We start from the raw sequence: 144,179 nt of genomic DNA, 5'->3' as shown, positions 1-144,179 counted from the left end.
TTCCCAGGAAATGGAGTATGAATGGAGGCAGGTTTTATTAAAAGTACAAGGCTCTAGCTGGAATACCATGAATAATTTTGGTCCTGATAGCTAAGATATACTGGCGTTGGAGGAAGTTGAGAGGAGGTTCCCTAGGTTGATCCTGGGTATGGAGGAATTTTCTTCTGACGAGAGGCTGAGTATGTTGAGCTTACACTCACTGGAGTTTAGAAGAATGAGAGGCAACTTTACTGAAACATAAAAGATTCTTAGGGGACTTAATAACGTAGGTGCTAAAACATTATTCCCCATTGTGGAGGAAGTCTAAGACCAGAGGACATAATCTCAGACTGAATAGTTGGCCAGCCAGTACACAGAGGAGGAGCAATTCCTTCTCTCAGGCAGTAGTCAATCATGGAATTCTTTATCAGAGAGCTATAGACTATATCTTCAAGTACATTCAAGGCTGAGGTAGACAGATTGTTTTAATCAGTAAGGGAATCAAAGGTTATAAGGAAAAGGCAGGAGAGTGGAGTTTAGGATGATCAGATCAGCTATGTTCACATTGAAATACAGAACAGTATCAATGGGCCAAATGGCCTACACCTGCTCCTATGACTTATGGTTTTATAATCTTAATGAGACCAATTAGAACAGAAAAGTGGGCAGAAAATAGTTGTCCATATATTTTGCTATTACCTGCATTTCGGATTGACAACTTGATCACCATATGTAGTTTAATGTTTCAGTTGGAAGCTTAGTATGAAGATATTAATGATATCCCAAAATTTTCATGCAAGTTATTTCCAAGTGATAATGGCAGATACATTGCATCTGTTGCCCATTACTAACATGGTTGCTAGATACTGGAATCAAATCTCATTAAATGTATAACCTATGTTTCCTGAGTTTTGTTTTGTGAACTTCTAAACATCTACAGAAAGTTTGTGTCAAGTGATTTGCTTTATTTGTATTTCTGCCCTGGAAATTGGCATCCTAAACATTCCAATGGGAATTCGGTTTTTTGCTCAGCATGGTACAGACTGGGTGATGGCAGAATAAATTGTGGTGTAAATTAACCCTGATGAAAATTACTGTGCTAGATTTGAGGGGATGTTCTCTACTCAAAAAACAATGAAATGCATATAAGCAGACTCCAGATTCTGTACAGGGACACAAGTCCGGCCTGTATTTGGTTATTTACAAAGTCTTTTCATTGTTTTAAGGGAAACAGAAGGAAGGGTACAACTGCAAAGTTAAAGGCAAAACTGCTCAAACTGCAGACTGAGCAAATTGCAAGTTGAAACCATTAACCAGGATTTTATGTGGAAACTATGCCCAGCACAGCACCCTACTCTCCACCAAGCCCCTACTAATTGGAAATTCGAGGTCAAGTTTGCCTACACAGGCCCCGGAGTCCCGCATTCACTGCTGTTCTCCTCAGTTAATTAACTCCCTACCTCCATGATTTTTGCATCTCTGCGGCAGGCTGTTGCAAAATCTGCCAGCCAATTGGACATCTGAACAGCTCTTAGGTACTAGCAGCTCTTTGGGGTATATTGTTGAAGAGGACCAGAGTTCGGGCAAGAGGTTTGTGGATCTCCGGGAGTGACCAGAGAGATCCTGCTGAGATGGTGAATGGAGGGTTGGATTGTACAGGTAGAGATGGGCATCTTCAGCAGCGGGTGGGGAGGGTGTTTGTGTTTGTACAGACCATAGTGTGCCTAAGCAAGAGGGGACTACCCCTGCTTCTTGCCCAATAGAGAGTCTGCCAAGTTTCACTGGGCAGCTCTCCAGGTGGTAGAGCATTTATAAGCTGCTGGCAGGATACCAGAGGCAGAAGGAAGAGACAATAAAGTGGGTCTAAAATTGGCTATTTCAAAGCCTCAATTAGCCTTAGAAACAAAAACAGTGCAGATGCTCAAATCCAAAATAGACAGGCAGGAGGCTGGAGGAACACAGCAAGCCAGGCAGCATCATGAGGTGGAGAAGTTGATGCTTGGGGTATAACCTGAAGAAGGGTTACACTGAAACGTTGACTTCTGCACCTGCTGATGCTGTCTGGCTTGCAGTGTTCTTCCAGCCTCCTGCCTGTCTACTCAATCGGCCTTAAACAGACAAAGTGGTAAACAACTGGTGAAAGTGAGAAGACAAGGAACAAAGCAAGTCCCTCAAGCCTCCTGCACAATGTTACACTCCCCCACATTTCCTAGAGGTAAAGAAAGGATAAATTTTCAGCCGCAGTTCCAGCAGGAAATATTTCAAAGATGGCAGCAAATTTCTCAGGGAGTGAAGGAAATATTAATGTGACTGTAATTAGGCAGAGGAGGGATTCAATTGTGGAAGTACATGACAGGAGACCTGCTAACAAAGCGGGCAGGACCATATGGAAGCAGTTGTCATGGACAGTGAATAGCAAATCCTTAATCACCAAGATTCTCTTGCAGTCCAGGAAGGGGTTTTTTTTTTCTCACAAGGTCAGCACGATAAGTATGTTGGCAACAAGCTGCTTTTTCCTTCTATAATTTAAACTAAATGGACTACAGATTGGTAATCCTAAAAATACTGTAATAAATGTAGATACATAAACCAGTGAGCTGAAACATCTGTATAGACTATTTCAAATGTAACGATTACATTATATTACTGGGGGAACCCTGCAATATATGCATACTTTTGGAAGAGTTATTTTCTTTATTGGAACTCCATAAGAGAAATTCGCTAATAGATGTCAAATCAGCCAGCCTGCGAATGAAAGTACCATCTGTTCTGTTCTCATGCCAGACAGAAATTATTCCTCATTCCTGGGAACAATGAGCTACAGGAGGTGATGGAACAGCGGACGTCTGGTTCTTAACTCATCAGGAGGGGGAACTGAAATACTTAGACCCCCATCAACAAAGCGGAAATAACCCAATAGGAGGACTCTCATCTGAGGAAATAGTCAGTAAAAATTCTCCCACATTGTCATTCACCCTCTACTCACCCTCAGCAACCTAATAGAGTAACTTAGAGAGAATATGGATAATTCAGAAGAGGAACAGTTGATATTAGGTGCGGTGGGGTGCAAAGAAGCCAGAGGAAAAAGTATTGGATGTGGACAAGAATAGATTTGTGTATAGGCTAAGAGGAAAGCCGCCCTTTGCCAGAGTTAATTTGAACAATAATTTCATGAAAGGAGTTATAAAAAGATAACTGGGTTTTAGAGGTATATGAGGACACTGCCAAGAGTGTTTGCTATAGATAGTAAGAGTGACACCCTTTGCAGCACAGCCAGGCCATTCAATCTCTGTCTCTGGTAATTTCAATTAGTCATTATTCACTCAAAACTTCTTACTTCTTAAAGGAGTATCACTGCAGTTTGAATCTTATATAAACACCAGAACAGGACCAGGCTATTTAGCCCCTTCAGCCAATTCACCTATTCATTCAGACCATCGTTAATTTATTGTCAAATTCATGTACTTGCCTTTGCCCATATGTCATATATCTTTGATCATCATATGCTTTTGAACTCAGTTTTAAACATAGCATGCTACTTTTCATAACAGCCACATGTGGAACAAAGTCCCAAATGTTTAGCATTCTTTGCACACAGGCATGTTCCCTAACTAATGTTCAGGGCTTGTTCCTATTTGTTGACTTCCCATCTAGCAGAAATGGTTTCTCCCTATCTACCTTGTTTTCCTTAATATTTTGTAAACTTTGATCAAATCAAACATTAACATTCTAAATTGCAGGAAATACTGTAATTATTTGTATGTTCTAGTGCATAATTTAACCACTGGCATCTGTGTATCATTCTGGGAAACCTACACTACAATCCCTCCTAAGCATCCTTCTTAAAGTGTGGTACCCAAACTGAACACAATCTTTCAAGAGTGTTCTAATCAGGGTTTTGCACAGTCCCTTTGTTAAAAGCCAGGATTCTAATCGTATTTTTGCTTATTATCTGTAGCTGTACATGAGTGCCTTGCATTTCACCATTTAGATTCTACTTCATTCTCTTTGGATTAAATTCAAATTGGATCTCAAGTGTGCTTTCTGAAAAATCCATTTACCACATTTTTGCTCAATCATTTAATAACGCAATCAATTAATAACACATTTTGCCTTTCTGCTTCAACCTGCATTTCTTACAATGTTGTTTGAGTAATTGGCAAATGTTGATATGTGACTCTCCATCCTGTCATCGAAGTTATCAATAAATAAATGAACAGTTGAGGTCCCAACATGAAATGTGGAGTTATTGACTGGTTGAGTGAGTGGGCATAGACTTGGCAGATGGTATATAATATAGGGAAATATGAGGTAATGTACTTTATAAGAAGAATAGAGGAGCTGAACATTATTTAGATAGCATAAAGAGTGCAGAAAAGCTGCCACACAGACAGATTTGGGAATCATAAAAAGCTACCATGCATGAAAGTGGATAATAGGGAAGGCAAATGGAATGTTGGCCCTCATTCCAAATGGAATGAAGTATAAAAAAGGAAATCTTGCTAAAACTGTACAAGACACTATTCAGATCATGGAGAAAGTGAGGACTGCAGATGCTGGAGAGTCAGAGTCAAAAAGTGTGGTGCGGGAAAAGCACAGCAGGTCAGGCAGCATCTGAGGAGCAGGAGAATCAATGTTTTGGGTATAAGCCCTTCATCGGGGCCTTTCCAGCTCCACACTATTCAGATCATATCTAGAATACTGTGAACAGTTTTGACCATCAAAGGAAAGATATTCTGACACTGGAGGCACTCCATAGAAGGTTTATAAGTCTGATCCTGGGTATGGAGAGATAGTTTTATGATGAGAGGTCGAGTAGAGTTGGCCTGTACTATTTGGAATTGAGAAGAATGAGAGGTGACCTCACTGAAACATAAAAGATTCCTAGGGAGCTGAGACCTAGTTTTTCCTTGTGGGAGAGTCAAAGACCAGAGGGCATAATCTCAAAATAAGGGGTTGCACAGTTACAGAAATGAGGAGGAATTTCTCCTCATATGGGTAATGAACCTGTAGAATTGTTTAAGTGTATTCAAGGCTGAGATAGACTATCTGCAAGGGAATCCAAAGTTATGGGGAAAAGGCAGGAAAGTGGATTTGAGGATTATCAGATCAACAATAATCTTATTGAATAGCAGAGCAAACTTGATGCTTTGAATTGTCAACTTCTATTCTGAAATAACTGCATAGAGGCTAGGTATTCCGTCACCAAGTCTCCCTTTATGTACTTGTGCACAGTACACTGGCTGTGGCCAACCAGCCCAGAGTCAGTTGCTAGAACTGAAGAGATTCTAACCTCTGATTTATTTTTAACTAAGGAGATTCTAAATCTCCTGGTTATACTTGTTTTTTTTTGTTTCTTCCCTACACTATTGCCTAACTGTAGTAGTGCTTATATTTTTCTAACCTCTGATTGTGTTGGTCAGCTGGGGATTTCCTGATTGGCCCAAGTTAACGACCTCAATCAGCAACGTCATATTCAATGAGGTCAACCTGGTTCCAATCATTACATGTTCCTGTGTTCTAATCCCCCTCAGAGTATTGTATATTTCAATAAGATCACCCCTCATTTTTCTAAGTGCTAATGAAGAAAGTCTTAACCTGTTTAGTCATTATTGAAGTCAGCCCCTTCATCCCATGAATCAGACTATGGGCTACATCCAATGCCAATATACCTTTCCTGAAATATGGGGATCAAAACTGTACACAATATTCCTGGTCTGGCATCACCAACACCCTATACAGTTGGAACAAGGCTCCTCTATTTTTCAACTCCAACCCCCTACCAATGCAAATTCCACTGAGTTTTCTTAATACTTGCTGCCTACAGGCGAGCTACATGTTTCATGTACAAGAATTCCCAAAACCTTCTGGGTTGCACTTTTTCTGGACTCTCTTTCTACATCTAAATAGTAGTCTGCTTTTTGATTTTTCCTTCCAAAGTGCATGCCCTCACACTTTCCTATATGAAAGTCAATCTGCCAAGGTTTTGCCAATGAGGTTTGCCCACCACTTAATCTATCTAAATCCCCTTCAAACTCCTCATGTCTTCATCACAACCTGCCATCTTTTTTTGTATCATCAGCAAATTTGGATAATAATGTGAACTCTCTGCCAAATCATTAATATAGAAAGGAAATAATTGAGGCCCTAGGACTGATCCTTGTAGCACTCCATCAGTTACAACTTTCAAACCTGGAAAAGTCCCAATAATCTGGACTCTCTGTCTTCTGTATGTTAACCAATGCTCAACCCATGCAAATACATTGCTCCCAATACTATGAGATTCTATCGTGTGAAGTCACCTCTTTGTGGCACCTTGTTGAATGACCTCTGGAAATCCAAATCCATTACATTTACTGGTTCATTTATTAATTCTGCTTATTATATCATTAAATAACTCCAGTTAATTTGTCAAATGTGTCTTCACTGTCACAAAATCATGCTGACTCTTATTGATTGTGTTAAGCTTTTCTAAATGTCCTGCTGTTTCTTCCTTGATAATGGACTTTAGATTTTTCTGAAAACAAATCTTGAGAAAACCAACCTATAGTTTCCAGCTTTCTGTCTCCTTCATTTCTTGACCAGAGATGTCACATTAGTGATTTTCTTATCCACTGATACCCTCCTGAATCCAGTGAGCTCTGAAATATTTCCATCAATGCTTCCACCATCTCTGTAGCCACTTCCTTTAATGCCCTTCAATGCAAGCCACCAGGTCCATAAATCCATAAGGCAGAGGAGCAGAATTTGGACATTTGGCCTACCATTCAATCATGACTGATATGGTTCTCAAAACCCATTCTCCTGCCTTCTCCCCATAACCTTTGATCCCATTATAGCTATCTCTGTCTTAAACACATGTCACAGAATTGGCCTCCTTCCACTCTCTGACTGAAGAAATTCCTCCTCACCTCACTTTTAAAGAGATGTCCCTTCTCTCTGAGTCTGTACACTCAAGTCAAAATCTTCTACCAGTGGAAACATCTTCTTCACTTCCTCTCGATCCAGGCCTCTCGGCAGGTTTCAATGAGATCCTGCATCAGGCCCCTCATTCTTCTAAACTCCATCAAGTACAGATTCAGAGTCCTCAACCGGTCCTCACATGACAAGCCCTTCACCCCCAGAATCATTCTTGTAAACCTCCTCTGAACCCACTCCAAGGCCAGCACATCCTTCCTTATATATGGGGTCCAAAACTGCTCACAATATTCCAAATGTGGTCTGACCAGAGCCTCATACAGTGTCAGCAGTACATCTCTGCTCCTAGCCCTTTCAAAATGAAGTCAAAAAGTGTGGTGCTGGAAAAGCACAGCAGGTGAGGCAGCATCCAAAGAACAGAAGAGTCAATGTTTTGGGCTTAAGCCCTTCATCGACATTCCCGATGAAGGGCTTTTGCCTGAAATGTCAACTCTGCGGGTCCTCAGATGCTGCCAGCACCACACTTTTTGACTCTGATGCCCAATATCTACAGACCTCACTTTCTCCTTTCAAAATGAATGCTAACATTCCATTTGCCTTCCTGTGCCAACTGAATCTGCATGTCATCCTTAACAGACTCCTGAATTAGGAATCCTATGTCTCTTTCTACTTCAGATTTCTGAAGCCTATATCGCCAAAGTGCATAACCTCACATTTTACCATATTGTATTCTAACTGCCACTTCTTTTCCCACTCTCATAGCCTGTCCAGGTGATTCTGCAGCCTCACTGCCTCCTCAACATGAGCCATCCCTCCATCTATCTTTGTGTCATCTGCAAAATTAGCAACAATGTGCTCAGTTCCTTCATCTGGATTGTTAATGTACAACATGAGTAGTTGTGGTCGCAACACTGACTCCACTAGTCACTGACTGCCATCCTGAAAAATACTCCTTTATCCCTACTGTCTGCCTTCTGCCAGTCAGCCAATCCTCGATCCATGCCAGTACTTTGCCCATAACATTATGGGCTCTTAAGTTATTTAACTGTCTCCTAGGCAGCATCTTGAGAATGGCCTTCTGAAAATCCAAATATATCACATCCACTGCCTCTCCTTTATCTGACTTGCTCATTACTTCTTCAGAGAATGACCTCCCCTTGACAAAGCTGCTGAATCAGTTCTATTTTACCATGCACTTCCACGTACTCTACAGTCTCATCCTTAATAATGGACTCTTAAAATCTTACCAATGGCCAAGGTCATGCTAACCAGCCTATAAATTACTGGCTGCTGCCTCCCTCCGTTCTTAAACAGGGTGTTACATGAACCATTTTCCAATCCTCTGGCACCCTCCCTGCCTCCAGTGATTCCTGAAAGATCACAACCAATGCCTTTATAATCTCCTCAGCTATCTCCTTCAGAACCCGGGGTGTCGTCCATTTGGTCTAGATGATGTATCCACTTTCAGAATTTCCCAACACTTCTCCTCCATGATTGCCACTACACTCACCTCTGCCCCCGGCTCTTTCGAAGTTCGAATATGCTGCTGGTATCTTTGACTGCGAAAACTGATGCAACGTTTTTCAGTTCCTCCGCCATTTCTTTTCCATTGTCCTCATTATCCATTGGTTCAATATCCACTCGTGCCTCTCTCTTATCTTTTAGATATTTAAGAGAACTCTTGCAATCTTCTTGTATATAACTAGCAAGCTTACCATCTTATATTATCCTCTCCCCTCAGTGCTTTTTTAGTTATCCTCTGCAGGTTTTTAAAAGGTTTCCAATCCTCTAGCTTCCCACTAATCTTCACCATATTGTGTGTTTTTTCTTTTGCTTTTATGCTGTCCTTGCCTTCCCTTGTCAGCCATTATTGCCTTGTCCTCCTATTAGTATGTCTCTTCTTCCTAAGGTCAAATTTCTGCTTTGCCTCCTTAATTACCCCCAGAAACTCCTGCCATTGCTGCTCCACCGTCTTCCATGCTAGGAGGGCTCCCCTTCTAATCTACTCTGGCCAGCTCCCTGCTAATGTCTTTGCAGTTAATTTTACTTAATTGTAGTACATTACATTTGATTCCAGCTTGTCCCTCTCAAACTGCAGGATGAATTCCATCATATTATAGTCACTACCCCCAAAGGGTTCCTTCACCTTATGGTCCCCAATGAAGTCTGTCTCATTACACATCACCAAATCCAGAATTGCCTGTCCTCTCGTGGGCTCTACCACAAGCTGCTCCAAAAACCATCCTGTAGACACCCACAATTCCTTTTTTTGGACCTGCTGCCAATCTGATTTTCCCAGTCTACTTGTATATTGAAGTCTCCCATGATTGCTATAATAGTGCTTTTCGAACTCCTGATTTATTTTTGTCCCCCCATCCTGACCACTGCGAGGAGTCCTGTACACAACCCCCGTCAGGGTATTATTTTCCTTTGCGGTTTATCAACTCTACCCACAAGATTCTATGCTTTCCGACTCCATGTCACTTCTTATTATTGATTTAATTTCATTTCTTATTAAGAAGGCAAAGCTGCCCCCACCCCCGCCCATCTGACACTTTCCATACCCTCTGTCCTATTACTTGTTCTGGAAATGTTAATAATCTCTCCTGAGCCCTGCCCTCTTTAACTAATTTAAACTCCTTGTGACCACGCTATTCAGCCTTTTCACTCACATCCTGGGACTCAGGATGTGAGCCCATCTAACAGTACAATTCCCTCCTGTCCCAATTCTGATGTTCGACAAAATGGAACCTCTCTTACCCATACCACTCCTTTTGCCACATGTTTACTTCCCTAATCTTCTTAGCACTTTTCCAATTTGCACATGGCTCAGGTAATAATCCAGAGATTACAACCTTTGAGTTTTCTAAACAGTGCCTTTGCCTACTGTTGCCTTTGTTATTGGTGCCAACATGGACCACAACAACTGGATCCTACCCTCCCTGTCCTGTATCCTTTCAAGCTGATTCACAATGTCCTTCACCTTGGCACCAAATAGGCAACACACCATGTGGGACTCTTGATCCTCCTGACAAAGGATGCTAATTTTACAACCCCTGCCATTATCACATTTCTTTGTGGTTCCCCCACCCCCCAGCTCCACTTGAATACCTTCCTTGTCCATGGTGCAATGGTCAGTTTGACCATTCTCCCTGCAGACTCTTTCCCCATCCCTCCAGGGAACAAGTATCGCATACCTATTTGACAATGTCAAGCACTGAGGATTCTCCAATGCAGCATTCAGGATTCCTCTACCTGCCTCACTTGTTGTCAAACTGTCCTGTCCCTGACTAGTGGCCACATTTAAAATATTAAGCCACAGTGTGTGGCTGCCTGGAACACAGTGTCAAAGTAACATGTGATCCTTCCCAGACGGCTTCGCTGTGACACCAACTGTAAGGACACCCTTTCCCAGACTGTTGCAAGGCAATGCCGACTGCAAGGACCTCTTCCCAGACTGCTTCATTATGACACCAACTGTGGGGACAGTCTTTCTAGGCTCTGGTGACTTGGCTACCATCAGTCCTATTAATTTGTCAAATACCTTGTCCCACATGATAACAATGATTATAACATTGTACCTACCATTAGCACCTTATCTAGCTGATATTTTTGGAATGATACAAAATGTTGGTTTGAATTATCTGTGATTTCCCTGATCCCAATTATCAATTCTCCAGGCACATCTTCCAAGGGTCCCACACTGTTCTCTTTCTGTTTCTGCACACGTAGAATCTTTTGCTGCTGTTTTTGTGATTCTTGCTAATTTAATTTCATAATCAATTTTCTCCCTTTGTATTAACTTTTTAGTTAACTGCTACTGATTCCTAAAATAAATTCCCAGTTCTCTGGCCTACTGCTGGTTTTTGCTAATTTGTTTGTCTTAAGTTTTGGTTGAGTGCTCAACTTTATTAACCATGTGTAGTTCATCCCTTTCATCAATAAACTTGTGCTGTACACTATGAAATATCTACTTCAATGTTTGCCACTGCTCACCTACTGCTCTTTCCCTTAGTCTATTTTCCCAATCTGCTTTAGACAATTCTTTCTTCTTACCTCAGTAATTACCTTTGTTTAAGTTCACTGGCTTGAGGCCCAAGCTGCTCTCCCTTAGACTGAATTTGAAATTCTTCCATCTTATAGCCATTACACCCTAGGGAATCTTTAACTATGACATCTCTTTTTGATGCTACCTCATGAGATATTACTTGATCAAAAATATTAGTTCCTGGATAGTTTGTGCAATGTTCTGCTCTTTGAAACAATTCTTGATGCATTCTACAAATTCCATTGTCCAACTTACCACTGCCCATAGACTTTTCCAGTCAAATGCAGATTAAAACTTCCATGTCGATTGTAATGCTCTTTTTACAAGCTTCCATTATTTCCTCATTTATACTTCTCTCCTACAGTGAAGCAACACTTAAGTGGCCTGCAGATGACTCCCACCCATGACTTGATTCTTTTGCTATTCTTTATTTCCACCCAAACCAATTCCACATCACATACTACATCCATATCACCACTCACTAATGTGCTGATATCTTCCTTTGTTGACAAACTACCTTCATTCCATTTTTGTCTACTCTTCCAGAATGTCAAATACCTTGTGTTTCCAGTCCTATTAACTCCGCAACCGTGTCTCTGTAATAACTATCAAATCATAATAATTTATGTCTGTTTGTGATTTCAACTCATGTATCTCATTACAACTGCAGTGTGCATTCAGAGACAAAACTTTTTTTTCATAATATTTATATGCATTTGGAAAGGTAAGGAATGATTAGGGATAGTTAGCATGGCTTTATGCGAGAGAAATCGTGTCTCACAGACTTTTTGAGTAAGTCCGTCCTCTCTGGGTTTTTTTTAATGCAAAAAAAAAAGAAAGTGCGAGTCTCCACAATATTAAAGTTAAATTTCAGTACTAGAGAGGTTGGCTGGGAATAATTATGACTTACTATGTTGTTTAATTATGAAAGAGTGGCACAGCTCAAACAATACTTACTCATGCCAGTGTTAATTCCAGATACGATTTCCTGAATTTTACTGTCCAATGTGAGCATGAAAAACAATGAGTATTGTTAGCCTCATTGTTTGTTTTTTTTTTACTTAAATCTGGCCCATTTGTTTCAAGTAACTATTTTTGATGCAAGTTTAGATTCAATCCACAAGACTACACACTGTTGTGATAATAAGGCTGATTAGAGAAAACCATCATTGATTTGCAAAGTCATTGTTGACAAATCAGATTGACTTTTTGAAGGGGTGACTAAAATAGTGCATAGGAAAATGCTGTATATGTTATTTATATTAGTCAATAAGGGATTGTTAGCTGAGTTGAATATTGTGAAATTGAAGCCACATTATTGGCCTTTTTTAGGAAGTTGTCTGAAAAGCTGGAGGTAGGAGATATAAATTGACATTCTGTTATTGATAGAAATTAACTACTGGTGTCCCAGTGGGAACACTGTTATACTACCACCAGGCACAGGAGGAGAATTCGGCCATTTGGCCCATTGAGTTGCCTCTCATTCTTCTAAATTCCAATGAGTACAGGGTCAACCTGTTGAACTTCTCCTCATATGACTGTCCCTCCATACTTAGTGTCAGCCGACTGAACCTTCCTTGGACTGCCTCCAATGCCAGTATATCTTTCATTAAGTAGGGGGCCCAAAACTATTCACAGTATTCCAGTTGTGGTCTGATTAATGCCATGTATACACCAGTTAAGTAAAATCAGTTAAGTAAAATCTCCCTACTTTTGTGTAGCATTTCCTTTGAAATAAAGACATTTCATTTGCCTTCCCATTACCTGCTAAACACAGATGCTGTATTCTTGTGATTCATGCAAGTGGACTCTCAAATCCCTCTGCTCTGTAGATTTTTACTGTCTTTCTGCATTTCAATAATATTCAGTTCCTCTATTCTTCCTGCCTCACATTTTCCCATATCATATCTATTTACCATGTTTTTACACCCTCATTTTACCTGCCTATGTCCCCACCATTTGTCTACCCACTTATTTTTGTGTCATCCACAAACCTGGCTATAGTATATTTAATTTCCTCATCCAAATGTTAATAAATTGCCAATAGTTGTGGCACAGCAAAGATCCCTGCAGCACTCCACTAGTTTCAGGTTGCAATTCTCCCTTATCTCAAATCTCTGCATTCTATCTGTTGGCCAATGCTCTATCCATGTTAATATACTACCTCCAACATTACAGGCTCTTTTTTATTAAGTAACCTAATGTGTGGTATCCTCCCCTTTATCTATTCTGTTTGTTACCTCCTCAAAGAATTGTAGTAAATTTGTCAGGCATGATTTTCCCTTTATGAAACCATAGGTTAAGTAAAACCTGTTTGATTATATTATGTATTTCTAACTGTTCTGCTATTACATCCTTTTATAAGTGATTCTAACATCTTCCCAATAACTGGCATTAAGCACCTGGCCTTTAGTTGTTTGTAGTTTTGAATCCTTTCCTTTATGCATAATTTGAATTGACAGTTTTGCAATTTTGTGGAACTTTTCCAAAATCTAAAGGTTTCTGAAGGATTACTGCCAGTGCATTCACTATCTCTGTCACTAATTCCTTTAAAACCATGGAATTTACCTCATTAGCTCCGGTGAGGGGGGGCCTATCAGTCTTTAGCCCTATTAGTTTGCCTCATATTTCTTTTTCTGACGATAGCTATTGGATTTATTTCTTCTCCTCCTTTTGCCTCTTGATTATTTAATAATGTTAGTGTCTTCTGCTGTATAGACTGATACAAAATATCTATTCAATTCCTCTGCCTTTCCTGATTCCCAACTATAATTTTCCTCACCTCTTTGTCTAAGGGTCCTATGTTGTCTTTGGATTTTCTCATCTTTTTCTATATATTTTAAAAACTCTTGCAAGTACTGAACACTGTGCAACATTTACATTGAAGATAAGAACTTATAATGGAAGAAACTAGCACAAAAACATTGCAACCACAATTCATGTTTTGTAGACAGGAAAGTTACAGGTAGGGAAGTCCTCAGTGTATTGTTTTAAGGAGTAATTAATTATTTAAGATAGCTCATACTGAACTCCCTCCCTGACTGCATCGTGAGTCTACCTACACTGCAGTGTTTCAAATTCAGTGCTGCTCAGCACTACCTTCGCAAAGGGAACTAGGGATGGGCAATAACTGCTGGCCCAGCCAGTGATATCCCATCCACTGAATGAATTTTTAAGAAGGAAGAATTTGAAATCAGCATATAGACATCACACACCCTTTTACTATTTTAAAACATAGATCCTTCGTAAATTTGACATTTGTGCAATAATTATTTAAATTCTACATATAATATAATTATTCTGTTTTATTTAATATATATAATGTACAATAATTATACAATTTTGCAAGGTTTTCTGATTTTATGGATTATCATTACCATTGAAACCATGAACTTTAAGCTGATATTTAATGGTTTTGTGGTTCATATGTAGTTCTCAATCGTCTAGAACTCCCGTTTCAAAATGTAGGACATCATTTGTACTCTTAATGTTTTTAGCCTTAGACAGTTGAACTACTTAGAAATTTAAAAAATGCTCCTTTCTCAGATATGAAAAAATGTGACATTAATGAATAAATTTAATGTGAGAATTATAAATTTGTTATGATTCGTTTTTGTGACTGGAATAATGCGTCCAAGCAATGATGTGAATAGTCCAGTGGCCAGAATATGAACTATAAAGCAAAAGTGTTATTAAAGACTGTTCAGAACCAGAAATTGCAAGTTCTTCGTTTAACAATCGAGCTATTGGTATGAGTGTTGTGAACATATTCCATCTCTAGAGCTAGAGACTGCTGTGTATTTAAGAACACATTCCGAAGTGAGCGAGGAGACTAGATAAGATTACAGCAGCTCCTCTTTTACTAGAGCAACTGCTAATAAATCAGACATCAACTGTCCTATAAAAACTATAAAACTCTAACATGATTAGACAGGATTAACACAGGAAGGATGTTCCTGATGATGGGGGAGTCCAGAACCAGGGTCCACAGTTTATGGATACGGAGATTAGGACTGACATGAGGAGAAATTTCTTCACCCAGAGAGTGGTAAGCCTGTGAGTTCTTCTGCTACAGAAAGCAGTTGAAGACAAAACATTGAAAGTTTTCAAGAACAAGGTAGCTTCAGTGCTTAGGTTAGATTGGGGGTATGGGGAAAGACCTGGAACAAGATGGTCAGCCATGATCATTTTGACTGATGCAGGAGGCTCAGAGGGCAGAAGACAGCGGAAAAGGCCTACCGGAATGGCCTACTGCTGCTGCTATTTTCTATGTTATTATGGACTCTTGATGTTCCACGTTGTGACCAATATTTTGACCAGTTGTAATTCTATGATGTCAAACTACACGGTAGGAATTGTCTTTCACAACTGATTTAAAACACAAAGGTATGTCATTTAACAACATCCATTGTGGTCTGAAAAACTCACTCTGCTGTACTTATAATGAGCAATAAGAAAGTCCAGTCCTTAGATTGAAGGTACTTTCTGCCTAGACTTCAGTCCTAGTGGATACAATTAGAACATTTAAAAGGCATCTGAATGGGTGCATAAATAGGAAGGGTTTAGAGTGTTATGGGCCAAATGCTGGAAAATAGGACTAGATCACGCTGGCACAGTGGTTAGCACTGCAGCCTCACAGCGCCAGAGACCCGGGTTCAATTCCCGCCTCAGGCGAGTCTCTGTGTGGAGTTTGCACATTCTCCCCGTGTCTGCGTGGGTTTCCTCCGGGTGCTCCGTTTCCTCTCACAATCCAAAAATGTGCAGGTCAGGTGAATTGACCATGCTAAATTGCCCATAGTGTTAGGTGAAGGGGTAAATGTGGGGGAGTGGGTCTGGGTGGGTTGCGCTTCGGCGGGTCGGTGTGGACTTGTTGGGCCGAAGAGCCTGTTTCCACACTGTAATCTAATCTAATCAGTTTAAGATATTGGGTCGATATGGATGAGTTCAACCGAAGAGTCTGTTTCTGTGCTGTATAACTCTATATCTCATCTTTATATGTTGACCTTTATGGATTTTCTGCCAAAGCTGTGATGTGTCTGACCTTGCAGAAAGTTATTAGTCAGTTATGGTTTGCATATTTTATTAGAGACAGCAAAAACAGGTACATCAAGGTAGAACTTTTTTTGAACCTTCTGATGTCTTGTATCATTCCTGAGCATCACTAATGCATAGGTGCACAGGACAGATCATAATTTCAGCTCTTTCTGCTTGCTCAGAAAGAAGCAATAGCACACAGAGCGTCTCTTTGTCTGACTTAACAGAAAGCTGGAATTCTTGCTGTAACCTATGTGCCAAGATCCTCCTAACCCTTTTATTCCTCCAAATGTTTGCACCATGATTAAGTTAAAACTTCACTCTTCACTGGTAGGGAATATGATCAAAATGTTTGCAGGTGACATGGAAATACTGTAGGTAGGGTGGTAAATAGTGAAGTGAATGACTGTAAATTGCAAGAGTATATTAATGAACTGGTCACCAGTGCAGATCAATGGCAAATGGAATTCAACCTGGAAAAATGTGAGGTAATGCACTTGGGGAGGGTTAACAAGACAACAGATTATGTTATGAATGGTAGGACCCTGAAGATCCTGTATTCAGACAGCAGAAGAGTCCGACTAGACCTCAGTTGAATAAGATAACTCATAGGCAGATATCCAGGTGAGTGCACACTCTGAAAAGTCCACCTACATCTGGGCTAGAACAATTAACTGGCTTAGCAGCATCCAAATCAGAACCACCCAAAATATACGTCCGGGTAAATGGTCATCCAATTCTAATGGAGGTCAATACCATCACAGCCATATTAGTGATCGTACAACCAGTTTTTAACAAAATTTGCTCTGCTTGCAGAGAGCCTATACCAGGGAGCTTTTACAGATTAAGGGTACAACTTTGGTTCCTTCTCTTTGGAAAAGCGATTGGTTCAGTTACTAGTGATTGTAGTAAAAGCCTCAGGCCCAAGCTTGATGGGGGCAAAATTGATTGAGAGAGATTCACCTAGATTGGCTCAAGAGTTTACAATTACAATATTGCTGCCTGAGTGAAGTTCTAATAAAATATCCAGACATCTTCCCGAAACATCGAGGGACTATCAGAGGAGCTGCTCCTTGGATGCTGCCTGACCTGCTGTGCTTTTCCAGCACCACACTCTCAACTCTGATCTCTATCATCTGCAGTCCTCACTTTCTCCCTAGACTATCACAGGAGTCAAAGCCACCTTGCATGTTGACCAGGAAATAATTCAATGATTCTGCAAGACCCACCCAGTGCTATTTGCCCATTGGGCAAAAGTAGAGGCAGAAATCAAAAGGCTGGAAAGTGAAGGAATGATCAAATCAGTCCAACGTGTAGAATGGGCAGCACTGGTCATACTGCTTTAGAAGCCCAACAGGTCAATTCACCTTTATGGTGATTTTAAACAAATTGTAAACAGCTTTTCATGGCTGGCTAAGTACCAATCCCTCGTATAGAGGATTTATATGCAAAACTGGCGGAGAGGGTCTGTCCTTCACAAAGCTGGATATGAGTCACATTTACTTGCAATTATGCTTAGATGAGGATTCCCAGAAGTATGCAACAATTATTACCCATAACGGTTTGTACCAATATGCGAGGCTGCCATTAGGAGTATCGTTTGCCTGTTGCAAGGTCTGCCTCAAGTCACCATTTATTTCAATGGCATGCTAATAACAAGGAAGGTTAATAAGGAACAGGTAGAGAACTTGGACATAGTCATTAGACAATTTTCTGAGGTGGGCATACACTGTATAATGTGTATTCCAGGAACCCCAAGTGACCTACCTGGACTACAGGGTTGACAAGACCAAGTTACACCTGTTGGAAGATAAACTGAGGATGATAAAAGGTGCCCCAGCTTCCAGGTCTGTGCAGGAGCTTAACATCATTTTTGGGCTTGTAAATTATCATGGAAAGTTTATACACAACCTGGTAGCCACCCTGGTACCTTTGCATCAGCTTCTAAAAAAAGGGCCAGCCTTGAAAATGGTCACATAGCCAAGCTAAAGCGTTCCGTGAAGTGAAGTAATAGCTATCATCCTCTAAAGTGTTGCATACTCTGATCACAAGTGAGACCTTATATTGTATGCAATGCCTCCCCGTACAGCATCAAGGTAGTATTAGCTCGCAGGTGGCCCAATAGAGAGGAACTGCCTATAGCATATGCCTCCAGGACTTTGGCTAATGCAGAGCGTAAATATGCCCAGATGGAGAAGGAAGGATTGGCGGTCATTTTTGAGGTCAGGAATTTCCAACAATACTTCCATGGATGAAAATTTGAGATAATAACAGACCAAATATCCTTCTTGAGTCTGCTTAAAGTGCTACCCATAGCTTTGGGTTGAATTCCTCAGTGAGCTTGAATATAAAGTGTGTATAATTACAGATTGTAAAACCATCCAGGAGGCCAAGTAACAAACACCAGTACATTGAGCTGCCTCTCAATGGCAGATGCACCACTGGTGGTGCCATCAATGGAAGAGTCAGGAATGATTTTAAATTTTCTGGACACACTTCCAGTCACAGCTGACAATATCAGACTTTGGATACTGAAAGATCCAGTCCTGCCAAATCTGAAACAGCTGGTGGTGATGGGAGAAACCAAAGAGCCATTACAACCAGAACTGAAATATTTTTGGACCTGGAGAGGCCAGATCACCATAGAGGCCAGATCACCATAGAGGCCAGATCACCATAGAGGACGTCACATTATTATGGGGAACAAATGTGATCGTCCCGAGCAAAGGTTGCCACCATACACTGTCTGAACTCCACAAGGGGTCTTCAAAATGAGCATATTGGCAAGAAGTTATGTCTGGTGGCCAGGCTTGAACGCAGACATAACCGCATTGATGGGGCAGTGTCCCGAGTGCCAACAAGGTCATGGTCATGGGAATGGCCGGATAAACCGTAGACTCAGTTACATGTTGCCTGTGCAGGTTCTTTCATAGGCTCAAGGTTCCAAGTTATTATGGACGGCCACTCAACATGTTTGGAGTTGCACAGAGTTCATTCATCAGACATGGGAACGAAAAGTGTGCACATCTTTGTCAAAACGAGGACTTCCAGAAGTGTTGGTCATTGATAATAGGCCATTGTTTACCACCAAAGAATTTGGATATTTTCTAAAGTCGAATAGGATTCAACATACAAGGCCAGCTACATACCATCCGTCATCCAATGGCCTGGCAGAAGGAGCAGTCCAAACTTTGAAAGCTGGCTTGAAGAAACATCCTACAGCTTCCCTCAATGCCAAACTATCCCAGTTCCTATTTGATTATAGGACCATACCATTTGCAGCTTGAAGGATAATGAGGTAAAAACAATGACTGTAGATGCTGGAAACCAGATTCTGGATTAGTGGTGCTGGAAGAGCACAGCAGTTCAGACAGCATCCAACGAGCAGCGAAATCGACATTTCAGGCAAAAGCCCTTCATCAGGAATAAAGGCAGAGAGCCTGAAGCGTGGAGAGATAAGCTAGAGGAGGGTGGGGTGGGGAGAAAGTAACATAGAGTATAATAGGTGAGTGGGGGAGGTGAAAAAGGTGATAGATCAGGGAGGAGAGGGTGGAGTGGGTAGGTGGAAAAGGAGATAGGCAGGTAGGACAAGTCCGGACAAGTCATGAGGACAGTGCTGAGCTGGAAGTTTGGAACTAGGGTGAGGTGGGGGAAAGGGAAATGAGGAAACTGTTGAAGTCCACATTGATGCCCTGGGGTTGAAGTGTTCCAAGGTGGAAGATGAGGCGTTCTTCCTCCAGGCATCTGGTGGTGAGGGAGCAGCGGTGAAGGAGGCCCAGGACCTCCATGTCCTCGGTAGAGTGGAGGGGGAGTTGAAATGTTGGGCCAAGGGGTGGTGTGGTTGATTGGTGCGGGTATCCTGAAGATGTTCCCTAAAGCACTCTGCTAGGAGGCGCCCAGTCTCCCCAATGTAGAGGAGACCGCATTGGGAGCAACGGATGCAATAAATGATATTAGTGGATGTGCAGGTAAAACTTTGATGGATGTGGAAGGCTCCTTTAGGGCCTTGGGTAGAGGTGAGGGAGGAGGTGTGGGCGCAGGTTTTACAGTTCCTGCAGTGGCAGGGGAAGGTGCCAGGATGGGAGGGTGGGTTGTAGGGGGGTGTGGACCTGACCAGGAAGTCACGGAGGGAACGGTCTTTGCGGAAGGTAGAAAGGGGTCGCTGAGTTATGGGTAGAATCTGGTCTTCCCAGACTTGGGAGGAAGCAGGGTGAAACAGCATCCAGAATGTCAGTGCTGGGCCCAAAACTCTGCCAAAGCAAGAGAGACCGTCTACTACAGGGGATGAAGGAATGATGGGAATGATCCTGAATGGGTAAAAGGCACGGTCCATGCAAGGTTGGGACCAGTGACATATAAAGTTTGAGTCAGTGCAACAGTCCTGAACAAACACATGGACCACATGAAAGCCGCAAACACGCAAACCATGTGGGAACAAAACATGCCCTGCTCCACAGAAATAGTCAGAAAGGCTGCTGGAACCTGGATTCACAGTCTCCATCAAGTATTGGTAAGATTTCTGAAACCACGATGGGTATGATGGATGTAGCCACCTCAATGCCTTTGCTGTGGAAAATTAGAGTGAATTTCTACCAAGGTGCTCCTGGCGCAAGAGGCACACTCCTGTGTCAGAATAGCCTGACCCGTACTAAAACACCCAAGGAAGGTCTCCACAAAAAGGTACCAGCCTATGTCATTAGACTCAGTGGAGGGGGGTGGGGGGAGAGTTATTGACTGTAACAAAGTCAGCCAGCTGGACCTCATAGAATATCAATTCCCTGGACAGGGCTGTCAATCTGGTCCAATCAAGGAGCCCTGGTCAACTTATGTAAAGAGCCGTGTCAGAGATTCCATCCTTCTGGGTGCTGACTCTGATAAGGGTGACTTATTGACAGCATACCGGCCTCTGTGGAGTTATTTCAAAAAGCAACATGTATGATCCAAGTACTGGAGGGAGATGATTCCATCCATACATTGTGCAGATCACTGTTGATAGGAAACCTGAGCTTCAGTTCATTTCAAAGTTAAGGCTGCACAGTATGCTGCACAGTAAATAAAACCATTGATGTGACATATACAGGATAGTCACCAAATGATTCAAAATGAATAAAGGATTTTTCCAGCATATGTTATACCCCCTTTAATCCACTTCTGATTTAAAAAACTACAAAACAACATATACCGTGAATGTCATTGTTGCATTCTCCCTTTGCAGATTATTCAATTTACAAAATTTTGACCATTTTAAGATGGTTAGTACTTTGAAGTCACATACACTTTTGCAGCAACAAAATATTAACTCATAAAAACATAGAAAATAGGAACACGTGTAGATCATTCAGCCTTTCAAGCCTGCTTTGCCATGTAATATATAACAGCTGATCATCCAACCAAGTACCCTGTTCCCACTTTATCCACAAACCCTTTGATCCCTTTCACCCCAAGGATTATATCTAAATCCTTGAAAACATTCAATATTTTGGCCTCAACCTCGTTCTATGACAGAGACTTCCACAGGCTTACCAATCCCTGAGTGAAAACAATTCTCATCATTCCAGTCCCATCTGGCTTACCCTGCATCCTGACAATGTGACTCCTTGGTCATCAGGAACATGCTCCCTGCATTTACACTGTCTAGTCCTTTTGGAATTTTATAGGTTTCTACATGATTCTACACCACTACCCTCCACCATCACCCCCCACTATTCTTCTTAATTCTCATGAGAATGCTCCTAACTAATCCCATGTCTCTTCATCTGTCAATCAATCTGGTAAACATTTTTAGCACTCCCTCCATGGCTGGAACACCCTTTCTCAAATAAGGAGACCAAAACTGCACTGAATTGTCCAGGCATGGTCCCAGCAAGACCGTGTACATTGCAGCAAGACATCTCTACTCCTGTACTCAAACCCTTTCACTATGAAGGCTCCGGCCCGAAACGTCGATTTTCCTGCTCCTCGGATACTGCCTGACCTGCTGTGCTTTTCCAGCAACACACTCTCAACTTTCATTTCAGCTCCCCTATTTTCAATATATCAACATCCAGATAGTAATCTGCTTTCCTACTTTTGCTACCAATGTGATAATCTCACATTTACCCGTTTTATACTTCATCTGCCATACATTTGCACATCACTCAAATGTCCAAATTATACTGAAACATTATCTACATTCACCACAGTTCACCATTCCATTCCCACCCATTCATTTGAGGCTAATACTTTTTGCTGTAAAATTAGGGAATACTTTGAGCAAAATACATGTATGTCTTTGCCTGCTTTCCCATAAAACCATAAGGTATAGGAACAAAATTAAGCCATTCGGCCCATCAAGTCCATACCACCATTGGATCTTGGCTGCATGTTTCTCATACCTCATTCTCCTGCCTTCTCCCCATAACTTTTGATCCCCTTACCAGTAAGAACCTAAGCTATGTTTGAATGAAATGTTCTCAATGACTTGGTCTCCGCAGCCTTCTGTGGCAATGAGTTCCATAGACTAACCACACTCTGGCTGAAGAAATTCCTCCTCATCTCAGTTCCAAGATATCTTCCCTTCCCTCTAAGGCTGTGCCCTCTGGTCCTAGCCTCTCCTACTAGTGGAAACACCTTCTCAGCATCCGCTCTATCCAGGCCTCTCAGTATTCTATAAGTTTCAATCAGATCTCCCCTCATTCCTCTAAACTCCACTGAGTACAGACTCAGAATCCTCAACCACTCCTCCTATGACAAGCCCTTCATCCCCAGGATCATTCTTGTAAATGTCCTTTGGACTCCCTCTTCTGCCTGCACATCCTTCCTTAGATACAGAGACCAAAACTGCATACAATGTTCCAAACGCAATCTGATCAGAAGTTTATACAGCCTCAGAGTACATCTCTGCTCTTGTACTCTAACCCTCTTGTGATGAATGCTAGCATGGTATTTGTCTTCCTAGCTGCCAAGTGAACCCACATGTTAACATTAAGAGGATCCTGTATTCGGATTCTCAAGTTTATTTGTGCTTCATGATTTCCCAAGCTTTTCCCTGTTTAAAAAATAGTCTATGCCTCTATTCTTCTGACCAAAGTGTATAATCTCACATTTTCCCACATTGTATTCAACGTTCCGCTCCTTTGCCCACTCTCCCAGCCTGTCCACGTCCTTCTGCAACCTCCTGCTTCCTCAACAGGACCTGTCATAGAATCCCCACAATGTGGATACAGGCCAATTAGCTCATCAAGTCCACACCAACCCACCGAAAAGCATCCCACCTATAACCAGACCCCCTACTCTATCCATGTAACCCTGCATTTCTCATTGCTAATCCACCTAGCCTGCACATCCCTGGACATTATGGACAATTTAGTATGGCCAATCCACCTGCACATTTTTGATATGTAGGAGGAAACCAGAATGCCCAGAAGAAATCGATGCAGACCTGGGGAAGAACGTGCAAACTCCACACAGACAGTTGCCCGAGGTGAGGCAGCAGTGTTAACCACAGAGCCACCATGCTATCTTTCTTCCATCTATTTGTGTGTTATCTGAAAACCTAACCACAATGCCCTCAGTTTCTTCATCCATATCGTTAATGTATAACATGAATAGTTGTAGTTTCAACACTGACCCCTGCAGAACTCCCATAGTCACCGGCTGCCAACCTGAAAAAGATTCCTTTATCCTCACTCTCTGCCTTCTGCCAGTCAGCCAATTCTCTATCCTTGCCAGCATCTAGACCATAGGCTCTTATCTTATTTCGAAGACTCCTGTGCAGCATCTTGTCAAAGGCCTTCTGGAAATGCAAATAGAAATCACTGGCTCTCTTTTGTCTAACTTGCTTGTTACTTTCTCAAAGAATTCTAACAGATTTGTCAGGCACAAACTCCTCTTGACACAGCTATGCCGACTCAGCCCTAGTTTACCATGCACTTCCAAGTACTCCACAATCTCATCCTTAATAAAAGACTCCAAAACCTTACCAATGATTGAGGTCAGGCTAATTGGCCTACAGTCCTGTATTCTGCTTCCCTCCCTTCTTAAGTAAGGGGTATTGCATTAGCCATTTTCCAGCTGTCTGGCATCCTCTCTGACTCAACCCCAATGCCTCTATAATCTCCTCAGCTATCTCCATCAGAACCTTGGGTGTAGTCAATCTGGTGTGGGTGACTTATCCACCTTCACACCTTTCAGCTTCCCTTGCACTTTCTCCTTAGTGATGGCCACATTCTCTTGAAGGTCTGGTATGCTGCTGATGTCTTCCTGAGAAAGTTGATGCAACGTACCTATTTAGTTCCTCTGCCATTTCTTTGTTCCCCATTACTACTTCTCCAGCCTCATTGCCCAGGAGTCCAATGTCTACTCTTGTTGGGTTCTTACCTTTTATATCCTTTTATATTATTGGCTAGTTTACACTCAAATTTAATCTTCACCCCCACCCCACACCCTATTTCCGCTGCTTTTTTTAGTTATCCACCGCTGGTTTTAAAGTGTTAACGTCTAAATTGAAATGAGAGTGAGGATAAGGATTCTGCAACAATTCTATGATTTGCTGGATTTGTTTTACATACTGACCAAGTTTAAATGTCAAGAATTGATTTCAAAACAAATGATGGTGTTAAAGGAAATTGCATTTTGGCAGGTATTCTAAGGTATGAGAGAGTGTAGATTTTCTTTTCACACACTTTCTTTTTTAAAAGTGAAACTAAGTATTAAAACTAAAACTGAAGTGGGTAGTGCACATGTAGGATGTTATCCTAATCAAGTAGTACACCATTCATAATATATTATGCATAGTTTAAAGACTGCTCTCTATCTCTTGTCTTTGTTACATGAACTGTGTGGTCATTAAACAGTCCACTGCATTTCCCTTTAGTAACATGTTAACTGTAAAATCACACCTCTGAAAATTAGGAATACAGTCCCACAGGATAATAGAAATGCTGGTATTAATTTGGTTTCCTTTCTTTAACCTTGCATAGATGATGGTTTTTGATGCCAGTCCAATTACATGTCAAGCCACAGAGCCATGCAAGTTCTCAGCACAGAAGGAAGTTATTTAGAACATCATCCATGTGGTGCCAGCTCTTTACTACTGTAATCCAAAACCAATTTTAATGTTTTTCTGCTGTCTCATAGCCCTGTACGAACCCATCCTTCTAATATTCATCTACTTTTCTCAAAGAATTGCCAAAGAGCACTGTTACAATTCCACCTGTGATGAAGATCTCATTTTCTCCAATCTCTGGACATATTTTTCTCTCAACTAGCTTCACAAAAATGGATGACGTGGCTATTAGTCCATGACATATGGGACCTTGCTGTGCACAAATTCGGTGCCGTGTTTTCTCTATTACAACACATTCAAAACACTTCAAAACTAATCAATTAACATAGAGCACCTTTTGATATCCCAAGACCATGAAGAGCACTATATAAATACAAGCCTTTTTTTTTCAAGCTCCAAAAACTCTTCACTAAATGAAATTTCTCCCAACTTCTCACCTCAGTTGGTTGGTAACAATTTTCAATAATGACTCCCTGACCACTGGTTGAACAGCCAAAGGAAATAGTCTTTCCCTATTCACCTCATCAAACTACGCATATTTCTGAAAAACCTTTTATTGCGCCTTTTCTTTTATCCTTTGGCCTAAAATAAATAATTTCAGAATATATATCCTAAAGGATTAAAGCAGGTGACAGCCTTTCGCTAACTACACATCAAGTTTTGTTCGACTGATTTGTTCCTAACTATATTGACTTAACTTTGCACTTATAAAACTTTGTTAATGAAGGGCTTTGATGGATAGGAATTCGTTAAGTGTGCACAATAAAATTTTACCACAGAATGTGCACAAAACCTGATCTACACTTGGGAAATAAGGTAGGGCAGGTGATTGAGGTGTCATTGGGGGTGCACTTTGGGGATAGTGGCCATAATTCTATTAGTTTTAAAATAGTGATGGAAAAGGATAGACCATATCTAAAAGTTAAAATTCTAAATTGGAAGAAGGCTAATTTAGACAACATTAGGCAAAAACTTTCAAAAGTTGATTGGGGGCCGATGTTCACATGTAAAGGGACAGTTGGAAAATGGGAAGCCTTCAAAAATAAGAACGAGAGTCCAGAGACCGTATATTCCTGTTGGGTTAATGGCAAGGCTGGTTGATGTAGGGAATGCTGGATAACTACAGAAATTGAGGTTTTGGCCAAAAAAAAAGAAAGAAGCATATATCAGTTATAGACAGCAGGGATTGAGTGAATCCTCGAAGAGTATAAAGGCAGTAGGAGTACACTTAATAGGGAAATCAGGAGAGCTAAAAGGGGACATGACATCGCTTTGTCAAATAGGATTAAGGAGAATTCGTAGGGACTCTACAAATACATTAAGGACAAAAGAGTAACAAGGGAGAGAATAGGACCCCTTAAAGATGAGCAAGGCCTCCTATGTGTGGAAACATAAGAGATTGGGGAGATACTAAACGAGTACTTTCTGTCAGTATTTTTGTGGAGAAGGATATGGAAGATAGAGAACATGGCGAAATAATAGTGACATCTTGAAAATACCCATATTGCAGATAAGGAGCTGCTGGATGTCTTAAAACACATAAAGGTGGATAAATCCCCTGGACCTGATCAGGTGTATGCTAGAACTCTGTGGGAAGGGAGGGAAGTGATTGCTGGGCCCATTGCTGAGATATTTGCATCATCTACAGCCAGAGATGAGGTGCCAGAAGACTGGATATTGGCTAAGTTGGTAAGGAAAAGCCAGGGAACTACAGACCAGTGAGCCTGATATCAATGCTGGGCAAGTTGTTGGAGGGAATCTTATGGGATAGGATTTACATGTATTTGGAAAGGTAAAGACTGATTAGGGATAGTTCTACATGGCTTCGTGCTTGGGAAATCATGTCTCACTAACTTGATTGAAATTTTTGAAGAAGTAATGCAGAGGATTGATGAGGGCAGAGCTGTGTTCATGATCTATACAGACTTCAGTAAGGCATTTAACAAGCTTCTCCATGATAGACTGGTTAGTAAGGTTAGGTCACATGGAATAAAGAGAGAACTAGCCATTTGGATACAGAACTGGCTCATACGTAGAAGATAGAGGATGTGGTGGAGGGTTGCTTTTCTGATTGAAGGCCTGTGACCAGCAGCATGCCACAAGTGTTGTTGTTAGGTCCACTGCTTTTCATTATTTATATAAATGATTTGGATGTGCCGTAAGGTGCTGCAGGTTGGAAAGACAAATCAGGACAGGACGTATACACTTAATGGTAAGATCCTGGGGAGTGTTGCTGAACAAAGAGACCTTGGAGTGCAGGTTCATAGTTCCTTGAAAGTGGAGTCATTGGTAGATAGGATAGTGAAGGCAGCATGGGTATGCTTGCCTTCATTGGTCATTGGGCAAAAATGAGGACTCTCCACCCTGAAGGTTCCCTGCCTCTATTCCTGTCAAAGGGCTTTTGCCTGAAATGTCAATTTTCCTGCTCCTCGGATGCTGCCTGACTTGCTGTGCCTTTCCTGCGCCACTCTGATCTAAACATCATTGGTCTTTGGTCAGTGCATAGAGTACAGGAGTTGGAAGGTAGTGTTGCGGTTGTACAGGACATTGAGTTCAGTCCCTTTTAGAATATTGCGTGCAGGAAGGATGTCATGAAACTGGAAAGGGTTCAGAAAAGATTTACAAGGATGTTGCCAGGGTTGGAGAGTTTGAGCTATAGGGAGAGGTTGAATAGGCTGGGACGATTTTCCCTGAAGCGTCGGAGGCTGAGGGGTGACCTTGTAGAGGTTTATAAAATCAGAAGGGGCATGTGTAGAGTGAATAGAATAGGTTTAAGGTGAGAGGGGAAAGATTTAAAAGGACCTATGGGGCACTTCTTTCACACAAAGGATGGTGCATGTATGGAATGAGCTGCCAGAGGAAGTGGTGAAGGCTGGTACAATTACAACATTTAAATGGCATCTGGATGGGTACATGAATAGGTTTAGAGGGATATGAGAAAAATGCTGGCAAATGGAAACTAGATTAACTTAGGATATCTGGTTGAAGTGGAAAAGTTGGACTGAGGGTCTGTTTCCATGCTGTACAGCTCTATGATGCTATGACTCTAAATATGTCCTGTTTAAGAGTTCACCGGTGTCATTCCCTATTTACAAACATCCATTCAATAAGGTTATGGCTGATTTGTTCATATTCTAAACTACACTATGCCTGATACAAGGGAACTTAATTGAAGTCAAAAACCCCAGATTTTGCAACGATCATAATGTTGAGGCATTCGGTGCTCACCATCAATGTGAAAGAAATCGGATAACTTACGAATGTTTGTACTTCGAAACAAAATTGTATATTGATGTTAGTGTTAAAGGTCTGACATGGAAATGTTCACTCATACCTCCAAATAGCTCTTTTATGTTGTACCATTAATGAATTGTGTTCCAACTTTCAAACAAATTAACTTATACAGTAACCTCATTCATAACCACGGATTGCCTGTATAGCATGGTCAGTAAAGAAGAAAATTGGCATTGTTTTTTTTTAATTTGTATTATCTGTAAAGCTACATATTCCCTTTCTTGGTGCCCTGATTAATTCAGATCAAATGTATCTATCAGTGCTTGGTCAACTCTGTTGTGTCTCTATGAAAATCCTTTCCGTATGCAGAACCATGAACATAAATGTGAAAATTTCCACTCAGCAACCATGCATACTATGCTTGCTTTAAGAGGTATACTTTGTCCATTTTTCTGAAAAGAGGTTTTGAGCCATGGGCGACAGTGGCCTGGTCAAGGCCAATAAAGTAAATAGCTTGTGAGGCCTTGGTTTTTTTTTAAAGCTTGCACTAATAGAAGCAGCATAAATGCGTGGAGTCAGGCTCCCACAGAATCAGAGTTTTAGTTTAGCTTTCAGCAAGTGTTAAGGTTTGAAGTTGGCTGTGGAAACTATTATTCTTCCATCTGTTACAGCCAAAAGATTGGGTTCCCTTTCTGCTGCCAGAATCATATGTGAGATAATCTATTTTACTGAATTTGTGTTTGCCAGAGGTGTGTTTATGGGATGTTGGTATTAGAAAAGTTACTGTTTCATACTTATTCTGTTATGTTTTCCACTGGCGTTAAAGTTATACAATTCTCCTTTCTATTGTTTGTATTTTAACCGGGGGTAAGAATGAAGCGTGTTTTGTTTAAAGCCGAGTAGTGGGATCAATCGAATTCCATCTGGAACACAGCATTTTCCACTTGCCTTTAAATAAGATCAAAGTTAAGGTCTGGGCCATCCCCTTGATATTTTTGTGGGAGTTATGGTATGGTCCACAACAGTATCAAAGGGGAATTATTACATTTAACACAAATCTGTTAAATAGCTGCTGAACTGCTTGTGAAGAATTAGGACAACTGGTGCACCGGAGTTAATGTTTTTCAGATTTTGTTTCACTAATTGCACCTTAATAATTAAAACTGCTGTTGAACATACACAAGCATTTTGTTTATAGATTAAAGGGGAAAGTATATTTCCAGTTTTCCCTTTAGATGCCAGGAATAAGGACTTGACCCTCCTTTATCTTTACTGTGCAATTCATCCCTCAAGCTGTTTGAAAGCTTCATGCTATTTTATTTTTAATTTGGTTCTTGCCAGTGATATTGTTCTCAATTGTGTCATTGATAAAGCCTTGCATTTTATCAATTTGGCTTTGTCCTAATATACCTGAAGTTTGTCCCTTAGTAGTCCCTTATTACCAATTGACAGTCTTGTGTCAAAATTTAAAAATCAATAAGCCAACTATGACACCAATTCAGTTATAGTGCAAGAAACCAAGTCACCTAAACTAACACAAGACACAATTGCTTTTAGTATTTCGCCTCATAAACAAAAGTAATCATTAGTAATTTTTGTATGGCTTCTGTGTCATAGAGTCATAGAGATGCACAGCATGGAAACAGACCCTTCAGTCCAACCCCGTCCATTCCGACCAGATATCCCAACCCAATCTAGTCCCACCTGCCAGTACCCGGCCCATATCCCTCCAAACCCTTCCTATTCATATACCCATCCAAATGCCTCTTAAATGTTGCAATTGTACCAGCCTCCACCACATCCTCTGGCAGCTCATTCCATACACGTACCACCCTCTGCGTGAAAATGTTGCCCCTTAGGTCTTTTCTTTATCTTTCCCCTCTCACCCTAAACCTATGCCCTCTAGTTCTGGACTCCCTGACCCCAGGGAAAATACTTTATCTATTTATCCTATCCATGCCCCTCATAATTTTGTAAACCTCTATAAGGTCACCCCTCAGCCTCCGACGCTCCAGGGAAAACAGCCCCAGCTTATTCAGCCTCTCCCTGTAGCTCAGATCCTCCAACCCTGGCAACATCCTTGTAAGTCTTTTCTGAACCCTTTCAAGTTTCACAACATCTTTCCGATAGGAAGGAGACCAGAATTGCACACAATATTCCAACAGTGGCCTAACCAAAGTCCTGTACAGCCGCAACATGACCTCCCAACTCCTGTACCAATACTCTGACCAATAAAGGAAAGCATACCAAACGCCTTCTTCACTATCTTATCTACCTGCGACTCCACTTTCAAGGAGCTATGAACCTACACTCCAAGGTCTCTTTGTTCAGCAACACTCCCTAGGACCTTACCATTAAGTGCATAAGTCCTGCTAAGACTTGCTTTCCCAAAATGCAGCACCTCGCATTTATCTGAATTAAACTCCTTCTGCCACTTCTCAGCCCATTGGCCCATCTGGTCCAGATCCTGTTGTAATCTGAGGTAAACCTCTTCGCTATCCACTACACCTCCAATTTTGGTTTCATCTGCAAACTTACTAACTGTAACTCTTATGTTCGCATCCAAATCATTTATGTAAATGACAAAAAGTAGAGGGCCCAGCACCGATCCTTATGGCACTCCACTGGTCACAGTCCTCCAGTCTGAAAAACAACCCTCCACCACCACCCTCTGTCTTCTACCTTTGAGTCAGTTCTGTATCCAAATGGCTAGTTCTCCCTGTATTCCATGAGATGTACCCTTGCTAATCAGTCTCCCATGGGAAACCTTGTCAAATGCCTTACTGAAGTCCGTATAGATCATATCTACTGCTCTGCCCTCATCAATCTTCTTTGTTACTTCTTCAAAAAGCTCAATCAAGTTTGTGAGACATGATTTCCCTCGCACAAAGCTATGTTGACTATCCCTAATCAAATACATGTCCATCCTGTCCCTTAGGATTCCCTCCAACAACTTGCCCACCACCGAGGTCAGGCTCACCAGTCTATAGTTCCCTGACTTGTCTTTACGGCCCTTCTTAAACAGTGGCACCACGTTTGCCAACCTCCAGTCTTCCAGCACCTCACCTGTAACTATCAATGATTCATATATCTCAGCAAGAGGCCCAGCAATCACTTCTCTAGTTTCCCACAGAGTTCTCAGGTACACCTGATCAGATCCTGGGGATTTATCCACCTTTAACCGTTTCAAGACATCCAGCACTTCCTCCTCTGTAATCTGGACATTTTGCAAGATGTCACCATCTATTTCCCTACAGTCTATATCTTCCATATCCTTTTCGACAGTAAATACTGATGCAAAATATTCATTTAGTATCTCCCCCATTTTCTGTGGCCGCACACAAAGGCCGCCTTGCTGATCTTTGAGGGACCCTATTTTCTCCCTAGTTACCCTTTTGTCCTTAATATATTTGTAAAAGCCCTTTGGATTCTCCTTAATTCTATTTGCCAAAGTATACTCTTTGGTTTTAACTACTGTAACAGAGATTGAACAGCTGAAAGTGAGACTCAAAGCTATAATTTTAACAATGTATGAGCATGCCGTCCTGAAGAAGGATTATACCTGAAATACTGACTTCTCCAACTCCTGATACTGCCTGGTTTGCTGTTTTCTTCCAACCACCTGCTTGTCTACATGCAGATTAAAAGCAAACATTGTTCCTGTAGCCTTTCAAACCTGCTCCACCATTCAATAAGATTATGGCTGATCTGTTCATATTCTAAATTCCACATTCACATCTATGCCTGATACATGAGAACTTAATTGAAGTCAAAAACCCCAGATTTTGCAACGATCATAATGTTGAGGCATTGGCGCTCACCATCATTGTGGAAGAAATCTGATTATAGGGAGAACTCCAAACGTTATTATGAAAGATACTTGTTGCTATACTTGGGAAGTAATCAATTCCCACTGCCTCAGCTCTGAAATGGCCTGAACTGCATGAATGTAGTGACTCATCCAATAGTTCCTCAGTAAAAGTAGTTGAAAAAGGTAGGACAAATACTGAAATAAGTGAATCTTTATTGTTGAGATACTTGATAATTATCCATAAACAAAATCTCAGGGTCTGGAAAGTTAATTTTATAATTGGAGAGTCCTATTCCCTCAGAGAAAACTTAGTGATAAAAGCATTTAAAACATATGCTTTTTTTCACTACTTTCTGTCCAGTTTTGTCATTTATTTCTCTCTCTTCAATAAGCCCATTTACATTTCCCAAATTTTATTTTGTTTTCTGTGCGTTTTATCTCAATATAATTTGATTTCTTGCTTCATACAAGCAAGGAGAGTTATATAAAGATAACAGTCAACCTGAAATGAGAATCTGTATCTAAACAAAAAGTATTTTGTACAAGATGAATGCATTATTTTGCAATATTTTTATTGCAGCAATAAAAATATGTAATAATGTATCAGATGGAATTCATCAACATTCTTCTGTTGTACAATTTTGACCATTTTAAAAACTGCACATTGGATTTTTCTACAATGATCTATTGAAATTAAATGTTCTCAGTTTGATTTTCTCTATAGATTTTGAAGAACATGTAAAGAAAATGAATTCCAAAACATTTATATAAAATATATTTGCCTTTTAAGTACTGGCTAATTATAGCTTTATAGTGATACGATTCATCATTTTGATTCAACAAATGAATGCAGAAAACAATTGGACAGGGCTTCCCAACGTAGGGATGGGGCCCCTAGTGGGGTGACAAGTGAGAATTTCAGGTTCTGAGCTCTGATTCAACAATTGCAGGCATGAGCTCAAACGGAGTTTTAACATCTGTGCTTTGGCTCTCTCAGACCCCCTACTCAATTCTCAGTTCTTACTGAGGGGGGGTCACAACAATCTTCAATATGAAGCATTTGGCAATTTTCAGGTGATAGCGTTCTCATATGTCCTTGTCCTTCTAGGTGGTGGAGATTGCAAAATTAGACGATGTGTTTGAAAGAATCTTGGTGAGTTGCTGCAGTACAACTGGTGTATAGAATAGACTACTGCTATTGTGTGTCAATGGCGGAGGGGATGAATATCTACATGGGGTGTAGATGGGGTGCCAACCAAGCAAGCTGCCTTGTGTTGGATAATGAAGAGCTTGAGTGTTATTAGAGCTGTATTCAACAAGGTAAGAAAACAGTATTCCTTTTCACTTGTCTCATTTACATGGTGGGTAGTCAGGACGTCAGTTGCTCACTTCAGAATTCCCTACTCTCATTGTCTCATTCTTTATGGTTCATTTCAGATTTTAATTAGTGGTGAGCCCCTGGACTTTGATAGTGAGAGGTTCAATGATGCCAGGGCCATTTGATGTCAAGAAAAGATAGTTCAATTCTCTGTTGTCAGAGCTACTCGTTGCCTGGCACTTATGTGGGACTGGACATAAACCTGACTGATGCTTAGGTCTTGCTGCATATTGACAAAACTACTTCATTACTTGCAGAGTTATGATGATACTGAATATTTTGCAATCATCAGTGAACATCCCCACCTTTGATGGGAATGGAGCTGCTAAACATGACAATATGGGTAAGTTATGACCAGCACCACAATGACTTAAATATAAACCATTGCCAATGGGTTTCGTAATGTTTGTACAATTTTTTTTTTAAAATAAACTTCATTGGACAAAGAGGTCAGAGAAATTGTATCAAATGGAGCATGAAATTCCTTTGCAATTTTGTCCTGGTACAGCTGGAATCATAGAGAATACTAATTGAGTGATGGTCTGGTAATGTGCATTAGAATGTTTACATTATGAATATCCTCTTCAAATTGTGAAAGAAAAATAGATCCAGTAATTAGAATGTAAATTGATATACCCTATATCCTGAAAGTACTTCAGGAAAATACAATTCTAGAAAATTACATTGTATATGGTACAGACTAAAAACTCAGGACATCTCAAAAGCGGATTGTCATATTTCCTACCCACTTAATCCTTCTTCAGTACTGTATGAATATCTGAATTGTTCCATGATCCTTTTTATCAATTTACATGAACACAGTTATACTGCATTTCCACACATTTGTACAGAGGCAAGCTGTACACTGCCAACTCTGCCACATAAAGCAAGGGAAAATATAAATCTGCATTGTGCTATGTGCTCCAGTCAGGGCTAATTGAATCCTACTTCCAGTATTATTTAATATTAGCATTAAAATGAAATGTTAATTTTCGAAGCAGTAATTTCGACCACCTAGAAACGTATAAAACTTCTCTGAGTATCGCTATCGTTATATAACAACCGATGTGAAACAGAACCAGTGGAACACTGCCCTGACAGTTTCATTCAATCTAATTTGATTTAGTTAACCAAATATTCCAAATCACAGTATAACCCTTCCAAACGGACTCGCTCTGTGTTTGAGTAGCCTGTCTGCTGCCACGGGCAGATTGCTGGGAAATGGCTTTGGACACGTAGCAAATCTGGGAGTCAAGGGACTTGTACCACCACAAGATCATTACTGTATTTTGAAGGATCTCCCCGCGGGGCTTATTTGACATGGATTTGAATCATTTGCAAAGTCTAGCTCGACCTATCTTAGAAGGTCTCCAGAGATCCTTTGCAACAGGTTAGCGTTTTCCAAACTTAGTTCCCAATGTTTTAAAGCTGTCCAAAAGCACACTCATCCGCCTGCTCACCTTAAAATAAAACCAAGTTTTCCATTTTCCTAGCTACCATCAGTTCTGAAGAACGGTCACTGGACATGAAAAGTTAACTCTGCTTTCTGGCCAGGCCTCTTGAGTTGCACCAGCCATTTCTGTTTTTGCTCACGTTACATGCTAGTGTCGGGAAGGCCCCTTGTATGTAAAAGTGCGATTTTGTTTCTGACATCAGTGCCGCCTATTATAACCATCGATGACATTCAGATTCGACAACTGTATGTAGTACAGCACCAATGGAGACGGTATACTAACCTGCAAACACTTGGGTCAGCACAATGAAATATTGCTGACCTATAACTTTAGGTTTGGTTTGGTTTGCTTCACTTTATTGAATGGGGACAAGATTCACAATGAGCGGGTCTGCCGACAGCTTCAGAAAAACAACATGAAACAGCAACATGCAGCTGAGTTCAATTACATAAATCATTTATTTGCATTAGTATCCCTTTGCATTAGCACACATGTGAGTTGCTCGGAATCCCTGGAGTTAACTTTTTTATTTTTTTGTAGAGCGCTTCCTACAGGCAGCCTCCCACAACCAGGAGCTCCCATATGATGAGGGTTGCTTGATGTTTCAGTGTGGGCTCCTGTATTAACTTTCTTTTTCAAATTCATGTTTCTTTTTTTCAACTGCTATGAAATCAGATGCATCCATCCTAAATTCTCAGAAACACTGCATTGAGTCACCTTTTAGCTTTTTTTAAATTTTGTTTTTTTCATGGGATGTGGCTGTGGCTGGTTATCCATCCTAAATTGGCACACAGACCGCGGCAGTTATTGTGGTGTGGGTACAGCGACTTGGGGGGGGGGGGGGGGGGATTCATGGATTTTCATCCATTCATCCAAGGACAGAGCAAGACGGGTGATCTGTTTCCAAGTCAGGAGTGGAACATGTGTTGGAAGGAAACTTCTTGTGGAAGGAAGGGGGGAGTTAAATAGTAAATATTCTACAGAATTACCTGGAAACAAAACCCAGCCTTGCCCAATTGCATCTCTTATTACTGCGCCAGTCACCCCAGGCTGAATCACAAGACGTCCTATCTGATTATCACATGGGACATATGGAGTTGCACACAGACCTGGCAAAATGCCATGCACTGGAAATCGTGAGGTTTCATTAATGTCAGCGTCACTCACCCTGTTAATGACGGATTCCTTCTTAAACCCCTATTCAGGTCAGTGAGTGTAAAGCCTGAAAGCTGAGGCGCTCAGTGCTTGCCTTCATGTTGTTGTGGTGATATTACCCAAGTCTAGCCATGAGTTTGATCCCAATCTCTGCACAAGGTGAGTATTATGGGGTTGGACGGGGATACTTCCGCATCTCCCTGCAAATTATAAAAAGGCAACCGTAGTCCATTTAAAAGCCTTCTTGACCATTTGCTATCGTCCCTAGTTTATTCTTTTATAACAGATTTGTAACAAACTCTTTTCGATCGCGATTTGACAGTTCTCAGCGAGTCTGAACTCCGCCGTGTGCACAACATATTGTAAACTTTCACCCTTCAACAAAATGTCCACCAAACACGCGCACAGCGTGTGGGAATATCCCTCAGGCACGGTTTTTTTTTATCTAGGCACCAGAGAGGGAAAAGCAACAGGAAGGTTCTGGTTTTAACTCACAAGAATCGATCAGTCACTTGTACACTCCTGGAATTCCTCTCGGTCGCCTGATCACTCAAAGAGACAAGTGTTTGATTCATTCAGATGTAATGTCATTTCTAAACGCAAATGGATTTGTCACCAACTGCTAATCCTCGAAGTGAAAGCGAAGGTGCAGAACCCGGGACTGAGACAGGAAAGTGAAAGGCGCGTGCTTTAAAATGATCGTTAAGTGTAACTTTTGAAAACCAAGAATTAACAAACTAGAATAGTTGTAAATTAACCGGTCCCAAAGTGGAGGCTCTGCGCTTGGATATTGACCGCGTCCAAGTTAATTACCGACAAAGATAACATGTTTATGGGGAATCCGTTTCAATGTTGACTGTGTAATTTTCTGAAAGTGAGCTAAATGTGATCCGCGCCGAATTTCTAACCAGCTACGGGAAACGAGTGCGTGCACAGAGCTGCTCCAGTCAGCATCTGCTAGTGACCTTTTATTTAAACTATTTTATTTCGGCCACGAGCATTAATCCATCAGAGATGGCAGGCTGGGAGAAAGTGATGGCGAATATTGCAGCAAGTGAAACCAAAGAATACATTAACTGATTAGATCACAAGAGCGCCCCTTCCGCAGTTCAGGTATTCTCCACCAGTCACTCACTGCCTGTCATTCCCTCACAGCACTCGCTGTAGACAACCCCGAAGTAATGGACTGCAACACGCTCGTCAAAAATTCCAATCAGTAAATACACTGGACAAATCCCTGACAATTGGGCAACAACAGTTTTTTTTAACTCGATTATCCGAATTAATTTTAAATTAGTCTTGCTAATATAATACTCCAACTCTGTTAATTTTTTTTGCCTCGAAGATGCCGGTGTTGGACTGGGGTGTACAAAGTTAAAAATCACACAACACCAGGTTATAGTCCAACAGGTTTAATTGGAAGTACACTAGCTCCGAAAGCTAGTGTGCTTCCAATTAAACCTGTTGGACTATAACCTGGTGTTGTGTGATTTTTAATTTTTTTTGCAGATTTCTTTCGATCTATCGGGCCTAGTTAATGTGAAACTGACAAAATCAGATTAACTCCTGTAATTTGCATTTCGAAGATTTTCTCAAACTTTTAAGAAACTTTCACAAAGAGATCCACATAATCAATTATTTGCTGGTTATATAACCAATGTGGAGGTGCCAGTGTTGGTCAGAGGTGGACTAAAGTCAGGAATCACGCGACACCGGGTTATAGTCCAACAGGTTTATTGGAAATCAAAAGCTTTCGAAGCAACGCGGTGATTCCAAATAAACGTATTGGACTGTAGCCTGGTACCGCATGACTTCTGACCTAGTTATATAACCTGACAAAAGTGCCGCAGACATGTCATATTTTCAGAATATTCCATTCCAGTCCTCTGTGCTCTCATCCTGTTGACTAGTTTAGGCAAAATAAATCTCAAGCAGCAATGCAGCTGAAAATAGCCGCCCCTTCTGTGTCAAAAACACCTCAGTCCGTCTTAACTGGAAACAAGAAATACTTTCACTATGTCACAATATTTATATCATCAAATCACGCAGTCTCCACTCAATTCACGTCTTTTGCTGCAAAGTGCACGTTGTATTTCAGAGATAACTCCTTACAGGGCTCCACAGCATATCTCAGCCACCCGTTTATCATCAGAGGAATCATTAATATTTAGGGGGGAAACTTTCCTTCGAAATGTACGCCATGCATTTGTCAAGGAATGAAATGAAGTGGGTGACTGATGTGGAGAAGTTAATATCTAGCTAGCTTTCACTCAACGTGGGAATCCATCCGCAGAAGGGACAAATAATTAATTCACAAATTCTATCATCATAGAATAGAATAGAATAGTGTGGAAACACGCCATTCGGTCCAACAAATCCACACCGACCCTCCGAAGAGCAACCCACCCTACATTTATCTTGACCACTGTTCATCCCTGAACCTATAGGCAATTTCACCAAAGCTGCACATCGTTGGACTGTGGGAGGAAACCCGAGCAGACACGGCGAGAATGTGCAAACTCCACACAGGCAGTTGCCCAAGGTCTGGAATCGAACCCAACCCTAGTACTGCGAGGCAGCAGTGCTGACCACTGAGCCACGGGACGCTGTACACACGGCCTGACTGCAATAGACCGAAGGATGTTAATGCAGGTTGTGCATTGATGAGAATGAAGGGGTAATTGACATTACAGTTAACGTTTAAAACTCCACCAAGGGTAATCCCCAGCAATTTCGCCGATTACTCTCCACACTGGGGTATGTATCAATTGAAGTCTGGTTTAAAATGATCGAATGTCGATAAAAGGGGTTCTTCATTTTGCAACATGGGCAGTGATTCTTTGGATTAGAGCGGCGCATTCACTATTACCCTTGAGGCTGCATTAGATCAACTGGAATTTCCCTTTTCCAAAGAGGCCCCAACAATGTATATACCATTGGGTTTTTTAGTTTGATAAAAAATAAGAAAAGTGAACCGGTAAATGTAGAAATATGCAGAGAGGGGAGCTCTCCAGCAATAGTCAGAAATTGGACCATTCAGTCTTTCATGCCTGGTCCAAACATGAACTCAACAATGTCCCGCAATTCAAGAAAGCAGCTCAAGGTCCTGCCTTAGTGCTGAGGGGATATGTAATCTGGGGGGGAATCACAATTAAGGTAAGTGTGAAAAGTGCTTTTCATTAATACTTTTAGATATAGATGTGCAGGTGGAAATAAATTATTGTTAGACAAATATAAGCTTTAGCTGTTTGTAGGTTATCGCCGACACACACCAAGAAACCGTCTCGGATAACTGAAGAATTCCGGACAATATAAATTCCAGCACGATAAAGAGCCAGGAAACTGGTCATTTTCATCATTCGTGAATCTCGTTCCCGCGGGGTTTATTCAACGCTATATATTAATGATTAATATATATTGCAAAATGATTATATTTTATCAATGCATTTTGGTGTTTACTGTAACTAAATAAAACTGCTACGTTTGATTTAATAAAACAAATAGAAACTTGGAGATCATTGTGGTATTATTTAATTTGCAGCACCCTCTAGAATTGATTAATGGAAACAATAAGGAGTGGGAAATAAAACCCAAGTGTTCATTCAAGGCGATACTTTTGTGTTTGCTCAAATGGGCGGCTAAGTAGCATAAGCATTATATTAGGGATAATTATAATTACAGTTTTCAAATATGGACACAAATGTTGGCACTTATTATTAGAGTTATTGCGTTCCTTTTTAGGTTCAGATTTATGAAATGGCATTGCGCCATCAGTATTTCCTCAAGACGTTGGATTTTGACTCTTGTCTTCGAAATGATAGATGTGAAAATAATCCGTCAGTTATCTTCGCGCAACCGAGGTGCCAGCGGTTAAACAGATTGGGTTACAAGTCGCGACGATATGCATTTCACTCAATATCCAACACCCAGGTCTCGGCTTAAATCAGAACAGAGCAGAGAGGAGCAGAACGTCAGGCTACCATCTGATCCACAAAGATGCTCTAATGTTTCAAACGGGACTTGGTATTAGTTCCGTCCGGCTATTTCCAACACCGGGTGGCGATTACAAAATGTTCTGCTTGAATTTCGAATTTCCTGCAGCTACTCATTTTAATTTTCATACCACTTAATGGAACTTCTCGCATTTTAAAATTCAGTCTACTGTACACTTCAGCCGAGAACATAACTGAGCCAGGGCATGGTTAATACATGTTAGACCGACACAAATTTATTCCACTTGATGTATCTTTTATACTAGAACTGTCCTTCTGTTATCGAATACCATTGTTTAGAAAAATAGTCTGAAGGGCACCAATCGAAAGTTGCTTAATTCCGGGACAATGTGCCGCTGATGTGAGATGCTTGCATGGTTTTTAGGTAAAAGTATTAAAAAGGATGAGCTCGGCCTGCACACAACTCAAAATCAAAAGGACACACGGCATCTTTCTCCCTTCAATGAGCAAGCGATTCTGCAGATGTCCCGCGTTCACAGCAGAAACTGTCCTGCTTGTCATAAAATTCCTCCAGACCTATCCTTTGCATTCGTATTACAAATCAACTTATCGCTCATAAGCAGAGAGGCTCGCTTTACTACAGCACTAATAGATTAACCTTTTTTTTGAGAAATCACCTGAACAATCCTTTCTTAAAACGGAACAGATAACTTTAGCAAAAATACAGACAGAAATGCAGTCTTTGAGCAATATGTTATTGCCAGTTATTCAAATATAATGTAAAGCACATGTCTAGAATGCAGTAATCGAAATGACACAACAGCTTATGTTATCTTAGTAGGTATTTAGGGCACAGGAATAGGCCATTCAAATGATCATGCTGTATATCAGCCCCCACCTACACATTCTTCATCAACCTCCTTAATATACAATTCTTCGATTCTTTTTCTTCCCTGTGAGCTTTTCTAGTTTCCCTTCAATGCATCTATCTCAGTTAACTACTCTAGTAGTTACAGTGGCTCCATGCACTAGCTACTGCTTTCAAATAAATAACTTCTAAATTTCCTATTGGACGCATAAGTTTATTTTCAATTTTGTAACCCTAATTCTGGGCATCTCTGCATTTAGAAATATGCCTCCTAAATGTATTCTAGCAAACCCTTAGACATAGTCTTCTATCAGGTCATTATTAAATATATGACATAGGAGCAGAATTTGACCATTTGGCTGATTGAGTCTGGTCTGCCATTCGATCATGGTTGATATGCTTCTCAACTCCATTCTCCCGCCTTCTCCCCATAACCAGTGAGCGCCAGATTCAGCAAGAACATACCTACCTCTGCATTAAATATACTAAATGATTTGGCCTCTACAGCCCACTGAGCAATGAGTTCAAAAGATTAACCACCTTCTGACTGAAGAAATTCCTCCTCATGTGCCCTTGGGTCCTAATCTCTCTTACAGGTGGAAACATCTTCATGTTCACTCTGTCCAGGCCTCTCAGTATTCTGTAAGCTTCAATCAGATCACCTCCCACTCATACCGCATCCTTCTAAACTCCATTGAGTACAGTCACAGAGTCCTGAACTGCTCCTCATGTGACAAGCCTTTTATCCCTGGGATCATTCTGTAAACCTCCTGTGGACCCCCTTCAAGGCCAACACATCCTTCCTTAGGTACAGAGCATAAAATTGCATGCACTATTCCAAATCTGGTCTGATCAGAGCCATATATAGCCTCAAAAATCACACAGTGCCAGATTATAGTCTATTAGCTTTATCTGAAACTACAAGCTTTCAGAGAACTTGTTCCCTCATCAGGAAGGAGCAGGGGCTCTGAAAGCTTATGGTTTCAAATAAAACTGTTGGGCCATAACTTGGTGTTGTGTGAATTTTGAATTTGTCCAACACTGGCACTTCTACATCACAGTTGTACTGCGTCAGCAGTACATTTCTGCTCTTACATCCTAGCCCTCTCAAAATGAATGCTAACATTGCATTTGCCTTCCTAATTGTCAACTGAACCTGCATGAACATCTTAAAAGAATCCTAAACTATAATTCCTTTGTGCTCCAGATTTCTGAAACTTTCCTCCACTTAGAAACTAGCAAACTCCTCTATTCTTTCAACAAAAAGTGCACAACAGAAGTGCAGCTCCTCCAGTGCCTCTGCATCTTTCTTATAAAATGAAGACCAGAACTGACCTCACCTCTACCAAATGTAGTCGAAGTAATGAAACTTTAAAATGACTTCTCTGCTTTCCAGTCCTACCCTTTAGAAATAAATGCAAATATTTTGTTCATTTTATCTTAATGGATTTACCTACATCATTGTTTTTCATTGATTCATGTATCTGTAACTGCACAGTCACAGAGTCATAGAGCTGTTCAGCATCGAAACAGACACTTCAGTCTAACGCATCCATACTAACCAGATATCCTAAATTAATCTAGCCCCATTTGCCAGCATTTGGCTCATATCCCTGACAACTGGAAGCGGCAGGTACAAATCACTATAAATGCCGGAGGAAGCATCACAGAAGTGCTTCACAGGAGGCTCCCAAGCACTGAGGATGTCATCTAGACAGGGGACGAAACATCTGCAACACAAATTTCCAGCTCAGCAAACAGAACCACAATGGCTCATATCCCTCTAAACCATTCCTATTCATGTACCTGTCCAGGTATCTTTTCAAATGTTGTAACGTACCAGCCTCTATCACTTCCTCTAGCCACTCATTCCATACACACATCACCTTCTGTGTAAATAAGTTGCCCCTTAGATCTCTTTTAAAACTTTCCCCTATCACCCTAAACCTATGCCCTCTAGATTTGGAGGCTGCTATCCTGGAAAAAAGACATTGGCATTTCCAAAGCATTAGGGAAAACAGCCTCAGCCTATTCAGCCTCTCCCTATAACTCAAATCCTCCAACGCTGGTAACATCCTTGTAAATCTTTTCTGAACCCTTTCAAATTTCACAACAACCTTCTTATAGCAGGAAGACCAGAACTGAATGCAGTATTCCAAATGTGGCCAAACCAATGTCATGTACAGCTGCAACATGACCTCCCAATTCCTATACTTAATGCACTGACTAATAAAAGCAAGCATACCAAACGCCTTCTTCACTATCTTGTCAACCTGTGACTTTACTTTCAAGGAACTGTGAACCTGCAGTCCAAGGTCTCTTTGTTCAGCAGCACTTCTTTGCTCATCTATTCTTTTAAATACTTGCACAGAGTATGTGGTCTGATTATTTTTCCAAGTAAAATATATCATCTTTCACATCTCTATGTTGCAAAACATTTATGAATCACCAACCTGTTTTGGAAGTTTATTAGGATTTTCTAATTGACAGTTCTTCAAATTTTGTGTTGTCTACAAATTTTGTAGTTGCACTTACAATTCCCAAGTCAAAGTCATGTACTTAAATGATCCCAACAATGACCCAAATGGAACATCTCTTGCCCCTTTTTACTAATTTCAGTTAATATCATATTTAATCTTGCTTTCTCTTTTCTAGTTTGCATCAAACTTATAATCCATTGTAGTATTTGCCTCCTAAATCTACACTCTCTGACCAAGGTGATTAATCTTTCACTTCTCTAAACTTAAATATATTACATCTACAACTCTACCATTATCTACTTTTTCAATTACTCTGTCATTTCCATTCTTGGTTCTATAAATTTCATGACAGCATACCAGGAGCAGAACCAGGTATATCTAACAGTGAGGTAAAAACAATGACTGCAGATGCTGGAAACCAGATTCTGGATTAGTGGTGCTGGAAACCAGATTCTGGATTAGTGGTGCTGGAAAAGCACAGCAGTTCAGGCAGCATCCGAGGAGCAGTAAATCGACATTTCGGGCAAACGCCCTTCATCAGGAATCTGATATCTAACAATGAACCACAAACACAGGAATATACTTACACTAAACAGTCAGCGCAGTATGTAATCGACAAAACAAAATAGTTCCATGCCAACAGATCAGATCAAAACTCTGCAGTCTTGTCACGCCCGATTGTGAATTGCGGTAAGCATCAGAACAATTAAGAGGAGTTGACACTCCTTACTTTTAGTGCGGTCCAGCATGCAAACGAAGAAGACATGGTTAAAACATTTGCAACCATCTTTAGCAAGGAGTACTGAGTAGAAGAGTCATCTCAGCCACCTCCTGACGTCCCCAGCAACAAGATTGCCAGGCATCAGCTAGTTCATGTATCAATAAATGAGGGAGACAGTGTTATGGTTGCAATTGCATTGGAGAAAGAATTCAGAGGCCAGGTTATTCTTTGGATAAATAGGTTCAACTTCCTCCATGACAGATGATGGAAATTAAATTAAATCTGCTTGTCTGGAACTGAAAACCTAGTGTTAGTAATTGTGATCATGAAACCATCATTGATTGTTATAAAAACCCATCTAGTACGTTAATATTCTTTGGGAAAAGAAAGCTGCCATCCTTACCTGGTCTGGTTGACTTCTGAGTGCAAAGCCACATCAACATAATTGAATCTTAACTGCTCTCAAGGGCATTTATCAAAGGAGATTAAATGCTAGCCTTACCATCAATATTAACATCAACAGCCCATGAAACAACAAAGGAGAAAAAAATGGCTCCAGGCTCTGGATACAGAAAACGTTATGGGCGCTGACGACTTCCCACTTTTTTGTCCTTGGAATCACAGGATTGTTAACAGTGCACAAGAAGATCATTCCATCATCACGCTTTTTAGGTGAACAAATCCAAAAGCCTGTGCTCCAGAACTAGCCCCACCCCTAGGCAAGAGCCATACTGTCATTAAGCTAGCATTATGGAAAATTATTCAGCTTTATCTTGTTCACAAAGAGCAGGACAATCTAAATTCAGCCATTGACCATCCTTTCAGGCTACCCTAAACAATCAGGATTTGGAGATGCCAGTGTTGGACTGGGGTGTACAAAGTTAAAAATCACACAACACCAGGTTATAGTCCAAATTGAAAGTGTGCTTCCAATTAAACCAGTTGGACTAGAACCTGGTGTTGTGTGATTTTTAACTCTAAACAATCAGCGAAGTGATGAAAACTGTTATTGGTTAGCAGCATTTAATCAACGTTAACCTACTCACTGATGCTCACTTTGCGTAACACCAGAGTCACTCAACTCTGAACCTTATGGCAACAAAGGATCGTAATACAAAAGGGAAGGGTGTCTGCCCTTAACATCAGACAACATTTGAACAAGTGAGGTATCAATGAGCTCTAGCAAACATGGAGGCAATGGCCATAAGGCCATAACATATAGATGCAGAGCTAGACTATCTGAGATATCTGTGCTGTTCTAAATTGGTCACTTAAACCAGTCCCCAGTTTTCTTCAATCCAACATTAGCGGCTGCGCCTGCAGTTGACGGGCTGAGGTTCACAAATTGTCTCCCAGTGCCACACTGTACTTCTACCTTGGTCTCCTCCTCTAAGAAGCTCATTAAAATCTGTCTTTTTAGTTAAAGAGAACACGATAGTTCTCCTGTGAAGCACATTTGGATATTCTCCTATATGAAAAATGCTGTTTAAATGCTGTCCAACAAACCCTCATGATTTTGAATACTACTATTAAATCTCCCTTTGATCTTCTCTACAATAAGGATTTTCTAGTCTCACTACATAATCGGCGGCTCAGCTGACTGGACAGCTCTTTAGTAATGCGGAATGGTACCAAAAGTGTAGGTTCAGTTCCAACTGAGCTCCCCATGAAGGGGCTCTCCTTCTTGATCTTTTCCCTACCAATGGCATGGTAGCACCACCGCCAGTCATCTCTCTATGCCTAAGGTAACTGAACTATGCCAATCACATAATCAAAGTAGCGTCAGTCCCATAACGCGAATGTATGAGCCACACAGCTACATGTTTATATCGCCACAGTATGTAAGCACAACATAAATACGTCAGATATGATTACAAGATAATAAAGTTCAGCAAAATAATGTCAGCCTCATGATGGAAATAGAATGTTACGTAACCACGGTGTATCAATGCTCGAACGGCAGGTTCATGATGCTAATCAGCTAAATTCAGTATAATAAATAATGACTTACATTGTAATGAAAAAAGATTGAATCATCGTTTATTGTTAAAATTATGTTAGTCATAGATGACCAAATATTGGATTTTGGAATTTCAATGGTGATGATCAATATGTTACATTTCTTTCAGATGGAAACCAGGGTTGCATGGTCTACATAGAGTAATTTCAGTCACATAATGCTGTTCTGTCGGTATTCCACTCACTCAATGGTTCGCTAATCGCTTTATTCCGCACAGATAGGACATGCATGCTTGCACAATATATTCCTTTTTATTACATGGTCAAGAAATAAATTCTCCACACCTTACTGTCTGTCGACCAATTATCTTAATAGATTAAAAAAAGGAGTCCAACAAAAAATGAGTTTTAAACTGAACGTACAGTATGAGGCAGTGATATTAAGAAGCTACATTCTTCCGTGGGTAGGGCTGTTGTAATCTGGGCTCTTTACTGGAAAGCCACATGGCCCACACTGTGGTGGCTGCGCTGATTTCAATCACTGGCTTCACGCTTGTGATTATTTTGTAACGAATGAGTGTGGAAACGAGTCAGTGAATGAGATAAGGAGTGTGAAAGTGAGCTGGCAAATAAATCTGTGGGTCGTGTAAGAACCAGTCTGTGAATGAGACAGAGCGCATTAGATCAGGAGGATGATAAAATGAATGAGACACCGAGAAAATGAGAGATTATTGGAATGAGACAATGAGACTACTGAAAAAAGCATTGAATCGTGGATGTGAAATTCTGAATAGACCAAACAGCAAATTATTAGATTCATGACACCATCAGTGAATGAGGCAACGTGAGTGAGGGATTAGTGAACCTCTGAGTGGATGAATCATTGAGTGAGGATGTAGGTGAGTGAGACATGGTGAATGAGGCTGTGAGTGTGTGAGAGAGGGAGGGCTGTTGTGAATGAGTGAAGGTGTGTTTGAATGAGACAGAATGAGTGTGATTGGGTGACGTCAGACTGAGTGAGGAAGACCGTGAATGGGGCTCTGAGTGTGATCGTGAAATAAGTGAGTGAGTGAGTGAGTGATGCTGCGATTTAATAAAGGAGGCAGTGAGTAGGTGAGGCCGCGAGTGAGCGTGACGTGTAATAATCTGACTGGGAGGGAGAGGCTCTGAATTAGTGAGAAGGAGTGAAAGGAGCAGGGAAATACTTGGTACTGAGGGAGATTATGGTGAGGTGAGTAGGGCTGAGTATGTGATGTGGATGCCAAGTACCAGGGGAAAAACAGAGGGTAAAAACGGAAGGTTAAAAACAGTCATCAGATAGGCGGTAGGTGATGGCCTTGTGGTATTGTGGTGAGACTATTAATCGGGTAATGTTCTGGGGACTTGAGTCCAAAGCCCACAGCGGCACATTGCAAAATTTGAATTCAGAAATAATGTTGACCATGCAATCAATGCCGATTTTCATTGAAGAAAAACCACCATATTCACTCATGTCCTTTAGGGAAGGAAATCTGCCATCCTTACTCGGCCTACATGTGACTTCAGACCTACAGCAATCTGATTGATTCTTAACTGCCCTCTGGGCAATTAGCGATGGGCAACTGGTCTAGCCAGTGACTGCCATATCCCATGAACGAAAATAAAGGAGATCTGAGTACCCGTGGAGAGCCGAGCAGATTTAAAGATTTGGTCAGAAATGCTCACTCTACTTCTCTCTCTGCAGATGCTCTTGGAGTCGCTGACTGTTTCTAAGAAGCGTGGGGTCATGTGGAGCATCTGTTGAACCCGGGAAGCTGGGGTGGGGGTCTAACCCCTCTCATGCGCCCACTCAATCAGAAACTTCTGAAACGCTGTCCACAACATTAGAAACGCGTTATTTATGAGTTGACATCACACGGAAAGGGAGGACAGGACTGAGAGATCTGAGAGTCAGCAGGAAGAACTGTCTGAGAATCCCAAGCGAAAATAAGGTCATAAAAACTCAACGAGAATCTCCCAGGGTGGTAACTGAATTTGTCTATCCTGACTGTCGGCAACGGAACCGGGAAAGAGCAAGATTCCTCTCTAGATCCCACACGCTCAGCAACAGGACAGGGTCAGCGCGGATGACAACTTATTCATTCAACCAGAGAGCTGAGCAGAGCACAGATAGCACCCACCCCCAAATCCAGCAGCAACATCCTTCGCCTGTTACGCAGCAGGAAGCTGCCCATTGGGGATGGTGACCGGAGACAAGCGCAGCGCAGTCTGGCATCTCATCTCGACCAGTTCGCTCAGCGGACCCAGAGCTCCCCTCTGAGCGCTGCCGCCTTCCCCCTACCGTGCTCTCATGTTCAGCGTCGGATTGTCGGAGCTGGCCCCAGGGCTCTGGCGACTCACCCTCCGTCCCCGCCGCCCGGAATCAGCCGACAGGCAGCGGCTCCCGCCCGCTCGATCTGCCCCCGAGGCATTCGCTCGGAGCTAAGGGCAGGTTGAATCAGGAGGGGAAGGGGAGGGGGGCGGGGGCGGTGTGGTGGGGTGTGGAAAATCACCGTGAAAGGAAGTCACGGCAGGACGAAAGGGGCAGTCAGCACTCGCCCAACCTGAGTGGGAAGTTAACGCTACAATTTCACTGGGAATCAGCCCGGAAACGGAGTCTCAGGGCGAGAACAGCAAGATTGAAAACTCCAGCTCTCCCAGAAGGAAGAAGTGTGCAGGTCTCAAAGACCATTATTTACAGAAAGACTTTGAAACGTCTAAAGTGTTTTTTTTTAACCAACGCATAGAGAGAGGAAGACAAACTTTCTCAGACACACATTTAAAAAAAAAAGCAACAATAAAAGAGACCCTGACGGATGTTTTTGGGGCGACAAGGCAAGTGTATTTATTATGTCAGTACCAGTCCAGTCAAATAGGCGAGATGAAGGAAAAGTCCAAAAATGCCGCGAAGACGAGAAGAGAAAAGGAAAATGGGGAATTTTACGAGCTGGCTAAGTTGCTGCCTCTACCGTCGGCCATCACCTCCCAACTGGACAAAGCCTCAATCATCAGACTGACCACCAGCTACCTCAAGATGAGAGCTGTCTTCCCCGAGGGTAAGTAATGGCTGAGAGAACGCGAAAGCAAACAGTTTGTCAAAGGGTCTGCCTGCTCACCTTGCTTGCCGGTGTATTATGCTTTAAAGTGACTTTTCTAGTTGAAACCACGGCCTTTCTGTTAAAAAGGAACTCATTTTGTTTTAAAATTAACTGTTGCAAAAGTTCAATTTTCAGCGGAAGTTGAGCATGTTCTCATTCAAACTATAGCCGTGTTTCAGGATACATTAAAGCTGTCAGGGACAATCTAGGAATTAATATTTTAAAACTATGAATATAAAAACATCGACCTCTTCTAATTATATACTCAAGATCGAAGTACGACCGTATTGCGATTGTTATAGATTATGAATCATTTTCCACTTAAAATTCATTTTTTTTCTGTACACTGTGCGGTTCTGCCTGAGTTTATTCTGATTGTGTAATCCATCCAATATTTTCCAAGTTCATAGTATGTGCTGACGGCACGTGAATAATGTCATGTGTAATTTCATAGTGAAGCAGTCTTTCAATATATTCTGCACCATTCTCATCCCTTAACATGATGGCTACCGTAGTGTGTCATTAATGATTGTGCTTATCTAACCAAATCTAATTTTTTGCGATCGCTCTCACTTCGTGTGTCTGTATGTGCGTGTGTGAATGCTGCGTAGAATTCAGCTTGCAAACAATTCATGGGCTGTGCACAGAGCCGCGTGATTGTCGTGTGTGAATGGGCCTGAAATAGAGAAAGATGGACAACTCCCAGGATGTCTCCGTATCCATGAAGATCTCGGCTTCCAATCTCGGGCTCATTTGGGGTTCAATTTTATTTTGGGGCTGCAGAGTGAAACCTGAAGGATTCTTGATGATTGGCGAATTGTGTCTGTGTGTGTTCCTGCATATTTTCGTCCGCTTAGATTTTAAATTTTCTCCCCAAATAAATATTTCAATTTCTTCCAGAAATCACCTACAGCACTTTAATAGAAGTACGTATTGGGACAGATACAAATTAAGCACTTACTCGTGTCACGCAAACGCGCTGTGGAGGTGAATTGCTTTGTTCGCTTGGTGTAGTCCGCTCAGATGTTTGTATAAAAGAATGCACGTGATTCAGTATTCCTTTTGAAAGCCCTTACGATGGTCAGAAAGAGCGAGCATCGGCGACCTCCACACCGCCCCAGAACAGATGCTTTGCTCTCGGCCTGCAGAGTTAGGCACCGCAGTCTCTGAGCAACCACACCATACAGGTACACTTCCTTCAACGGGAAACATGCACTAATCAAAAACGAAATAGCATTCTTTACCGGAGGAGAATGTAGCGAGCTCAGCGAGATTGTGGACACCGTTCAGAATTACGACTTAAGCAACGTGCAATATGTCACCGGTATTTTCCGAAGAAATATCGTTCAGTCTCGGGAAATATATAAATAGAAACTTATATATGTATAACTACATATGTAACATATATGAGTACATATACATATGTATACATACTTGTATACATATATTAGTTTCTATTTATATCTTTCCCCAGATTGAATGATATCTCTATGGAAAATACCGGTGACATATTTCATATCAGAAAGCATGTTCTAGTCTTCCGTTAAAAAAAACGATATTTTGCAAAGCACCAAGGGAGCAAAACCTAGAATTATGCCCTGATTTAAATAGAATCAAGTTTGTCTCTGTATGTCTCCCATGCACTTGGAATTCTGCAGTTAGAATCGCCACATTATGATATAGAAACTCAACATTTTGCAATATATAGGAATCAGAGGTCGGATATGGCTAATCTCAAATAGGATCAGGTGCTGATTTGTTACCGAGTCATTGTGTACACTGACATCGCAATAAAATCCTGCGCCCTAAAATTTTCATTAAATCCTGGTTAATGTTCGATGAATAACTAAATAAACTGACAGGGCCCGCTCGGTGATATATGTGACCGATTTTGCTCAGTGTGAAATAGAGGCTCCTAAATGACAGGATGCAGTGGACCAAGTAAAGGTAAAACCACAGCCGTCATTTCAGATACACAATAGAGATTGGGAGACCCCCATCACACCAGCACAGTGTCAGAAAGAATCATTATTCTGAGTTTATTTTACAATCATCGTGATATTTAAAAAGAATTAAACATCTTTATAGGCCGGACAAAACATTATAGAGAATCCCAACCTTACTAAAAGCAGTTATTTAATCTGAGTTATATGTTGCATGTTGAGCAATTATTAAAAGCCAGCATTGTTCTCAGACATTCAAGCATATTTATGTACAAGCGCTTGATGTGCATTTAGACGTAATTCTGTCGGCATATCTGTTCTGTAAAGCCGTGTTTAACATGTGGTGATGACACATTTATATGTGTTTTATAACATGATTTTACATAAACCGCACTTTGTCTGTATTCCATCGGGTTTCCTGCTAAATTAAGATGTAAAACGGCGTTGTACTGGAACTCCGTTAAATCTTGCCCTCGCCTTTCCAGAGAGGTGCAGTCTAACCGCTGGGCGCGGCCAGGGTAACTTCGTGTGCAGCGTTTCAACTGATCGCCTTTACACACACAATTTCCCCATACTTAAGCGCAATTTCGAGATGGGCAACAAACTCTTGCCTCGACACCGACGCTCATATCCCATTAAAGATTTTTTTTAAGGGGGAAAAAAATTCAGAGTCGTGTCGTCGACAGTAATTGTTTATCTTGGGGGCAACATGGAGGTAATGACTAAAAGAGTGTTTACAAGTCCATGTCTAAACTATCTACTAATCTATAACTGCGACTTAGTCCTTAAAATAACCCATATTTAATGTAGGTTTCCATGATAGAAGAATTAAGTAAAATAATTTTGTTTAGGTTTGACGTTATGCGCATCATTCCTAATAATACCTCTTTATATAGGTTTTAACAATCGACAATGTCCCTTCTGATGTACCCTTTCTGTCTGACAGCCTTTCCCCTTAAGATGGGGAGCAACAATGCCAAACATTTATTGTAAAATAGCACCTTGGAAAAGATAATGGCAGGCACTGCAAAGTGTAATGCAAAAACAAGACAGATCAAATGCATCTTTCCTAAGGTATGAACACCGACCAAAATTGGCTCATCTTCGTCTCAGATCATTTGATTGATTATCTCAGAGAGAAACCATGTTTCCGCCTTTTGTAGGGCTATTCGTATTCTTCCTTATTTCATTAAACATCGAAGATTTTCTGCTTAGGTCTGTGGCTAGATTCACAGGTAGATTATTAAATGATTAAACCAGCGGTATTTCGACCCACAAAACTGTACGGTCAGAACAGCGGTCTGCTATTGCTGCAGTCCTTTGTTAAGAAGGCACTTCCTCCACTCCATTCCCAGCAGTCTGTTTCGTTCGCCGAGCCTATTCTTCACACACCTTCGTTAAACCGCTACAAAACGTACAGTTTTCCAAAATAAAAAGAGAGCGGCAGTTACATCGATTTCATGTAGATATTTAACCCGCTTTGTAATCTAAAGAGAGATGTAATCTCTATAAAATGGCTATTCTCAGTTTATTTGAGACGAATGTGCCGCTGCAATTTGCATTCTGATGCACTCTTTTTGTGACAGAACGGCGCCGTGGAAGGACCCTATAAATCAATACTGCAGCTATATCAACTATACTTTGTATAGAGGTAGGCTAGCTTTTATAATTGGCCACATATAAATTGCAAACAATACAACACAGCCGAGCATACTTTAATCAGATCATTTCATTTAAAACCAGGCAGTACACTGCACCATGACTCAGGGAGGAATCTGAAACGATCAGTGTCAAGTGAAACCACCTTTTCCAAAGGAGCTGTAACCGCACAGAAAGTGGCCTCTGTGAGATTTCTCGGAGGCGCGATGAAGCATCTGCTCCAATCAACTCTTCGCTCGTTTCCTACTGTTCAATTAGTAACTGGAATTTATAACAGATCTGACCAGGTCAATTTTGACAGGATACATTGCATTGCAGTGTCGAGTGAAATCATTTAAAATTGCTTGGAGTCTTTGAAACGTTCATTTCGTCCGTTTTAACCTGAAAGTACAGATGGCATCAACAGAATTCCTACTCTAGTGAGGTGTCTATGAAGTCACTCCAATATAATTTTTAGGGTTAGACGCCAGGGACTGTGGGACCACCCTCAACTTTCACTCCAGGCAGCTTGCGGGGTCTTCGCCAATGGCAGTGTATACCCTGCACTCTCTGGTAAAATACAACACGGTGTCATTGCAATGATGGTGCCAGGGAGCTGGTGTGAAGTCAGTGTACTAAATCAGAACTCTCTGGCAAAGCTCAGCAGGTTTGGCAGCATCTGTGGAGAGAAATGAGAATTAACGTTTCGGTTACAGTTCTGAGATAGGATCACAGGACTTGAAACATTAACTCTGATTTCTCTCCACTGATGCTGCCAGAGCAGTTGAGTTTCTCCAGCAATTTCTGCGTCAGTTTCTGATTTCCAGCATCCGCGGATGTTTTGGTTTTTATTTCGTGAAGTTAGTGTGTTGTATGGATGCAGTGTTCCTTACTTCAATGCAACACTTCAATGCCCCTGGTTTTCCGGGGTTGGGTTTGAGCTGCTTTCAGAATGCAGCTGACAAGTTCCCACTCACCCATAAGTGTGGCATGGATTGATGGGTCGCAACATAGACAAATAATCACCTGTCCATGCATAAGCCCCGATCAGATGGAAGGTCTCAAACCTCCTTTGCATGGACATCGATGTGGGCATCGATGAACGTTAACAGCTCCTAGGCCGGTGAGGAGGCTGACAGAGATGTGGTCACATCTCACATTAGACTAAACATTTGATTTGGTTTTTTAATTCCACTTTTCGGGGAGGACTCAAAGAGCAGTAATACTGCCAACCTCCAATTCATATAAAGGAATTGCAGGTGGCCTTCATCTGAGTCGGGAAGTGAGGGTCTTATTGGGGTTCAAGCCGCCGTTTGCTTTTCCGCTGCACTTAAACTAAATGGAGTGAAAAGCTGGGCTAACTGGGCTCCTCTCTGTTTGAATTTGCCACCAAGTGTGGTATAACTGCAGACTCCGTGTGATGTGCCCATACAGTCATTCGGTTTTACAAAAGCAGAATTTCTAAGATACATTGGTTCTGCAGACACTCTCAGACATTGATCATCAGCTCTGATGAAGAAGAGTATGTACACTCTAAACATTCGCTTGCTCTCTCTCCGTGGATGCTGTCTGACCCGCTGTGATCTCCAGTATTTGTTGTTTTCAGTACAGATTCTAGCATCTCCAGTAGTTTGTTACTACTTTCGGACGTCGAACCAGTCGAAAACCGTTCGTTTAACACAGTGCTTACATTTCTTGGCCTCTGTATGGCGGAAATCATATTTATCTTGCCCAATGCCCTACCCAACTATTAAAAATGTAAATATTAACTACTTAAGTTTAGGCCTGGCAGATTTAATGGTGCCCAGGGGGCTTGGTAAATCAGGTTTAACACTGCGTTGGATTTGCATTCGAGATTAGCAGAAGAGTAAAATGGAAATACTTGGCATTAGCGCGAAACTGCAATACAAATGCACCCGCTCATTGCGAAATTGCTGTCAGTGAGAAACTGTTATGTAGTTGCAACATCACAACATTGATTGGATTTTAACATTAATTATTTATTTTATTTCACTTTGAAGGACATCGTGGTGTCATGAAAATGATGTTTAAAATTATTAATACAGCGGTTTGCTTTTTATATAAGAATTTTTCAAATGCTAGTATATGCTGGCCACATAAGATTACACACGTGAAGGCAGGGACAAATATGTACATATGTTTTGAAGCACAAACACACAAGCCACCAGATTTCTTTAATTTACTTATGGAATGTGCTATTTATTGCTCATCTCTAGTTGCTCAATGGGTAGTAAACAGTCAACCGCATTGCTCTGTGTCTAGAGTCACATGTAGGCCAGACCAGGCAAGGAGGATAGATTTCCTTCTCTAAAGGGTTTAGTAAACCGGATAATGATTACATTGATCGCCATCAGACCATTTTTAAAATTAAGTTTTAAATGAAAGTTTGTTTATATAATCCACCGCAATATTGAATTCAATTCCATTGGCCATGATGGGATTCGAATCCTTGTCTGTAGATATCAACAGAGATTCAGCAATGTCACCACTACCTTCCTGCTTTCTCCTCCTCTTCCGCGCTCCCTCCACCCAATCCTTAAATAAAGGTCTGCGTCCAATGCCTGTACTGACCACACATACGTATAGGTTAATCATGATCACGTATTTTCGCTGTCCTGTGTACCTTAAAGTCGCGAAAAAGAATATTGCTTTAAAATGATGAGCCGAAACCCTTTTTAGAGCTGTTAATTATAACCCAGAATTCAGATCATTAAGATGAAGTCTCATTTTTACTGCTCTTTGTTTTGGTTGATGATGGAAATTGACATCTCTGAATTCTTTATGGGAACACTGTCATCGAAAGTGCAGCATGAACCTGCAAGCAGAAAACGACATACAATAAATTCTTATTGTAAATCTCTTTCGAATGCACAGAGACACTATCACTAAATCTGGGATTATACCTTTCTGCACCGACGCGGACCTATCAACATTGAGTCCTGCACAGAATTTAACTGAGTGATAAATTTGCCTAACTACTTTAAAGTGCGTTCGTAATCCATTATGTGAAATGCCTAGAGGGGACGGTTGTGTTTATATTGATACGAATGAGTGTATGAGAATCTACGCACGAGTTCACTCCCGCCGAATTCATTAAGGCAACAATCAATGTACTCCTTGAATACAAAATCTTTCAGAAAACTTTCCACACAAAGGGTACCTCCAATGATCCAGCATATTGAATTTTACAAATTTATTTCTCTGATTTTGGTAGCTTCTGATTCGTCAGGGAGCCTGTTAAAAGGCAGATGCTGGTTAATGGTGAGACAGTGTTGGTCAAAAGGATGTTCGCTGTTATGGTTAGGCAGCAAGAATTTTGTAATATGAGAGTACAACGCGAACTTTCTCCACAAAGTATTTATTGCAAAGAATCTTGTTCTTTGCTTTCGCGAATTTTGAATAGTTTTCTAACGCCAGCTGTAGTTTGGGTGTGAGTTGAAGTGATAAATAATGTGGCCAGCGTGAAATAATCTAATCCCGTTTTTCCAAGATTTTTTTTAATATGAAGTAAAAGATTGCGGAACGTTAGATAATCCATCTCCAGTAAGAAAAAAAAAGTCCCAATTTCCGGATTGAATTACTTTGCAATTTGCCGATCTACCTGCAATTATTATAGTAAGATCTTTATAAACTAATACAAACTTAGAAAAATTCAGAAGAAAAAAAATCTCTGCTGTGACATTTATTTTAATCGTAATTGATGTGATTTAAACTCTATGTTGCAACCATATAATTCCGAACGGGTTAAATATACACAACTGCGAAAAGGACGGGCACATGCAGCAATCTGAACTGAAAGAAAATGCTGTTTTTGCAAGTTATTTGGCATTTGAAAGATGATATATCCTGAAGTAACTTATTAAAATTTAAATGCTGTCTTCATGAATCAAAGTGACGGTCAGCGCGATCACCATTGATGTCTGAGTGGGTGTGCAGAGCAGTGTGTGGTATTTGTAACACTGGGAGACGTGTTTGGAATATTCTGAGTCTGTGTTATTAGCTGCATGGCTTTAACCTTCTTCAGCAATAATGAACGGCAAGGTGCGAGCCCTTGTCGTTGCACTGTGAGTGAGCTTGCAATTCGATGGCACAATTCGGTTTTGTTGTGCCATGACTAAAAAGAATGAATGCGGGTATAAGTTAACAAAAAGAGAGAATGATGATAATCACACTAGCAGTAAGAAGCAATGAGACCCGGGTTCTGAGTGCCTGTGAGCGAGTTACATGAGCAACAACATTATTTAAAATGATGTGGAGGTGCCGATGTTGGACTGGGGTGTGCAAAGTTAAAAATCACACAATACCAGGTTAGCTTTCGAAGCTAGTGCTTCCAAATAAACCTGGTGTTGTGTGATTTTTAACATGTCACATGATGAGAAAAAAATGTTTATTCGTAGGAAGATTCTGAGTGGGTTATGCAATGTCAAAAGTACAAGGGGGAATCTGTTCAGGAAACTCAGTAAGTCAGGTCGCGCCTGTGGAGAGAGAAATAGCGAACGTGTCAGAGCGAACATTACACAGACTGACACGGGCATTCCTGATGAAGGACTTTTGCCCGAAACGTCGATTTTCCTGCTCCTCAGATGCTGCCTGACCTGCTGTGCTTTTCCAGCACCACTCTGACCTAAACTCTGGTTTCCAGCATCTGCAGTCCTCACTTTTGCCTACGGGAACGTTAACTCCGTTTCCCTCGCTAGTGATGCATCGCTGAGCTTCTCCAGCGCTTTTTGCGATTTCAGATCGCCAGCATCCGCTGAAGTTTGCTACAGTCTTAGGGCGATGGTTTATGCAACGCTGTTTCCTCACTGACTTGTGATTTTTGTTTCAGAATTGCAGCGCCCGCGTTCTATGCTTATGGTTTGAAAAGTGGGCGATCGCATTCACAGCGGGACTCTCACAGAGATGACATCTTAGCGAGTTTTGAGAAGATTTGTAGCTCAGGTTGAGGTTCTGGATGTGGGTTTGAGTATGTGTGAGTACACTGACAGTGTTGAATGGCTTTAAAATTAGACAGGTACTATGAGTGCACAAATCTCTGAAAATCAGGCTTTCACATCAACTTGAGCCATGCAACGTTTAAGGATCAAGTAATCCCCGAGCATTTTTCTATTCATTTCGGGGAAACGGGGGAGGGAGAAACGGTAATCGGTCACGTGACATCAACTTCACATCAATAGACCCCTCCCCGCTCCATTCAGCCATTGGATCGATCTGTGTTAATGACTGACCAACTCTTATAGGCAGCACGGGAAGAACCCATTCGATTAACCGCGGCGGCGGGGGGGGGGGAGACGGCGCTTCGACGAAGAGGTATTGGTGAAGCAGAGGTGACTACAGTAACTGATCCGTTCGCTGCTATCGCCGCTTTATCCACTTGCCCTAACACACGCTTAAATACACGCTACTCTTTACCATGGCGTTTAAATGTCAGAAAAAAACATAGGAACAAACTAAAGGTCAAGTGGCAGATTTCCTGATCCTAAAAAACAGTCGTGCTTTTTATTTCCGTGGACACTTTCCACAGTAGGTTGGGGGTGTGATCGTTATGATGTTTTCAAAGAAAATATAAGGAAATGTCAAATCTTTTACTTTCTGTGTTTCCTGGAATTAAATTGTCATAGTCGATGAAGTTAAGTGACAGATTTAGGAATGTTACACCTTCCGAGAGTCCTCGCTTTCTCTGAACCTTTAGCTGTTGCTGCAGGAGTGAACAATTAAAGCTCACTCCTTCGGGGGAATCTCACAGCAGAGAGCTCTTGAAGCTAACTTGGAAAACAGAAAGGTGGGGAGTGGGCGGTGGGACAATCAGCCTTGCGTTTTAACCTTTGGAACGTGAAAAAAGGAAGTAAGGGAACGGGCAGAAAAACACAACAGCTCAATCATATATGGGACTCAACTGCGGCAGCGTTTGAACGCCCGGTTTGCCTACAACACCTTCTTAGACTGTTTACATGAGATAAAATAAATGGCGAAGTGAGAGAATCAAACACTGTACATACATAGATTGAGTATCCGATACGGTCATTTATTATTTTACAGCCCATCAATACATCAGCGATGGCCTTTGACATATTCACACGTGTTGTCTGGAAGATTCACGCCTGTCTGAAATACCGGGACAGTTTATTTGTACTGCGCTTAGTTCTGCCTCATCCTATTGCAATATTGTCAGGAGGTGTAATGAATGCTGAGTACGGCCAGATTAGATATTGGACTTCATTACTGACTGAAGGACAAAGGGATTTAATACCAATTCGAACATGTCAAGACAATGACAGCAAACTGCTTATCAGAAAACGACAGCTTTTTAGGCCATCCATGGGAGGGAAGGGGGTTGGAATGAATAGAAACTTGGTATAAAGCGACCCTCGATTTCGTTTCTGGACTTTTTTTTCTACCTAGCTATCCTTTCATCATAATTCACGTCTTTAATTCAGTAAGACTATCTCGACAGGTCTCTGGTAATCCATCAATCATGACCAAAAGACCTAGCAACAAAAGATTTACAGCCTTAGCACAGGTGACGTTCAGTTTGTCCTCCTCTCCATCGCACTTCAACGGGGTTGAAGCCAATTTAAAGCACGACTTCCCCAGGCAATGTTTATGAAATCTAAGTGGACCCCTCACACTCCGCATCGAATTTGATATACTTACTGATATCACGTGTCTATCCTTAGGCTCCAAACTGCAATCCAGTTCAAATCAAAACACACCTAACCTCGCCCATTTCCTCGTTTTTCTTCTGTCGATAGACACGAGATTAAAAGATCTTTCCAAGTTCCAAAAAAACGAATCAGGCCGAATGCCCAAAAGCCAACGCGTCTTTATCGTCTTCCAAAATAAGGGTTAAGTAATCTTTATACTTTTGGAGAGAAATATCCACATAAAAATGTGAACTTGTTACAGTAACACAAGTTGAAGCACAAAATCAGGCATGATTTCGAGATTTAAAAATCAACCATGGTCTTTCGAGCAAGCATCGTGTCAATTAGTCAGGGTAAGTTTAGAGGAATGGGTCTGGGTGGGTTGCTCTTCGGAGGGTCGGTGTGGACTTGTTGGGCCGAAGGGCCTGTTTCCACACTGGAGAGAATCTAATCGAATCTAATTTAGTCTAACGGAGAGTTAGGTGCACGGCAGCGTTACTGCATTTAAACTAAAGAAAATAAACTCTCCACAATGATCAAAGCTCCTTTTAAATATTTGATGTGTCTCAAATTTATGTTTTCCGAGAACCTCGGTGGTGGGTTGTCGTCTTTTGGAATTGGATTTCCTTATTATGTCAATGCCAACCGATTTTGGGAGGTGCTGGGTAAGGGGGTTATGCCAGCCCTTAGAAAACACGTACCGCGGAGCCCCAGCTCTCAGCGTCGAGTTTCATGTTTAATGAGGTTGAGTTCAAATAATATTTTCTCAAGGACGAGGATACGCAAAGTACTTCACAACAAAGCGCCGATTCTACTGGGTCGAGTGTAGAATTTTAGACTGCAGAAGGAAGCCATTCAGCACTTGACTATGAGTTAACGGGAAGAGGGATCCACTTAGTTCCATTCCCCCGTTCTATTCCCACAGCATTTTAAATTCTTGAACATTGATTCACTTCCCTTTAAACAAAAACTATGATGGATTCTGGCTCAACCATTGTTGCTTTGAGAACATTGCACTTCCAATAAGCCTGCCCGTAAACAATAACTTTGCTCTTTCGGTGATGATTTTCAAGCGCATTAGTTTTGCGGGCGTAGCTGGCCCGGCCAGCATTTATTCCCATCTCTAAACTGTGATGTGGAGTTGCTTTCTTGAAGCACTGTGGAACGTGCAATGCTGCTGGGGAAGGAGTTCCTGGATTTTGACCCAGTGACAGTGAAGGAATGGTGATATATCTGTTCCAAGTCAGGATGGTGAGTGGTTTGGAGGGGAACTTGCAGGTGGTAGCATTCCTCATGTACCTGCTTGCCTTTAGCTGATACAAGTCATGGGGATAGAAGGTGCTTTTATAATGCCCTTTTTTGCCCCAAACACCCTCTAGATATTAACCAATTGGAAGTGATGTTGCCAATCTCGTCAAACTTTTATAATGTTTGAAGATCTTGATCGTTTCTTTTCTTTCCTTCTTCTCAAACAAACAAAACCTCTTTTTTTTTCGATTTATCCCATAGGTAAAGTTTCTCATCTGACATTGTTTTAGTGAATCTCTTCTGAGCATTCTTCGTTGCTTGAAATATAATTCCATGTGCTGAATATCCAAAATGGGCACGGTATTACATGAAGGAGCAATGAGCTATGAACATATCAACACACAAATTAGGAGCAGGAATAGGCCACTCAGCCCCGGACCCTGCTCCACCATTCAATAAGAACACAACTGATCTGATTACCCCACATTGCCATCTCAATGCCCACCTCCATAACCTTTTACTTCAAAGGTTCAAGGCCATTTCAGGACTCTGGGCAATACTGGGGGGAATTCAGAAAAATGAGAGGGCATCTAATTGAAACTTATAGAATACTGAATGGCCTGGGCAGAGTGGACATTGGGAAGATACTTCCATTAGCAGGAGAGACTAGGACCAAAGGGCACAGCTTTAGAGTAAAGGGAAGACTCGTTAGAACAAAGAAGAGAAACTTCTTCAGCCAGATGGTGGTAGATCTGTGGAATTCATTGCCACAGAAGGCTGTGGAGACCAGGGAATTGAGTATATTTAAGATAGAGATAGATACATTCTTGATTGTCAAGGGGATCAAAGACTATGGGGAGAAAGCAGGAGAATGGGGCTGAGAAAGTTGTCAGCCATGATTGAATGGCAGAGCAGTCTCTATGGGCCAAATGGCTTAATTTCTGCTCCTATATCTTATGATCTTATGGTCTACAAGCCTAGCCAGTCCAACTTTGCCTCATATGTCAATCCACTGATTCCAGGTAATAGTCTAGTAAATCAACTCTGAACTAGTTTTGATGTATTTACATCCTTCCTTAATTATTTTGCCCATTAATCCATATATGTTCTTTGATGAGATCACATGTGTGTAAAGTTAGCATCCAATTTGCCATTATACCCAATGTCCTTATTAACAAAACCGTACAAGCATTTTCAAATATTTTCACACAATTCAGTTCTCTGCATTCAATTCTAAATGATATTGTTTAACCTATTTCATTAACCTAAGGCTTTGCAAAGTCGCTTGCAGTCATTTTTACAGTTAACTGTGCTCCTTCATAAAATCATCAACAAACACTCATATTATATCCAAGTACAAATGATACATGTAGTGAAAAAAATTTATTTTAATATTCCTCCTGTGGAACACTGCTAATTACATCACTCCAGTCACAAAAAGCATTTCCTATCCCTCTATTTTTGTTCTCTCATCAAGTTTCTATTCATTCTGACATGTTCATTTAACACAATGTACATTAACACTAAGAACAAACCATTCTTACAGAATAATATCCAAATGTTTTCTCAAAATTAAATATTCACAAATTCACATGCATTGTTTTTCCTTCATCAACATTTTCTGTTAAGTTCTCCAAGAAATATTTCCAATTTGGCAGAGAGCTCTTAGTTAGCTGTTATGCATCAATCCAGGGTTTCTTGGTGAGCACAGAACTTTGCTTTATATTATGATTTTACCGGCCTGTCTAATATGTGACAAACTCAGAAATGGTTTCCATGCTTAAACCTTTGTCACATTAGAGGAAATATTCTTATAACCTTATAGCTCTCTGGCACAGAGACTTAGAAGCTTACAGGCAAGGGTTCTATTAGTTCTTTTATTCAGCATTCTGAGATGAATGTCATCAGCCTGTACACTACACCTTGAGATGTCCCCATGACCCATTCACTGAGCCCCATTATTTCTCTTCTTGCTTCTTTACTTGTCCTATCTAACAGTGCCATCCTTTTTTCCCATAGCTTCATTTTCATTCTCACCATAGCTTGACCATATGGAAGTTCAGTCACCGGACATGTTAAGACAGAAATTGATAGATTTCTGGGTACAAATGACATCAAGAGATATGTGAATGGTGGGAAAACTAGTTGAAAGTAGATGATCAGCCTTAATCTGTTTGACTGGTGGAGTCAACTCAACTGGTGACTCCTGCTCCTCTTTTTTATGTTCCTGTGCATTATAATTGATCATAATAGTGAAGATAATGCATTCATGAAGAGCCCTTCTTTATTGCTTCACCATCTCTAATCAAAGCAATGATTTTATTTTACATTATTTCCCTTTATGTCACCTGCTAATCGTTCTTTATATTCTTTCTTAGCTTTTTAATCTCATTTTGCTCGTACTCCTTAGTCTCTGCACTCAGATTTGTTTTGAGTTATTATTTGTAGACTTTAATTTTTTACACACCATAAATTATCTTCTCCTTTTGCATACAACGTGGAATGTAGGAACATTTAACTTGCATCTTTCTCCTCTTCTATTTAAATGATTCCCATTCTTAGCCCACGATCATTGTCGTCTTTATTTCCAATGTACTTATTTAGTTCTTTCGTCTTATTTGCATACATATGTGCGTTTTGACAATACCATTGTAAAACTCAGTTCCATATCTGTTCTTTAGACACGATTGAAAATGTCCTTTAGTTTTTTTCCCCCCTTGACAAATTGTTTTGTACCAGAAAACATACAATGGAGACTTCAGATAATTAGCATTATTATGTATTTGGGTAGAATTCTTGTTCTTTCTACCCGAGCGTGTTTAATCAGTGGTCTTACTTCCAATGTTGAGAATCTATCTGAATTCTTTCAGTTAAAATGGACTTAAGTTTGCAATGGAGCACAATCTCGGCCTATCTCAGGACCGAATGTGGTCTGAACACTAATCCACACCTGCTCAACGCAATATGGAGATTAATAGGTTCTTTGGTATGGATTCCTGGATGTAAATCATTCAGCTACGGTTTCAAACAATTCATTCCAATGGCAACCTTCCAGTTCCTACAGCTCAGATGCATTGTTTGGAGCTTTTCAATTTACGACTAGAATGTGAAACTGATGGATGGTTGTTAGGAAAGGGACTCCTGTTCCAGAAAGCAAGGGGGCGGGGGGTGTTACTGTTTGATCTTGAATTTGTGAACCCTGTAGCGTGTTAATAATGGTGGGTTTAAAGTCTCTCACCACACATTTGGGATGCGGCTGCGAGTTTCACAACCTATAAACTGCATCCTTGTCCATGCTGGTCACAAGCCTTCAACCAGCAATATATTTCCAGGTCTAAGGCTTTGCGTTTTTGAAAATAAATATGTAAATTATCGTTATTGCATCGGGTCGAGCTTCTGCGGATGAGTGCGATTTCTGTCTTAACTTCCTAATGGAATCTCAATGTACATCAATAAAACAAGAATGAATTCTACCCAAAAGACTGGACATTCATTGCTTGTTGCTGGTTCACTAGCTTTTGCAGCAATCAATCTATTCGAAAATGATTAAGGAAATGACAAACAATTACTCAGTCGGAAACAACACCATATCTATTCTTTTACAAGGAGTGTTACCAGGAGTATGCTGAACTCTACCTGCTAGCCGTATCCATTCGGCATTGTCACACCATAATATTGTTTTCACAGCGTTCCTGATCAGAAATTCGACACGTGAAATAAATGTCAAACTTTGCAGTTACAACTCCATTGTATCGACATCACCTTACCCTCCAACAATCCACAAAGAATATGCTTTTAATTGTAGAGTTCTTTGAGCGCTCGGCGTATTTACACGGGGAAGAGCAGACATCTTTACTGAAAGATTAAAGTTTACATCATACTCTGAATGTTTGGCGATTAGTAAAACGAGAATTTACCGCAAAGGTCAGAGGACAGCCTAAGAAAATTCGTTTACGACTGTCGTAAAGTCCAGACTGAAACTAAAGGTGGTTGCTACTGCCTCATTATCTGGTTACACAAATTTGTACTTTATAGTTATACTGATACTTACGCATCGAAACAAAGAAAAAAATGATGCACATCAGCACAGGAAAGGCAGACTATCCGCTGTATTAGGATCATTGCATATCGGTCAGAAATCGTGCAGAGTGCAAAATAATTCCAGTCTTGGTCTCACCAAATGGAATCAGTTTTATTGGTAATTCATAGTGGCGTTCAATTTGCACCGCTTGATGACTTTGAAGAGGTTTTGTAATGACAACACCATGTATTAAATTGCTATGTATTAAACCACTGAAGCCTATTTTCAAGGAAATTCCTTATCTCATGTGTATGAGAGGACATTGGATGCACGGGCATCCAATCAAATAGTTCATAGAGCTACATTAAACAATACAAACGTCGCAACTTTCTCAACTAATACAGTATTTTAGAGAAATGTTGAACAGTTAACATTTCGAGTCGTGTCCGAACTAAAGAATGGTCACTGGACTCGAAACGTTAACTCTGTTTCTCTCTCCACAGATGCTGCCAGACCTGCTGAGTTTCTCCAGCAATTTCTGTTTTAGTTCGACAGTTATACCCTACTTGCCACCGACTCTAATATCGCAGCCATTTCCAGTATTGAACAGATGTCATGCATGTGACACACTGAATGATCAAAACAGTAGTTTGAAATAAGTAAGAGTATCTAGGCACCAGACTAGAAAGCAAGAACCTCGGGGTAAAAGGCTCTGGAGTATTGTCCAAACCACTTTAGCTTGGCCGAGAAGCTGCCAGCTCAGGAAACAACACGTGGTTCAATGGCAAGTGATGGAGAGTTCTCCCTGCCACTGGCGTCAGTTCTAGGATGGGCTCCACTTGAAGTTTGGAGGGGCCCAGTGGCTTAGAGGGAAATTAGGAGGAGAAGAGGATTTAAAATAGCAGAACTGTTTGGAAGGAGAGGAGTGAATATGTATGACAGACAGATTAACAATCGAAATGCAAACAAAAGGAAAATAAAGCAAAGGAAATAAAACTATGGAGGTCATTGATGGGAATGGATTGATCAAAAATATTGGTTTTAAAAGATGGTGAAACTTAAACTGACGACAATTTTACTATGAATTAAACTGGACAACAAATGTCGATAATAAAACAAAAGGCAATGATGTAGAGCAGGGAAACAGACATTGGGATTAATGAGTCTTGGCGACAGAAAATTGAGGACTGAGAATTAAACATTTAAGGCTGTAACGTTTATTTTAAAAGTAGCAAAGGGAAAGGCAAAGGAGGAATGGCTTCATTTATTTGAAAAGGGCTTTTTGTAACACTTCTTTCTCGAGGTTTGAGAATCACTGATGAGACCAGCCTAATCCTGAATGTCCATGAGAAGATGGTGGCGCACTGCCGTCTTGAACCTCTGCACCCTGTGGTGTGCAGGGACACCCACAGCACTGTTTGGAAGGAAGTTGCAAGACCTAAAACCAGTGACAGTGAAGGAATGGCAATGTACTTCCAGGTCAGCTTGGCTTTAAAGAAACTTACACATGGTGGTATGACTGTGCTTCTGCAGCCTTGATCAAGTGTAGATCCCTTACAGTCAGAAACAAGGGAAGTTATAATGGAGAACAAAGACCAATTGAATGCATATTTTGGTTCTGTCTTCCAAAGGGAGGAAACAAATAAAAGATGGTGACCACAGGGTCTGAGAGTGAGGAACTGAAGGAAATCAGCATTAATAGGGAAATGCTTTTGGGAAAATCGATGCCATTAAAGACTGTTAAACCCCAACAGCACAATAATCTGTATCCCAAGTTACTTAAGGAAATGGCCCTAGAAATAATGGATATGTTTGTGGACATCGTTCAAGATCTATAGATTCTGGGACCATTATGATTTGGAGGGGAGTTAATGTAACCCCACTATTTAGAGAGAAAACAGGGAATTATAGACTAGTGAGTCTGACATCAGTATAGGGAAATTTCTAGAGTCCATTATATTAAAAAATATTGCAGCAGAGCACTTGAAAAATGTCAGGATTGGATATAGGAGAAAGTGAGGACTGCAGGCTGAAGTTCATCAACTTCATGAACACTTTCACTCTGACCTCAAGTTCACCTGGACCATCTTGGACAACTCCCTCCCCCTCCTGGACCTCTCCATCTCCACTTCTGGTAACCGATTCAACACAGACATCTAATTCAAGCTCACTAATTCCCACAACTACCTGGACTATACCTCCTCCAAATCCCCCACTTCACCATTCCCCCCCAAACACTATCCCTAACTTCCAATTCCTCTGCCTCCGCCCTATCTGCTCCCAGGAGGAGCAATTCCACTCCAGAACAGATGGCCTCCTATTTCGAGAACTGCAATTTCCCCTGCCATGTGGTCAACAATGCCCCCCAGCATATCTACTCCATTTCACACAACCCCACCCCAAATCCCATCTCTCCAACTGTAACAAGGATAGAGCCCCTATGATCCTCACCTTCCACCCACAAACATCTGCATCCAACACATCATCCTCCACCCTTTCTGCCACCACCAGTCAGACCCCACCACCAGAGATATATTTCCCTCTCCATCTTTTTCAGCATTCTGTAGAGACCATTCCCTCCATGATTCCCTTTTTAGGTCCCCCTCCACCCACCCCCACCAACCCATCCTCCACTCCTGGCACCTTCCTTTGCCATTGCAAGAGGTGTAAAACGTGCGCCCACAACTCCCCCCTCACCTCCATCCAAGGCCCCAAAGTATCCTTCCACATCTAACAGAGATTTTCCTGCTCCTCCAAAATTCTCATCTACTGTGTCAGTTGCAGTCGATGTGGTCTCCTCTACATTGAGGTGACAGGCCGTCAACTTGTGGAATGGTTCAGGGACCATTCCGGGACACATACACCCAACAACCCCACTACCCTGTGGTCAACCACTTCAACTCCCCCTCCCACTCCGTCAAGAACATGCAAGTCCTGGGTCTCCTCCACCGCCAAATCCAAGCCACCCATTGCCTGGAAGAAGAATGCCTCATCTTCCACCATGGGACCTTCCAATCACATGGCATCAATGTTGATTTCACCAGTTACTTCATCTCTCTCCCCTGCAATCTATCCCAGATCCAACCTTCCAACTTGGCACTGCCCTCTTGAATTATGCTATTTGTCTACCTTCCTTCCCACCTGTCTGCTCCACCCTCCCCTCTGAACTATCACCATCATCCCCGACCTTCATCTATCACCTTCCAAGCTCCCTTACCCCCAGCCCCACTTCCTCCCATTTATCTCTGAGGCCCCTTGGGCTGCCCCCACATTCCTGATGAAGGGCTAATGCCCGAAATGTTGACTCTTCTGCTCCTCGGGTGCTGCCTGACCTTTCCAGCTTTTCCAGCACCACACTTTTTGACTCAGGATTGGATGTAGTCAGCATGGATTTACAAAAGGGAAATCATGCTTGACAAATCTAATCAATTGTTTTGAGGAAGTAACCAGTTACATTGATTAGAAGTAGCCAGTGAAGGTAGTTTATTTGGATTTTTTGAAAGCTATCAGTAAGGTACCAGATAAGATGATAGCATGTAAAATTAAAGCACACAGGATTAGGGGTAGTGGACTATCACAGACAGAGAACCGCTTTGCAGACAGGAAACAAAGGCATACATAGATCATTTTCCAAGTGGCAAGTATGACTAGTACAGTACCACAGGGATGAGACTGGACCCCAGCTATTCACAATATATATTAATGATTTAAATGAGGGAACTAAATATAATATCTCCAAACAAAACAAAGCTGGTTAGCAGGGTGAATTGTGAAGATGCTTCAGTGTGATTTGGACAAGATGAGTGAGTGGGCAAATGCATGGTAGATATAATGTTGATAAATGTCAGAATATCCACGTTGTTAATAAAACAGGAAAGTGCATTGAGACCTGCATGTTTTCATACATCTGTTGCTGAAAGTAAGCAGGCAAATCATCAAATTCCTACAGTATGGAAACAGGACATTCGGCCCAACAAGTCCACACCTGAAGAACAACCCACCCCCTATCCAATCCTTGCAACCCTGCATTTCCCATGGCTAATTCATCTAATCTACACATCCTTGGACACTCTTGGCATTTTAGCATGGCCAATCAAACTGCATATCTTTGACTGTGGGAGGAAAGGGCAGCACCCAGAAGAAACCCACACAGACATAGGGAGAACATGTAAACTCCACACAGACAGTCACCCGAGGCTGGAATTGGACCTAGGTTCCTGCTGCCATGAGGCAACAGTGCTAACCACTGAGCCATTGTGCCACCCCTGATGGACCTTCCTAGTGAGAAATAGCCTTCATAGTGAGTGGATTTGAGTACAGGAACAGAGGTGACTTGCTCTCATTGTACAGGGCTTTTTGAGACCACGCTTGGAGTATTGTGTGCAGTTTTGGTTTTCTTCTTTGAGGAAGGATGTCCTAGCTGAGGAAAGAGTGCAACAAGGGATATACCAGATTAATTCCTGAGATGGCAGGACTGACAAATGAAGAGTGATTGGATCAGTTAAGACTATATTCATTGGTTTAGAAGAATATGGGGTTATCCTGGAATTCTGTTTCCAACAGCATTATCTATGGTACACGGACCACAGCAGTTCAAGTAGACAGCTCACCACCCTTTAGGGCAACTAGGTACGGGCAATAATTTCTGGGGCAGCCAGCGATACCCATGTTGCATAAGTGAATTTTAAAAAGACCTATAAAGTTCTAACAGTACTAGACAGGATACATGCAGGAAGGATGTTCCCAGTGACTGGAAAATCCACACCCAAGGCTCACAGATTAATGATACAGGATAGGCCATTTAGGACTGAGATGAGATGGAATTTCTTCACCCAATAAGTAATTAGCCTGTGGAATTCCCTGCTACAGAAAGTGTTTGAGGTTAAAACATTGAATGCTTTCAAGAACAATTTAGATGTAGACCCTAGGGCTGAAGTGAGCAAAGAGTATAGGGAAAAAGCGGTAACAGGATATTGAGCTGGATGATCAACCATGATGATACTGAATGGTGGACCTATCCTGCTCTTATTTTGAATCATTCTATGTTTCCATGTGCTTTAGGACAGTAGAGGTGGTGTGTTTGAAAGTTGCTGTCAAAGAAGCCTTGGTGAGTTGCTGTAATCTATCCTCTGTGTAATATATAATGTTACCACTGTGCATCAGTGGTGGAGGGAATGAATATTGAATGTGGTGGATGGGATTCCAATCAAGTGGGATGCTTTGTTCTGGTTAATGAGAGCTTCTTGTATGTTTTGGTGCTGCACTCATTTTAAAAAATAGTGAATATGTTGTCACACTCTAATAAATGCCTTGTAGGTGGTGGACAGGCTTTGTGGAGATCGGAGGTAACTTTTCATCTTGTAACCACACTATTTATCTGACTGAACCAGTCCAGTTCCTGTTCAATGGTAATCCTGAAGATGGAGGACTGAGCAATGGTAATTCCATTGAATGCTAGGGGACAATGGTTAATGTAATATCTGTACTTTGTATTTAAGAAAGCTTACCTTTAAGGACTCCCTGTACTATGTATTGTTTACATTGCAACTCTTCCTGACAGTCAGTCTGCTATACATCTGCAAATTGCATACATACAATCAGTTAGTATTGCTATAATGTATACTTCATAGCTTATAATGTGTTTTACTGTTTAAACAGACCAACTGATGCAGATAACCAATTTCTAACAAGACAATAATCATTAGACCATTGTCATTAACATGTCATGGTGAACAGTGGTGATGGTCCAAACAAAATATCATGCTGATATGGCCTATAATGTTTGAACACACAGCAAGTAATTTAATCTTTAGGTAACGCTCCTGGTTGACAATCATAAATTTTGTTAAAGTGTATGAGATGACCCTCAATACATTTCTTTTTGCAGCATTGGAAAGTGATAAAAATATCTTTTGCTAATAAGTAGACAAATCCTCATCAAAAGGTCAGTTTAACTCATTTGAGATTGGCAATTAATCAGGGCGTGTGCCAGATCAATAGCGAGCAAAGAAATGTCAAAGGTGCATTGGCAGAACATTTTCCACAAAATGTTCTTATTGGAACACAGCACACCTTCTCCCAAAATTCAGAATGTTTATATAGCATTCAGAGGTATTGTTTCTCGAGTCAGGTGTATGTGATGCAGAAAAACAAACCGTCAAGATTTGGTTAGTAATTGAGAATGGAGAGCTACACAGGCCTAACACATCAGGATTAACAGTCAAAGAACAAAATATCCCCAAAAGATATAGACCACATTAAGAGATCAATTCAGACTTAGATTCAATTTCCATATTCAGTGGAAAGGATTCATGTAATTTAGAGAGAAGCTTCAAGAGACTCTTGAGCAGATGCAGAGAAAAGAGCTAATCATGTGATTTTCTTTCAGGTGGGAACTAGTAAACAAAATTGTTGAGTTGGTGATCATATCAACTCCCATGAAAGCTTTCTAGAAAGATTTGCTGGACAAACTTGAAACTTATCATGCCAAAGGGTTACTGAACGACAAATTGTCAGATCAACATTCTTGAAGATCAACAAATCTTACAAGTCCTAAGTACAATATTGACACAATCATGAAAGTACACCAAACATGTGGAAGCAGTAAATATAGAAAATGCTGGAGTTAATGTTTGAAGCCAACATTACTCCTTTTTCCAAAACTGCTGGAAAATCATGTTTTTTAAACTGTTAACAAGAAGAAGAAGGAGCAAGTAGAACAGGTGGTGAGAGTATCCAAAGCAAAAGATAAAGGGTACCGCCGTGTTAGCAGGGGAGAGTTGATGTTAATGATAGGTGTGTTCATCACAAAAATTAGGTTAGCTTTGCTGAATTAGATGGGAAGGTGGGGTGGAATGAACAGGGAGGGCAGTGTTCAATGTCTGAAATTGTTGAGCCCAATGTTAAGTCCAGAACATTGCAAAGTACCTGAGCAGAAAATAAGGTCCTGATCCTCTAATTTGCACTGGGGCACTGCAGCAGGCCTAGGACAGAAATGTCAGTATGACAACAGGATACTATTTTGAAATGGCAAGGAACTTAAATATTAGAGTCATTCTTAGAGTCAGAGCAGCAATGTTACATAAAGAGGTCACCCAATCTACATTTGTTCTTACAAGTGTAGAGGAGACTGTATTGTGAAAAGTGAATGCAGGAGGTTGTAGGAAGTACAAGTAAACCACAGCTTTACCTAGAAGCTGTGTTTGGAACGCTAGACGGGGGGGGGGGGGCAGTAAAAAACCTGTGGAAGGTGTAGTCTTCTGCATGCACCAAGGCAATTTTCAACAATTTTACAAGGCATGTGGCAGAAAAAACACTTTCAGACAAGGCACAAGACCAATGGTTGATGCATCCACAAAAAGCCAAGCATTAATCCACACAGATTGCCCATAAGGAATACATCCAAGCTACAGTAAAGACCATCTGGTATCCCACTGAGGTATATACATGAAGTGATCAACAAACTAGAAAGTGATAATGTACATAATGTAGTGAATACATGTTTCACACAGGGTCAAATACCAATATGCGAGCCAACTAAATTCTAATATGCATGTGTCCAACAGACACGGGACGTCATGAAGAAGTCTACAAATGTAAAAGTTTTGGCATACAGCAGTTTGTCAATTTCATTTGCAGGATCAATGGTACTGGAGTGCAAATACAATCAATCCATTTGGTCCTTGCAAATCTCATGGATCGTTGACACTGCTTGACCATCAATTAGTGGAGTTAAAGTCTCAGCTTTCTCCTGTGGAGAGAAAAATGGAAGTTGAAGAGGAAAATGCTGAACAGCTCTGAATAAATCCATTCTTGAGTTTGACCTGGAGGTGCTGGTGTTGGACTGGGGTGGACAAAGTTCAAAATCACACGACACCAGGTTATAGTCCAAGTGATTTATTTGGAAGCACTAGCTTTTGGAGCATCACTCCTTCATCAGGTGGTTGACCACCTGATGAAGGAGCAGTGCTCTGAAAGCTAGTGCTTCCAAATAAACCTATTGAACTATAACCTGGTGTTGTGTGGTTTTTATTCTTGAGTATAATATCTCTGAGATGATGAAGTCTTGAGGAGATATTCTGCTCAGTTCACAAAGGTGAAGGAAAAGCTGAAAGAGAAAGAAAGTAACCCGAATTAACCGCAAGCTCTGTATCATCAATCCAATCAAAATAATGTCAGTTTACTGGAAGATCTTGAGTGACTCACACATACAATAGATCAAACTCAGCAGAAGCAGCAACAGAAACATCAGTTTACGTTTAAAGCAATACTGGAGAAGATGACAGGCTGAAATAAAAACAGGTAGATGTGGACTGCACTTAAATCAAGGAGCAGAAAATGAGTTATGAGACAGTCCACTTAGAATATATGCCAATAATGATGTTCTAGTGGAAAAAAAACTCAAGCAGGGTCAAAGAGGAAACTGAATAGCCACTGAAACAACAAATGGAAGAGGTCCAGGCTTACTAAAAACACTAAAGAGAAAAAAGAAGTTGGACAGTTATTAAAGGAGGTTGTAAAAAATAAATATTCTGGACCAACAAAAGGTGAAAATTTTGATTGAATTAGCAGAATCCAAAGTGTAAAAACAGAAGCTTCAAAATTAACTGAAAGCTCTTAAGAAGGAAAACAATATATTCCATGGAGATGTGAACAGCTTGAGAACTGCAATCAGTCAGTGATTAATCTGGAGCAAATCTTAGCTGTAGTTCTTCAAGGTAAGTATAATTCTGGAATGGCATTTACTGTCCATGAAAGAAAAACTTGATAACACAAATGACAAACTATATCATTCATTACTGTGGAAATTAATTGTACTTCCAGATAAAGTTACCACTACAAAATCTGAGTGTATCAACAAATTACCTAGACATTGTAGGGACTGTAAAGCTTAATTGATAATGCACAGACCAATTTTATTTGGAAAGGAAGATGTTATATGTGTATCTCACATTTAAAGGAGCTCACCCTTCATGTATTCCTGAACTGCATGTAAACAATATTGAGATTTTCTTTTGGTAGTTAGTCTGCTCTTGGTCTGCAAGCTGCAATCTGCACTTTTACCTCATCTTGGGAGTTCAGGTATTTTATCTATGTTTGGAACAGACCTGTAATGAGGTCAGGGGTTTAGTAGCGCTGTAGCACCCTGCGTGTCATTGGGCTGCTTATGGCTGTGGAAGTGCTACTTAATGGTACTGTCATTGATCCCTTCCATTAGTTTGCTGATGATCAAAGGTTAACAATTAGGCAGTAATTGGTTGAGTTGGATCTGTTGTCCTTTTTGTGGGCTGGAAACACTCGGGCATTTTCCAGACTCCGGTTAGATTCCATTATTGTAACTACACTGTAACAACTGGCGAGAGCTTTGGTTAGTTCTGGAGCATGGTCTCTGAGCCTTTGCAGTGTCCAGTGCCTTCATCTCTTTACTAATATCTTGTAGAGTGAATTAAATTATTTGAACACAGGCACATGTGATGCTGACAGCCTCCAGAGAAGGGCGATATGAATCATCCATTTGATCCTTCTGACTGAAGATGGTTGCAAATGCTTTGTTTTTTTGCACTGATGCTCTGTGTCCCCCAACTTTGAGGATGGGGATATTTGTGGAGCCTTCTCTGTCAGAGGATTGTTTAATTGTCCACCACCATTCATGACTAGAATTAGCAGGACTACAGAATTTAGTTCTGAACTGTTGGCTGTGGGATCCCGTATCTCTATTTGTCGCATTATGTTTCTACACTTTGACATTCCACGTATTGTACAAGGTTGTGACCACATGCTTTGGTCTACCTGATTTGTCCTCCTGCATGCTTTTTTAAACCAGAGGCAAATCCCCAGCTGCCAAGGTGAAACTTGAGCCCATGTCCACAGAAGTATTGATCCAGGACTCTGGATTATTAGCCGAGTGAAATTCCACTATAGCACTAACTCACTTTGGTCATAGTAAAAAGGGGTACAACAATCAGGAACATAGAAGCAGAATCCATTCAAGCAGGAATAAATGGTCATGATAGATTAATCTCATTAAAGTTCACCTAGTAGCAGAAGGAAGGCAGGGAAAGAAATATAATGCCATATAAATGAATTTAATAAAACCTGCAGGATAATAATCATGGAGAATTTGAAATATCCTGGTAACAATTGAATAGATGGGATGGGTAAAGGGGATAAGGGAATATGTAAAGAATATGTAAAAAGGTCACCAAGAGGAGATTTGTTATTTTTTTTCATTTATTCAGTGGCACTGGTTGGGCGAATATTTGTTGCTCATATAAAATATGAGGTCCCTGATTGGGGCTGTTGTTCTGGTCCAATCATGGAGCCATGACTGCCAGATGTAAACAGGAGTGCCAGAGGTTCTGTTCGCATTGAGAGCTGGCTCTGAGGAAACCAGACCAGTGTCAAGTGCTATACACAAATAAGTAAACGGTGTCAGGATACCGGCCTCTGTGAGGTTATATCAGTACATAGGGACATAAGAACATAAGGAACAGAAGGAGGAGTAGGCCATCTGGCCGTCGAGCCTGTTCTGCCTTTCAGTAAGAACTTGACTGATCTTTTCATGGACTCAGTTCCACTTAGCCACTCGTTCAATGTAACCCTTAAATCCTTTACTGTTCAAAACTCTATCTTTGCCTTAAAAACATTCAATGAGGTAACTTCAACTCCTTCACAGGGCAGGAAATTCCACAGATTCAAAACCCTTGGGTGAAGAAGTTCCTCCTCAATTCAGTCCCAAATTTGCTCCCCTTTATTTTAAGGGTATGTCTACTAGGTCTAGTTTCATCTGTCAGTGGAAGCAACCTCCCTGCTTCTATCTTATCTTTTCTCTACATAATTTTATATTTTTCTTTAAGATCCCTCCTCATTCTTCTATTGAGTACAGTCCCAGTCTACTCAATCTCTCCTCCCAAACCAACACTCTCAACTCTGGAATCAATCCAGTGAACCGCCTCTGCACCCCCTCCAGTGCCAGTACATCCTTTCTCAAGTAAGGAGACCAAAACTGTACACAGTACACCAGGCATGGACTCATCAGCACCCTATACAGCTGCAGCATAAGTTCTCTATGTTTAAACTCCATCCCTCTAGCAATGAAGAACAACATTCCATTTGCCTTCTTAATTACCTGCCACACCAGAAAACCAACTTTTTGTGATTCATGCACAAGAATACCCAGGTCCCTCTGCAGAACAACTTGCTGCAATTTTTCACCCTTTAAATAATGGTCCATTTTGCCGTTATTCTTATCAAAGTGGATAGACAGCTATAGATGTCAGATTTCTTTCCCTAAAGGACATAAGTGAACCAAATGGGTCTTTTTTTATAGAAATTGACAGTGGTTATATAGTCATTATTATACTAGCTGTTTTGTTTTGAATCTAGATTTTTAAATTTTGAATAAATTCAAACCTCACCATCAATCATGGGGAGATTTGAATCCAGGTCTGCAAGGGTTAGCTCGAACAGTTCAGAACTAATTAAACATCTAGAAGTTATTGTCCAAAACATAGTATGTTTTAAGATAATGCCAGGGAAGGACATATAAACAGCAAAAATACAAATTAGTAGAATGGAAAATAGCTGATTTTGAGTGACTGAGAATATAACTTGGGAAATAAAATGTGCAATGCATTAGCAAACAATAATGTAGAACAATGGCAAACAAAATGGTATTTAATAGAGTTCTGGAAAATGGATTCACTGAAAGGGGAAGAAAAAACTAAACATTAAAGACACTGCATGGATGAATAAAGACATAATGAAAGAATTTTAGTTAAGGAAAGAGATATACATAGCGAGATATGAAGAGCATGATAAAAGAGAATGCAGGGACATTAGCAGAGAAATTTTAAAAAGAAAACAAAAAGGAAATCTGGAATTAAATTACCAAGGATCATAAAGCAAGATTGAGATGGGAACATGACCATTAAGAGATAATAAAAATAACACAGAAGACTTTGGTAAAGAAATAGCAAGCATATTAAATAATTCTTCTTCTTTGGTAATTACCAGGGCAATAGAACAGGTAGACATTAGGTGATGAGATGAATAATGAGATATGCATGTGAAATAAATATGAAAATAATCAAATTCCACAAGAAATCACCAGCTGGTCTATATCCGTGCATTTTAAAATAATCTTGGCAAGCAATAACAGAGGCATTATTACACAATGTTTGTAGTGCCAGAGGACTGACAGTTAACATAATTCCTATACCTAAGAAGGAAAACAGGATATACTAATGGAATAATGACTAGTTAGTTTAAAATCATTGACAGGTAAAATGCCTGAATCCCTGCTAAGGAAGCTAATCAAGAAAACAATTAGAAAGAAAAATATAATAATTAATAGCACAGTTTTCAAAAATGAAGCATCTTATGTGTCCAATCTTATTTATTTTAGAGGAGATAATAGTGAAAAGGGACGATAGCAATGCAGTAGATATAATTTAGAATTTTAGAATTAGGAATTGAATTTCTAATGTGTGAATGACTATCAATTTAGAAGCATTGGTCAATACTGAGGAGGACAGTAACAAATTACAGGAAGACAGGTAAAAAATGAAAAACTGACAAATAATTCGCAAATGGAGCTCAGTGCAGATAAATGTGTAGCATAGCATTTTGAGAAGGAAGATGGTGAATTGTGAGTCTAGTGGGACAAAGGAATTTTGAAGTATAAAGGCACTAATCACTAAATGCTACATCAAGGTTAATGAGGCCGTACATGAGCAAGCCAAGCAATAGAAGAGCCTTTCAAGAGCAAAAGAATTGAAAAGTAGGTAAGTTATACTTTAGTTAAACTATATTTAGAGTACTGTGCACATATTTGGTCATCACTAGGCAGTTGGAGAGGGTGTAGGGATGATTTCCAAAGATGATGCTAGAGATACTTTCATTACCTCAAGCTCAGCTATTCCAGTGCACACTTGACTGGGCTCCCATATTCCACTATCCATAAATGTGAGGTCATTGTGCTTGTGTTTTGACTCACAGAAAGTCGTGTTTACCTATCACCTTGTGTTTGAAGACCTACATTGGCTTCTGGGAAAGCAATTTCTTGATTTTTCAAATTCTTATCCTTATTTTCAGTTCCATCCCAGGCCTAGTCTTTCCCCTTGCCTATCTCTATTTCCTCCAACCCAACAAATCTCTAACATGTTTGCTCTCCACTAATTCTGGCCTCTTGTGTATTTCCATTTGTGATTGCTGCACTCTTGTTGGCCATGCCTTCAGTTGGTGTGGCCCCCTGCTTTAGATTACCTTCTGTCATCTGCTGTCCATCCAGTCAATTCAGGGTTATGGGTCTGAACTATGGCATCATGAAACTGAACAGGTTGCTCTCGACCTGCAGATATTTGAACATATGGAGCAGGACACCTCACAAGGTGATGGGACCTGCAGGATTTTCTTCCTTTCCTCTCCTTCTGCCTTACCATTAAGGTGTTTACACTCAAAGAAAATAGTTTAAAAGATGTGTTGGCAGCGATTTGAACAATTTGTAGAAGCTCCTGTCAGTAGAGAGCTTCAGAGAGTTTTTGTATCAGCTTTTTCCCTCCCTATACCTCTCCCATGCTACATCTCTCTGCTTTACTTCCTTCCTTTAAGACATTCTTTATAAGCTATCTTTCTGACTAAGCTTTTAGTTTATTTGAATTAATGGGTCCGTACATAGTTTTGTTTCATAATTTGTTTTATACTGCTGCTGCCATGCACCTTGACATATTTTGTTAAATTAACTATATAAATTTAAGTCATTGTAACAGAAGCATGAGGAAAGGAATAAAATTTTCTTTAAAGTAAATTTTCTCAAAAATGGGTGACCTAATAGAGAGTTTTAAATTAGGAAAGGCACTGAAATGTTTGGATAAAACCAAAATAAAATAGTTCACAAAAAAGCCAATTGCAAATTGAGGAGAAATGTTTTTATACAAAGAATGATGAATTTGTAGAGATCACTACAATCAAGAGTGGGTGTTGCAAACAGTATCAATGTATTTAGGAGATAGGCAAACAAGTAAATGAAAGAAAAGGGAATTGACAAGTAGATTTTTTTAAAAGTCTAATTTATTTCTCATCTCTAAGTAGCATTGTGCAGATATTGCTGGGGTACCTACAACTGAGGGTTTCATGGGCCATTTCAATGATATAGTTAGATAGATTTAAATGAGGTAACATGGGAGCACAAATCTAGCATGGATCTATTGCTTCAAAATGGACTGTTTCTGTTCTATATATCCCGTGTATTCATGTGTCGACACAGTTAGAATACTTTGTACAGTTCAGTTCACTGCATCAGGGAAGGGGTCTGATCACAGAAGAGATGGTACAATGGAAATTTGTGAGTATGTTGTCAGAAATATGGCTTTTGTTCAGATGGAAAGTTTGGGTAGGCTGTGTTTGATTTCTTTAAAACAGAGAAAGCTGAGGGGAGATTTAAAATGGCTGATATATTTATGAGGGGCCTAGATAGGAAGGACTAATTTTAGTTAGCAGAGAAATTAATACCCAGGAAATGAATTCAAATAATTGGTGAAAGGACAGGATATGAATTGAGGTGTAAATGTTTTTATTACCCAGACAGTGGTAGAGGTCAGAAATTATAGTAGAGACAGAAAGTCTCATTGGATTAAAAAAAATGTTTGATATACACTTGAGGTGTAATAGTCCACTAAGATGTGGACAAGAGCTGCAGGGTGGGATTAGACTGGATAGCATTTCTTGTCCGACACAGTGGATCCAATGATTTCCTACTATGTCATAAACTTACATTTCGATGTGTACCGTCGGATTTGGAGACAATTAATTGGCTAAACTGGGGAATTCATTTGGAGCTAGATAACAGTGAATAAGCATAATGTGTATTTTTCAAAATAACAGGATGTTTCTGGAGTTGTGGCTTTTCACAGCAATTACAACTTACTTGAATGAAAGAATAGTGAGCCAAAAATCTAACTTAGTTGATGACATTGAATTAGGTGGCACAATAAATAAAGTGGGCAGGAGCAGAAAGTTGCAATGAACTTCGATAGATTAATCGAATGACTAAAACTGCAATAGCTGGATTCAGTGTAGAAAAATATGCAACCACCGATGTTGCACCCAAAAAATACATAAAAATACTTGTAAACTGTGAGAACTTTTGATCTATTGTAAGTTTTAAATTAATTTTGGATAATTTTAGAGTTGTTCAATTTGTTTGAGTATACTGAATTACCAAATTTCAAAGTAACCTCTTCAAATTCTATAGTTTAAATATTCCAGGTTCAACAGAGATATAACATCAGCCAAGGCAAGAAACAGAAATTTTGCAAGAAACTTAACAGTTCCAGCAGCAAGATGACTGGGTTAACTAATTATATATACTCTTTAAATGTTTAATCAAGTTTCATCTAACAACTAAAAACTAATTAAGAAACAAACAAAAGACACAAAAATTATACTTAACTGAAATACAAGATGGACTTCAAACTGAATCCAGAACCTTTGGACAGGCAACCTCTTCATTTCTCAAATCAAAACACCTCAAGTTTTCATGCTGACAAAGTTACTGGTGAACTAGCCCTGAAAACTGACAAAACTCACACAGAAATCCCTAGCTAACTATAGCCCTTACACATCATTCTAAACCCATTCAGGGGTACTTCATACCTTACTTCAACTCCCCTCAGGATACTTGGAGTTCTCAAAACATGGTTCCCGGAACCCTTACTGTAACCCTCTCTTAAGCTAAAAGTTATGCTATGAATGTGGGTAATGCTTAATATGATTGGATTTTCCTAAGCTTGACCTCTCACTCGAAGACAATATAGTGTTGCACAATCTTCACCTTATTTAAAACGTACAGTATCCCAATCATTACCATATCTGTGTATTCTCTATGCAAGGATAATCATGACTGACAAGAAATAATGGGAAGCAACTTTTCTCTTTCATTCTCAGAGTCTGGTTGATTTGCACAGAAATTATTTTTTAAATGTAGCTATTAAGACCTATTAATAAAAATATATAACAATACAAATTTTATTCACTGGTAATTATTTGTTAGTAATTTTTCTATCACAGGATAATTGAGGAGTTACTGTTTCTGTCTGCCACTCAAAATTATCAGCCTTCTCGGACTGTTAACTATGGCACAATATAAATGGAGCAATGTAATGACAATTTGGCATCTGGGCCTTGTTAGACCACTAAAATACACATAAAAGCAAAGTAGCATGGATGCTGGAAATATGAAATTAAAACAAATTATTCTTGAGAAACTCAGCAAGTCTAGCAAAAGCTAGTAATAAGCTTGGAATCATGCAGCAACTAACTCAACGCTTGACTTCCCAAAGTCTATTCACAACCTTCACGGTACATGTCAGGAGTGTGCTGGAATAGTCCCACCTACCTAAATGAGTGCAACTCCAACAACACTCAAGAGGCTTCATATCATCCAGGACAAAGCACCTTGATTGGCAACACACCTCAAACATTCATTCCCTCCTTCAACCACACACAATACATTCATTCCCTCCTACATTCATGGATGATAGCAACAGTGAACACCATCTACAAGATGCACTACAGAAACTCACCAGGCTTCTTTGACAGCACCTTCCAAATCCATAACTGCAACACTTCTGAAGAAGAGTCATATCAGACTTGAAATGTTATCTGTTTCTCTTTCCGCAGATGCTGACAGACCTGCTGAGTTTCTGTAGCATTCTCTGTATTTGTTCCATGACCACTACCATCTAAAACGACAAGGGCACAAGTAAATGGGAACACTACCACCTGCAAGTTCTCACCTAAGCCACTCCCATCCTGGGAACAATATATTATTGTTCTTTCACTGTGCCTAGGTCAAAATCCTGGAACTTCCTCCATGTGGCTCTATCTACACCAAATGGACTGCAGCAGTTCAAGAAAGCAGCTCATCAGCACCATGGTGGCATGGTGACTCAGTGGTTAGCACTGCTGCATTGCAGCACCAGGGACCTGGGTTCAATTCCCACCTTGGGCGACTCTCTGTGTGGAGTTTGCACATTCTCCCCATGTCTGTGTGGGTTTTGTCTGGGTACTCCAGTTTCTGCCCTCAATCCAAAGATGTGCAGGTCAGGTGAATTGGCCATGCTAAATTGCCTGTAGTGATAGGTGCATTATTCAGGAGTAAATACAAGGTAGGGGAATGGGTCTGGCTGGGTTACTGTTTGGAGGGTCAGTGTGGACTTGTTGGGCCAAAGGGCCTGTTTCCATACTGTAGGGAATCTAATCATTTCAACTGCAACTAAAGATGGGCAACAATTGCTCACCCAATGAAGCCCACATGAAGCCAAAAAAACTGCATCCAATTCTGGACACTGCACCTCAGAAAGAATTGATTGGTCTTGGTGAGGGTGGATGGTGAATGTTCATCTGGTGAGGGCAGGGGGAAGCAGATCTTACAAAATGCAAAAATCAACACTGGTTTATAATCATCAGCTGTAAAGTAAGATTAGGTGGTTGTTTTGTAATTCTTTGAAGGTATGTAATGATACATAGGCTCAATTCTCTATTCTCGGCTTTGTTTGTATTTTGTTTTAACATTCTGATGGGAACATACTGAATGCTAGCGATGCGCAATAATGCAAGAGGAGGCCCCACGTTTGCACAGGAGAGTTGGCAATGAACCACAGTCAATTCTGGTGTTGCAGTGCGGCTTGGAGCCGAGGGTCCACTTCCCAGTATAGAATACAGCACCTCTGTCCCTGTAACAGTGGAAAAATCCACATTGCTGTAAGTGTCACGCAAAGCAGCTGTCAATTATTAAAAGTCTACTCGCATCCTGATCGATTCTAAAATCTTATTAGCCAGAGAAGTTTTCAGAGAAGTGTTTCAAATTATTGGACCACCAAATGCAGCTAATCTAGACGCCTGTAATGGAAAGACCCAGAGGTTATATTGGAGCAATAATCCATACAGCGTTATGAAGAGAATGTCCCAAAATTAATTACTCACCTTCCAGTTTGTAATAAGTGCTGGACTCATTTTGAAGAAGCAGCAATAACAGGAAAATCGCTGACATTTTCATCTATCACAAATCTTGTCTATTGACAGACTTCAAATGCTCCCTGCACCCGACGCCTATCCGTCATTAAATTTTCTCGGCTTGTATTTTTACATTTAATTCAAAGCTGTGTCTATTTTAAACTTGGATAGAGGAAGGACTGACAGAGGGAAAGCCTGCATTGGATAATCTTAGTTTTTGTTGCAAAGTAAAATCTTGAATCCCAATCCATTTAAGATTCAGATAGAGCATCACAGCGTACGGTCTTTCTAAAGATATGCCTTTTATTATTGCTAAGAAATCCCATCAATCCTGAAGAAGCATTATGAGCAGGATGTAACTGAATCCCCATAAGCCAAACAGTTAGAAAAACACCAATAAACACACACATCTCGTGGCAACAAGAGACTGAAGTTCTGGAAGAACACCTGCAAATACTGGCATTCCTCAGCAGGTCTGGCAGGAGCTTTACGGGGGGGGGGGGGGGGGGGAACAGTTAACCTGTCTGGATGGTGCGAATTCTTCTGATCCCACAGTAACGATAAGAAGAAACATCAACTTTGTAAATAAATACTCATTAACTTGACGTAGAGCGAGCCACTGCATCTTTTGTAAAGCAGTAAGGCTATCGAGCAGTCATTTCAGTCATCAAACTCAATGCCCTATGTGAAGAGTTAAAAATCACACAACACCAGGTTATAGTCCAAACAGGTTTAATTGGAAGCACACTAGCTTTCGGAGCGACGCTCCTTCATCAGGTGATTGTGTGTATGTGTTTGAAGGAGCGTCGCTCCGAAAGCTAGTGTGCATCCAATTAAACCTGTTGGACTATAACCTGGTGTTGTGTGATTTTTAGCTTTGTACACCCCAGTCCAACACCGGCATCTCCGAATCATGACTATGTGAAGAGGGTTGCCTGCTCCCTGGCTGTGGGTTTACTAATAGAGACCGACGCTATCGAACTGGAGATGGGAAATATGTGTAAACCTAGAGTATACACACACACACACACCCACACACTCATAAACACACACATACACATACACATCCACACACACATACACACACATAAACACATACACACACATAAACACACACATACACATGCAAGCACACCCACACACCATACATATACACACAAACATACGCAAACATACACACACATACATACACACATACATGTGTAAACCTAGAGTATACACACACACGCACACATTGACACACGCACACCCACTCCCACACACATACATACATGTGCAAACCTAGAGTATACACACACGCACACACACACATACAGACAAATACACACACATACAGACATACACACACACACATACATATACACACACACATACAGACACACACATACACACACATACAGAGACACACACACACACACATACACACACACACACGCGCGCGCGCGCACACACACATAATCGTGAGTGTAAATGTGACCGGCAAGATGCAGAAACCATAGACTGCATACAAATGCAGATAAACAGCACCAGGCTAAACAGAAGACGCCCATTAAACATTCCGCGCCGTCAATGGGCAACCAAACGGATATACTCCATAAAAACATGGATGAGATTGTCCATCCCATCTGTAAACATACATCACTATAGCACCCACGGACCTACATATATATAAAACTCCTTCAAGTACATACCGACTATTATCTTCCTGCACTTTACAACTTCTCTCAACCTATCAGAAACCTCCCGGAAACACGCGGAGAATTGACACTGGTCTTCATCGGGCTTCCGTCTGCAAGCTGTAGCAGGTAGCACCTCAGCATTTCGCCGAACAGCAAGTGCAAAGGACAAATCTGATCTTCTGAGGAAAGGTCACCAGAACCGAAGCGTCAACTTTGATATCTCTTCACAGATGCTGCCAGACATGCTGAACTTTTCCAGCAACACGGTTTGGTTTTTGAATATGATGTCGAGGTGCCAGTGTTGGTCTGGGATGGAAAAAGTCAGAAGTCACACGACACCTGGTTTACTTGAAATCAGTCCGAAAGCTTGACATTTCAAATAAACCCGTTGGACTATAACCTAGTGTCGAGTGACTTCTGACAAAGAAAAAATAAGCACTTGGAGGACTGTGTGTGGACCTAGATGTTTTCAGAGTAAAGAAGACTGCTCAAATTATTAAAGGAAGCTCTGCTAATATTTCTAAATTTCAAGGGTGTGAGGTAGGGAGTTGGTATCGGAGGTTAAGAGACGACGGACGCTCTGTGTTGGAGAAAGATTTCACCTCAGAATTTCCCTTATTCAGTTGCTCTGAAGCACACAGTGTTCCCATACATTACTGTAGTCGCAGTCACACGTGTATGAATAAGCCAGTTTTTGATAGAATTCATCTCTAATAAATCAGTTAGATTCGGAATCTAAGCTAATCAGTTAGGAGCTTATTTGGAGGAGAGGTGGTGATTTAGATGTGATTTCTTTTTCTCTGCTACCACGCAGCTCAGGGGAATGACCAACCTGGAGATCGGAATTACATGTTGTAATCAGTCTGATAGGATTTCTGGTGGAAATGTATCAAAGGGCAAAGGGGCGTGTAAGGAAGTGAAACGGGCCATTCTATCGCTGCTCCGCGTCAGTCAACTGTCATCTATTTTTATTCACAAATCAGAGTGAATTTGGTGTCAGATGTGACTATAATTCTTGGCCCACATAAAAACGTGTGCATCCCATACGCATATAATTATCTTCCATGGGTAGTGATAAAATCATGTAAATATACATTAGCACGTCTCATCGTCACAACTACATCGGAATGGTGTATATCTGCAGATAACATATTCAGCTTGTTACATCGCTTCTATCCATATTCACACAAATACAACATATGTACTAAAAGCTTAAATGCATGCGTGCACAGCAACACGTAAGGCAGGGCACTAACTCAAACAGATACAGAATTAAAAATCACACAACACCAGGTTATAGTCCAACAGGTTGATTTGGAAGCACTCGCTTTCAGAGCGCTGCTCCTGAAGAAGAAGATGACCTGATGAAGGAGCGACGCTCCGAAAGCGAGTGCTTCCAAATCCACCCGTTGGACTATAACCTGGTGTTGCGTGATTTTTAACTTTGTCCACCCCAGTCCAACACCGGCTCCTCCACACCATCAAATATATACGGCACTCACAAAAACTTGCCCTTGCGTAGCGCCTTTCACGACCTCTGAATATCACAAAATGAATTGATTCTTTTTAAAATAAGTTTACTTGTTGTAAATGAAAGAAACTAGTCAGCGAGTTTGCACCGCACGCTTTCTCAAGCAACGGTGTGGTAACGATCAGATAATTTGCCTGCTGTGAAAGTGATTGAGGGATGAAATCACAAGCACCACGGAATAATTGCTGTGCTATCATTCGGAATACGGGGACAGGAAGCTTACCGACCACACCAAATATGCATTTTTGCCTCAGACAATGCAGCACACTCCCTCCTAAAACTGCACAGAAATGTCGATTTAAGTTATATTCTGGCCCAAGTGTCTGGAGAGAGACTTGAATTCTCAAGCTTCTGAAAGGTGAGTGCTACCCTTGAGTCATTGCCAACAATAAATGCTAATCACCGATAGAACACATAGTGCACACGGCGACCGCACCAACATATCACTCAAACCTCACCACAGTATCGCAGGCTCAGAGACAGCCGCAAAGTGACAGTTGTTAGGGAATGAAAAGAAACTGTGGAGAGAACGAAACCCAATGTTCTGCGGCGGTCAGCAAACAATATAAACCGGTGGAGAAACAATTTGAAGCGTTGTTACATTCAAGACGGAGAGGAATTTACTGGTTACTGTCAGAGATCAGCCGTCGTCTTGTTGAAACTTTAAACAGTCTTGTCAGGTTAATGCAGTCGATCGTTCGTATCAGCAGTTAATAACTGACATGGTTTTGGGATCTGCTCATGTACTTGGTGTTTCTTATTCAGGTCTGGGAGACGCCTGGGGACAGTCCAGTCGCCTAAGTCCTTTGGACAATATGGCCAGAGAATTGGGATCCCACTTACTTCAGGTAATGGAACTTAACACAGACGCATACCGATTCTAGATAGAGAATGTTGCGATTAGAAGTCTAGCAGAGTAAGGGAGAGATCGTTTTCACCATCCCTTGCTCACAGCCCCCAGCCCTCCCCCAAACTCCATTCAATACAGCGTTCCTTCCTCTCTCTCGTTTTAAATCTCTTTTTGCTGCAATGAAATGCTTTGGATTACGGCAACGTCTGGTTAACCTGGTGAACATAAAGTTCAGGGAATTGTGTACCGTTGCAGTAACGGAAGTAATTACCACTATCGTAAAATAGACCGACTTACGGATGTTTTCCTTCATTTTTTTCTGTTCCGTTTTCAGACTTTGGACGGATTTGTTTTTGTAGTCGCGTCCGATGGTAAAATCATGTACATTTCGGAAACTGCATCCGTCCATTTGGGCTTGTCCCAGGTAAGGAGTCAAATCTTCAGAACCTCTTTGAAATGTATGGTACACACGTCCAGCATGGACTCGATAGGTCGAGTGGCATCTATCTGTGACTGTAATGACTCCATGACTTCCAACGACACTATTCATGCTTTTATTAAGAAATTTGAAAGAAGTCAAATGTGCGTCCAAACAGCAAGTGTAAAATCGTTTTGGGTCAGCGTGTAAACCAGCTTTTTTTGTGAGTCAGTGGAGTAAGGTGAACAATAGAACGTGGGAAGTGCAGAAGTTCTACGGGGAGGTTGGGTGGGCTAGAACTTTTTCACTGGAGCATAGGAGGTTGAGGGTTCTGTTTTAAAATCATGAGCGGTATAAAAAGGTGAATAGCAGGTAACTTTTCCATAGGGTAGGGAACTTCAAGACTAGCGTGCATATTTTTAAGGCGAGAGGAGAAAGATTTAAAAAGGAAATGAAGGACAACTTTTTTAACACAGAGAGTGATTCTTGTGTGGAATGAGTTGCCAGAGAAATTGATGCGGGCACAGTTGAAAAGACATTTGGATAAGTACATGAATAAGTAATGTTTAGAGGGATATGGGCCAAGTGTAGACAGTGGGACCTGTTTGGGATTATGTTCGCCATGGACAGATTGGACCGAAGGGTCTGTTTCCATGCTGTATGACTCTATGATTCTATAACATCAGAGGAAACTTGGTATAAGGCAGTAGAGCAGGAGGATAAGGTGGTTAAGAAAGTATATTGGAAACTTGTCCTTAAAGTTGAGGCACTGCTGTTAGGCCACGGCTGGAGTGTTGTGTGCAGTTCTGGTCGCCACACTATCGGAAGGGTGTGATCGACCTGGAGAGGAGATTCATCAAGAAGGATCACTTTAACTCCGTGTCCTCTCCACAGATGCTGCCAGATCTGCTCAGTTCCTCCAACAATGTCAGTCTTTGTTTGTTTCAGATCCCGAGCATTGGCAGATTTTAACATTTTATTTCATTGGGTGGTTGCCTGGGCTGCAGCGTTTTTTTTTTAACCCCTGGTGGGAAGTGGGTTTCGCTGACTCGGTCAGCATTTATTGTCCCCAGATGCCCTTGAGAAGGTGGAGGTGAGTTGCCTTTGTGAACCACTGCAGTCCACCTGCTATGGGTTGACCCACAATCCCATACAGAGGGAATTCCAGGATTTTGACGCAGCGACGGTGAAGGAACAGGGATATATTTCAAGTCAGGATGGTGAGTGACTTGGAGGAGAATTTGCCGATGGTGCTATATCCAGGTATTTGCTGCCTCTGTCCTTCTAGTTAGATGTGGTCGTAGGTTTGGAAGCTGCTGTCTAAGGATCTTTGAATGTTTGGGTATGAAGATAGGGTGGGGCTGTTTCCCCTACAGCAGAGAAAGGCTTGGGGGGAGCGGGTTGAGATGATTGGTTGGAAGAAATATTGAAAACAGAGATAGGATTAGATGGGTTTAGATCTTTCTCCTTGGTCAAGGAGTCCATAACCAAGGGGCACAGCATTAAGGTTTACAGACGATTTCAGGAAGCCAACAGAGAAAATGCTGGAAAATCTCAGCAGGTCTGGCAGCATCTGTAAGGAGAGAAAAGAACTGACGTTTCGAGTCTAATTGACCCTTGGTCAAAGCTTTGACCAAGGGTCAGTTAGACTCGAAACGTCAGCTCTTTTCTCTCCTTACAGATGCTGCCAGACCTACTGAGATTTTCCAGCGTTTTCTCTGTTGGTTTCAGATTCCAGCATCCGCAGTAATTTGCTTTTATCCGATTTCAGGAAGGCTTTCTTTTTAAACCAAAGGCTGGTGAGTACCTGAAGCTTACTGCTCAACAGTGCGGTGAAGGTGCAAACCATCACAACAGTTAAGAAGTATTTAGGTGAATACTTGAAATGCCACAATGTGCAAGGGTTTCGGCCAAACACTGGTACATGGGATTAGAGTAGCTGAATGCTTGATAACCGACAAGGATAGGTGACTGTAGCACACTTAAGAGAATAAATCACAACACCAGGGGAAAGGCTGAAGCCTTCACCTGGTTTGGCAGAGTGCAGCAGACAAAAAGGAAAAAGGTTAATGTGGAGAAGCAGATGGCTTATCTTATACATGGTTCAATGGTTAGAAGTCAACTTATAGCGCCCTGGTGTCTCATAAAAGCTTTTTTTTTGTTATTGTTGACAGTGTGAAAAAGAAAAGGAGACATAAAGAAGAAAAATAGAAAATCTCGAAAGATAGCAACTTTCTCTGGATTTCCCTCAAAACTTGGTTCACCTCCGCCTATCTTTCTACTCTCATTTAAGACCCGCTTTGGTCATCTGCCCTCATATTTTCTGATATCAATTGGTCGAATTTTATTTGGTAATGTTCTGCAAAGCGCTTTGGACAGTTTACTAGTTGAACGGCGCCATATAAATGCAAGTTGCCCTTTTTGTTGGGGAACGGATCGCTGTGAGGAGGAAGTTAATTGGAACCGCCCCAATTTGAGAATGTGGCCTTTTTTTTCGAAAGGAAAACGTCAATTCAGCTTTGTCCTTTAAAGAAGTCCCCGTCTCTAACTTTGTCAATCCCTATGTTATCAATTTCCCTCCCCGCCCTTCTCGCGCTGGCAGGTATTGTCTGCATTTATCTCACCCTCAATCTTTGAAAATAGCCTTTAAGATTAACCAATTAAAGCATGCGTCCCAGAAACATGAACTGAGATTTACTCGGGTTGGTTATAAATTATATGAATAAACTCGTTGAGGGCCAAGGGGTGATGGAACACACTGTTCACTTCACTAGACCTAATTGTGAGCTTTCGCTAAATTTCTGTGATGGTGTAAATTTCGGTCAAGTATGGCATGTTTTGTATTAGATGTACTGCTCACTTACCATTAAACACACTGCCGTTTTACACGCTCAAACGGTGTCTTGATATTTTACAAGAAGAACCCTACGAGGTTATATCCTATAATCGTACAATGAAGTTACAGAAGTACATACAGATTATTTTCCCCTTCGCGGTTCTTGTGGCTTCATTATTTTTACGCGTTAAAAAACAAGTTGGTTCCCAATCTGATCAGTTGACCCGCTGAACAAAACAATTTGTACACTAGGTGCTAAGCCGCGACCTACCCAATCTCTATTCTGACCCTCAAATTTTGAAATAAAGGATCAAAGTGTTCCTTTACTTTTCAAATGTTAATTTAGTTCCAAACGCAACCCTTTCTCAGCCCCTCTGTCTGGGAGAAATCTAACCGTCTTCAGCCACACTTGCACTTGTTCCTCACCCACATAATCTGGCCCTCTCTGGTGTAATGGAACGCGCATGTTTCATCATTTGCTTTCCAATGGCATGTTCCAATGCAAATTTGAATAATAGCGCATCATATTATTTTCGCACCCTCAGAAGTCATTAAAATCGTTCCCCATATTCTCCCTTCTCATCCCAGTTAACACACAAAAATCATTGTACAGACCATTGATAGGCCCCACCCGGACAACTGCTTTCAGCTTTTGATAGAGTGCATCTCAGAAGGATATATTCTTCTGAAGGATGACCACAGCCCATTGACCAGAACGATACCAGAGTTTAGGTAGTTACATTGTGAGGCAGTTCAAGGTCTTGCTTGGTAGCCCCTTGATTATAAAAGATTAAGGATGATCTGACCCGAGGGTGTAAAATGTTTAAAAGGTGTGATATTCTAGACACTGAGAAACTAATTTCGCTGACATGGGAATAAAGAACACATTTTAAAATAGAGCTCCAGCCTTGCAGAAAAAAAGTAATAAAGCATTGTTCCCACTAAGGATAGTTAACTTCCAAATCATTTCACCAAAATGCTAGAGCAACAAGAAATATCAGGACTGAGATAAGACAAAAAAGGTATTGTTAGAGTTTAGAGGTTTACAAAATTGCTGTGTTTCATGACCATCAGCTGAAATTAAAGGTGAAAGGAAGGAGGAAATGTAACCTCTTCTTCAGTCTGTGTGACAGCAAGTTTGGCTGGTTTGATTCCTGAGGTTAACGAAAAGCCTAGATTATTTCACTGGGAAAGAGGTGCAAGGTATTTATATTTGGAGAGAATGACAGCAGTCTATGTATTAACAATGACGAAAGTCCCAAAGTCTCTAAAAAGTGCTGAAATTATTAAGGTGTAAACAGTTGTACTATAAATGGCCCAGTTAGCTTGAAGTTGAAAGAGAGTTGTGGTCAAGAATAATTGTGTTGCCTGGATGCAAGGCCATTCGCTTTCATGAGACCATAGGAAAGAGTGCAGGGGAAGTCATTTTTGAGATCAGGTTACAGACTTCCCTAAAGCAGACAGCAATTTTATGTGGTCAGCAGACAGAAGACATTGTGAACTATGATAGATGGATGTGGGAGCAAAGCCATCTTGGTACTCCAGGGGATTTATCTAGGGAAGGCATTCACTGAAAGTCATTACTCAGCAAAATGGGAAATGTAAACACATTGGAAACTGAGAGCTGACACTTCAACATTTCTAATACTCTGCACATTTATTCATTTGGAAGATGATGTTGTCTTAGAACTTATGTTTCAGAAATTAACTGAAATTCCATATATTACAAAGTTTTCATGATTTTACTTATTGTTATGAGAGCTTCAACCATAGTCTAGGTGGCCCCATGCAACACACTTGCATAATGATTAAACTCCAAACCTGGGGATCCACCATTTTGATATAAGTGCATTATGACAAGCTGCTTGCCAGTCACCTTTTGAACAATATCAATCTGCCAAACATTGTAACATGGTTATTTGAAAGTTTGTTTATAACAGTTTATGAGATTGTTATGATTTTGGAACTAAGGGTATAATATCTTCTCTTCTGAAGTCTACCTGACAGTATACCTAGGTGTTTTGATTGTTAGAAATCAATCAAAGGCTTAGATTGTTTTACTGGGTGAAGGTGCAATGCATTTAGGCTTAGAAACAATGACAGAAAGCTATCAGTGGAAGTTGACTTTCCAAGGTCCCAGAGAACTGTCGAGAACTTCTAATTGTGAACAGTTGCACTTTAAAGTGTCAATTTAGTTCCAAGATGAAAGATTATTTGGCTCTCAAGGTTGGCTAACTACTGTGATCTGGGATGCAGGTGATTCGTATTACCATGGATGTAGTGGAAACCATTTTAAGATCAGGTTGCAATATTTGCTGGAATACTACCAAATAACACAGACAGTTTGTTTTGTTTTTGAATCAGAGGAGAGAGAGCTGCTAGAGACCAAAAAGAGCCTTATGGAGGGAGATTTAGAATGAAAGGAACAAATTTGCAGGGAGTTAAAATGAGGCTGAGAGTTGCCTATTTTGAGCTGGCTGGATATATCCGAGAACAGAAAATCTCATGCAAAATAAAATTTTAAGATTGCAAGTTACCAGGTTTGGTAAAGAAAGAACAGGACTAAAATCTTGGAAGCTAAAAAAATATTTTTTATTGTCTCTGGGAAAACTGAATGGACACAAATAAGTTAAAAGTACATCTTTTATTCGTTGGGCTAAGAAAGGAAAAATATTCTATTCTATGATATAAAACACTTCAAGTTGCCTACAAGGATAGTGTCTAGTTAATACTAATTTTTTTAGTTATTTGTTTTAGCAAATATGACATTTTGAAATGTTAGTCTTTCTGCTATTAACTAGGACTTAAAACCTATTTTTGGAGTTATTGATCACTGTGGAGATCATCAAACCAACTTTATGTGTTAGCTGGAAGACAATTTATTTTGATTTGTAAGAGGCCTTGATAAATTATATTCTTTCACTTCAAGAGAAAGTTACTGAACCTATTTAGAGGCTTTATTAATGGTGATGCACGTTCAGGGCACAGAACATTTATTGTTCAAGTAACCTTGCTCAAAAGTAGAATATAATGATTCTTCTGGGAATAGAAATTTACTGCTGTATCAGAGATGGTCATCTGAGATGTGGTTGAGACACATTGTTGAGCCAAAGGTTTATCACAGAGACATAACCAGAGGCTGATGTTGAGTCAAAGGTGGCATTAGGTGGCATCACTAAACTTTGCTCAAATACATCAGATTTAGAGGGGAAGGAGAGAAGTGATTTATTGCATTAATTCCTGAACTTAGGGTCTAAAACTCTCCAGGCAAAACTATTAGTGCAGGAGCAAAGGAAATAATAGATACACAAGCAGCCAAAATTGCATGAACATGGAATTCTCAGAGAGTGATAGATTTGATGAAAATTACAGTCACAGGAAAGGGTGAGGGCGTGCAGATATTTAAACATTAGGATATGAAGTTTGAATTTGACATGCTGGAGACTGGGAACCAATGGGCTTGGTCAGAACAGTGAATGGGATTTGCTGCTGCATCAGATATGAGCAGTTGACTATGCTAACATTTATGGAGGGTGGGAGGTCAGCCTTGACAAGATTGAAATAATGGAGGTGTCAAAGATATGGACGAAAGTTTTGCCAACAAATTAGCTAAAGAGCTCTTTATATTATACAGTAAGTCATAGCTCCAAGAAGATTTTGAGCCTACTGTAAAACTGAGATATTTTAAATTTGAAGACATATTTTTATAGATTATAATTTTAACAAATGTTAATGAATGTGTTAAATTGACTGGTAAATGAGTATATCAGGAAAACTATTTAATCTTCTTAAGATTGCAAACATTGGCCGTTTATTAGATCACCTCCCATGCTATGAAACATATTTGGAAACAAGTTGTTTACATCAATGATTTAAAATATGTATAGTGTTAGCTGAACTGAATATAATGAGCTATTTCTATGAATTGTAGAAATTGTTACACAAGCTGAGATTTTAATGTCTTACACATTACTCTGTGATTGCTTTAGCATGTTATAAGCCCTAAATTGTAACAGTCTCATATATCCATTGGTTGAAATAATCTAATGAGAAAAATAGAATAAGCTTAATAGATTTATTTTTATAATATCCATTATGATGAAATATCCTGTATTTGCTATTCTAACCTTTAATTCAAACCTTCTTCAGCTCATATCTATTTTATATTTTTCAAAGCCTGATAGAAATTATAAACAAAAACAGAAGTTGCTGGAAAGCCTCAGCATGTCTGGCAGCATCTGTGAAGAGAAATCAAAGTTAACATTTCAAGTCCAGTGACCTTTCTTCAGAATTGCTAATTGTAATTATGCCCAGTATTGCACTGATCCATCCTAGATGTGAAACTAAATGTAATTTTGAAAGAGAATATACATTCGACTTCATTAAAAAGATTGTTTTAATTTCCCTAAATAATGATTATGGATTGTGAAATTGGCTGAAAGTTTAAGGTTCCATTCTCTGTGTGTGCTCAGCTAACTGATCTCTGCTGCTGTTGCAATTCACGTACCATCATCAGCTTTACTGCCTTTGGATTAGGGACAAAAAGAGTATGACAGGAATGGACTATGCTTTTTACTGAGCCTGGAGGAGAAATTCTACTTTTCCTAGCTCACAGGGCGTGAAAAAAACAATTTAAACTGATCTATTGTTCACCTTCTTCGGCTCCTGGCTCACCCCCACTAGAATGCCTGGCAAGAAACTCATTCTGTGCCCCACTGATGCTATTAAGGAGAAATTACAAACAATCAGCAGAATATGCTGGAAGAAGTCAACAGGTTAGACTGCATTTGAAGAGAGAAAATAATCACTTCAGCTTGGGTGATTTTTCTTCAGAATGTCTGTTCTTGTCAAAAATGCTTTTTAACCTGCTGAGGTTTTCCAGCATTTTTGTTTTGATTTCAGATTTCAGTAAAGCATTTGATAAGGTTCCCCATGGAATACTCCTGCACAAAATACGGAGGTACGGGATTGAGGGTGATTTAGTGGTTTGGATCAAAAATTGGCTAGCTTAAAGAAGATAGAGTGTGGTGGTTGATGGGAAATTTTCATCCTGGTATTAAGTTACTAGTGGTGTACCGCAAGGATCTCTTTTGGGTCCACTGCTGTTTGTCATTTTTATAAACGACCTGAATGAGGGCGTAGAAGGACGGGTTGGTATATTTGTGAGTGACACTAAGGTTGGTGGAGTTGTGGACAGTGCCAAAGGATGTTTTAGATTACAGAGGGACATAGATAAGCTGTAGAGCTGGGCTGAGAGGTAGCAAATGGAATTTAATGCAGAAAAGTGTGAGGTGATTCACTTTGGAAGGAGTAACAGGAATGTAGAGTACTGGACGAATGGTAAGATTCTTGGTAGTGTAGGTGAGCAGAGAGATTTCGGTGTCCGGGTGCATAGATCCTTGAAAGTTGCCACCCAGGTTGATAGGGCTGTTAGGAAGGCATACAGTGTGTTCACTTTTAGTAGTAGAGGGATCAAGTTTCTGAACCATGAGGTCATGCTGCATTTGTACTCTGGTGCAGCCACACTTGAAATATTGCATACAGTTCTGGTCACCGCATTATAGAAAGGATGTGGAAGCTTTGGAAAGACTTTAGAGGAGATTTAGTAGGATGTTGCCCGGTATGGAGGGACGGTCTTACGAGGAAAGGTTGAGGGATTTGAAGCTGTTTTCGTCAGAGAGAAGAAGGTTGAAAGGTGACTTAATTGAGACATAAAGATAATCAGAGGGTTAGATCAGGTGGACAGTGAGAGCCTTTTTCCTAGAATGGTGATGGTGATGGCTAGCACAAGGGGGCATAGCTTCAAATGTCAGAAATGTTTTTGTCCTCAGAGAGTAGTTGGGGAGTGGAACGCACTGGCTGCAACAGGCATTTAAATGCTTATTGGATAGGCATATGGAGAAGAATGGAATAGTGTAGGTTAGATGGGCTTCAGATTGGTTTCACAGGGCGGGACAACATTGAGGGATGGAGGGCCTGTATTGCGCTGTAATGTTCCATGTTCTATGTTCTATTTTCGGCATCTGCGGGACTTTGCTTGTGCATTGTTGTCATAGAAATTAGAGTCAAGTCCCGAAGGGACATGTGTTAAACTGGAAATCTATCCACTTTGGACAGATGTCCTGCTACCGTCCAAAAAAGTAGGTAATAATGGGACTGACTCCAGGATGGGTAAATGACCTCAGAAATTTTACCTGCTTGTTCATCTGGTTTCCATTTTTATTTTATAATTAAAATAGGTAGAGTGATGGGAATTACATGCAACATATTGTTATGTGTGTTTAATAAGGTCTGGCATATTTTCATTACCAGGTGGAACTAACAGGAAACAGCATTTATGAATACATTCATCCCTCTGATCACGATGAGATGACAGCTGTCCTCACAGCTCACCAGCCTCTCCATCCTCATCTACTGCAAGGTATCATCTCATCAACAATCTCTATAAACTGTATATAATTAAAATCAATGCCGAAACAGGGTGAGGTACAATCACAGTTTTCAGCTGCTCATGATTCTAATCTATTTATCAAAGACTTTGCAAGTGCTATAAGAGAAATCAAAGAGACTGGTAGGAACAATATAATCAAAGCTTAACAAACATGTGTTCCCTTTTTAGTACCATATTCAAACTTTTACTAGCACCTGGTATTGCTGAACTTTGATCAACCATCTTGAAACTCAGTAGGCTCTCTTTTTACAACAATATCAAAAATGTTTATGAATTTCCATCAGGAGGTCTTATTGTCAGAATAAATTACTTTGGTTCAATCAGTAGCTTTCTTGTCTGAGAAACTTGTGACTTTAAGTGTATTACAAAACATCAGCACACGAACAAAGTGGATACTCCAGCATAATTCTGAGTGCAGACTGCTTTAATAGACTTGCTGCCCCCTGAATGCTTTAGACATAAATTGAAGACCTTGTGAAACTCCTCAAAGCAGAGCAGAGAGCTTTCCTCATGGTGTTGTCAGGAAATTTCCCCAGGTGTAGATCCAAGTGTTATTTGCATAAATTAACAATTTCATAAGTAATCATTATTTTCCTACACATTACTGCCTTTGTGTTTCAAAGTAATTGTACATGAAGCATTTTTGGACACTTCTGAAAGATCAAATATGATATTAAAAACATCAAAATCGTTTCTTTCACAGATATACAAGGCAAGTACGCCTTAGTATTTCAGGTATTTGTAAGCTGAAAAAATTGATTTAAAAAATTGAATAAAAGTTCCACACATGAAAATGTGCTTCATGCGAAGGCAAACATATCCATACAACACATTTCAGAATGATAGATAACATCTTTCAAATCTGAGCCTAAGGTGCAAATTCAGTCCATATTGTCAGAATAAGGTTTTCTTTCACCAGACAGCTGTCAGGTAATAAGATTAGAATAGTTTTGGCACTGTTCTGTGGTCTATACCACTTATGACTTAGCACAATTCAAATCAAATTGGCTATTTTACATTTTTGCTAATGCTGCATGTGAGATTGCAAACTTTCTTCTAATATTGTGTTGATTTTGATTTTTCATTGGGGGCAAGTCAGGGAAAATGAGAAACATTGTTGGGGTTTTGCCAACAAGGAGGTTTACTGCATCAGCCTGCATTTGACTTGACCTAGGAATGCTTCAAGAATGGAAAAACTAACTTCCTCACAGTGAGTTTACTGCTCTTCCAAATGACATAATGTATGCTATTTAAGAGGGAAATCAGAAAGCATTTCTCCTACTAGAAACTCTGGGCTACTTTGTTCCAAAAGGATGTGAACACTGCAAGTTTTGGAACTTTCAAGACTGATGTAAGCTTTGAGATTTCAGGCAATTACTTCAAATCATGCCAGTCTGGTCAAGGTTCCCATCCAGTCCCAGCCATCTGGAGTAAAGTGCAGCAATTTAGGAATATGATCAATGATCTTCTCTACTCTACCAACATAAATGCCACTATATTCTCTCTGATACCTCACACTTACTTTGTCTCTGCCTTCTCCAACCAAGGCTCATGCTCCACCACTCTCATGATGGCTGCAACATCTTCTCTTACTCACTGCCACCCACTCTAACCTCTGATAATGCTCATCCTGTATGCCCTCTGTGCTGTCTATTCATTTGATCAGGGTTCCGTCCCACCTACATCAACACTAACACACGTATCTCACACTTTCATCACTGTTAGTACCTCCCTGTCTCTCATTCCAGGAGGAAAACAGCTCACAATAAGACAGAGAGAGTCACAGTAGTGGTGGGCTGTCTGACATTCAGTCTGTCAACTCTTACATGGAGACCCTCCTGACTGTGACTGCTCTGAGTCGCTGACCAACTGTGTCCAAGTCCTTAGATTGGAATCAGAGGCTGTCTATGACTTATGCTGGGACTCCCTGTGCAAAAGCTATCTCCCTTCACTTGACTGAAGCCTGCTGACAACCATGACAAGCTTCTTTCCTTTGTGTCCATGCTACACAGTGGGGGGCAATGGCCTAGTGGTATTATCACTGAGCTATTAACCCACAGACCCAGGTAATGTCCTGGGGACCCAAGTTCAAATTCTGCTATGGCAGAGGATGGAACTTGAATTCAATAAAAATCTGGAATTAAGAATCCAGTGATGACCAGGAAGCCATTGCTGTTGGTGGGAAAACCCATCTGGTTCATTAATGTCCTTGAGGGAAGGAAACTATTGTCCTTGCCTTGTCTGGCCTACATGTCACTCCAGACTCACAGCAATGTGGTTGACTCTTAACTGCCCTCTGGGCAATTAATGACAGGTAATAAATGCTGGCCTAGTCAGTGATGCCTGTGAGTGAATATGACAAGGCAAGACAGAAGTAATATGAACCTTGTATTTTTGCCTGAGGGGGCAAAGTGTAAAAAGTAAGGCAAGACTAAGAAAAGGCAGGGCTGTTGCAAACATTCAGGTCGGCTTCGAGTGTGTGTGTGTTATGACAGCATGTGCAGAGCCCAGACATGCAGCCTGGTTCAATCACTGGGCTGGTTGTGTGCTCCCTGAATGCACTGTGTCCTTGTTCCAACATTACAAAGACAGTTTCCAGTGCAGCCCGAAGTGTAGCATTGAATTACAGAAGTATTCTATAGTGCAGGTTAGGTGTATTAGTTAGGGGTAAATGTAGAGTAATAGGGTTCTGGAACTGGCTGTGGATTGGTTACTGTTCAGAGGGTCGGTATGGACTTGTTGGGCCAAATGGCCTGTTTCCACACTGAAGGGATTGTGATCTGTCATGATGGTTCTTTGAGGCTGGCACATATCGGAAGCTAATGTCAGTGGATGACAGGTGCATGTAACGGATGCACATGGAGTGTGTTCTGAGATGTTGATACCCTGTATCTCTGTGTACTTTGAAGCAAGTGGCAAGCTGAATTCAACAGGTACCCACTGATGCCAAGTTTTCTCAATGTTTAGCTTATTTAGCAAGTTTGGTATTATAGGAAGCTGGATAATAATGAGGCAAGTTGTGCTGTCAATGAGACGTTGAGCAAACAATAATCCCCCTTAAGTGACAAGTCATCACTTACTGAGTAAGAAACTCACCAAGTCACTTGTGAAAAGCATAAAAGATGCAGCAAGTTAGTTCCAGTGTTGAGGGCAGCCTTCCTGGACCTCTTATCCCATTCTGCTACAAATCTCACCATAGTCCATTACGCTCAGATCTCTGTACAATTCTGTCTTACTGCCTTTTCTTAAAACGTTGCTTAAAGGAGACACAAGGTTGAAGCTTTCATCTTACACTCATTAAGACTTGGAATCGAGAAACAGACTTGAAAAAGGGACAAGATTAGAATGGTGCTGGAAAAGCACAGCAGGCCAGGCAGCATCCTAGGAGCAGGAAAAATCGACGTTTCAGGCAAAAGCCCTTCATCAGGAAAAAAGGGATACCAATTTATTCAGCATGAGAAGAAGGTACTGATTATTTGGGCCATCTAGGGCATGGAGATGCAGCACAGAATCATAGAAATGTAGGAGCAGGACTAGGACATCTAGCCCCTCAAGGCTGCTCCACCATTCGACATCATGGCTGAGCATCTACCTCAATTCCATTTTTCCACACTATCTCCATAACACTTGATGTCATTAGAAACTAAAATCTGTCAGTCTCTAATTTAAAGCTTATACTTAATGACTGAGCTCCAATGCCCTCCGGTGTAGAGAATTCCGAAGATTCACCATTCTATAAGTGAGGAAGTCCCTTCTCATCTCAGCCGCTTGGAAGACTGCCAAAGACAAGACATCTAGGCAGGAGACGATCGCATGGTATTGGCAATTAATGACTTCAAACCAATGCACAAGCAAACTCAGGAACATCAGCGTACTGGCTTGTCAGGGGCACTAGGCCTGAAACAGAGGCTGTGGAATAGCAGCAACGTAGTTAGGATACTGCTGCCCCAAGTGTCCCATTGCCTGGCTTCCTCCATGGCAGTTGAAGATGTTGTGCATACAATTCTGTGGAAGTCACCGTTGAGATGGATTAACCAATGTCCACAGATTCAGGACACAGTGAAGGAGAAATCGCCTGATTTGATGATCCAGGATATAGCAAAAAATAAGGTGCCAGTTTCAACACTAAAGCAACAAGACCCTATCAACCCATACCCAAAAAATGGTAGAATCAAATGTACTAGATAGCTCATACAACATTCTGGATCAGTGGTGCTGGAAGAGCACAGCAATTCAGGCAGGATCCGATGAGCAGCAAAATCGACGTTTTGGGCAAAAGCCCTTCATCAGGAATAGCTTTATTCCTGATGAAGGGCTTTTGCCCGAAACGTCGATTTTGCTGCTCGTCGGATCCTGCCTGAATTGCTGTGCTCTTCCAGCACCACTGATCCAGAATCTGGTTTCCAGCATCTGCAGTCATTGTTTTTACCTCGTTGTTTTTAGCTCATACAACATGATGAGCAGTGGTGAGGATGCATCTTGTGACAGAATGTATTCCATCACATGCCTGACGTGCTTTATAGATTGTCAGTAGGCATTAGGACGACACGGAGTCTAATATCGGTGGCACGGTGACACAGTAGTTAGCACTGCTGCCTCACAGCGCCAGAGACCCGGGTTCAATTCCCGCCTCAGGCGACTGACTGTGTGGAGTTTGCACATTCTCCCCGTGTCTGCGTGGGTTTCCTCCGGGTGCTCCGGTTTCCTCCCACAGTCCAAAGATGTGCAGGTTAGGTGAATTGGCCATGCTAAATTGCCTGTAGTGTTAGGTAAGGGGTAAATGTAGAGGTATGGTTGGGTTGCGCTTCGGCGGGTCGGTGTGGACTTGTTGGGCCGAAGGGCCTGTTTCCACGCTGTAATGTAATCTAAAATCTAATCTAATCTGACCTGAGTTTGAAGGCACAATATTGATATGGCTGGTCTAGTTCAGTTTCTGGTCAATAGTAAGATTGTTGAGAATGGGGGATTCAGTGATGGTAATGCCATTGAACATCAAGGGGAGATATTTAGATTCTTTGTGGTTGTAGGTGACTATTGCTCAGCACTTGAGTGGCATATATGTTACTTGCCACTTATCAGACCAAACCTGAGTATTGTCCTTTTTTTCACATTTGCTGTTGTGGTTATGGGAAGTGCTAGTGCACTCTCACTTACCTTGCCCCCGGCCCCACCCCTACCCATTTATCTCACTACCCCCTCAGCTCACAGCCTCATTTCTGATGAAGGGCTTTTACCCGAAACATCGACTCTCCTGCTCCTCAGATGCTACCTGACCTGCTGTGCTTTTCCAGCACCACGCTTTCAACTCTAATATCCAGCATTTGCAGTTTCGCCTAGATTTACAAATCTACTCAGTAACGAGCACAGCTCTCGTCACTTTGAATCCTAATTCAGCAGCAACTTTGATTATTTTTCTCACAGAAGTTCTTTGAAAAGATGGGAAAATACTTGTGGAAAAGGTGCAAGAGAAAGTGAGAACTGGGTCAAATTGACCTGAGCATTTGAGTAACAAGTCTCCAATTGGAGTCCAAACAGTAAAATGCCAGAAACAGTTAATAAATTTGGTCAGTGAACAGAGCCAATCTTCAGCACCTGTTCCTTCTCTTTTTAGTGCCAATTAGAATCAATCAAATTAACAACAAAATGTCCCCTTAGGTAACTCAACCAATAAACACACGTAACTGCTTATTCCAATATATTAATATTGTGGCATTGTGGGTCTAATTTAAAGTTTTATTGCAGTCCCCATCATTGACCATAAGAAAAACACAATTAAATAAACAAGCAACAGTAAATTTACTCTTTGATGTAGCTTTGCTTCCACAAATAAGCTCTACTTAAGCAGTGGAGAACAGAAAAGACTAAAGAGATTAAACATGTCTAACTGTAATTGTGCAACATTGAAAATAATAACTTTGTGAAGGCTTGGTAAAATATGAGCCAACAAACCCATAAAGGCTGTATCCTGTGCTAACTTAGATAACTTTATTCAAACAAGCAGATTGGATGGAGGCTGATATGTGAGAGACTAAAGACAAAGTTATATTAGAATAAAAACAGATATTGCTGGAGAAACTCAGTAGGTCTGGCAGCATCTGTGGAGTTAAAATTTCCAGTCCAAAATGGTTATTCTTTAAAACTAACAAGGAAGAGGTGAAAACATGATGGAATGTATACTGTGGAGAAGGGTAGGAAGCAACAAGTGAAACAGAACGGAAGAGATTGAGGTAGATTAGAGACCAATGGCATCTCATGCCAAAAGGCAAAAGAAGTGGTGAAGATTGTAGAAAAGGGAGATAGGTCTAGGGTAGATGGTAATAGAAGAACATAGGTCAGGTCTGCTGGAAGCAAAAACAAAAAAAATCAGACTCTTGTGAGGATTGGGGTGTGTATAGGAAAAATAAAATGGAGATTGAGTTCATGGTCTCTAAAGTTGTTGAATGCAATATTGTGTCCAAAAGGCTATAAGTGCCTCACTGACAAATGAAGTGTTGTTTCTCCAGCCTATGTTGGGTTGCATAGAAACACTGCAACAAATATATCATATAAATGTTAGCATTCAAGCAAGATGATGTATAAAATGGCAAGCAACTGGAAGGGTTGAAGTCATTATTGCAGGCAGAGTGGAGGTGTTCCACAAAACAATCACGAAGTCTGTATTTGGTCTTGCCAGTGGAGCGGAGACTACGTTGTGAGCAGTGAATACAGTAGACTGGATTAAAGAAGTACAAGTAAATCATTGCTTCACCTGGGAGGAATGTTTGGGCTTTTGGACAGAGAGGTCATAGGAGGTTGAAAGGCAAGTGTTAAGTGGGAAAGGAGGGGGATAATGTGTTGGTATCAGAGTGAACTAGGATGTCCCTTTGGAAGACTGACAGAGAAAGAGGAGGAAGATGCTATCCTGTTGAAAGTGGCAGAAAAGATGAAAGATGATCCTTTGAATTAAGATGCTGATTGGGTGAAAAGTGAGGACAAAGGGAACCATATTATTGTCCTGGGAGATGAAGGCAAAAGTGTAGGAAATGGGTTACACACAATTGTAGATCCTGTCTCACCACAGTGGAGGTAGAGGAGACCATTACCACTCCCTTTGCTTTTTGTTCTGTGGCATCTGTGATCTCTAACCCTCTAACCTTCTCATGATTTTCCATCTGTTCCACTCAATGCTTCTACCCTTTTCTATGGTATAAAACCTATCACATTTCCACCTTCTGAAGAAGTCATATTGGACATCATAAACTCTTTCTTTCTGTCTCTCTTTCTCCGTAGATGTTGCCATTCCTGCTGAGTTTCTCCAGCACTTTCTGTTCCGATTTTTAATTTCAATCATCCATGGTGCTTTATGTTCTTCCAAGTTAAATTGGAATCTAAATGATTCTGACATGAATAAAATTTAAGAGCAACAGGTATAGCTCATACAAAATCAGTTACTTGCAGGCCTTAAAAAAACAAAAGAGCTCTAATGTATAGCTCCCTCAAATTTGATGCCCATGTCACCATTTGGATACAGAACTGGCTCAAAGGTAGAAGACAGAGGGTGGTGGTGGAGGGTTGTTTTTCAGACTGGAGGCCTGTGACCAGTGGAGTGCCACAAGGATTGGTGCTGGGTCCACTACTTTTCATCACTTATATAAATGATTTGGATGTGAGCATAAGAGTTACAGTTAGTAAGTTTGCTGATGACACCAAATTTGGAGGTGTAGTGGACAGTGAAGAAGGTTACCTCAGATTACAATGGGATCTTGATCAGATGGGCCAATGGGCTGAGGAGTGGCAGATGGAGTTTAATTCAGTTAAATGCGAGGTGCTGCATTTTGGGAAAGGAAATCTTAGCAGGACTTATACACTTAATGGTAAGGTCCTAGGGAGTGTTGCTGAACAAAGAGACCTTGGAATGCAGGTTCATAATTCATTGAAAGTGGAGTCGCAGGTAGATAGAATAGTGAAGAAGGCATTTGGTATGCTTTCCTTTATTGGTCAGAGTATTGAGTACAGGAGTTGGGAGGTTATGTTGTGGCTATACAGGTCATTGGTGAGGCCACTGTTGAATATTGCGTGCAATTCTGGTCTCCTTCCTATTGGAAAGATGTTGTGAAACATGAAAGGGTTCAGAAAAGATTTACAAGGATGTTGTCAGGGTTGGAGGATTTGAGCTTTAGGGAGAGGTTGAATAGGCTGGGGCTGTTTTCCCTGGAGTGTCGGAGGCTGAGGGGTGACTTTATAAAGGTTTATAAAATCGTGAGGGGCATGGATAGGATAAATAGACAAAGTCTTTTCCCTGGGGTGGGGGAGTTCAGAACTAGAGGGCATAGGTTTAGGGTGAGAGGGGAAAGATATAAAAGAGACCTAAGAGACAACTTTTTCACTCAGAGGATGGTACATGTATGGAACGAGCTGCCAGAGGAAGTGATGGAGGCTAGTACAATTGCAACATTTAAAAGGCATCTGGATGAGTACATAAATAGGAAGGGTTTGGAGGGATATGGGCCAGGTACTGGCAGGTGGGACTAGATTGGGTTGGGATATCTGGTCGGCATAGGCGAGTTGAACCGAAGGGTCTGTTTCTGTGCTGTACATCTCTCTGACTCTATAAAAGAGGCATTATGTTAAACAAGGAAATGGTACATTTGCACCTTGGCAACATTCATGTAATACTTAACATAGATGAACAACATTCTTATATGAAAGAGCCAAGTAACCAAATTGCAAGTTGTTTGTGTCAGGTAGATATTGAATGAATATAATTACATACAGAGTATTGTATAGAAACAGGTCATTCAGTCTCACTAGTATTTATGCTTCCAGTCATTTCCAGCTCCATTTCGTCTCACCTTAAAAGAATATTCCTTCTATTCTCTGGTACTTATCTAGCATCCCTTCAAATCCTTTTTGGCCTTTTGCGTCAGATTATATACAGCCTAGATTTGTCTTATTTATTCAACATATATCTTGCCTCAAAATTAAAAAAAAAACTATTTATATAAACAATATTTAATTAAAAATGTATGTGGTCCACAGTATAAAATTGCAAATCTTCTTATAAAGTACTGGCTTATTATTTCATTGTACATAAATACGTTGTACATTTTAAAAAAATAATTATTTATTCATAAAATTCATAAAAATGCATTACGTGACCATTCAAAGTTGACATTACATAAAATGCCAAACAAATCACTTTCATTCAATATTGTATGGTACTCATATACAATTTCATTCAATATTTACAATGTTCAATGCACATCAAGCATGTAACTTGAGGGGTTTATCATAGTTTAATTCAGTGCTTTACCCCACTGTGCCCCTGCAGCAGCTGTTCCAAGCTTTAATGTATTGCTCAACGCAGCGTCTGGGATGTTACACTGTGTCAGCCTGCACTTGGCGATAGACAACTCTTTGCATTGGAAAATCAAAATTTCAGCTCAATGAAATTTCAAGCTTTTCAAATGCTCTTGTAACTGGCAGAAGTCCCACTGATTAGACTATTATTATTCAACGGAGCTTAATAGTGTCAGTCAAGTTGAACACTGACAGATATATTTGTGCTGCCTTATATGCAAGTTTACAAATCGGCCTGTAAGACATTTAGCCAGCTTAGGCTATATTGGAGCCATAGTTATGTCCAATACAATATCTTGATTTTATTTCAGTCAAAATGTACAGGTTCAGTGGATTGGCTATACTATATTGCCCATAGTGTCCAGGAATGTGCAGACTGGGTGGGTCAGTGATGGAAAATGCAGAATTATAGGGTTGGGGTGTGGGTCTGGGTGGGGTGCTGTTCAGGGGGTCAGTGTCAACTTGATGTGTTGAATGGCCTGCTTTCACACTGTAGGGATCTTATGATTCCATGAAAGCAGAACAAGCAGGGCACAGCTTGGATTTTGATGCTTATAAAATGGGACTTTTGATTTTCTTGCCATATTTATGATCTCTGAGGCATGAAATTTATAACACAACAAAGGCACAATAAACTGTAATCGCATTGAAGTTATTTTTCATACATTATATGGCACTTATGCTGGCAATCACCTGATGGCATTTTATAACAATGTTATTGTTGCAGGTCAAATCTTCGTGCTAATAGTAAAGAAAATAGTACAGTCACACTACATTAATGGAACTAAAACCCCAGCAGTGTCTCCTCAGGAATAGACACAGTCAAAAAGATGATGAAAAAGATTAGCATTAAAGAGATTGAAAAGTGTACACACACTTCTAATTTCATGGAATATTCAAAGAACTGGTTTAGTCTGAATTTGGTGTTAGTATGAATATCTCTGGAAAGAGTCTAACTAGCTTGAAATTCTTGAAAAGAGAGTTTTTTTAAGAAAATCTGTTTTTACAGGAAACAAACTAGAAGTTAATACAGAAAATGCTGGAAGTAGTAGATCAGGTAAGTGAAAAGGAAAACAGTTAGTATTTTTAGTTTAGTAGCCTTTCATCAGAGTTGTGAAGAGTTTGAACTGTAATAAATCTTAAGCAAGTGAAAAGAGGAGGGTGGGATATGGACAAAACAGAAGGCCTAAGATAGAGTGGAAGAAAGGAGTGATTAAAGACAAATTAGTTGGCAGTGCAGGTAGCGAAATCAGCAAAAATATAAAGTCTAAAAGAAGTGTGTGTGGCACAGTCATGAACAGTTGGCAGCAGCAAGAGGAAAGAAGAGAAAAACAAAACATAAGAATCCAGGCCTGTCATTTTAATTCTCAATCTTTCTATCATGATGACCTCTTCAATCCATGGATTTCTGCAATGCTCCAATGAAGTTCATTACAAATGCAAGTAATATACTTTATCTTTCAAGCAATGAGTTCAACAATTTGAGACCATAACCTTTGACCCCATTTAGTTTCCCTATCAGGCTGGTTTTGATTTTACTTTCATGTTTTCTTCTCCTTTTTGTGTTGCTTTCATCATCCTGCCATTCATACCTCTTCTGCACATATGTTTTGTTTCTTTACTCGTCACAGGAATACACACGTTAGACTTTTGACTTGTTTACTACCTATTATATTTCTAACACTTCCCAATTCTGATGAAAGATCATCAACCTTAAACATTACAGATACAGCCTGACTTGCTGAGTATTCCCAACATTTTTTGTTTCTATTTCAGATTTCCAGCATCTGCAGTATTTTGCTTTTGTGTTAGATAACTTAACATTGAGAAATCAAAAGCAAAAAAACATTTAAATTTATTTACGGAAAGGAAGTTCAGTTCAAAGTGTTGGAATCATATCAGAAACACATGCAGACTATTCAACCACTCAAACCTGTGTTATCATCACATTGTATGATCCATATTTAATTCCTTTTTACCCACGTTTGTTCCATATTCTTTATACACTTATGCAATAAAAAAATCTCATTATGAACCATTTCAGTTCCAGAATCTGCAATCTTTTATGAAAGTATCCAACATTTATATTAACCTTTGTGTTCAAAAATGATTCTTGATTTTACTCATAACTGGCTTATCACCAACTTTGAGATTACAATCTTTGTATTGGATATCACCCCCTGATAAAATCTAGTTTGTTCATTTTCACCATATGAAGTATTTTGACTGGGACACACACCCATCCTTGGACAAGCCAAACAGAGACACACACGAAAATTCCTAGAAGCATGGCATTCCAACTGGAACTCTATTAACACATTGAATTGGATCTCATTTACCACCCCCTGAGAAAAAGAGCAGGAAATGACATCACCACAGGAAATGACGTCACCAACCCAAGGAAAACTAAACGCATAAATAGAAAGCGGGCCATACCACCAGTGCTTCATCCGGAGGCTCACTAATGATGTTACCTAGTATGGCGATGAACTTTCTGAAAACGAAACATCCAGCTCAGCGAGCAAACCTACAGAAGTATTTCTATAATTTTCCAGTTCTCAGTTTAATCATCAGTCAGCTTTCTAAATTTAAAGGCAAACAAGTAAAATTATTCAATTTGTTCTCATAATTTAACCTTTTATTAGTATCATGGGGACAGGCGAAAGGCCCTCTTTTAAATACAAAACTATGTTTTTGAACATTGACTTCTTTTACTTCTATAGTTTAATAAAATAAATGTACTTGATACTTCAACTTAAAATGTGATGCTCCAGTACCCTGATTACTGCTTTTGGTAGTACAGCATAGACCATCAGTTAAAAGCAGTTACCTAACAGGATTTCCTATTTGTTTTTGAAATATAGTGGGAAGCCATTCGTAGAGTCATAGAGTAATACAGATGTACAGCATGGAAACAGACCCTTCAGTCCAACTCGTCCATGCTGACCAGATATCCCAACCTAATCTAATCCCACTTGCCAGCATCTGACCCATTTCACTCCAAACCCTTCCTATTCATATACCCATCCAGATGACTTTTAAATGTTGCAATTGTATCAGGCTCCACCACTTCCTCTGGCAGCCCATTCAATAGACATACTACCCTCTGTGTGAAAAAGTATGTCTCTTTTATATCTTTCCCCTCTCACCCTAAACCTATGCCCTCTAGTTCTGAACTCCCCCACCCCAGGGAAAAGACCTAGTCTATTTACTCTATCCATGTCCTTCATGATTTTATAAATCTCTATAACGTCATGGGGGCACCAAATATAACATTTCTAAATTTGTAATTATTACAAAGCTAAGCAGGAATGCTTGTTGGGAGGAAGATATAAAATGTTTTCAGGAAGATTTCGACAGGTTTAGTGAGTTGGCAGGATCATGACGAATGAAATAAAGTGCGAAAAAATTTGAGGTTATCCACTTTGGTAGGAAGAACACTGATGTGCCAAATATTTCTTAAAAAGTGAGAGATGTTGGTGTTCTTACCAATAAGTGGCTGAGAGCTAACAAGCAGGTGCAGTAATCTGTTAGGAAGGCTAATTGAATGTTATTACAAGTGGATTTGAGTACAGGAGTAGTGAAGTCTTGCTTCAATTGTAGTTAAGCATATTTAGATTGCACCTGGAGTACTGCATACAGTTTTGGTCTCTTTACCTCAGGAAACATATAATGCCAGAGAGGGAGTGCAACAAAAGTTCGCCAGACTTGTTCCCAGGATGGCATGACTGTCCTATGAAGAGCGATTGGGAAATTGGGCCTGTATTCTCTACAGTGTTGAAGAATGAGAGGTGATCTCATTCAAACTTACAAAATATTTACAGGAGCATTTACAGAATTCTGTAAAATAAGTGGGAAGTCATTAGGACAGAGATAATGAGACATTTCTTCACCCAGAAGGCAATAAATATTTGTAATGCTCTTTCCAGAATGTTGTGAGAGTTTCAGTCTTTGAACATATTTGAAATAACAGTTGATACAGTTTGATTATCAATGGTGTAAATAGTTATAGGGATAGTGTGGATAAAAGGCACTGAAGTGTTTGATCAGCCATAATCATAGGCTCAATGGACTGAATGGCTCCTAACATTACTCTCACTCTGATTTTACACATTACACTCTGATTTAATAAACCACTGTTGTAACACAAAAACAACTTGCAATGCAGTTTCAACTTTCATTAAATGCAACTTACTGAGCGTTTACCAACTCGGCTGTATTTTCTGCCATTTTCATTAACTGTGTAGATGTAAATATAATCATTATGAGAGCCAATTGCTAAGTAATTTCCCTCTAAATAAAAATACAAAATAGAATAGATTACTGATAGTGAAATTGGAATAAGCCTGTACAGTTAGAAAATACAATATCCTACTCAACTAGAACAAAACGTCACTGGTTGACATTACTAACGGGACAGGAATATCAGTTAAATATTACTATCACAAAAATCATCCTTCACCAGTTTTGATTATTTTTAATCCTATCATGCAGTCACTATATTTTGATGACTTCCATGTCTCATTCAGATTTAAACTTGATATTGTCAATGATGTAATGCTGACGTAAATATGATAGTTTGCCCTGACGTACACCTGTGATTGTATCAGCAAAGACAAACATTAAACATCTGTAAATGCTAATTGTATTTTTGATTGAAACCAAGAAAGAGTACATCTAATTAGGATGCAGGTAAATACACATTTTGCTGAAGTAATTTAAATACTAATTGTCCAATTCTCTCTCTCAGCCTTTATCATAAAGTTACCTGTCAGATTATTCTGCACTTGGTAGTCAAATCTTCTCTATTTACATTAACATCTCTCCTGCAAACTACAGAGGAAATTACCTAAATAAAAATAATAGACCTCAGGAATACAAATATGAATTTGCTCAGAAATTGAAATGGGGAACAGAAAAAATTGATAAAAACACAAGGGCATCTTTAAACACAAGAGCCAGAAAATTCAAATAGTGCAGCTTTAGTAAGAGCTAACAACCGTTTGGAGCCACAAGTCAGAGGATCAAGGTGTAGTCTTCGAACCAATAAGAATAAAATTAAAAACAAAGTGACTGCCAATCAAGGCATTCTGGATATCTGAATATCTTGCATTTGCTGATAATCAGACTCTTTGCTCCTTTCTGAAGGAATTTGGTCAGTCGTGCTGTAAACGACATATGGTCTTACATCAGAATTACTGTTTGCCAGCCATTTGTTACCCATTTGCACAGCAGCTATAGGGAAGTTGGTGATATGAATAGTTTGTCATCATTGGTAAACTATCGTGATGTGAGAAAGAACAACAAATAAATCGATAGCAAATTTGTTAAAGAAACAAAGAACTGTAACGTAAATTTTGAAAAATATAGCTTAGAAAACACCTAAATGGTCCATTCTTGCCAAGATCAGAGACCAAGACCTTGGAGAAGAAAAAAAGAGAGATAAAAATATGCTAAATCCTTGAAATTCATTTTAGCAAAAACGATCCCAGAATGGCAAAATATAAAATTAAGATCAGTAAACCCATCACATCTTTGTTGAGCTACCCAATTGGTGTCAGATATCTATTCTTTCCTCTTTTTGGAAAATCAAGATTTTGTTTTGTTTTCCAATTGAAAAAGCAATAATTACCTAAAATGAAAAACATGATCTGTGCTGTGGTGATAAGTTATTTCTAGCACCTCAACTAGAACATTTAAAAAATATTCACCATTAAAGCAAAGATAATAATTTCCTATTACATATCTACAAACCTGAAGCTGTGAGAAGTTACGCCAGTCAGTGAAAAGGTTTTGAAATAATTTCTTCTTTGCTAAGTATAAACTTCTAGTGAACTATTTAAAAGTGGTGATTACCTGGTGAGTAATGCATGACTGAGAGCTGTTCATTTTCATCAGTGTGAACGGTCACCAGATCCTTTGACTCTGTATCCAGAACTAACCACCTCCCAGTTCAGTTCAGGAGCATTTAGGGGTAGGTACCTATCCTAATCCTAATCCAGTGATGCTAGCATGCCGTGAAAGAATTTTTAAAAACTTACTTCCAACAAATTCTTTGAAAATGCTCAACTCAATAATCTCTATCAATTAATTGACCCTTTGTACCTCAAGTAACAAGGTAGTACGGTGGCTCAGTGGTTAGCACGGCAGCCTCACAGCGCCAGGGACCCGTGCTTGATTCCCACATCAGGTGACTGTCTGTGTGGAGTTTGCACATTCTTCCTGTGTCTGTGTGGGTTTCCTCCAGGTGCTCCAGTTTCCTCCCATAATCGAAAGATGTGCAGGTTGAGTGAATTGGCCATGCTTATTTGCCTATAGTGTTAGATGCATTAGTCAGGGGTATGTATAGGGTAGGGGAATGGGTCTGGGTGGGTTGCTGTTTGGAGGGTCGGTGTGGACTTGTTGGGCTGAAGGGCCTGTTTCCATACTATAGGGAATCTAATCAAATCTAACTCCACAGAGGCCGGTATCCAGTCACCAAGTCGCCCTTTGTTTACATGTGGAAAGTCTTTGACATTGACCCAGCTCCCTCAGAGTCAGCTTTCAGAGTGTAGGGATGTCGGACAGATGTGTTTTTTTCCTGTCAGCCAAGGGTCCCTGATTGCTCCAGATTAATAGTCCGAATCAGGGGACTAATATTCTACAAGGTCCACCCGGCCACCCTTGTTACAATTCCTGTAGTACCCAGTTCCATGGTTCACTGTAAGGGTGATGAAATAAGATTACCATCTTCCACATAAGCACCGTTTCTTTTTCTAGTTACTGAATGGACACAATCTCCTGCACATATCAAATGCTCAGCCTTCACCACAACACACCATAGTCGTACACTCCAGCTACATTCTAATTGGTTTGTGGTTCTAATGTTGTAATTTTTAAAATATCTAATCTAATTTTAGATATGTAAAGGATTCAGAACATAATAAAACATAATGTGTATTTACAACATCAAAGAATAAATCCAAATGTTTCTCCCAAAGGTGAAATATAATCTCTGAGCAACACAATTTTGAATACCTTCTCTAGGAAGACTCTTTTCAGTTGCATATTTCAAGAAGAAGCCCAGCAGCACTTCTCAGCAGAACTAAGGATGGGCAATAAATCTGGCCATCAGTCACATCCCAGAACAAGTAATGAATATTATGTTAAAAGACAGTTTGGTTCTTTTTTTTCACTTGGCTACAATAATCCTGGGCATCTTGTATAATAACACAGCATGGTTTATGAGGTTATTAAAGCTCAGGTACAATAACATTGTTTGATGTTTTTTTCAGAATATGAAACTGAGCGTTCTTTCTTTCTACGGATGAAATGTGTTCTGGCCAAAAGAAATGCAGGTTTGACTTGTGGTGGTTACAAGGTAAGAAAATGTAAACAATCATTGAAAAAATTTTTCTCAAATTCTGACATTCAGACTTCTCATAGCCTAATTTATAAGTATATGAGTCTTCCTTTTGGGATAATTGAGGTGACAATTTGGCTGTCTCATGCTGCCGCTCCAAATCTTTTTTTCAAGGAATAAGGCAACGAATTATTACAATATTTTTGCTTAGTGCTTTAAGCTACAACAGCAATAAACTTGCATTTATGTGGTGCTTTCCATGTATTAAAATGCTCTGAGGCATATCACGTGAGCATTAGTAAATAACATTTAATATTGGGTCACATCAGAAGATATTAGGAATGATAAGGGGTTAGATTTAAGGAGTCTCAGAAGAGGAAAGAGACACAGAGGCAGAGAAGCCTCACAATTTCTAGAGCATTTAAAGGCACAACTGCTAATACAAAATAAGCAGGAATATTCATTGTGAATTTATCCTTCAGTTGAATTTTAAGGATTGTAAATGCCAGGGTCAGTAATGTAATCTGATACTTTTCTCCATTTTCTCTCTGGATGTTTCAGTGGAGTGATATCTCCTTTTATGTGGCCTTGAGCCATTGAAAGCCCCAGGTTTAATTCTTTTCTCAGCACGGTTTTAGCTGTTTACCTTGAACCCTAGTGTCTAGCCCGTGGAAGATCAGCTTTGGGTCATGTACCTTGTTACCATCCAGTCTGAAAATGAAAGTATGGAAGGGATTGTGTAAGGCTCCTCTTATCAAAGTAACTGACTGGGAAATGCATGCAGAATTGCCACTTAGGTGAAGTTGGACTGTTGAGTTTAAATTATGGCAAATGTTTGACTCTTCAGAAGTTAATAAGAAACAGAAAATCAGAGGAAAATGCCAGAAAGCCTTCTGAATTACCACACCAGCCTCACACATGTAAAAGGATTATTTCTCCAGCCTCCCCTCCATCAGTTATGTTGTTGCTGAAGTCAGAAAGCTTGGCACATTTTGAATCTTGATACTGATTTTTACCTATATCAATGAAATTTAATGACAACATACTGATCACTATTGATAAGAAGAAAAATTAAGAACCTGGGCTATTCACTGAAAGGATGAGTACTTAGAAGCTTGAAGGTTAATCTAAGGGGAACCATTCTTCCATTCTTGACAGGATTAATGGTGATGGAATATCCTATCAGACACAACTTCAGCAAAGGTTATGAAGATATTTTTGTACATCTGTTTAATTTAGTAAATTACTGTTCACCTACCTTGAAAGCATTAAAAAAAACTTAACTTCCAACAAATTTCTCTCCTACCAATATGGAACTTGTCAGACCTTTGATCTCTGTCACTTAATTTAACTTTGCACTCTCTTTCATGGTTCACTATAATGGCTGTGAGATAAAATTATTACATTCCTCATGTTCATCAGTCTTTATTCTAGCTACAAAATGGATGGAATCTCTAGCATATGCCATATGCCCAGACTTTTTCATAAATATGTTTAATAAAGTTGGTCAGTGATATTTGCAACAGTCAATACACAAATGCCAAGATCACAGCTTGTTATATTATGCAGCTCAGTGACAGACAGCTGCCAATGGATACTGCTATGATGTTCCTGTTAGTAAAAAACAAAATCATAACATTTCTATATATTATTCAGAATAATAAGCTAAGGAACTTCAATAACAAGGGAGATATGTGCTTTATGCTTTTGTAGTTTATAATTTCATCTCTGCCTTTTGAGTTGAACTTCAATGAGAGAATAGAATTGAAACAGACAATGACTCAGTTTATGTTATCATCAAACTTCATTTGTGGCCTGAGATGAGTAACTGCAGCATGCAAAACAGGGCTGCAAAACCAAGTGATGCTATGCATTGGACCTGACTATAACTTTTACTGAACCCCATGTTGCAGAGCTCCACATGGCCTGTGGCAGTTTTGTTTTGTGACCACACACATTTTCCATCAAGGATCACTGAATGCCAATCAATAATTGGTATTGTGGCTAATTTAGGCAAAGGCAACGAATGCCGATTGTAGTATGCCTGCCAACTCCCGAGTTGAATTAGTTAACTCAGTAAATGTCAGGATGGAAACTGATCCTTTGTGTGGTTCAATTTCACTTTAGGCAGTGCATTAAACAACAGAGCCAACAGGGATCTTGGAAAGTTCCCCTTATGAATAGGAATAATTGACAGTTCAAACAAATACGTTTGAATATCAATAACTAAATGGAAACCATCTGACAACTTAAATTGTTTTTATACTACACCATAGTACAGGCTTAGACTTCCTGTTACAATGAAGTTTTTGTTTCTTAAAGGATTATTCTCTTTTATTGACTTTTCTTTTTGGGTAAGTGAATTTTTCAATGTCAGCATTCCATCCATAGCAGGAAGGTGGAATCCTGCAAAATAAGTCAGTCAGGAAGTCTGATTTACAAGGAAGGTGATTCAAACCTATTCTAGAAATCTTTCCTCAGCAACATGCTGACCTCAATGTCCAAACAGAACATGATGAACAAACAAATAAAGAAAACTGACAGATAACAAAGAAGACCAATCAAAGTTATTTTGAAGGAAAATTAATAAACAGAGAAAGGAGAAAATTAAGATAACTAAGGAGGAATTATTGTGGACATACTGTCTCAAAGGTATGTGGAGGTGAAACAGGAAGCCGCAAAAGAATAAATCAGATGTGACATTAGACTTGTGCTGTTCAGAAAATAGATTAACTTAACTGAGAATCAGACAATTCTAAGATGATCATTTGGTTAAATATTTGATTTTATGCAAAAATCCCTGCATATTTAAAAAAAAATCATTCACGGGATGTGAATTGTACTAGAGAAGATGATGGAGATCTGCCTCCTTGGAACACTGCAGTCCTGGAGTGTAGGAACACCCACAGTTCTGTTTGGAAGTTCCATGATTTGACCAGGCCAAACTGAAGGATGGTGAATGACTTAGAGGAGAACTTGCATGAGATGGTGTTCCCATGTACTGCCCTTGTCTTTCCAGAAAGCAGTGATTATGGGTTGGGAAGTTGGTGTCAGAGTAGCTATGGTGAGTCAACTGCAGTGCATTTTGTAGATGGTGTACACTGCTGTTCCTACACATCATGGTGCACAGAGTGAATGGTGAAGGTGGTGAATGGGGTGCCAACAAGCATGTTTTTTTTGTCCTGGATGGTTTTAAACCTCTTGAATATTGGAGCTCCACTCATTCAGGGAAGTGGAGAATATTCCATCACACTCCTGACTTGTGTCTTGTCAATGATAGAAAGACACTGGGGAGACAGGAGGTGTGTTATTCACCACACAATTCCTAGACTATGAAGAGCTGTGTAGCTATAGCATTGATGTGGTTGGTTCAGTTCTGTTCTGTTCTAGTCAATGGTAACCCAGGGTAATAGTAGGATTTTGAGCAATGGTAGTGCCAATGAAAATCAAGAGGTGATTGCTAGATTCCCTCTTAATGGAGATGGTCATCACCTGGCACCTATGAGGCACAAATGTTACCTTAAAAGTTCAATTACATCTGAGAATAATATGGAATAAACCAAGAAGGAAAGAGAGAAGGCCATTGAGCCATCAAGTCTACTCCTTTTACAGATCATGTACAATCTATTTTAGGCATAAAGCAAGAGTAACTGCACAATATAATTCATTCTATATCACGCACTTTGAAATGATTTGAGAGCTGTGTTAAAATGGTATATAAATGCAAGTTCATTACCATGGAGCCAATGTAATCCATTTTCTGCAGAGTTTCTGCTAATCTTCTTCTGTTCTCAGAAGACAGAACTCCGAAGTGTCTATTTAACTTATGTTCAACATTATTGATCCTGACCAGGTTGCTGACCTTAGCTCCTCGATGCTGCCTGAATTGCTGTGCTCTTCCAGCACCACTAATCCAGATGCTGACCTTAGCATGACATTCCCCTACCATGAGCAGCTCAGCAACCATCAGTCAGCAGGTATCATCCAACCATTTGCCTGGCTTTCCCAAGCAACTTTTAATTGCATTAAGTCAAAGGTGCATCAGATATTTTAAAAACCTAATTCAACAAGAAAGCTGAAAATTATTTAATGCACTAAATTCTTTTTGCTTACCATTTATCCATTTTTGATTGTGTTTTTTCTAATTTCTATTGATCAAAATAAGGGATATCCCTAGTAATGGGTAGGAGGGATCAACATTTTTTCACTAACAACAACATAAAGATCATGAGTCTTTTTGGTATCTCTCCATCTCCCTGTTACAGATCATCGTAAACTCAAATGTTGAACAGAAATCTCCTCCCAAAGACATGGTTGGCAATTATAATTGTAAATGTACATTGTGTTCTGACCATACTGAACCATATTGCCACGACAATGCACCTCAGCACCTGGACTGCCCTTTTTTTGGGCAGTTTTCTGTTGCTAAATAGATTGTGGGACAAGTTAGTGTGAAAGTAATTGTACAGTTTAGTATTCTTTAATAAAGTTCCCACTTTTAGCTTCCTTGAGCAGTTTTATTTGCTTAGCCTCTTCTGTGTGTTTAGAAAATATTTTCACCATGCATAAATCAACTGAAATTATCTTTCTCCATAGGTAATCCACTGCAGTGGCTATTTGAAAATCCGTCAGTATGTATTTGATGTCACTCTCTATGATGGCTGTTACCAGATTGTGGGACTAGTGGCAGTGGGACATTCATTACCACCCAGTGCTATCACAGAAATCAAACTTCACAGCAACATGTTCATGTTCAGAGCCAGTCTGGATCTCAAACTAATTTTCCTAGATGCAAGGTAAGAATTTTAACTGGTAAAATGATTTAACAGCAACTGATAGTTTCAAACATGGCGTTATGATATATCTGAACCTAAATGTATGCATCTTTAAGTAATATCTTCAGGGTTGTATCCCAATACACCTGATGGGATTATCATTAACTCTTTACTGTAGGCAATCTGGTTTCATTATAGCTGTCCCTTATCGGTAGATCTGGTCTATACTGACGTCTTAATCCAAGGCCTTTGAAGAACTGCTCAAATTTCTCAGTAAAACATCCCTCTAAACTATCAGTATTTCCCTTAAGCTGAAAAAAAATCCTCCCCTGACTTTCGAAATTGGAGCTAGTTTCTCTTGTTTGATAGTAACTTCCATTAATTCTAAAACTAGGCTCCAAAAACTGTTTTAAAAGAGATCCCTATGGCCAGAAATACTTACAAGTTAGTTATTAACTTCAGACACACAGAAAAACTCATATCTCTCATGAACCTAGAATCCAAGAACCAAACTTACAGTGAATGACATTAAAACTTTGTATGAACCACACACTATGTTTATTAATGGTGGTAATTGCAAGAGTCCATGGATTCCCTTACAATGGATCTATTCCATAGCACTGGAGGCAACTTCTTAGAAAAGCTAACCACTTAGTCCTATTTCTTGGGAACTTTGAGCAGATTTGCTCTTTTTCTGCTCTAATGAAACAAAACCTTCCTCTGTTGTTTCTCACTACGGCCCCAACCTCAAAAATCTGGTTTTGTCCATGTTTTCTTTTCCACTATAATCTAAACCACTTCAAGAAATAAGACACCAAAAAAGACACACAATATTCTAATTCCCACCATAAATTGCTCCAATTGTTTAACAATACATTTCTTTTATCTACTTTATTTCTGTAAATTCAAAATCTTGGCGCACATGAAACAGCCAACTTTATTTCATTTTTAAAATTCATTCATGGGATATGGGCATCACCGGCTAGTCTAGCATTTATTGGCCAGCCATAATTGTACAGAGGGCTGTTAAGTGCCAACTATGTTGTCCAGTATCTGGAATCACATATCGGGCAGGCCAGGTAAAGACAGCATATTTGTTTCTCCAAAAGGAAATGAATGAAGCAGATGGGTTTGTACAATGATTGACAATAGCTGCCATTCACATTATTGCTGCTTTGTACTGAATTCAACTTTCAATCTCAATCCTGGCGGGATCTGAACCTATGTCACAGAACATTAGCCTGGATTGTTAGTCTAATAATTATACCACTACACCATTACTTCCGTCATTGCAAGTAATTTCCAATTTTATTTGTCTTTATTATCAGGGTTGCGGAGTTAACTGGATATGAACCTCAGGATCTGATAGAAAGGACATTGTATCATCACGTGCATGGGTGTGATGTTTTCCATTTAAGATATGCACATCACCTCTGTGAGTAACAAGCTGCTCACCTGAAATGGTACTCATTCAAGAACACTTCATGCAGATCAATTATTACACATGGCATATCAGTTAAAACTACTTCATTTAATCTAGCCTATGCTTCTAGATTTGTAGCTGATAGGATGATTTGACTGCGGATTATCACTCAATTGTTGACAGTAATCATGGCATAGCTATCGATATTCAACATTATTACTCTTCAAGAACAGAAGTAGTTAGCAATGTGGATATGTTGGGCATATTATAGTTCGTTGTCATTAAGAAATGAAGTCTGAACAAAATAATCATGACTCTCACTGTATATGTTCTGAAAATAACGTAATGAAAAAAAACATTTCAGGCATGTGTCATAAAACATATGCTAAACATATCAAGTTCCTCCCCAATCCAATCATCTTTTGGTGAGAAACCAAAAGAATAGGCTAAGCCTCATAACACAGAATAGCTCATTGGAAAAAAATACAATGTATGAGGCAAATCAGCAAGTAGTTTTTGGAACTGGCTCAACTTACAATTAAAAAGTTTGAAGTTTGTATTTGGCGTGTATTTGTGATTGTATGGTAGACTGGCACTTTAAGAGTCTGATCATGTGACATAATTATTACATTATCAGCAATTTAGGAGGACAAACAGCTCTCTCTCCTTCTCTAATTTTGCTGCCTGTAGAGTGAACACCTCCACAATAAAGCTCCCTCTGTTAACACTTCTGCCTCCTGATCCTTCTTGGAACATAACAGTGGGACTGAGAAAACCTAATTCAGTTAAGGAATTCCACAATTTTGGGGTCTTAGAATCATACAACCATACAGCATGGAAACAGACCCTTCAGTCCAACCAGTCCATGCCAAGCATAATCCCAAACTAAACGAGTCCATTCTGCCTGCTCATGGCCCATATCCCTCCAAACCTTTCCTATTCATGTATCCATTGAAATGTCTTTAAATGTTGTAATTTTACCTGCATCTACCACTTCCACAGGAAGTTTATTTCACACGCGAAACACTCTCTGTGACATGCAAACCACCCTCTTTTAAATGATTGCATTAGAATAGACAGCAAATCATGAGTATTTAAACCAACGCTATAAATGTTTCTCGGATAAGGACGAGTTCTTTTAAATAATCGGTGACTTTACTTTAGAAGGATTAGCATCTCTGTTAAATCATAGAATCCCTGCAGTGTGGAAGCCAGCCATTCAGCCGATCAAGTCCGTACTGATACTCCAAAGAGCATCTCATCCAGACTCCTACCCTATGCCTGTAACCCCATGGCTGATCCACCTAGCCTGCATATCTTTGGACTGTGGAAAGAAACCCAAGCAGATACAGGGAGAGTGTACAAATTCCACACAGACAGTTGCCTAAGGCTGGAATTGAGCCTGCATCTCTGGTGCTGTGAGGCAGCAGTGCTAACCACTGAGCCACCATGCCACCCCACAATGTACTGACAGAAGAAAGATTGATGAATATATAAAGCATAAATCAGTTAATACTGGTAACAGTATTTTTTAAATTAATAATATGGTTTCAAGTAGTCATATGTTTCAAAATGTTGTGCAATTTGAGGAAATGTTGCAAAATGTTTTAATATTCATCTGAAATAATGCTGGAAAAATACCAAGTAATTTTGTTTTTAATTATTCTGGAAGTGCTGGTCAAAGGACAAGTCACAACAAAGTACTACAGACTGCTGTCAAAACATGGAGGCTGGGTGTGGGTTCAGAGCTATGCTACCATTGTTCATAATAGTCGTTCATCCAGACCCCATTGCATTGTGAGCGTCAATTATGTCCTAACGTAAGTATATACATACATGTGTTCATTGACAAAAAGTTGTAATAGCATATGAAAGAAGTAGGATGTGTAAGAAAATCCAGAACTTGAAACGGTCAATCAAATTCACTAAATATACAATTTCCTGTTAAATTATTCTGTCATGAATTCCTTCCTAACCTATCTGTTGATATTTTTACACTTGAAAATGTTACTTTCCCCATTATTGTAAAGCACCAGTTATTGTTGTTGAACGTACATGGAAAATGCTGGAGAAATTCAGCAGGTCTGGCAGCATCTGTGGGGTGAGACATTCAGAAGAAGTTATACCGGACTTGAAATGTTAACTCTGTTTCTCCCTCTGCGGATGCTGCCAGACTTGTTCTGTTTCCCCAGAATTCTCTGCGTTTGTTTCAGATTTCCAGGTTCTGCAGTGTTTTTCATTTAATCTTGTTAAATGTCTTTATAATTCTTAATTCCGTTCTGGACATATAACATCAATCGATACTATTATGTAATTTTTAAAAAACGAAATAGGCATTTCCAATCAGCATATCCTAAAACATCAGGTAAAAATGATCAGTGGTGTGGCATTTTACTGAAAACCATCTGTTTTAATCTTAAAGTAGATTGTAGATTCTAGACAGACTGTGGAAATCAGGTTTGTTCTCCTTAGAGTGTAGAATGTTGAGCAGCTTCAATAATAACTTCCAAAAGGGAATTGGACAAATAACACTTTACAGATAAACGAACAATTTTCATGCCATAGAGAAAAATTGAGAAGTGGATGAATTGAATAGCTCTTTCAAATAGCTGGAATAGATATGGTGGACCAAATGATCTCCTCCTGTGCTGCCAGCTTGTATGAAAATTGTATGATTGTATGAATTTGGTACGCCTTCAATGTGACATGATTTCTGCACACTAGAGAAATCCAAACCCTTTCCTTGCCCAATTTTCTAACCTCTAGCTCTGTTAAGTATTTTTACTGGCTCGCTGACCTCTACCTAGGAGTCTAGCAGGAGAAAGGGCACAAGTTTAGGTCCTTAAGCATCAAAAGCCTCAGAACTACTTGGAAATGGAATTTGCTTTGGAAAATCTGCTGTAGTAGGTGCAAGATGCAAACCAAGATGGTTAATTGAAATGGCAGTAAACTGGAAGGTGGGGGTTATTCCTCTGGACAGAATGGAGGTGTTCTACTAAGCAGTCAACCAGTCTCCATTTGGTCTCAATAATGTAAAGGATTTGGAGATGCCGGTGTTGGACTGGGATGTACAAAGTTAAAAATCACACAACACCAGATTATAGTCCAACAGGTTTAATTGGAAGCACTAGCTTTCTGAGCACTGCTCCTTCATCAGGTGGTTGTGGAGGACACAATTGTAAGACACAGAATTTATAGCAAAAGTTTACAGTGTGATGTAACTGAAATTATACATTGAAAAATACCTTGATTGTTTGTTAAGTCTCTCATCTGTTAGAATGACCATGATAGTTTCACTTCTTTCATATGTAAATCACAAAGCCTTTTTTTAGTATTTTAAAAAGAGTTTTGTGATTTACATATGAAAGAAGTGAAACTAACATGGTCATTCTAACAGATGAGAGACTTAGCAAACAATCAAGGTATTTTTCAATGTATAATTTCAGTTACATCACATTGTAAACTTTTGCTATAAATTCTGTGTCTTACAATTGTGTCCTCCACAACCACCTGATGAAGGAGCAGTGCTCCAAAAGCTAGTGCTTCCAATTAAACCTGTTGGACTATAACCTGGTGTAATGTAAAGGAGACCGCATTGTGAGTAGCAAATACAGGAGACTACATTGAAAGAAGTACAAGTAAAGCACTATACCACCTTGAATGTGTGTTTGGGGCATTGGACAATGAGGAGGTGAATGGTCAAGTGTTACACATTATGCAATTGCATGGATGATGAAGAAGTGTTTGGAGGGATGAAGGGGTGACGAGGGTGTTGCAAATAGAAAGGTCTCTGGAGAACACTGACAGTGGAGGGAGGGAAAGGTGTTTGATGCTGGCATCCCACTGGAAGGGGCAGAAATGATTGAGGATAATTCTTTGAATGCGGAGGCTGGTAGGATGGTAAGTGAGGAGAAGGAGAACCCTATAATCATTATGGAAGGGAAGGAAGGAGATGTGGACAGAAATGCGGGAAATAGGTGGGACATAGGTGAGGGACCTGTCAGCGACAGTGGTGAGGAATCTTCGGTTGAGGATAAAGGAGATTATGTTGGAGGACCCCAACGGATGGTAGCATAATCAGAACACATGATGAAGCTGGAGAAACTGGGAAATGCAATGGAATCTTGCTGGAAGCCGGATGTGAGGATGAATAGCCAAGATAACTGTGGGAATCAGTGGGTTTGTAATGGATATTGGTGGGCAATCTATCTCAGAAATGGAAACAATGAAGTCAAGAAAGGGAAGGGAAAATTCAGAGTTGGACCAGGTGAAGGTGAGAGAAGGATAGAAATTGAAAGTAAAACTGTAGATTTTTCCAATTACGAATTACAGCATGGAGCAAAACACCGATGTATCAAAGAAAGAGTTGTGTATAGGAATCTCAGGAATATTCCACATCCCCCACAAGGAGACAGGCATAGCTGGAAACCATAAGGGTATCCACAGTCTTTGACTTGAACGAAGTGAGATGAGTTAAAGGAAAACTTGGTCAAAGTGAGAACAAGCTCAGCCAGGTGAAGGAGGGTGGATCAGAGCTGTTGAAACCCCTTTTTGAGGAAAAGTGGAGATCCTTCCGATGGATGGATGCATGGAGAGATTGCATATCCATGCCGAAGAGGAGGTAGCTAGGGCCAGAAAACTGGAAATTGCAGAATCACTCTTGTAAGTGGGGAGAGACTGAAAAAAGAGGGAAATGTAGAGTCAAGATAAGAAGAACTAAGTTGAATGGGATATGAACAAACTGGGGCAGTCTCATTTGCGAATTTTGGGAAGCAATTAGAAATGGGCTATGGGAAGTGTGAGATGGGAAATTATGGAATGGAGATCTCCAGAGGAGATGAGTTCAGTGACAGTCCAGGAACTAAGAGCTTGATGTTCAGTGGTGGCACAGACTGTTTAATGCAAAAGGTATTGAGGGAAGCATAATGTAAAAAATTAGTTGAACTCAATGTTAATTAACATCTGGTTCTATTTGGATGTAAAATATTCATTCACAGAGTGATAACTTGCACTGAGTTGGTGGTAAGGTGATAGTAGAGAGATGGTTGAGTTAGATAATAACATGAATTAGAAATTCATCTTTTAATATTAAGGATTAAAATTCAATCTACACTGATTGAAATAGCTTTCCAATAAAGAAAGCTTGGGTAGCATCAGTTAGATTCAAAACCGAGTCAATATTACCTGAGCAATTTTAGTCAGGTTATTGATATATCGGTTGAGCCTGGGAAATGGAGAATCTCTCTGATGTACATATCACTATGAAATAAACAGTAAACCAGTCAAGTCCCACTACATATGTAGTATCATGACAACATAATAATGGTCTTTCCTCCAAACAATTGTGCTGAAAATCTAAAAGCAAAGAAATGCTGGTGTTATAATAAAGCCAAAGAAATAACCCACCCCAGAAAGGACAACAGAAATTATGGAAACAGCGGAATTAAAATGGAGACTTTTTTCCAGAAAACATGAAAAATATCACTGAGCAACTTATGGTAGCCTCAGGCCACACATTTCAAAGAATTGCCACACAAAACATGCTGGAAGAAATGTAGTACAATTGTTTCCATGCTGTTTGGCTTCTTCCCCTCCTGAACAATGATTCGATAAAGTCAAAGGTGGATCACAATCTTTGGAAGGAGATGGCTGCTCACGTGAATTACAATAGTGTCTGCACTTCATTGGCTGTAAAGCATTTTAGGATGTCTTGAGTTGTGAATGGTGCTATATAAATATAAGCTCTGTCTTTCTATGAATGACAGACTGGCAAGGTAAGGGTCCATGGGGTAACTTCATAACTATTTGATATAACACTCTATCTATTAAACTCATGGACTGTTCTCTACTAGTGACCAATTGTTATAATGTTTAACTAGGTTTTTACGGTTGTCTATTCGACTGCACTTTTCAATGTATGTCATCTCCTATTGCTAGTAAAATTCAGTTAAAACCCTCAACTGTAGAACTCTGTTTCTTCAGATACAGCACTTTCGTGATGCACTTTCACATCTTCCCAACACTTAAGGATAGCGCTATGATATAAAGGTTTTATTAGACACAATGACAATAACAGCTTAATGCCAGTTCCACCAAAAGAATCTAAACATTGTTCCTCAACATTCAATATCATTACCATTGCTGAATAATGCAATAACTGCATTCTGCAATTCTGGCAGTTACCATTGATTAGGAACTGAACTGGACCAACCGTGTAAATACTGTGGCTATAAGTGCAGGTCAGATGTTAAATATTCTGAGGAGAATAATTCACATCCTGACTCCTCAAAGTCTGTCCACCATCTACAAGGCACAAGTCAGGAGTGTGATGGACTATTCTCCAGTTGCTTGGATGAGTGCAACTCTAACAACAGTCATTGGAATCTATGACAGAATAAAAGGCTTGATAGTGTCCCATCTGACCACAATTCCCTCCACCACAATGCATAGTAGCTGCACAGTAAGCCATCAACAAGACACACAGGAACAATTCTACAAAATTTCTTAGGCAGCGGTTCTAAATCTACAACCTTAACCATTTAGAAGGACAAGAGCAACAGATAAATGGGAACACCACAACTTGCAAATTCCCCTCCAAGCCATATACTGGCCCAACTTGACACTGAATAATCACTTCTTCATTGTTGCTGGTTCAGAATTCTGGAACTCCCTCCCTAACAGTATTGTTGGTGTGTCTGTATCACATGAACCACAATGGTTGAAGAAGACAGCTCACCAAGACCTTCTCAAGGGCAATTAATGACAGACAGGAAATTGTGGCCCAGCCTGTAATGGCCAAATCTCATGAATGAAAAACAAAGTTGCTCTGCTTCTGTTAACAAGAGTACTTCAGGAGAAAAGGGTACAGGAAGTGAACTGTATAAGCTGCACTTTTGAGAAGTTGGATCTCCAAATACAGAAAGGATGGTTTGAAGAGAAATCACAAAATAGGACAGTAGAGGTGACTCACCCCTCATTTAGAATCACACATATCCTCCTTTTAGTTTCCACCAGACTGAATTATGTGGTCACTGACAGTGAAGCACACTTTGAACTTCAGGTCCATGTCACTGGGATATTTGAAGACCATCTGGGTGACAAAAGAAGATGTTCTCCTTCCATCAGGATCAATTATATGCCTCTTGGAATGTTGCATCATTCAAGTGCACCTTGGAATTAAACCATCCAACCAAGGCATTCAAAAGTTGAACTTGAGGAGAGCATACCGGGTGAAGCAAAATAGCATCAGTGACAGACAGTGACATGCGAGGAGCAGAAAAAAACATTGAGAAGGTAAGATTAATGAAGGTATGGGTCCTGATCTCACAAGCAGTGTTTAGGTGATGGATGTTTTGGGACCAAAATTATTAGCACCTGTATTGCTACTTCATTTATCAGTTTTTATAATTTGACCGGTTATTGCAAGATATTCCACAACCTACACTCCAATATTTTGGTTCTGAAACTGCTGGCTATCTTGGATCATGTAGAAGCTGTAGAGCCATCAGTGGTGGAGCCTTCACAATGATGTCTCAATGTTCTGAACCCTTTAACTCTGGTACTTAGATGTGGGTTCTTCGATGTCCTACAAAGTAACAGCAGAATGATCTGTGATATTTTAATGAACCTGAGTAACTCCCAACTATCAAGACAATGGAAATGCTGCTTTCCCTTATCTCTAGTGTGTTCAGGGGCTTGTCTTGTGGAGACATGAAGCTCACTGTACATAAACGTCCCTCGTGTAGGAGGTTACTGCATATACACCATCATTCGATTCCAGCCTTGGGTGACTGTCTGTGTGGAGTTTGCACATTCTTCCTGTGACTGCATGGGTTTCCTCCGGGTGCTCCTGTTTCCTCCCACAGTCACAAAGATGTGCAGGTCAGGTGAATTGGCAATGCTAAATTGCCCATAGTGTTATGTGCATTAGTCAGAGGGAAATGGGTCTGGGTGGATTACTATTTGGAGGGTTGGTGTGGACTGGTTGGGCCAAAGGACATGTTTCCACACTGTAGGGAATCTAATCTAATCTAATCTAAGCTAAACCAGAGTTCCTTTGTGTGGCTCTGCTCCCCAGACCTACACCTACTGATTCTGAAAGCAAGAAGTTAAAAAGAATGATGGACTAGACACTTGCACCTATGTAGCACCAAATCAAACCATGGATGTTCTCAAGATATCCCAAGTCACTTTTCAACACATGATGAGCAGAAGGCAGTGACAGCTATTGATGTTGTTCTTGGTGCTGCTGACACTTAGTGGTCGATGCTGCTTTTGCAGCTCCTGTTTTTCATCAGAGATACGAGGTTGAATTGCATAAGTTACTCCATTCTGTTAAAGGATGACAGCAGAGAAGTGTTGAATGAAGCACAAGACAAGTCAACTAATTAGGTTCCAAGAAGTTAGCAATGACCAGCCGGTGACATTCACCAAGGCTCCTTCGATAGCACCTTCTGAACACATGATCACTACTACCTGGAAGGACAAGAGCAGCAGATGCATGGAAACATCACAACCTGTAAACTCCCTTCCAAGCCACTTACCATCCTGACTTGGAAATGTATCACCATTCCTTCACTGTTGCTATGTCAAACCCTGGAATTCTCTTGCTAACAACATGGTGAGTCTACCTACAACACGCGGATTGCAATGGTTCAAGAAAGCAGCTCACCGTCATCTTCTCAAGGACAACCAGGAATGGGAATAAATACGGCCCAATCACCGATGCCAATAACCCATGAATGAATGAATTTAAAAAATGATCTTTTGAGAAGGACTGCTGTGAGTAGCAGCCTCAGACCTGGCTGGATATCTTCTATTCAAAGCCCTCCCAGCCTGCCAGTTCCTCAGAAGCAATATACTTGTTTCAGTGACCCTAGTGGGTTGTTGATCGTTGAGGAAACCAATGCACTGGCTGTTAAAGCAGAATAGTTCGGTAACACTATAGGTAAAGACCAGGTTGAATATTATAATAAGGTACCTAATAGCTCCAAGGTAGTTTCCTGCTCACCTGCAACTCTATGCAGATAAAATAAAATCAGAAATTGCTGTAGAAACTCAGCAGCTCTGATAGCATCTGTTGAGAGAAAGCAGGGTTAATGTTTTTTGAGTCCAGTCACCCTTCTTCAGAACTGACAGTAGCTAAGAAAAGGTGGTGTATATGCTGAGGACAAGATGGGAGGGTGGAAGGAAGGAATGAAAGAGAGAGAGAGAGAAATAGTCAGGGAGACAAAAGGATGGATAATATTTTACTAGGGAGAAAGAAAAACTGATAATGGGAACCATAAGTAGGTGAAAACGGGTTGGCCATGTGATGACAGGGACGGGGTATGGGGGTGGGTAAAGGACAGGGAAGAAGGTGTTCAGGCCTGAAAATTATTGAACTTAATATTGAGTCCTGATGCTGCGGGGTTCCCAAGAAGTAAATGAAATGCTGTTCTTCCAGCTTGTGCTGAGTTTCACTGGGCCAATGCAGCAAGCCTGCACTGAAAGGCCTGGACTCAAGTCCCACCAGCTCCATAGCATGTGTCATCGTATGTCTGAACAGGCCAATTTAATAAAATCTACAGTACTATTACTATGCAGCTGTATTACTCATCTTTTCATTAACTATACCAATTAAGTGTTTTACCTAGTGTTTGAGAAATGTTGTTAGATTATGTTTCATGATAAGTTGTTATTTCCCACTCCTGCAAGTGAAACTGCATTTAACAAAATGTAATATTTTAAATCATCTGGAATCACAAATAATGAGTGTAAGACAAAGCCATTAAAAGCTTTTCTTGATAAGATAATACAACTCATCAAGCTTTATTTTCTGTGAATTCACAGTCTTGTGATTTTACGCAGCAGGAAATAAAACAAGTCATCTCCTCAACAGGCAGTTCCTGCTGAACATCAAAGTGCAATAAATTTTCAGTTTAATTTTTTTTAATATGCAAAAACGGGCTTTGTGAGCACTCTTGATCTGATGAAATCAATAGTACACCAGGCACATTCCAGATGTCTGACAGGCAGTCCTGGTCAAAAGGAAATGACCATGACAAGTCTATCAGCTGGTGCCTGACAAAGAGACAGATTGGGATATTAAGCGGATATACAGCTGGCAATTACTTACAGTTAATACTGCTGTTTGAACACTTGTGGATTTAATTTCCTTCATGAGCTATTTTCAAAGACAAAGTCAATGAATTTGTATTAAATGGTCACTGGATTTTTAAGATTATTTTGGATAATCTAATATTTAATGCTGTTTTAAAATTATCACCACATATTAGAATGCTATTGAATCTTATGTTGCAGGGACATTGAATACAAAGAGCTACAACTGTCACTGGACCAGACTACAGCCACCAAGTCCTCATTCCCATATAAGATGCTGCTGCCTACCTCACATGAAAGCCAAAAACAACTGAAGCCCAAAATTGCCAAGTTGAAATCAAAACTAAAGACATCTCCTTATCCGCAGGTGCATATTATGGAATATTATGACCCTGACCCATTTGTGCAGATATGGTAGGATGTTGAAGAATTGAGCTTGCTATGCATAAAGTACAAAAATTAATGTCTGCATGTATTCACAGCATAGTTGTGAAGGAGAGGTCTGGAACAGAGGGCAGATGTTTTCTTATAGGAAGGGTCACCATGAGTTACTCTGGCCCATTTCCTAGCAGCATGTCCCACTGGAATGTGGTGTGGTGCAAATTGAAGGATGTGATGAAAAAAAGCAGATGAGCTGATTGTGGGCCTCTCTGGCAAAGCCTTTCTTGATTAAAGCAATAGGAAGTGTACAAAAATCATCCAGGATGACTCATTTGACTTTTACTTACTCCCTATGGGGATGCACTTGGCTTGTATTTTCTACTTCTCACTGACAGCCTGGCCGAGGGCAAGAACTGTGGAGAGTAATAAGCCCAAACCTACATCTGACCATATTAGAACACGATACACAAAGGGCTATTGCCACGCACAGTGCTGTTTTACAGTAGCATGAGATATCCAAACCAGCACATACTGAATTCTTTATTACATATTCAAACATGAATTTAGAGATGGAAATGACATCTGCAAGATTTTGACTACATGTTTACTTTTAAATTCTCATTGCTTTTCAGCTCAGTAATAATTCCGGAGAGTCAAATAAGGGAAGCACTGTATATGCATCTCTTAATGAAAAACTATTTCCAATTTATAGTCATACATTGGACTTCCACTTAATGTAAAATTAAATACTTAATGGTTTGAGAACTGAACTGAAAAGTAGCCTAGTTCTTTTTCAGTAACTCTTCCAAACTGACCATTTTAAGTTTCTGATACTTATTGTCATTTTTATGCTCCTCGCCAGAAGACAGTAAACTCATTTACAGCAAGTGTCCTACTCTATTTCATCTAAATGTCCATCGTCTACTGGTGTGTACTGGTGTGTACTGGCAGGCTGCAGGCTTTTGAACCATAGAGAGATTAGATTAGAGACTGGAATTATTTTTAATCGAAAGAGCAGGCACTACATTTTGCAATGTAGTTCATTGGATAGTATAAAGGAACTTGAACCCTGGATGATATTTGTTCTTTTCAGTCCTGGAGGCAGTTAGCAGCACTCCACTCATGTTGCATCTGAAAACTTCCAAGTAAAACCTGGAGAGTCTGAAACTCCTGGTGTTTGTTTATTAACTAGTGAGCTGTCATGATCTGGAAAGTACCACCAGAAAGGATGGTGTAAGCTGATTCAGTAATAACTTTCAAATGAAATTGCATAAGCAACTTGAAGGGGAAACATATGCAAGGCTATAGGAAAACCAGGTAAGTCAGGCTAATTGGCAAACACAGACATGGTGGCTGAAGGTCTCCTGTACTATATTATCCTTCTACAACTTGGTACTGTATTGGACCAGTGAATTAACATTGATGGAAGCAATACAGAAAACAGTTAAACTGTGTAAGTTGAATAGAGCCACGTAACATGACAATCTTTGAACAATGTCATAAGTCATCTTATAGTGAGTAATTTTACATATTGGAATAATTCACCAGGCAGGGTAATGGCTTCAAAAACATTAGAGGAGACCAAAGTCAATAACCCATGAAAATGAGCAGAAAGCATGATTAACCAACTTGTTGATTGCATTCCAAGAAGCATGCCAATGTCATGCTGCCTCCCATTTCAGTGATTACTGCATCCAGCCAGTGTTAACCACAATACTAATTCACTGGGTATGTTAGCAGGGCTCAATATCATGTTTAACCAGCACTAGTTAAAGTTAGCCTGCATTGTTTAAAGTTAGCTTACACCTTAGAAAGGGCAACTAGACTGTAGTTGGACCAAACATTGGCACTCATGTGATAAATGAATCTGACTGAGGCGACATTGAAAAATGTCATGAGAAAGCATTGGCTCAAAGCTTCATAGGAGAAAGTGAGGTCTGCAGACGCTGGAGATCAAAGCTGAAACTTTATTGCTGGAACAGCACAGCAGGTCAGGCAGCATCTAGGGAACAGAAGATTCGACGTTTCGGGCACATGCCTGAAGAAGGGCATGTGCCCGAAACGTCGAATCTTCTGTTCCCTAGATGCTGCCTGACCTGCTGTGCTGTTCCAGCAATAAAGTTTCAGCTCAAAGCTTCATAGACCTTGCAATTAGAGGTCTTAGTAAAGGAGGTGGAATGGACAAATACTCTGCACCCACAGGCCAGATAAATTGTCCAAAGGCAATAAGAACACATATATGTCAAAATTAATGTTAGGAATCAAGTCAAGGGAGCTGAATACAGTACAGACAGTACAGCCAGTGACTAAAGTTAGTAGATGCATTCTCAAATGACATATCTTTCCAGATACACCACAATCCTCTGCTACTTCTCAATTCACCACTGCCTTGCTCCCACTCCATCACTCACCTCCCTATATTCCCAATCATCAGGGCTCAATCCTGACATTCATATGTTTCCATTCCTTTATAGACTCAGCACTGTTGCAAGCCTCACATCTATTTCTCACAGCTTGTGTACAACTAGAAACCAACTATTCAGCCATAGCCATCACATCACCTAAAAAATTTCACCACAATCACTGACACCCTTTCCTCTTCATTCCAGTTCAAGATGACATAGAAACAGCGGCAGCAGGAGATTCAGGAATGACTGCATGTCATAAACCCTATGAAAGAGACAGTGCATTCCCCTACTGTGATGTGACTTATGGTAGGTCTGAGACCATCAAGAATGACAGCACCCTTATACCTAGCTCATTTCTTTCATCCTAACATTGTTCATTTCACACACGCTTCAGACTGACAAGCGGTAGATGATGCAAGTCTACAACTCTTCCCCACCTTTACTACTATGCATCTCAATCCCACAACCAAATCTTACCCTTATGTGTTTCTCCTTTAAGATACTCAGGCAGTGATGGAAGAATAATAGGATATTGAGGATGCGGGTACATTTAACCTTTTAACACTAACAGCCACCAGGCCAGACCCTGGCACTCCATGTAAATTCAAGGTTAGCATAGAATAGAGGCGGTTCTTGCATCTGTTGAGACATTGGGCCCAAGTGGTCTGAAACCAGGGTACTCGTTATATATAGTAAGTGCCAACTTATCAGCTCAGTCACAGTTCTACTGCAGAATATTGAGATAATCACTTCTGTAAGGCAATCTGCAAAAACAAATTGATGGGTCTATACCCTGGAAATTCTTGAAGAATGTAGAAACCTGTCAGAAAACCTACTGTCAACATCAAGGAGCTTGGAGGCACCTGGCATCAACTCAGCACAGGGGTTTATATTGAGCATTGTTCTTAATCTCCTAAAGAAGAAGAGGTTTTATGAGTATCTGGTAAATGGTTAAGGTCGATTCTATTCCAAGGATTTAACGTAGCATAGGAAATAGTGATAAGGGTTATAAAATATACTTAAAAGAATAAATAATTGAATAAAATAATTAAGAAGTAAATTAAATCACATTGAGGATGGCAGGGTGGGTGATGTCTCATATGGAAGCTTCTGGATGCTAGTGTGACCCAGGGAAAACATTGCTGCAGTATATGTTTGCAGCAAGAGGAGTTTCAGCTCAGAGTATCCGAGAGCTGCAGAGACTGATACATCAGTAACAGAGAAAGTTACCTGGCTCCTTTGCACCACTTGAGATAGAATCTTCTACTTTGATCAGTGCTTAGGGACAGATGAGTGTAGATTTGTTCTGCATTGTCTCTGTTCATTCTCTAAATGTCAGCAAGAACAACATCCTATTCAAAGAATGTCTCCAACTGATAGCTCACAATCACTCTCATTAACAGAGGACTTCAGAAGCCCCACATATGCATTTGAAAATTCACAGCCTCAACTTTAATTCCTTCCAAACTCTCACAAACTGTCAGCAGCTCGACCTCAGATTGGTGTGCCACCTGACTGACTGCAAATGTCACTTACCCCAGTGGAGAACACCAGGTTTCAAACTTACAAAGGAAATCTGGACAACCCTAAAATGCTTGGGAATGATTCAGGAATGATTTGAACACTAAAGTACAGCTAGTTAATGATCGTGGTCATCCAAGTCAGAGCTTTGCCCTCTTGCTAAATTCCTATTCTAAGAATCCAGTGAGATCACAACCATTCAACCTATGGTATCTGGAGCCATTGAATGGATTGTTAACCTTGACATCGATCTGTAACCACTTCTCCAGTCACTGAAACAAACAAAAATTCTCTAGATAGTGTTTTATACCGATGAGAATGTCAACTAATTCAGCCATGTCTGGGGGCAACTGGTTTGCATAAAAACTTACAGTTAGTGAAATGTCCTTTTACACTTGTCACACCAATCCTTGTCAGATTTAGCAACTTTAAAAACTATCAAAAGCACAAATATTTTTAGAATGGTAGCAACAGCCAGAAGAAATCAATCAGGCAGCTAACATATAAGTAGTCAATGATTGCTTTCAATAGCACTTGGTGGGGAGTTTCCTCCTATAGAATGTGTGTTCAGCTGTCTGAGGTTATGGAAGATGTTTATTTGAGCTTTGAGCTCCAGGATGACACTGGCAACACATTAGCATTGCATGCTGATTAATAACATAACCTGTCTGACCCAGGTAGTTCCAGCAGCTATTCACTGAGTATGTGCTAACGTCCTTACCAACATGGCATTTGTTCCAATTCACCCTAAGTGTGAGTGCACATCATGGACATCATTTTGGATCTCCAAAGGCATCCAAAAAAATGGCACGAACCACCCCAATTTTTCAGTCCTGGACTCCAAAAACTAAATTGTGAGGAGAAATGACACAAAATAAGTTTGTCTTCACTAGAATTGAGAAGTTTGAAGATGACTTGATCCAAGTTTTCAAGACATCAAAAGGATAGCATTGAGATTTGTAGACACCATTTGGATCTCAAAGGGCAATTGTAACACCTAAATAAACAGGTGAACAATGCTGGAAATGTGAGCTAATAATGGAGCAACAAAATCAACATTTTTGAGACCTTGATAAATGATGGGTCCGAGATTCATCCATTATATTAAAGGTAGGGAAAAAATAAAGAGAACAATGGGGAAGGAAATGTGCTGAATGAATAAAAATCAGATATAGAAGGAGAAACTGAAGGAAGGGAAAGCTTGGATTGAAAAAGAAAAAGGTAAGGCTATACAAAACATTTTTTAAAACTTTTAACTTATAAATTAATATTTATAAACTTACAGAAACAATTTGCAACTTGTGGGAGTGACACTCCACAATTTAAATATCTCCTGTTTGGGTCTCCCAGGGTTAAGTGATATGTCAGGACCAGTAATTTACTCCAAAAACTGGCTATTAATTTCTTGAAATAGCCTCCCTAACTTTCTACAGTGAATTTAGTTCATAATTACAGTGTAATAATGCAATTTTTTGAAACTAGTGGGGAGGTTGGTGGCAACTAGTGGTTATACCAGGCTAATGGCAAAAGAACATTCATTGTCCTGCAAATTGGTAAGTCTTAACTCATGGTATATCTCTTCATCCTTATAAATTATTCTTTAGTCTCACAATGATAATGACCTATGTTAAAACTCTGATTGAATGTGTCAATATGACTTTTCAGATGATCAAAGATGTCAGTAAAGAGAAAGGGCTATTCAGTTCATTGTGTCCAATTTGCACATTATAGCATCTGTCAATATTTCAAATGTCCCTAGTGTTTTGTTCTCCACTATCACTAAAACTGAAAAAACTAAACACAGTAAACTTACAAACCAGTCACTGAACCTTAGTAGAACAAATTACAGAAGCCTCAACAGTACCTGAATACCTCACTATATTCAAGCTCAAATCCTGAATGGCAACTATTTTACTTTGGAGGGCACAATTTCTGATCCTAAACCTGCTCCTACGAGGCATTCTCAGATGCAGTCCACCCCAATTAGAACACCACTGGACCGTAGCTGAACCCTTTCCCTCCTTATCATTCCATAACAATGAATGAAGAACAAACAAACTTGAATTGATTTTGGCTTTCTGTGTTGTCTGGACAAAGGAAATCACAGCCAATATTTTTTTCATTAATGGGACGTGAGTGTCTTTGGCTAGTTCATCTTTCCTTTAATGGCCCACAGCATGGAATCACTTCAGGATGGTAGAGTTCCTTCCCTAAAGGATATTAATGAACCAGATGGAGTTTTTTACAACAACTGATAGTGGTTATCTGGTCATCATTAATGCTCTGGCTTGCTCGTCCACCACAATACTGCCATGCTACCACTACTCCTTTATATACTGCTGAAGTACAGTCACTGCTATAATATAAACATAAGCAACAACCAATTTGTGCTCAGCCAGGGCCCAAAAAAACAATGAAATAAATAACAAGTTAATCTGTTATATTAATGTTGCCTATGGAATTATTGGACCCAGCATACAGGCAATAAGGCTTAACGTAATGTCTCCTCTGCCAACTGTGGGGTCATCCCTCTGTTTGGACCAAAGTTTTGGCCTAAAATATCTGTGGAAGTCACGTGAAGCAAAATGTGACTTAATGCTTCTTACTCAGAATAACAGTATCAAATTGTATCAATAAAAATTTTAAAAATTAAATCAACTTTGTGAATACTCTAGAAGCCTACTTTTGCATAAGGATACAAATGAGCATGTTTTGAGAGTTGAACTGTGCTAAACGCCATACATCCTTTGAATTGAGTGTTGGCTGTTTCCCATTGGCAACACGTTTAACATTAAATGACATAGCAACAGATTGCCAACTGCTTTAAAGAAATAAAAATCAGATGAAAAGATGGAATGTAGAAGGATGATTCAATGGCATTTTGCAAGGAGAATAAGGACATTTGTTAAAATTTCATGAAGACTCCCTTTGTGCCTTTTAAAATCAAGTAAAATAATTAGAATCACAGAAACTGGTTTTAAAGTCTTTTTCTAGCAGAGCTCAGAGCTGATTTATGTCAATGATTTGTTGGATCCTTGCACAAATGAAAAAAAAGCTTTCTTCTGTGTGGTACTAATGTTGAAAAATTATAAATGTCTCTGATTTCATCAGGACTTGGGAAAGAAGGAAATGAGCTCCCGTAGGTATTAGAATTTACAAAGATTGGCTAATATTCTGGGAACCATTTAAAAATATTCGCTAGAAAATCTAATATAATCAACTTCATGGAAATGAGAATGTGGATGATATAAATATTGACAAAACTGTATGCATCCTCTTTTTTTATACAGCTTTAGAGAAGATTATAAAATGAAATTAAATTCCTCTTTTGACCCCCTTTAAAATTGACATCCTTTTCTTTCCTTCATATTTTCAGCAATATAATTCATTCCACACTGAGAAAGCTGATTGTGGCCACACCAGTAGTTGGGGAGGAAGCCGTATGCTGAACGTTGTATCACCCCAGGAAGACATTTCTCATGAGGAGAACAGTGAACTGCTTTATGCCTCGTCACATGGACACCCACTCACCTATACCTATGGACACTTCCCATTGGACCCCCAAGTGCTTGCCAGCAAAAAACAGATGACGCCTCGTCGGATAGCTCAAAGTCAAAGGTCACCTTGTGAAACAGCAAGGTTCTATGTGGGTGCATTTCAGGCAACAAGTGACAACTGCTGGCATCTGACAAGCTCATCATCAGCTCACAGTCAGTCTCCCTCGAAGAATCTACAGGATCATCTTATCAGTGAATCCCAGTACAGCTCTGTACAGAATTATCAGTGTAAGTTATGCTATTCCACTAACAGCCACTTAAGAATGTATATTTTACACAGAGTTTTCATTTGCTGTCAAGTCGTTTCTTTTAGGTGCAATCTCTGATGTACAGCCAAATATAGCAATGCTTTAATAAAGTTGTTTTATATATAGCTGGATCCCACAAATGGCAAATGCAGTGTGTGATAAGTTAATTCATTTTTAGTAGTGCTAGTTAAGAGAGATTACTGATCAGGACATCAAAGAGAATTCCACTCTGCTCTTTGAACAATGCCAAGGGATTATCCATAGGTGAATGGACCCTTCTTATAATCTCTTATCTGACAGAGCATATTGTATTTAGCATCCCTACAGTGTGCAAGCAGACTATTTGGCCCATTGAGTCCACACTGACCGTCTGAAGAGCATGCCAACTAGACCCATCCTACCCCTACATTTCTCATGGCTAATTCACCTAAACTGCACATCTTTGGACTTTGGACTGTAAAAGGAAACTGGAGCACCCGGAGGAAACCCATGCAGACATGGGAAGAATGTGCAAATTCCATACAAACAGTTGCCCGAGGGTGGAATTGAACCCAGGTCCCTTTTGCAGTGCTAATCACTGAGTCACTACACTGCACAGTTCCTGTCAGTAGTTTGCTTTCATGAAAGTCTTAAGCACAGTTTCTAAAAGTTATTAAATGGTGTTACTTTAAAGCCACATTGTACATTATAAAATTCATTAAAATAGAATGCTTTAAAGGAAAACATTAAAACATTCAGATAATGAAATGTCAAAAAAGATTCAGTATCAAAATGTTCCTATTAATTTATGTATGATTATCTGCATTCCTAAATAAAACTCTAATTGCTCACCATAGAGTCATAAAGATATACAGCACAGAAACAGACCCTTCGGTCCAACTCAGTGAAAGTGAGGACTGCAGATGCTGGAGATTAAAGTCGAGAATGTGGTGCTGGAAAAGCACAGTAGTCTAACTTATCCATGCCGACCAGCTGTCCTAATATAAATCTAGTCCCATTTGCCAGCACTTGGCCCATATCCCTCTAAACTTTTCCTATTCATATACCCATCCAAATGCCTTTTAAATGCTGTAATTGTACCAGCCTCCACCATTTCCTCTGGCAGGTCATTCTATACAAGCACCATTCTCTGCATGAAGGAGTTGTCACTTTAGTCTTTTTTAAATCTTTCCCTTCTCAACCTAAACCTCTGCCCTCAAGTTTTGGACTCCCCCAACCTGCGGAATAGACCTTGTCTACTTATCCTATCCATGCCCCTCATGATTTTATAAACCTCTACCAGGTCACGCCTCAGCCTCCGACACTCTGAGAAAATAGCTCCAGTCTATTCAACTTCCCCCAATAGCTCACGCACAACATTTAACAAAATATCAGTTTAAAATACATTTTACTGTTCTAGCCCTGTTTATATTCAAAATATAGTTTAAAAATAGTTTACGTCATGATTTGAATAGCTGTCTACTATTGATTATCCCACTGTGTGACTGTACACAATGTTAAGTGATAACTGCTAGGATTACAAGTGGCTATTTTAGTCTTCCCATTCAAATGTGGGTGGCACGGTGGCACAGTGGTTAGCACTGCTGCCTCACAGCGCCTGAGACCCGGGTTCAATTCCCGCCTCAGGCGACTGACTGTGTGGAGTTTGCACGTTCTCCCCGTGTCTGCGTGGGTTTCCTCCGGGTGCTCCGGTTTCCTCCCACAGTCACAAAGATGTGCGGGTCAGGTGAATTGGCCATGCTAAATTGCCCGTAGTGTTAGGTAAGGGGTAAGTGTAGGGGTATGGGTGGGTTGCGCTTCGGCGGGTCGGTGTGGACTTGTTGGGCCGAAGGGCCTGTTTCCACACTGTAATGTAATCTAATCTAATCGTATGAGAAAAAAAAAGGTACAATAATTAATCTCCATTCTTGGACTTGCTGGGCATAGCCCAAGTACTTTGCTCTTAAACAGAGTGTTGTGTGTCACTGACATTCGCTGGTATTATTAATGTTAACAACTAACCGACACTTTCCAGAAATGAAGCAATTTTCCCAAAATATTTTATGCATAAAATGTTTGTTTGAAATGTTTTAATATTTAATTTATTTAAAGTATTTTGATACTTATTTTAAATATTTTTAAAATCCCTTGGGCTCCTTGTGGCAGAACAAGCTACTACAGCACTTTTTAAATATTATGCAACAAACATTTAAATTGATAACCTTTGTTAACTGATTGTTTATGTTATCTATCACTTTGCAAAACCAGTAGCCTAATTTAAGCCTAATAATTGATACCATAGCTGCTTTTCAATCTTGTGTATTGACATGGATTACTAGAGTCATCATTGCTTTCAATTGTCAGAACATCTCAGTTTATAACTAGCTTATAACTGATTGTAGATCATCTGTTATCCTATATATGACGATGGAATTCACAAACTAGGTTAAACAGTGATGGAAGGTACATTTGTCTATAAAGATTAAATGGGCATGGTAGCTCCCTTTATTATTCCCAATGTTCCAAAATACCAGAGACAACATATGGTACAGTTTCTGTTTTAATAATAAATCAAACACTTGTCTCATTTTGCAAAATTAAGTGGAATTCTTATTAGGACTCTTGAAATATTGATTTGCTAGCACCTAAATGGGAGGCTGAAAATAATTGAACGTTGACCAAACAAACTAAGCTAATTAGAAACAGCAGTCACCAATTTAGTACTCGTTCAACATCTATTGCATTCCCATCACATTGTGCTTAACACTTTCTTAATACTTTCTTTTTCATTTAGGTGCATTGACTAACAGTCGGCATTGTGAAGGAGGGACATCTGCCACCTTCTCAAGTTGTGCATCATCAAGACCAAACAACAAATATAAGGAAGAACCTTACATTAATCCTGTAAAGCAAAACAAAATCGAAGTACTGCAGGCCACACAGCATGTTGTCAAGGAAGAGTGTAAGGTACTGTTCAAACACAATTCTCAGGAGAAATTATGCAATGATGGGAAGTGTTTTTCACCCTCTTTGAATAATTCTTTGTTAGCTAAATCAGACTGTGATGCAGCCAAGTCAGTGGCAAGGGTAAACCAACAGCTTTTACCAGTCCAAACACCATATGAACAAACTAGGAGGATTTGTATGAAAGAGCTCCAGTATGAACGTGGAAATCCTCACAAAGCCAGCCCAGACAGCGTGAATAATGTTCGGGGCACAACAAAACTGAATGAAGAGAGGGTACGTGAACAGCAGGAGCCATTGTGCATGGGGACTTCAGGACAAACCCAGCTTGGATCCTTAAGCTACGGCCAGTTCTTTGCAAAGCACACCTTCCAAAGATCACCTTGTGCTGTTACAGGCTACATCATGGAACATCGAGGATATGCTGCTGATGAGAAGAATTCTTTTGGCTACAGAAACCCAAGTCCAGCATTGAGCTCTTCACCAGATATGCACCAAGAACCTGTCCTTCCTCATTACATAGGAACATCTGTCATAATAACAAATGGGAGGTGACATGGGATTTATTCATGTCGATACAGAGCGCATTTGTTACTAAGTAACTAAACAAGAACTTCTGTTGCATTTCAGGGTACAACAGTATTCCAGACTTGCAGCTGTATTGGAAACTCATGTATAACATATTCTGAAGCTCAAAAATCATTTTCTAGTGTCTTGAGTTGCTGATGTCTTTCTTTGTTTCTGGAGTTTAAAGTCTGAAGCTTCATCTTCTCAAGAAGTCAAAAACACAAATCGTTATCACTTGTGCAATATCTGCAATGTGTGCACATGGAACCATTCACAGAATGTTGCATTACTTCTCACTTGCATTATTGACAATATGCTTTCCCCCACTAAAATCAATTATCTTATTGACTTTATATATAATGGACATTGTCAATGCCAAACAGAAAATTATTTCTTGCCTGCATTGTAAGGTTTTATTTCAAATTCATGAAGGAATAACACTATATATTAAATGGTTTGAATTATCAAAAGCAAGGTTCTTTATTGCTCAGCAGTTTGTACAAGTTGATAAACGCAACCTATGCATTACTCAGTAGTTATAACTGAGAATTTTAAATAACAAACTGCTCCTTCTGCAAAATTCAATGAGATCCAAGTTGCTTTGTCAAGCTAAATTATTTCTAAATCATAAACCTGACAAAATAACTTCGTATGTGCAAGGTATGAAAAATACTTGCAGAGGATGCTGTGCTAAATGATCACTGCTAACCCTTATCACATCTGAGCAGTTTCACAGTGTAGTCTCCAGTAGATCAAAACCTAAAAAAAACATACAGCACATGTGCTGTCTGTCTAAAATACAGATGTATTTTCCACAAATATTACTCAAAAGTAAAGGATAAGGACTTATTCACAGACTGAACAGAAGAAGAGAGAACCCTGAATTTTCATGTTAATTCCAATAAATAAATGAGAATTAAACAAGTACTGATCAAGTTAACTTCCCTACTTATGACAAAAGGTAAGCTTAATTTTAGCTATCAAATATTTGCCTTACTAATGTCAATTCACACCAACAATTTAATTCAGGAATGTGGATAATCATCTCAGAACATTTTAAAAGTGAAATAGCAAAGTTAAATAGTCATTTTTGTTCTGGTCACTCTGAACCACTAAGTTATTAATACTTATGTATAAATAATTAAAATTCTTAACCTGAGCATACTGAACTGGATTTGTCTACAAGTGACGGCAAACAGCACTTGCTCTTCCTTATAATTACCTCTTGACCTTCCTTCCATTGGTTTTAAATAGAAAAAGACTATCAATTGTTAAAATAAAAATTAGCTTACACATTCAGCAGGTAAAAAGGGAAGACAAATAGACTGTTAGCCTTCATTTCAAATGGAATGGAGTATAAAAATAGGAAGGTCTTGCTAAAAGTATACAAGGCATGAGTGAGACCTCAGCTGGAATATTGTGAACAGTTTTGGTCCCCTTATCTAAGGAAAGATGTATTGGCATTGAAGGCAGTGCAGAGAAGGCTTACTAAGTTGATTCCAGTTCTCAAGGGATTTTCTTATGAGGAGAGGTTGATTGGGTTTGGCTTGTGCTCACTGGTGTTTAGGATAGTGAGAGATGACCTTTTTGAAACACTCAAGACTTGACAGGGTAGATGCTGAAAGGTTGTGTCCCTTTGTGGGTGTCTAGGTCCAGAGGCAGAATCTCAGAATAAGGAGCTACTCATTTAAAACTGGGCTGAGGAGGAAGTTCTTCTCTTAGACTGTAGTCAATCTGTGGAATTTATGAACATAAAGGGATGTAGAGGTGAGTTTTTAAAAATTATTATTCACTTGTGGGACGTGGGCATCATTGGCTGGCCAGCAATTATTACCGATCCCTAGTTGCCCTTCAGAAGGTGGTGGTGAGCTGCCTTCTTGAACTGTTGCAGTCCACATGCTGTAGTTTGACCCCCATGACCTGAGGGAGGGAATTACAGGATTTTCACTGAGCAACAGTGGAGGAACAGCGATATATTTCCAAGTCCCGATGGTGAGTGGCTTGGAGGGGAACTTGAATGTGATGCTGTTCCCATGTATCTGCTGCCATTGTCCCAGATGGAAGTGGTTGTGGGTTTTGGAAAGTACTCCCTGAGGATCTTCAAGGCCTTTCTGTAATGCATCTTGTAGATCGTGTACACTGATGCTACTGAGCGATAGTGATGGAGGGAGTGGATATTTGTGGTTGTGGTGACAATAACGTGGGCTGCTTTGTCCTAGATGTTGTTAAGCTTCAAGTATTGTTTGGGCTGTACTCATTAAGACACGTGGGGGGTATTCCATCACACTTCTGACTTGTGCCTTGTGGATGGTGGACAGACAGGAAGTGAATTACTCGCTGCAGTATTCCTAGCTTCTGACCTGCTCTTGTAGCTACATTGTTTATGTGTTGAGTCTATTCAGTTTCTAGTCAATGGTAACCCCCAGAATGTCGATAATGGGGGAGTTCAATGATGACAACACCTTTGAATATCAAGCAGTAGTGATTGTATTGTCTCTTATTGGACATGGTCATTGCCTGCCTGGCATTTGCATGGTGTGAATGTTACTTAATACTTGTCAGCCAAAGCCTGGACATTGTTCATATTCTGTTGCATTTGAGCGTGACTGCTTCAGTATCTGAGGAAGACAAGCAGGAGGCTAGAAGAACACAGCAAGCCAGGAGCATCAGGAGGTGTAATCCTACCTGAGGAGTTCAAATGCTGCTGAACATGGTGCAATCATCAGCAAATATCCCTACTTCTGACCTTATGATGGAGGGAAAGTTATTGACACAGCACTTGAAGATGGTTTGGCCTAGGGCACTACCCTGAGGAACTCTTGCAGGATGTTCTGGAGTTGAGATGACCTCCAACAACCACAACTATCTTCCACAACAGATATGACACCAACAACCAAAGAGTTTGCTCCCCTGATACCCGTTGATTACATTTTTGAAAGGGCTCCTTGATACCACACTTGATAGAATGCTGCCTTGATATCATTCTCCCCTCTGGAATCCTGCTCTTTTGTCCATGTTTAAACCAAGGCTATAATTATGTCAGGAGCAGAGTGACCCAAGCGGAACCCAAACTGGGCATCACTGAGCAGGTTATTGCTGAGTAGGTGCTGCTTGATAGCACTATT

The 144,179-nt window shown here is 40.1% G+C and overlaps 1 protein-coding gene across 1 annotated transcript; it reads left to right on the top strand.

The window, feature by feature from the left end:
- Positions 1-47,998: 47,998 nt before the first annotated feature.
- sim2 (SIM bHLH transcription factor 2) lies at positions 47,999-141,890 on the top strand. The gene is made up of 11 exons (XM_043701233.2): positions 47,999-49,112; positions 86,660-86,742; positions 87,079-87,168; positions 96,311-96,419; positions 113,063-113,148; positions 117,727-117,926; positions 119,234-119,340; positions 121,001-121,148; positions 129,631-129,796; positions 137,116-137,524; positions 140,318-141,890. The coding sequence occupies exons 1-11, from the start codon at positions 48,938-48,940 to the stop codon at positions 141,040-141,042; spliced, it is 2,298 nt and encodes a 765-aa protein (XP_043557168.2). The 5' UTR covers positions 47,999-48,937; the 3' UTR covers positions 141,043-141,890.
- Positions 141,891-144,179: the final 2,289 nt, after the last annotated feature.

The sequence above is a fragment of the Chiloscyllium plagiosum genome, unplaced genomic scaffold (genome assembly GCF_037043375.1).
Source record: "Chiloscyllium plagiosum isolate Xiang-an unplaced genomic scaffold, Cpla_swu_hap1 HiC_scaffold_12, whole genome shotgun sequence".
Classification (NCBI taxonomy): Eukaryota; Metazoa; Chordata; class Chondrichthyes; order Orectolobiformes; family Hemiscylliidae; genus Chiloscyllium; species Chiloscyllium plagiosum.
The sequence above is the reverse complement of the archived record's forward strand: the minus strand, read 5'-3'. Positions and strand labels throughout refer to the sequence as shown.

Bases quoted from the DNA above. Each gene is read 5' to 3' on its own strand.
- sim2 (XM_043701233.2), top strand. From the start codon at position 48,938: ATGAAGGAAAAGTCCAAAAATGCCGCGAAGACGAGAAGAGAAAAGGAA. The intron at 49,113-86,659 runs GTAAGTAATGGC...TTTCTTATTCAG, and splicing joins GAGAGCTGTCTTCCCCGAGG to GTCTGGGAGACGCCTGGGGA. The intron at 86,743-87,078 runs GTAATGGAACTT...TTCCGTTTTCAG, and splicing joins TGGGATCCCACTTACTTCAG to ACTTTGGACGGATTTGTTTT.